Here is a 144,179-nt window from a genome sequence, read left to right as displayed (position 1 = left end):
AACCCTCTTTTGACAATTGTAGTACAAGTATAAGTAGGGATCGTTCTGGACCGGGGATTAGGAGGGCTTGATAATAACCTCTAAACTGACTCAAAAACATAAAACTAAATTTAAAAACACTTAACAAGACTCACAAGACTCAAAGCAAACTTAAAATACTCAAAACAGCTTAAAACAACTAAATAAACTTAAACTAGACACTAGGAATAACTTTGGACGAAAATTGACTTTTACTTGAATCAAAACATTTAAAAACACAAATTAAAACATATTCTAACTAATTAGACACACTAAAGTAAAGGGGGATTGAGTTTTGGACGAAGTTGAAACAAACAAACAAACATGAAAAACTAGACAGATTGTAAAACAAATTTGAGAAATAAGATGATGGATGGGATAGCTAGAGGCTTTTTCTCCACACATGATATGTATGCAAACAACTCGATTTCCAGTTACTACTTCATTGAATTATGAACGACAATGCTCCAAATTAACCGTGACATCACTAGTTAACTCTCAGATTTTCCTTGTTTTATTGGATTGGATGACATCATTCGACAACCCAAAACATTCTTCTAAAGTTCCCTACATGACATCATAATAGAGATACAATCAAAGATCATTACGTTTAATGAAAATCATAAGCATTGACAAAGCACTTGCAACTATGACATCATGTCACTCATGCTAGGAATTGAACTTAACGCGATCGTTTATAAGCGACCTTCACTACATGTGAATATAAGTTTGTAACGATTATGTGAAACTTCCTTATATTCTAGCAACAGATTTATGCATGCCAATTAAGTGTCGACCTTTAATTAACAAATACAAATAAGTTATCAATCAAATAGTTAAGCCAATTGCATTCACGATTCAAGAGTTCATAACTGAAATTTATCAAATTATATTGCACACATAATCATGGCTTTGAAATCACCCCTAGCCAAGAAGGGTTTAGCCACTCATATTTACAACAAAACGAAAGGAAATGAATTTAAACATTAGAAACAAAAGAAAGAAAACACCTAAACGCTCAAACGATCCAAGTTGGACAGCAAGCACGTCGAATCACTTTCCTTCCCTTCCTTTGCTATGGCACAAGGTGTTGGTGAGTGTTTGAAGGTTTGTTTGTATGGAGGAATGGATGTGAAGATGAATGGATGTGTTTGGATGAAGGTTGTGTTGAAATGGGAGTGAATGATCTAACAAAGTATGAACTAAATTTATGTTACACACACTTCCTTTTATAGAGGAAGTGCATGGCAATGGAGGGGAACATGGAGTGGTGTAGCAATTGAGTGCAATGATGCATGAAATCTGAAATGATGGAGGGAACAAGGAATGGTATAGCTCAATGAGTGGTGTTTGAAATGATTCAAAGGTGAAAGTGAAGTGATGATGCAAAGCATAGGGGTAAAATGGAGTGGTGTTGCAGCTAGGGAACATGAATGATTGTGCACATGGTAGAGAAAGGAAATGGAGGTGGAATGATGCAACAAATAAGTCAATAGAGGGAACATGGATGATGATGCATGGCATAGGAATCCAAATGGAGTGCAATGGTGGTGCACGACAATGATGGAAAGGTGAATGGGGAAGTGACACCCCTTTGTGGCTGAGCTCTTTGTCCTTTTTTACATTAATTCTTCTTTCTCTTTAACACATTCCTAGCCTCTTTAGTCTTCAATTTAGTCCATCCACCTTGCTCCATGCATGTGCTATTCATTCTAAGCCCAAAACTGCTCCAAAATGCATCTTATTGATTCATAAGGCCTATGGACCTACAAACACATGAAAATAGCTTAAAATACATAATTAACTAATAAATAACAACATAAATGCATGAGAACAAGCTAACTCAGTCGCATAAATATGCTCCTATAAATGGCTTTCGAAGTTACCGGTTCCTTCATGTCGATGATTGCTTTGATCTTCTCGGGATTAGCCTCAATGCCTCGTTGGCTTATCATGAAGCCTAAGAATTTGCCAGAGCCTACGCCGAAGGCACATTTGTTGGGATTCAACCTCATTCGATACCTCTTCAAAATGGTGAAAGTTTTAGAAAGGTTAACAATGTGTTGGTTAGCATGTTTTCTCTTAACTAGCTTATCATCAACGTAAACTTCCATGCTCTTCCCAATCTGTTCGGCGAACATTGAATTGACTAATCTCTGATAAGTCGCTCCTGCATTCTTTAAGCTGAAGGGCATGACTTTATAGCAATATAGTCTCCTGTTAATAGTGAAGGTTGTGTGTTCTTGGTCCGGAAGGTTCATGAGGATTTGATTGTATCATGAGTAAGCATCCATGAAGCTCAGGAGTTCACACCCTGCCGTAGAGTCTATAAGTCTGTTAATGAGAGGAAGAGGAAAGCTTTCCTTCGGGTATCCTTTGTTTAGGTCGGTGTAGTCGACACACATTCTCCACAAGACCTTTTGGAGCAAGAGACTTTCTTTGGTCGGATTTTTCTTAACAAGGATCACATTTGCTACCCATGTTGGGTAATTGACTTCGTGGACGAAGCCTATGCTTTTGAGTTTTTCAACTTCTGCCTTCATTGCTTCGTATCTTTCAACGTCATAAGATTTTCGCTTCTGTCTCACCGACTTGGTCTTGGGGTCAATACTCAAGCAATGACATATGATATCGGGAGAGATGTCTGGCATATCCTCGTATGACCAGGCGAAGACCTCAGTGTTCTCTTGCAAATAAGAGATCAATGTCAACCGAATGGGTGGTGACAAGGTGGTGCCAATCTGCACCATGCGATCTGGATAATCTTTTGATATAGAAACCTTCTCCAACTCTTCAGTAGGTTGTGCTTGCTGGGTGAAAGAGTCATCTCGAGGATCGTCAGGTTAACTATTGCTACCGTGAAGATCCAAGTTTGGCTTCGTCTGGGTTGGTCTTTATGACTTAGTCATGTGTGGAAAAGGTTTCCTTAGGCACATACAGGTGTTGTTGCTTGACCAAAGTGTTGTAACATAACCGTGCACTAAGTTGATCTCCTCTAATGTAACCATTGCCATAGGGGATTGGAAATTTCATCAACAACATATGTGTGGATATCATGGCCTTGAGATCATTGATGCCTGTGCGTCCAAAGATGACATTTTATGCCGTTGGACAATCAACTACCAGGAAGTTAGTGGTAATGGTAGTTGTGTAAGGGTCTTTACCAATGGTGAAAAGTAGGTGTATGCTCCCTATAGGTTGCATGATATCACCGGAGAAGCTTATCAGAAGAGAAATTGAGCGATTGAGCAAGTGTTCAGCTACATTAAGTGCCCTGAAAGCTTCAACAAACATGATATTGACCGAAGCCTCCATGTCTACCAGGATTCATCTTACTTCAAAGTTGGCTATGTGAGCCTCCACGATCAGTAAGTCGTTGTGAAGGTAGATGATACCTCTTTCTTCCTCAGGGTAGAAACATATTGGATCCCAGTTAGGCTTTTGATACTTGCCTCCCCTGATGTCTTCCATGTGAAACATTTTGTGGCCAGGCCTTAAAGCTCGTTTGCTATTTGTTGATGCACAAAATCAGCGAGGACTTTGGTACAATAGAGAGTGTTAAGTTTGTGACCTTCACTAGATTGCTCCGGTCACTAGTGTGGATAAGTAAGTAAATGGATAGGGACAGGGAATCAAACACAAGATGTACGTGGTTCACCCAGATTGGCTACGTCCACAAAGTAGAGGAGTTCTCATTAATTGTGAAGGGTTTACACAAGTACATAGGTTCAAGCTTTCCTTTAGTGAGTACTAGTGAATGATTTAGTACAAATGACATTAGGAAATATTGTGAGAGAATGATCTCTATTTATAGAATAGAGTTTCTAGTTTCATTTTTACATTGACACGTGTCGTGTTGTGATTGGCTTCTGATGTTGACACGTGTCGCGTTATGATTGGCTTCTGATGTCGACACGTGTTGCGCTGTGATTGGCCTCCTGGTTTGAGGGAAACTCTTCTAGGTCCTTGACGGTATAACGTTGATCAGTGCTCGGTAGGCTCGGGATTGATCAAGTATGGTACAAACACTGTTTTTCATGGCCCTATTGGAAGATTCAGATATGGGTGTGCCACCGCTTATGGAATATATCACATTCATTTGGCGTTGGTTTACGGTTATCCCTTGAAGGGTGAAGGAGGAATCGATCAATTTTTCCTTCACGCGCCAAAGCTTCAATATGATCACGAAGGGTGATACACTTCTTGCCGTCATGACCGTTATGTTCGTGGTAGCAGCAAAATGTGCCCGTGTTCTTCGTGGGCTTGTAACCCGACTACCTCAGCATTGGCTTCTGTATTAGGTGTGCTATGCTGGGGTAAATGGCCACGCATGTGGCGTTCAAAGGCGTGTATGTCTCATCCCTCGGGGTAGGGCCTGTCCTGAGACGTGCTTGGCCCATTGTGTTGACTGCCTGGGGGCGGGCATTATTGTGGCGATACCCTTGGTTATCGCGATAGTGTCTCTTACTCCTTTTACTAAAATGGGATTGGTGAGGATGGAAATCTTTCCTTTTGCCCTGAGATTGATATGTCCGTTTGGAAGGTCGAGGTCTTCTCATTTGGTTGGATCTGGCTGCCACTCCCTACTTGCTGATAAGGGGTGGTTGTGGGGGGTTTCCCTTGATATGTCCTTGCCTCAACGGAGGCATGGTTGTAAGCGTATGCCGTCACCTCAAAGTAAGTCTTCCAAGTGTTGGCATTGATCATGTACTTGAAGAAACAATCACGTAGGCCTGCCGTGAAGGTTTTGAGGGCAGTCTTGTCGTTTACCTCGGTACAACGGGAATAATCATGGCTGAAGCGGCCAACATACATACGTAATGACTCGTCTGGCTTCTGGCAAATAGTGTATGAGTCATCCGCAGAATGCAAGCGATCGGTCTGGAAAATGTGTTGAAAAACAAACAGTTTCCTCAATTCCTTAAATGAGTTTACTGTCTCAAGTGGAAGACGACAATACCAGTTTAGAGCTCCGCCAGATAGGGTTGAGGGGAAGAGAAGACATCGCTCTTCGTCGGTGTGCATCTGGTATGCCATGGTGGACTCAAAAAGGTTAAAGTGTTCAATCGGGTCCTCCTTTCCAGTATAGAGTTGCAAACCAAGCTTCTGCTTTGTCTTTGCTTGGAGGGGGTGTCGAGGATCCTCCTTGTAAGAGGGTCAGGCCTAGGTTGGTTCCAATTAGGTATCTCAGCTTGTAGTTCGGCCTTCAACTTGTTTACTTCCTTAAGGAGGTGTATGACAAAAGGGTTCTGAATGGAGTCATATACCACTTGAGCTTTCTTTCGTAAATTTCCATCTCCTCTTAGAAGTAGGACGGTTTGATCAAGAGCATGTGATATTTCCCTAGACTTGCGTACTGACTTCCAAGGTATATCTGTTGGAACATCTCTGAGTCCCCTATACCTTCGTGTTTCTTTAGAACTTGTTGCCCCTTCCCCAAATTGGCAGCCAGCCTAGGACATAGGAGGGGACCGAGTCTTTCAGAGACCCTTGGGTCATTGATCTTTGAGCTTAGATGGATGGGATTTTCTCGACGTTGCTTTAGGAAGTTTCGACAATCGCGAAAGATGGCTTTCGATCTTTCCACTCTTTCTGTAAGGAGGTGCCTTCCTCCACTCCTCCGCTTCGGGTCGAAGCAGCTGGGTTGAGAGAAGTCTCATGTTGGTCGCCACTTCGATGAGTAGTTTGTTCCTCAACGGGAATACCCATGTCGAGGGCAAATGACCCTCCGTGTTGAGAGGTACCTAGTTAATGGTTGACTTCCACAGGGGTCATGAGCTCGTGTGTTTTAGTATATCTAGCCTGGTGGAGCATCTCGAAGACCTTCTCATACTGCTCTTGGAGGATCTCATTCTTCATCGCTATCTTGTTGTTCTGAGCCTCCAGCTCATCGACTTTAGCCTGAAAAACAAACTTCTTTTGTTCATTCTTTCGTTGCTTCGCACCAGGTGCGAGGGGGTGTCGTTCTGTGTGTTGTGGCTTCTTTCGCTCCTCATGTTGGAGAAAGATGCTTGGTCAAAAGAAAGTGTATGAATGGTGAAGACCAGCTTAACGAAGCTGAAGAGAGTGGGAATAAGTGTTGTTCCCACAGACGGCGCCAAATGTTGATGCACAAAATCAGTGAGGATTTTGATACAACAGAAAGTGTCAAGTTTGTGACCTTCGCTAGATTGTTCTGGCCAATAGTGTGAATAAGTATGTAAATAGATAGAGACAGGGAAGCAAACACAAGATGTATGTGGTTCACCCAGATTGGCTACGTCCACTAAGTAGAGGAGTTCTCATTAATTGTGAAGGGTTTGCACAAGTACATAGGTTCAAGCTCTCCTTTAGTGAGCTCTAGTGAATGATTTAGTACAAATGATATTAGGAAATATTGTGAGAGAATGATCTCTATTTATAGAAGAGAGTTTCTAGTTTCATTCTAACATTGACACGTGTCGTGCTGTGATTGGCCTCTGATGTCGACACGTGTCGCGTTATGATTGGCCTCTGACGTTGACATGTGTCACGTTGTGATTGGCCTCATGGTTGGAGGGAGACTCTTGTGGGTCATTGGCGGTATAATGTTGACCGATGCTTAGACCATCTCCAATCCTGACCTAAAACCTAAAAATATTTAGCCCAGAAAATTTAGGTTTTAGCTCATAAACAGTTTTTCTACTCTAACCCTTTTGGCCTAAAATTTTAGCCCAAGATTATCAAAAAATGAATTAAGGCTATTTTTTAAAATTAACTTTTAAAAAAAATTATGTAGACTATCCTAAATTAATTTTATGAACATTTTAACCTAAAAATATTTAAATTCCGATAAATTTTGAAAAACCACTAAATGAATACATGAAAATCATGAATTACCACATAAACTTAAAAAAAAAGGTAATTAATAAACCACATAAACTTAATACAATCGAAAACTCATAGACTACATAAACCTAATAATGATATCCATCATCTTGACTTGGTGGTGGACTTGGGTGATAGTCTTGAGATGAATCATCATCTTGAAATATACTCCTTGTGGCATTCCTTTGTAAAATTTCTTTTTGCTTACCACGTAATTATCTCTTCCTCTCTAGAGTGTATTTGTTGAGGTCCTCTATTATCAAATTAGTTTCGTACCTTTCTTGCTCCCTATCCCCTTCTTGCTTCATGGCCAAAAACATTTGGGCCGATTCTTCTTGCCGACGACACTGGTTTTCGTTCATTCTTGTCATTTCGCTAGCAAATTGTGCATGTATCGGATCTTGAGACTTCCCATTTCTCTTTGCTTCCTTTTGCTTATCTCTACCCGAGGGCCTTGGCAAAGAAGAAGTTGGGCTTATTTGGTCGATACCTTCATTGTTGGCCAAATTCACACCTTCATTGACATCATTTGGGGGTGGGGCTTCATTATGAAATAATCTTCTACATTGTTGATTCGCATCGGTTCCCCACCTCAGACAATCCTTGAGGATGTTCCAAGGATGATGCAACTTAAAAACTTGATTTTTTGGTGTAGTTCTTGTCTTGTAAATTGTCATTGCTTTGTTACCCTATGCAACAAATACATAAAAATAATTAGTTGCAAAATACTATTATGTACATGACAAGTAAAATATCAACAAAGAAACTCACAATTTCTGAGGCGCCCTTTCCACTAGGCATGTCAACCATGACTCTCTCCAAGCTTCCCTTCCACAAAGTGCACACTTTGTTGATAATTTTCCACCGATCATAAACACCACCAACTTCCCTTCGACCAGCTTTGGAGTTTTCATGGAACTTATCAACGATTTTACCCCACAAATCCTTTCTATTTTGATTGGTGCTGATGACACCATCTTCACTAACCGAAATCCATGCCAAACATAAAGCAATATCTTCATCAAAGGTCCAATTACGACCTCTAACATGCTCTTTTGCCATCTTGAAAATTTTGGAAATGAGAAGAAATGGTAGAAAGAAAACTTGGAAGAATTGTAAGAGAAAAATGAGTTTTGTGTGGATGTTTGAACAAATACATAGGTATTTATAGAGTTTTTGGTTGAATTTTAAGTAAATATTTTTTTTAATTATTTTAGCCGTTGGATTTAAATTTGGACCGTTAGATCTTTTTTTTATCGTTAGATTTGATTATATTTGATCTAAGCCGTTTGATTCAATATATATACATAGAAAATTTAAAAAAAAAATTGAACTTGGATGATATAAAGTAGCCAACGGCTATTTTTTGCATTGGGCTGATGATATAAAGTAGCCAACAGCTACTTTTTGCATTGAAAGCTGGGGGAACACCCCCACGTGGGGTTACTTTTCTTCAGCAGAAATGTGGGGCCCATTTTACTTTGTGGCTTAAAATGTGACCGGAATTTGGCCTCCATTTGAGTTTTAGGTTTTAGATTTATTTTAGGTCATGGGTTGGAGTGGGTTTTTTTGGGGGGGGGAGGGGAATTTTAGGTTACAAGTCATGGTTGGAGTTGGTCTTAGTAGTTTCGGGATTTGTCAAGTATGGTACAAACACATTTAAAAAAAAAAAAAAAAGAATCCCATTTTACATAAAGCGCCTGATATATATAATTGTCTTTACCTATGATAGTATACAGGATGAATGATGATGAGCTGAGTTGCTAAAACCATCTGCTCCATGTGCGAATTATTGAGTTGAGAACTGGACGTGATCCACTGATTATCACTCTGTCTGCTCAAAATTTCTAATCCAATTTGATTGAAAGTGATTAAATTACATTTAATGTAATCACTTTCAATTTAGTGTTTTTTTAACAAATGATATTATTTACATTAAGGGAGGGGTGGCTTAGCATCACAATAGACTAGCAATAATGTGATTCAAATTTGTCTTTGACGAGAATTAAACTTAAGATCTCTCGCTTGCAAGTGAAGAAGTATACCACTAAACCATTGTACTAAGTGGCCTTTAATTTAGTAAAATTTCACAAACACTGCTTTGATTAAATTTCTAATTGACCACTTTCACTTATTAAGGGTTTTGTACTAAGCATTGACATATCTTTCACTTCCTCAAAGACAATGAAATTTCTAACAGCGATTAATAGAGGTAATACATCTGCACTAAGAAGTGTACTTTGGTTAGTAAATTGGCAAGACTTTTGTTTGGGCAGTATCTGTGCATTTCTGTAGCTAATGGTCCAGTCAATGTTTGTGCAAATTTCTCTTTAATTATCATGTTTGTGCAAATTTCTCTTTAATTATCATATATATTGAAAATATATGACATAAACTGCAGTTCAAAACATATGATTTTAAGTTTTTATCACAAATTATTCTGAGAAGGTTAAGAAATTTACAAATAACTACTTGAAACAAGTTATTTACAAATTCTTCGTTCCTATCTTTGTAATAATTACGTAGGGCATTTCTATTCTCCCTCTTCCTCACTTAACTTGAGCCTTTTAGGAAATTGAAAATCCCTCACTTAAGCATATATAGAATAGAGTAAGTTGTAGCAATGGTTCCTTAACTTTAATCAAATTGGAGCAATGGTCCCTTAACTAAAAATCAATTATCATTGGTCCCTCAACTTATCAAAATGTGTATCTATAGTCATTTTCATCAATTTCGTCAAAATTTTGTCCAAATAAGTTATGTTGGAATAACCATTTATATAATTAGGGTCCCTCAACTCATCAAAGTGTGTAATTATGGTTATTTTCGTCAACTACGTCAAAATTTTTGTCAAAATGAGTTGTGTTGGAAGGACCATTACTATAATTAGGTTAAATTTAAGAGACCATTTCTCCAGTTGAATTAAAGTTGAGGGACCAATGGTAATAGATTTTTAGTTGAGGGATCATAGCTGCACGTTTTGATGAGTTGAGGACCAATGGTAATGGATTTTTAGTTGAGGGACCATAGCTACACGTTTTGATGAGTTGAGGAACCAATGGTAATGGATTTTTAGTTGAGGGATCATTGCTCCAATTGAGTTAAAGTTAAGGGACTATAGCTACAATTTACTCTATAAAATAAACTAGATAAAATATGCATCTCACGACTCTACTTGCAGCCCACATACCATTACCACGGGCTTGTATTGAGTTGGGCCATGCGTCAAGGGCTTGGACCATGAATGGTCCACATCATACAAAGTTTTTGTTTATTGGACTCATCGGCCTTCAGGATATACATTCAGCTTCACAAGCAAACGCAACATAAACTAATGTGTTCTGTTTTTTATTTCCAATGAGCAATTGTTATGCATGACATTTGAATTCGGGATTTCCTCTAGCAAAGTAGAGATTAGGTTTTACTTGACTAAATGGTCTGGATAAGTTTAGGACTTGTTTGATAATGATTTTGAAATGGCTAACAGCAATTCTACTTAATCAAAAACGCTTCTTACAAGATTCTGCAAAAATATGAAGATGTTGTAGATTCTAAAAGCAATTTTTAGTGCTCTTGGGAAAAATATTTGGAGGAGGTATAATTACAAATACTTTTTTGAAAGCACTTATGTGCTTTATATAAATAAAAGCAATTCTAACAAAAACGCTAATGAGCATGAGCTTTTCTACATGAACACTCAAGAAAGGATAAACTAGTGAATGGATAAAATGGTGAATACGAGAGCATTGAACGTCAAGCACAATGAGATATCGAAAAAAATGTCCAACGCAGAAGACAAGGCGGAGGAAGCGGCCACACGGCCCTTTGGCCGCTCGTGTCTCGACATACTTGCATGTGTGGCATAAATATCACTAAAAACAATAACATATTTTAGTTATTATATTTGTTCTCTAAACTTGCACGCATTAGTAGCATAAAAACTTGCAATTTGAGTCTCTATGGATTTAAATCATATTTTAATAAGCAAAGATTGAGTGTCACTAAACCAAATCGATATCGAGATTTTTAAACAAATTAGACATTAAGTTGATTTTGTTCCCAGTATACATACATAAAACATTGAAATGATGAGCGAAAAGATCTTACATACATGTATAACTGTATTTTTCACATAAAATCAAATTACCCATTCCAAGTAGAGGAAACGGTTGATTTGTATTTGTAAGTGGTAGATCGTTGCAGTTGATATGATCTTTTTCTTTAATTCACAGTATTATGTGTTAAAACCTTTCCTCTAGTGTAGTTTAGAGTTAGAATATTATTTTTCATTTATAATCAGAACATCTAGTTTGTATTTTAAAAACAAAATTTTGTGCGAATATGATCGGGTTGTTACGTAAGTTTTACTCCAAATAAGAAGCTACTTGGATTAAAAAGATTATTAATAAACAAATGTGAATAGTTGGGCTTCATCCCACCAATCAATTGGAGGAAGGCTGTTCACCAACACTCATCAACTATTGGATTGGAATTGGATGATTGGTTTGGTTGACTCTCTTCAATCGTCGGCTGCATTGTTTCTCTTTCTCTCGAGATTTTTCAATGTACTCGAAATACAAATGAAAAATACTAAAAATAAACTTCTTCTGCACTTACATAACACATAATGTATCTGTGTATTTCGAATACATAGAAAAATATCTCTATCTGATCTGCTGCTGCATAGACCAATCAATCTCTGGTACAAATATTGGTCCCTCCTCCATGATCCATCACCACTTGCTAAAATGGTCACAACCTCAAGCAGGCTCTCTGTTTGATTTGTGCTGCTGCATAGAAAAATATCTCTCTCTGATCTGCTGCTGCATAGACCAATCAATCTCTGGTACAAATATTGGTCCCTCCTCCATGATCCATCACCACTTGCTAAAATGGTCACAACCTCAATCAGGCTCTCTGTTTGATTTGTGCTAGAGTAAAAGGCTTTTGTCCAATGAGTTTCAGTTTTTCACCACAAATTGAACATTAATTTCACAATTGGTCCACTTTTCCCTGATCTTTTCGGGACCAGCTGGTACGTTGCCCTGCATTCACTTTTATAACACTCAGTAAGTAATTGTACAGAGGTTTTTAATGGGTGTTTTGATATAGACCTCTCATTTTTAGGCTTCTTAGATTAAACATCTGTTCAATTTAACAATTTGATTACACATTCTCCTACAATTTTGGTGCCATGTGTATTTTAATTAACCCATTGTTATGTACCTAAATAACATATGTTGCCATAGCCTTTAACATATCTCTTTGCCGTATCCAGTTTCTTCACCCCAAAATGCACCCAAGTTTCCTTGCTAACTAATGTCTCAGAGTTTTAATCCGAGAAGAATACTTGTTGAATATGAGAAGGATTTGAATTTAAGGATATTAATAATGTTATTTTTCTAGTGAATTTATTTTCCAGCAGCACTTCCTTTCTATGAATGTACCATAAGTTTCAGAAGCCTTCTTTTCGTACCGAGGTCGACGTTGGTATTCAGGTTCCAGTTATTGATTTTTATTCAATTATCAGTTGGGTGCGTTGATTTTGATTGTCTTTCAAAGTTGAAGGTTTTGATTAAACGAAAAAAAAAATAAAAGATGAAAACTTGATTAATCTAGGTATAGCTGAAGATGTTATCGAGTTAAAAAAAATGATTCACACGTTGGGTCAATGCATGTTGTGTATTAGCCAAATTGTTAATTAGGGTTTTAGTATTAATCGAATTAAGAATCCCATATGGAGCTTCAGTTGGATCTCAGATCCATCCAACTTGTTAGAGCAATTCCACCCTTGTGGACTTTGCGCCAGCACCCAGCGCATTTATCCACTCAAATGAACAGTAATAGACTGGAGTGAACAGTAATAGGCCAAGGCATCTCCACCCCTAAAAAAATGCGCTGGCACCCAGCGCATTTATTTGGTGTGTTTTTTTTTTAAGTTTATTTCGGATAAGATTTTTAACCCATTTAAAATAAAGAATAAAAAAATAAAATAGTTTTAATTTCGGATAGGATTTTTAACCAATCTCGTCACGCCACGTGTCATTATCTGAACGTACTATTTTGTGAATAGATTTCCGATATTATTTTCAACCAAAATAAATAACATAGTGTTAAAAAATGCGGGTGTAACACAAATGCGGGTGTAACACAAATAAATAAATTCAAAATATTAATACGGGTGGAATGCATATAAATTACATAAAAATGACATAAGAAATTAAATAAAAATGACATAAGAAATTAAATAAAAATTACATAAGAAATTAAATAAAAATTACATAAGAAATAAGATAAAAATTACATACGAAATTAAATAAATCAAAATATTAATGTGAGTGGAATGCATATAAATAAATAAAAATATTGTCACCTGATCCGCTAAACTTGTCCCACTACGGAGGTTACCGGAAGCATGAGAGATGGCGTTTTTCCAACAAGTAAATGATGCGTTGAGTTTTTTCCAACGACCTTGAAGACCTTGACTAGTTCTGGCGTTTTCTCCATGTACATCACAAAACGCTTTCGTAATTTTACTCCACATCTCTCGCTTATCCATCTCATTACCCGTAATCGGATCATGAGTAGTGTGAACCCAACATTCACACAACGTAACATCTTCAATAAGCTTCCACGAAGACATTTTTTTCTCTCAAATTGTAGAAAATATTGATATGTAGAAAGTGTAGAAAGTGTAGAAAATATTGTAATGTGGTGTAAAGGTGGAAGATGAGGGTTAGATATTTATAGGAAAAAAATATAAATTTTTTAAAATTTTTCTGTATTTTTTAAAAAATTTCTGTATTTTTTAATAATTTATAATAAATTTTAATTTAGTTAATTAATCTGGACCGTTGGATTTGAAAAAAATTCAAATCCAATAGCTAAGATCACGCCACGTGGCCAATGGTAAAAAATCTGACCGTTGGGGCCTTTTATTTAATTTTTTTTTCGTCTAAAACGTGGACCGTTGATCTGTGATCAAACGGTCCATTTTAAAACTAATTTTTTAATTTTTTTTACCGTTGGAAATCCAACGGTCTAGATAAACTAGCCATTGGAAATCCAACGGCTCAGAGATTGCCTGGGACGGGACACAAGTGGGCTGACAGCCCCACCTTTTCCTTGTCGGCTACTCGCCTCAGCTCCCGCGTGTCGTGCACGCGCCGTGTATTTTGCCCAGTTCCTGGGTCTGTCCGAAACAGGCTGGGCTGGCGCCTGGCTTGGGCTGGGTGCCAGTCAGCTTTGTGGGGTGGAGCAAATGGACTGAGGATTAGTTTGATTTTTGGACTGGGGGCTGGGACATTTGGAATGGGGTGGAATTGCTCTTAGGAGTTACACCGCAAGGTACGTAGCTAGTATAAGAAGTTGAGGGTCCTGAGCAAGGCTATGATTGGTACATTCATTAGCGTACTGCTACATCTCTTCTTGTAGTATGCTTGAACATGAATATTATATGTTGTTTGGTTTTGATAGTCTTTTGAATTCTAATATTTTGATCGCAATTTTTAACTGGTAAACATGTTCGTAGTTTGACACCTAGCTTTTGGTACGTTTGCAGCCTAGAATATATATATATATATATATATATATATATATATATATATTGGTACAAATTATTTGACTAAAAATGTTTCAGGTACATTATGGCGCTACCAACGGCTAAGAATAGTAAACATCATGGAGAGCATGGCTTCGGGCATACCCATTTTTGAACATTTTGAAGACGATGACATGAAGGAAATAAGAACTACAATAGTAAGCAGTTTTTTAAATGATGAATTTAATTGGAGCCAACAGTATGCAAAATTCTACTATATTAGTACTAGTCGAATAAGCTTCATTGTAGTGATTGCTATCTTTTCAATTGCGTTTCGAGAATGCACTTTCCTGGACCTTCATTAGGATAATATTTTGTATTTATTTTGGTTTAGCAGAAACGTACGTGCAAGTAATTTTCATTGCTCTGTTGAGAATATAAGTTGACTTTGTGCCATATTATTTATGTTTGTGCGTTGGCTCAAATGTACCAGTTAACATTTTTAATTTGGTAAATTATTGGATTGCAACTTTGTAATGTACCAAGAGTTTGGTATGTCATTTAATGTTATGTTGGCTCATATTGATTGTTTGGTACGTAAATTTTTTATTTTTGAAACGTATCCCTCTGGAAAAACGTTATACAATGTGTGTTTGTAATGTACCAGGAGTTTGGTATGTTACTTAATGTTACACTGACTCATATTGCTTGTTTGGTTCACGATATAATATTAAATTAGATCATTCACGGCATTTGGTACGTAAAGTTTTTTATTTTTGAAATGTATTTGTCTGGAAAAACGTTATATAGTTTGTTTGTAATGTAACTGGAGTTTGGTACATTACTTAATGTTACACTAACTCATAATGATCGTTTGGTTCATGATATAATATTAAATTAGATAATTCCAGGCGTTTGGTACGTAAAGTTTTTTTATTTTTGAAACATATTTTTCTGGAACAACGTTATACAGTGTGTTTGTAATGTACCAAGAGTTTGGTATGTTACTTAATGTTACACTGACTCATAATAATCATTTCGTTCATGATATAATATTAAATTAGATCATTCAAGGCGTTTGGTACGTAAAGTTTTTGTATTTTTGAAACATAAGGGTTTGGCCAAGTGTTGGTGTGTTAAACCAAATGTATCAATTATTTGGTTTTTCCTTTGTAATTAGTTCGACTATTAATGATTAATTGGTATTAAACTTGTTGATGCACAAAACCGGAGGTCTTGGAACAACGTAAATCCGACCGTGAATCTGCAAGTAATGTAAATAACGCAAGATGTATCGTGGTTTACCCCAAGGTTTGGGTTACGTCCACACTGATTATGTATTTATCTGAGAGGTGAGGGAGAGAACCTCTGAATATGAAAGGGATGTGAGAGGGGTGAGAAGGCTTCAGAAATGGTCTCCCCTAATTGTGAGGGTGAGGAGTCCTTTTATAGAATAAGGGCTTCTCACTTATTACATATTTGCCCCTTCCTTTATTACATAATTACATTTAAGTCCCTCGAGTATTTGTACGAGATCTAAATACGGAGGCCCTAAATATGGTATAAACAAAACTATCAACTAATAGGTACGTTAATTAGCGTTATAGCTGCAACTATCAACTAATAGTTGATTAGTATTAAACTATCAACTGATAGGTACGTTAATTAGCGTTATATTGACACATTAATGCGATAAGTTTGAACTATTGTAAATTACCGTGTAAATTACTATGCACTATTTATACTATTTGATTATCAAATGGTTTTCTGATAGGTGAGTTTTTGAGATATCGAGAATATTTTGAAAATGAGCTATGTCTTTCAAAAGTATACAAAAACTTAGCATATACAACATTGAGCATGAAATAGAAGCGTTTATAATGGTAAGATAAAAAAAAACATAATGATTTATTACCAAAAACATAATACTGAGCAAAATCAAAAGGGTGCTGAGTAAATTAAAAAAGAAGAAGATAGATATGACTAATAATCAAAAGGGTGCTGAGCAAGTGTTCTTATTGTGGTGTCCAAGATTCTTGCACCTCCCACACTTCATTGGTCTTGATTCTACCCCATTAGACTTAATCCTCTTAACCCTTGGTCTGCCGGGTTGTTTTCTTGTCACCGGAAGCTTGACGACAAAATCCTTCACTATATCAAGTAGAGGTTGATGGATGTCAGGAATCAGTTCAATTAGAAAAGAATATGAAGACTTAATAGCAATCAGCTGTGAAATAGTCTTCAATGTAGTCATAAGGATTGCTACCGTTGTGGATGATGGTTGCAACTGCGTGTGAGCAAGGGAAGCCTTTAATCTGCCACTGACAACATGAACAATACCATTTTTCCAAGTCCACCATCACCGAGTCATCAATACGTACTTCAAATACAAACTCGCTTGACTGGCTAATGTGCCAATGTCTTCCCACCTCCAATAACTTATCCAACTTGTTCTCCATTTCGGGGCATAAATAAGAGTTCCATTTCTCTGCAGCAATACATCTCTCAGCATTCATCACCATCAATTTAACTCTTATGCTTTCTACCAATTGGAATATTGGTAATAATCATTATTTCCTAATCCAAGAATTGAATGACTCGGCAACATTTGACCACATTTCACCGTACCTGCCAAAAAAATTGTCAATCAAAACACTGCATAATCCTAACACTATGTTTTTCCATAACCAAGTTTTCATACCAACTGAAAACTCTTAAAACATATTTTGTTCAATGAAAGCATAATAAGAGAAGGAATAAAATGAGGAAAAAGAATAGTGGTAGGACAACAAGTCTTAAACCAAATCATGTACATAAGCACCTCTTCATTAAAACTCAACATAACAATTGTACCTGGCACCTAAAAAGAATGCATCTAAATAGCTAACTGAAACCCACAACAAAATAACCAATTCTAATCCATTTTCAAACCCAGATTAAAATCGACAAAACTACAAAAAGCATTAACTTTATGATAATTATCTAAAACCCCATTAAGCACATTTATGTCTAAACAACAATATATCACAATCACTATAAATGAGGTATAAGTATTTATCACAACGTACCACAGATAGCAAGGTAGACGTTGTAGAGAATCTCAATAAAATCTTCTGAACGTACCAGCCTCAAGCCTTCAAAAATAGGGAATACGTCTAATTATCTCACATGATATCAATATAAAATAGTGAAAACAACCACTAATTGAAATGGATAAGTCCATTCAAAATTAAAATTGAGGATCATAGAATTCAAATGTGGGAGAAGAACCATACAGCTCAAACGTGGAGAAAAAGCCATACGACTTCCTACAAAATAAGCCACGTACAAAAATATATCAACCTAAAAGGATATAAATGGAATTTAATAATTAACATTTTAAATTTTAAAAAAAAAACACAATAATGACATGTAATCTAAATAAATAAAAAATTGCTGACATGGCTATCGTTTAGTCGTCCTAATAAAATTTCAAAATAGAACCAATATTTGATCTAAAGACTATTAGAAAAGTGCAGGGGATTCTAATTTTCCCCTTACTTTTTAGTCCTAGGATGAGCATGATATCTTTCTGTTGAACCTAAAAACTACCAAGCCTATGTGGCACGCAGACTGAGTAACTAATGAGCTAACTACGTTATTCAGTTATGTGCAAGGCGTGCCAACTCGATGGTCGAGTTCGGCCGGGGAGTAAAATATGCTGATGTCGCTTTGAGCACGCTGCTGACTTTTTAATCTTACGACTGTGACCAAGGAAGGAACACGTCCCAGCCTTTGGGCTCTAGAGCCTGAAGACAAGGTTGCTATATCTGTGAAGTTCACAAATAGTTAGCACCGAGTTCGGTCACAGTTATTATATTCGTGAAAGTATAAGCATGCCAAACTGGTACCAAATTATATGGACACAAGTACTCAAAAGAAATGTATGTCTTGATTGTAAATGTAGTTTAGCCGTCAGAATGCCGAACTCTAAGACTTACTTGCAAATATCCAATGATAAACAAAACTCGGCTTTCAATGTGCCGAGCCTAGGAAACCTGTAACACCTCACTTCGCCGAGAAAGTTAATGAGATAACCTTTACCAACAAGGACTCGGAAATCCTCGGTGGCCGAGACTTGGATAAATAACCAGTCAGTCTCGAAGCAGTGCTGCTTATCCAAACTGAATGTGCTTTTTGATCAGCTGATTCTACAACTCCAGTACTGTTTATCCAAACTGAAGATGTCGCCGGTTGCCTTCACAATACTTTTTATCTAAACTGAAGATGTGTTAGCGAGAAGCAAGGGGGAAAGGATAAAATCTCAAAGGTTGTTGAGAAACTTTACGCAGAGCAATTTGTGTGTTGAATTAAAGGGGCTTTGAATGATGCACTTCCTTCTTTATTTATAGCAGCAAAACCCCCTCATAACCGAACTATAAATGTACTCAGATTAGAACTCCTCAACCCAATCTTATTCGGTTTCGGCCAGTCCTAACTCTAATAGGATTTTTGAACCAAGCTCCATAACAAACCAGATTCATCTCCTTATCCCAAGCACCTTCGGCTTCAAAACTCCTTGTTTCACTAGGAATTGACTACTTCACCCTCTATCTAAACTAATCCTTTTCGCAACAGGATTCAGCCGACCCTAACTGAACAGCCCACAAGAAAATTCTAGATAAATGCAATTGGGCTGAGAATAATCCCAGGCTCGGCCCAAAATAATATTTTGGGCCCAAACACTTTTATAAAGTAAAAATAATAATACTCACATTTATTTATGAGAAGTGCATATATCTCACTTTTTGCCAATAACGTATGTTCACTGTATAAATAATCTTGACTTTGGAACAACATAAAGTGTCAAGGTTGTAGCCTTCGCAAGGTTGCTTTGGTCACCTAGTGAGAGTAATATGTAAAGAGATAGAGATAGGGAAGCAAACACAAGATGTAAGTGGTTCACCCTAAGTTGGGCTACTTCCACGAGGGTAAAGGAGTTCTACATTTACATGATACAAAGGTTTAAGCATAATCATCCTTACTGAATTCTAATAATGGATTAAGTAGAATAATAGCAATCGAGATTAATTGTGGGAGAATGAACTCCTTTTATAGTTGAGGCGAGTCCCTTATTTTCGCTCACGGACGATGTGGGACTCTAGGAGTTTTATTCTGGTGTCAACATGTGTCATGTTGTGATTGGTCTTTTGATTGGAAATGAACTCATGTGCTTTGGCAGGGGTGCTTCAGTACGAACCATTTAGTATGTCTTTGTAGGTATTTAGTTGACCAATGCTCAATAGTTTTAGGATTGGTAAAGTATGGTACGACCAAATTTCATAAATCGAACCATTCAATTTCGTAATTTTTATTTAAAGATCATTCCTACAAAAATAATTTGAATCGAAGATTGCTTAAGCATGCAAATGTATAGAATAAATGGACGGTTCATCATGTATATATTACTTGGTAATCACATCATCGGTTTGCTCCATGGGTAATCATATTGTCGATTTGTTACATGTGGTAATCATATCATCGATTTGTTATGCATAAATAATCTCCAATTCAAACGACTTTTTTGTAGGAATGATCTTTAAACGAAGGTTAATAAATTGAAGGAATCGAATTATGGAATTTATATAATGAATATACATTATTCACAAAGAGTATGATATATTCATTCTCTCCTATACGAATAAAAGTACTATGCAGAATAAATTATGAGCATTCTAAAAAACATCACTATTTTGGCTAATTGAAGTAAAGGCTATCTATGTTCAAAAAAAAAAAAGTAAAGGCTATCTTTGTGCCAAATAAAGAAATATAAATAAACATTACCAAGGTGTGCAAGTGCAAAAATTAATTTTTACATACTCTTTTTATCTCTCTCTTCGTAAACATCTTTCTTAATTCTCTCTCTTATTTTTTTGGGGATTTATTCAATTCAGAGGTCATATATAAATGTAACGTTGACATGAAATAACTCAACAATAATATTTCAGTCTAAAAACACAATGTTATAGATAATTTTGTTCTTGTATTATGCGATCGAAACATCACTGTGGCGGTATAAAGATCTATATAAGTCCTCTTGTATTATTAGGTGAGATGTTTACATCTCTTTGGGTTTGAGTTGGGTTGGGTCATGACTCATGACTCATGAGTGTGAGTCCGACATTCTTACTACGACACAGAAGCCGCAGGCCCACGACACGACTCCTTAACGAAGTGTCGGGTGTTGTAACTTGTATTGGCCTTCTTCATCTGCTCCCGTCCTAAGCCACACGTGTCGCCAGATCCAGTCTTCAAGCCAAACTATTCAACTCCGTCCGATTCAGAGCTCAAACTAACGACAGAGATTCGTGGACTATTGCCTGGGAGTGGGCCCCTACAAACACCAGAGTCCATTAAAAATTCTGCAGACGTGGTAGTGCCACGTCATCAGAAAGCCCAAAACTCGTACGACCTCTCTCTCTCTCCCCATCCTCATGGGTTGTCTCTAGCAGTCCATCTCTTCTCACTCTTGCGAAATAGGGAGGGGTCCAACGGTAAATGGGCACCCACAGCGCCTGTTAGCAAAGGCTTGTAAAGGACAACAATACCCCCCACAAATTAATTACGTTTTTAATTTCTTGTTTGAAGTTGAACAACGACAGTGTAACCGGCAATAGCGTCAGTTGGATTGTCGTTTTTAGGGGCCAAGGACAAAGACAAAGCAGTCGCTTTTGAGCTAAATATGTACGTGCTTTTAAAATTAGTTTAAAATATTTTTAATGAAAATATTTTTAAAACCAAATCTCAGTAAAAAAAAAAACAAATTTAAAAAAATACTTAAAATGCTTTTTAAAAGAAGCAGCTGATGCTTTTCGTAAAAACTTAAAAAGTATTTTCTAAGTGTTTTTAAAACTCAAAGATATTTTTTCTGAATCAATTACTATTTGGTCGTTGGAGGGAAAAAAGATCAAAATTGGTTATCGAAAGGAGGACAACGGTCTGCTTTTTCCAGCTCGTTTGATATAAATGGCTCATGTCCTTATCATCCTTGCCCTTCTTTACATGGTGGAAAACCCTGCCAAGAATTACTAACGGAATACCGCTTTTATGGGGTCACGTACGTGATTGGCAATTAAAAGTGTCAGGCACGTAACTAATAATTGTAGATGGTGTTTTTGTTGAAGTGTTAAAAAACAAGAGTAGTGATATTCCCACCCGTGTCTTATTTCCCTACTTATCTTTTTATAAATTTTTTAATTACAAATTTATCCATTTGTAAAATGACTAATAGGGACCTTATTTACTCCTTTTTGTATTAATTTTTTTTATAAAGAAAAGAAAAGAAAAGAAAAGTTTAGAAAATTTGTCTTCGATAAACCCTAACTCATCCTTTTCATCCCCTTTCATTCAGAGAAAGCAAAATCATTCAGAGAAAGCAAAAAGAATGAATTTCGAAGATGACATTTCTATGGAACAAGTAGATGACTATGTTTCCGTCGAATAGGTAAAAGATAATTTTATGTGGACCATCTTGATTTGTCAACATGAATAATTGAAGCATAGCTTTGTGACTTTTTATTTGAATTTGCATTAGGTTATAGGGTACAATTTGTTTCATGTTTTCCTATGAGAATTCCTAGAATTCGTTGGAATTGTTTTAATTAGGTTAGCGAAAATTTTGCAATTGGTTAATTGATATCGAACTTGTTAGCGAGGGCTGGGGAGGTTCCACTAGCAGCATCACAATCTTGCTCTGAATCTTTGCCTTTTAGTAAATTTTCCAATTGGTTAATTGATATCGAACCTGTCAAAGTGCTTCACAGAAACCTGAATAGGTTATGTAATCACCAGGATTATCAGCCTTTAGAAAGGCAAAGGCATCATCCTCTGTCAGCGAAGCTCTTCGTAGTTGGTACTGAATTGTGAAAATTTATCCCATTAGAAACAGAACGGACAACAATGTGATTGAAAAAAGTATACATGCAATGAACATGTATTGTTGCTGCTGCTGTATCCGAGGTTGTTCCTTTTTGGTCAATTTCGTTTATGGTTTATCACTGTGGTTTATTGTTTTCTGAGTTAATGGGGAATAGCTTCATTAAATTATAGAGAAATTTATCTATAATTATATATAGGATTATTTTAGGAATAATAGTGGTGGGAAAATAACATTTTAATTTTTTAACTTTTTATAATGGATGTAAATATAACGTGGATGAGGAAATAAGACAACGGGATGGGTTTAGCAGCTCTAAAAAACAATTATACCAATATATTCTGATGCGAATTTGATCATTTACCGATTTTTTTTCCTCCTAGTAACAACTAACAATTAAATCCATTAACCTTGCCACTTGTAAAGAAAAAAAAATTAACTAGTAATTAATTGTGGAATTAATTACATGTTTTCCCCTTAGGTTTTCGTTTAATTCAAATCCATACAATGTCTTTTAATTATTTTAATTTCATGCAACGGGTTAAGATTTTGTACCAATGTCCTACAACCGTGGGAAAATCTGTTAAGTGGAGTTTTTGATCTTGTTGGTGTTAGACGATTGTTAGTAGTCTCGACGCAGTCGGGTTGATCTGGGAACGATGGTGGTTATAATGAGTTCGACGGATTCCGGCAGCAGAGAGTAGGGAAGGGGATTTGTCAATAGCACATCGCGATCGCGTTTGCAACAATCAAGTAGCACCTCGGGTTTGCAGCAATCAGGTGCCGTCCGGAGAACTGATCAGACGGACGAGTGCGACGACGATCGAGAAACTAGAACGGCTGCAGGGTATTGTGGGTCTAGCCCTCTGATCATCTGATCATCAGATTTGTAAGTGGCGATTTGGCTCATCGATGGGTTATTGCTGGGGTTGGGTGAAGAGGAAGATGGCGATCTAAACACAGTTGGAATAGAGACCTGGACCAAATCAGGATCGGTGCGTGGGGGATTCGGTTATTACGAAGAAGATGAAGATCTTATTTATTTGGGTTTTTTTCTTTTCGTTTTTTATTTTTATTTTTTTTCCTTGCCACATCAACATTTAGATGTCGATTTGATGGATTGAGTCGCTTGATTAACAGTGTAGTACATTGGTATAAAATGGTGAGTCGGTGTGTGAAATTAAAAAAAATTAATCGATGTATGAATTTAAAATTTAACGAAAATCTAAAGAGGCAAAATGTAATTTGAGTTTAAATGTGTTTAAGGTCGTTCGTTTGGAGAGTCTGTTCATTTTTTCATAAAATTTGACAGATTACGTTGTTAAATTGTTGCAATTTCATTCACAATCCAGCTATATGGTTTGAGTAAACAAATCGACAAGATAAGATACCGAAACAATTTGGTAAGAAAACACGAACCACATCTACGGTTATCAAACAATGAGGAAAATAGTTAGTCACGAAAACATATTTAGGTTCAAGTAGCGTCAGCCACGAAGTTGGATTTTTCTCAAATCCAAAATGTAAAGGGTCAATTTGTAAAAAGACCACAAAGATTTAATGAGTTTAAAGAGAACAGGGCCAGAGAGCCCGAGTGGGGAAGTCCAGCGTGTGCTGGCAATGGAGCCCGAGCGGGTCCGGGGGAGAGGCCCGACAGGAGTTGCCAGCCCGAGAGCCCGAAGGCCACGTGACGCAAGGCTAACGTCTGGGCGATGTTAGCCATCATCTCCTTTACATTTATGGGCTTCAACCTTACAGCTACTCAAGCTGTGGAGCCAAACAACGCGGGGCTGCTCCGGATCCGTCTTCTTTAAAGGCCAAGTCGGCATCGTGGGCTTTCCCTAAGCTGGCATCGTGACTTCTTCGAAGATGGTTGTCGGAGAAGATGCATAATTGAAGAAGAAGTTTTCCGATAAACAAACAAAGAAGGAAGAAGGAAGTGAAGAAGAAGATGCATAATTGAAGAAGAAGCAGAACCAAATATGCAGAGAAGAAGGAAGAAGGAAATCTGCAGAGAAGAAGGAAGGAGGAGGATCCGGAGATAAATTAATAATATAATATAAATTTATACAAAGTAAATAATATAGTATTAATTATAAAAAAAATATTAATATTTTATTGCCTATTGCCAAAGCTATTCAGTGTAAGGGGAGATGCAAAAGGTAATTACTGTTCATTAAGGGCAGTTACTGTTCACTGGGTGAATTAAATAGTGAATAGCTCAGAAGGGGGGGTCTTTGCAACGGTGGAGTTACTCTTAGATGTTGGTTAACCTCCTGGCTATGGGACGGCAATTTGTACGTTAGTTGGACCAAATATGTTGCCCTAATAAGCATAAGATAAGAAGAATGAATAAAATGTCACAAAAACCCACCTAATTTGATATTTGCCACGCCAAATTTTAATTCATTTAGTTAAATTTAGATTAATTGCAAAGGTCACAACATATACACTTGTTGTCTCAACCTTGTGCTTTGCTATCAATTGTGATATGCTTGGCCAACCAAATTCATTTATCGCCATCTAAATTTTAACTCTAATTTCTATACAAATATTTAACAATGCATTGGTGTATAAGATTTAAACATGTAAAGAGAACTGGAACTCAATTGAAGTTGGGGGCTAGGCCCTCACGCTCATAGTATATTATATGAATTAAAAACATATAACATGATAATATTTAAACCACTGCAATTAAAAGCAAAATCATAAATAACCAATCTAAGCAAACCTAGAGCTAGTCGCATCCTCACTGCGAACTCCTTGTTCCGATTTGGGGTTGGTGGCAGCCCATCCCCTCTCCTCCTTTTGTTTTCCTCGCATCCCTTGTTCCCCTCTTTATGTCCGTCGTCCCAATGTCGCCCCCTCCCCCTCACCCTTTTTCTTTTGCTCCCCTTCTCCTTTCTCCTAGCCTCGCTCCTCTCATTCTCTTCTTCTCCACCAAATTTTAGGTTGCTCAACTCGTCCCTAAATTCCTTGTCACTTTGGCGTGTTGGGTTGTCAGTTGACCGAATTCATCCTTTCAACCTGTTTGTATGATGGTTCACATGGTTTAGATGGCGTATTTGGTCCGATATGTGGCAATACAACCTTATCTAGTCAAATATGTAGCGGTCCCATCTTATATTTTCAAATCTGCAATTGTCTCGCCTTGTTTGGCATGTGGTTACTACAGATATATATAGAATTGAAGGTGGCGGTTTAACATTCACTGTGAAGATGAAGCTGATTGGTGGATTATTTCTCTTAGTTTATATTAGTTTAGTTTTGTTGTACATGTTTGTGTCGTTGTAGCAAGTGATGTGGTCTAGCCTTTTGGTGATGATTTTGTGTGTTCCTGGTGATGACCTGTCACGTCTGTCGTTATTGTGGCAGATCTACACTAGTGGTTCCTATTGTTCATTTTCATGCGGTGGCCATGTAGCTTTTTCTATCTTTGTATGTTTGTACACATTAACTCTATTCAAATTATTAGTAATTGGAGAACATACCGATTTGACACCTCTTTGTAGTTGTTCTTGTGTTGGTTGATCAATAAATTTGGCTATTGTTTCTTGTAAAAATAAAAAGTACACGCCTCTTGAGAGTTTAATAATTCCTTAAAATCTAATAGAAATGTCTATGACAATGTAGTTCTAAAAACAATCACAAAACATTTTAATCAAATGGTTTTGTTTTTAGACGTGGAGATTCTTTAGTCCCGGTCTAAAGTTATGCTTTGGTAATGTTGACAAATGTTTTCATCTTGTAGCCCATGACCATGACTCTTGGCTTGAATGGCTTCTACTGACGCCAGCCTTTTATCTTTCGGAACTTGTAGCAAAATATATTTAAGAAATTGTAACAAAAAAAAGGAACCGAGCATTGTAAACTGAGCCTCATAAGCAAATGATCTGAGTTGTTAAAATTTGATTTAACGGCTACAAACATGAAACTCCTTTAAAGTTATAATAATTGCAGTCATTGGATTAAATTTCAAAGGCCCAGATCTTTTGCTCAGGAGGCTCAGTTTACAATGCTCAGAAGAGGATCCGGTTCCACAAAAAAAAAAGCCTTCGAGAGAGGTCATATTATAATCCGGAATTGGATCCCCTCCTGAGCAAATGGTGGGGATCCTCATGACCACATAATATGGACCGTTGGATTTTGATCAAACGGCTACAAACAAGGGATCTCTCTAAAGTTATAATAACTGTAGCTGTTGGATCAAAATTCACCATTTGCTTAGGAGGGGATCCAATTCCTTATAAGTCATTTGAGGCACGGTGATACTTCTGACAAAACTTTGGTACCCAAATAATGCACCTCCTTTATTACGGATCTGGATTGTCTGCCATTCCCATCTTATATCCTTTCCATCCCTTTCTATTTCTGTGGTCATAGTTAAGTCACGTCAACATTTTATATTTCCATTGCTTTTTGTCTTATTATTTTTATAAAAAAATCAATATAAAATATTGATGTGACTTAATCGTGACCACATAAATAAGAAAGGATGGAAACAGAATGGGATGAGAGAGGGCAGACAATTCAGGTCTGTAATAAAGCATGTTGAAAGCAACTCGTAAAGTCAGAACGTCCTCCTGCGTCCCCGCACAAAGCAACCCTTTACGTTTTGAAAGCAACTTTCACAGTAATCATAATATTCCACTCCGATAAAACTATAATGTACTAATTGAAACGTCATACACCTGTTTTATGTAATTCTTTTTCCTTCCATCTCTCTCAAGAATGTCCTCCTACGTCCCCACACAAAACAATCCTTTACGTTTGAAAACTTATATGAACGGATTCACAGTCATCATAATGTTTCGTTCCAATAAAACAATAATGTACTAATTGAAACGCAAAACATTGTGGACCCCACTTTCCTACCAGGCACCACTCCACGCTCCCGCGCGCTCGTGTATCTCTCAATCCCATTAATCACGAGCTAAAAACTTTCACTCGACGGAAAAGATGGCGGGCACAAAAGCCACAAGGGTTGGTCCTAATCCGATGAGCCGGTTAACTGGTTAACTAAGGTTAATATGGAAGAAGAGTCGAGTCGAGTTTAACTCAAGGGTTGAGTTTAAGTGTTTGTCTCTTGACTGCTCTGATTTCGGAGGCTGTCCAAGGACAGGTACTATAACTACTGCTCTGATTTTACTAGTTCCAGTCGCTATATTTTTCACTATTTTATCCGGATGCGAGATCTTACCATAACTTTCTATAATTTCTTTGAATTTGTTGATGAATTTGCTGAATTTCAAAAGTAAAAACAGAGTGACTATTTATTTGGTACGATTTGTTTGTTTAGATTTGGGTTTCTGAAGATTTTGTTGCACCAAAGAAGGTGAAAAAACAGTGAATTCATTGCAGTGATTTGGCTTTCTTCCTCACAGCATTTACTCACTGAAATCATCAAAAGCCTCTCTCTCTCTCTCTCTCTCTCTCTCTCTCTCTAAAAAGCTGAAATCTTTTTGTAGTCATGAAGTTGAAGCCTTTGTTACTTTCATTGCCTTTATATTATCGTTCCCTTGAGACAAGAGCGACACTCTAACAACAAAAAATCAAAATCCAGAAGAGCAAAAACCCGGAAATCCATCATTTGTTTTGGAGTTTTGATCATCTGGGTAGTTTTGAAATCCATCCAGAACCATGAAAGAGTCGGAGAAAAGCTTGGATCCTCAGCTGTGGCACGCCTGCGCCGGCGGCATGGTCCACATGCCTCCGGTGAACTCCAAAGTCTTCTACTTTCCGCAAGGCCACGCCGAGCACGCCCAATCAGGCGGCGGCGTCGATTTCTCGGCCGCCTCGCTAAGGATCCCCTCGCTGGTTCTCTGCAGAGTGGCCGCCATCAAGTTCATGGCGGACCCGGAAACCGATGAGGTGTTCGCCAAGATTAGGATGAACCCAATCGAGAACAACGAGGCCTTTGCCGCGGAAGACGGGGATACGGAGGCATATGGGTCGGAAAATCAGGAAAAGCCGGCGTCTTTCGCCAAGACGCTGACCCAATCCGACGCCAACAATGGCGGCGGGTTCTCTGTCCCCAGGTACTGCGCTGAGACCATTTTTCCAAAGTTGGATTACTCGGCGGACCCGCCGGTGCAGACGGTGATCGCGAAGGACGTCCACGGCGAGGTATGGAAGTTCAGGCACATTTACAGAGGGACGCCGCGGCGGCATTTGTTGACTACTGGGTGGAGCACATTTGTGAACCAGAAGAAATTGGTGGCTGGGGACTCCATTGTGTTTCTGAGAGCCGAAAATGGCGATCTCTGTGTTGGGATTCGGAGAGCGAAGAGGGGATTAGACGGCGGTGGAGGAAATGAAGTGGCTTCTGGATGGAACAACAGCCACAGCAGCGGCGGCGGCTCTGGAGGTTGTGTTCTGCCTTACGGCAGTTTCTGTGTGTTTCTGAGAGAGGAGGATAACAAGATGAGAAATGGGGGTGGGAATTTGAGCCCCAATGGGAATATGAGAGGGAAGGGGAGAGTGAGGCCTGAGAGTGTAGTTGAGGCGGCGACTATGGCGGCGAAAGGCCAGCCGTTTGAGGTGGTTTATTATCCGAGGGCGAGTACGCCGGAGTTTTGCGTGAACGCATCGGCGGTGAGGGCGGCAATGAGGGAGCAGTGGTGCTCGGGAATGAGGTTTAAGATGGCTTTCGAGACTGAGGACTCTTCGAGGATCAGCTGGTTCATGGGGACCGTTTCTTCTGTTCAGGTTGCTAACCCGATTTGTTGGCCTAATTCGCCTTGGAGGCTTCTGCAGGTATTTTGTTCTTCTGTGATTTTGTTGCTCAACTTGTATTTCTTTTTCGAGTTTTGTTTGTTAATTTTGTTCTCTTATTCTGATGTTTGTAATGTTCCTTTAGCTTTTTTGGAATCTTGGTAGGACTAACACAAAAATGATTCATAGCATGTCAAATCACAGTGTCGTTGGATCACGAACCGATTAGAGTTTTAGTCGGCTCATCTGCCTTAGATTTTCGTCTCCCCAGCTTACTTTTGTGAGTTTATACATTCTTGTCTTCCGGTATGTTTCACTGACTACCCTCCTCGTGTTATTTGGCGGTGAATGTGGTCTGAAGCACCAACTTTTGTGGTTGTTAGTGGAATATATCCCCTTCTGCTGATGTTCCTGAATATTATAACACACTACTATGTCCAATTCACCTGCCTAATAGCCAGGATCTCATCGTTCGTAATTGAAACACAGACATGGCATTGTCGTCCTTACGGTCTAAAATTGGCACTTTGGGAGTTGAGAACTCACTTGGTAGTCCATATTTTGCTCGGGCACAGTATGAAGTATGAACTCTATATGGAAGGAGACTTTTAACTCTGATCTCAAGTAGAATAATTTACTTCAGTATGAACTCCAATGTCTACAATGTCTGAATAATTTATGTGTTCTAGACTCCGTTCTTTTATACGTTCCTCACTATTGTTGATTTGTTGCAGCTATCTCCGTTCTGTTGTATATTTAAACAGTGTAACCTTGTTGAAATCCTGCCATTTAATCATCTGGCTTGACATTGATTGACAAACCACAATCTTACAGGTGACATGGGACGAGCCAGATTTGTTACAGAATGTGAAGTGTGTCAGCCCATGGTTGATTGAGCTAGTATCAAATTTTCCCATGATCCACATGTCACCCTTCTCACCACCAAGAAAGAAGTTGCGTCTCCCGCAACACCCAGATTTTTCTCTTGACGGGCAATTAACATTGCCATCATTTTCAGGCAACCCACTCGGGCCCAGCAGCCCCTTGTGTTGTTTACCCAACAATACTCCTTCAGGCATACAGGGAGCCAGGCATGCTCAATTTAGAATATCTTTATCAGATCTCCACCTTAACAACAAACTGCAGTCGGGGCTGTTCTCATCCAGTTTCCAGCGGTTCGATCAGAGTTCTAGAATCTCCAATGGCATTAGAGCAGGCCATACAAGCAGCAATGAGAACCTATCTTGCTTGCTAACAATGGGGAATTCTAGTCAGAACTCGGAGAAGCCTGATAATGTTAAGAAACACAAGTTTTTACTCTTCGGTCAACCAATACTTACAGAGCAGCAGATTTCTCGGAGTTGTTCAAGCGAAGCAGTTTCACAACTTCTTCCTGGGAAAAATTCAAAAGACGGAAGTCAAGACAAAACTAAGTTTTTCTTTAACGGTTCAGAATCAGTACTTGGGCGACAGGTTTTGCTAGAAAAATCCACCAGTGCTGGGTTCTCATGGAACAAGGATTTTCAAGCTACTGACTTAGACCTAGAAACTGGTCATTGCAAGGTGTTTATGGAGTCAGAGGATGTGGGACGGACTCTTGACCTCTCGGCCCTTTGTTCTTATGAAGAGCTATACAGGCGGCTGGCCAACATGTTTGAAATAGAAAAACCAGAGATGATGAGCCATGTTCTTTACCGAGATGTAACAGGTGCTGTTAAACAAACTGGAGTTGAACCATTCAGGTACCAATTTTTATCTCCTTGTCTTAAAGATCATCGTATGCTTTTGAACTCCGCCTAAATTGGTTTTATATGCTATTTTATTAATTCGGTTTTTTTTCCTTCTACTTTTGAACAATGCAGCGATTTTATGAAAACTGCAAAAAGACTGACTATTTTAACACATCCAGCCAGTGAAAGTATTGGAAGGTAAGCAATTTTATGAAAAATGATCTCGCTTTATATCTACGGATCTTTATTCCAACGCATTCCTTCCTTTCGAACATCGCGAAACTTTTCAAACTAATTTGAACTACATAAGATTAGCTTCTTATGTTTATCATACATGAACAACCGATAAACTGAAAGTTGGAACACTATTTTGCAGGACGTGGATTCGAGGAATGCAAAATGCAGAAAATGGACTGGGAGCAACAAGTAAGACCGGTCCTTTGAGCATATTTGCTTAGTATAGACTCTAGTATGGCATCTGAGACTAGATGCTTGAGAATACTGAATGAATGTTAGGAGAAATGGGATATCGAACTCCTCTCAATTTTATTACAGTGTTATCTTAAGTATATTTCTTGTGTTAAGTGTACATGCTCTTCTCAATATCAATAATATTGCCTAATGTTTTGGTGAAAATTATCTACTTATGAAGATCTTAGCAATTATATGCATTTAGGAAAGCCAACTAAATGCTTTTTAAACGAGATAATGCATCCACAATAGAATTACTCGTGCTTGCATCTTTTTGAGTCGAACCATTATAAGGATTAGAATTCTCTCTTCTCCTCTCACATTCTTTATTTTGTCTTTCTTTTTCTATAAAAAAAATTAATATAAGATGTTGACGTGATAATCCTTTAAACAGAAGGGAGGGATAAAAATTTAAAAGAAAAGATGTACTATGACTTTATCTTTATATAATACCAATTAAATAAGTTATTATTAAAGAACAATTGGGGTTATTTGGCCTGCAATGTGATTAGGTTTATCATGTGGATTCGAGGTAAAGCATTATGTGGCTGTTGGGATTCTTGAAGACAAATGATGAAGGCACAGCGGCTGCTTGTTGGGATTCGTTTTGAGGAAAGCCAGGTGCTGGGCTGGCTTCCATGATATTATTATGCATGTTGTTAAAGCTTGAAGCCAAGTACTACATGCATGTGAAGTTGTGAGCTAGATTCCAACAAATGGTGCATGGACAGATAGACTGTCTACACATTACTTCTAACAAAAAAATCAAGTTATTTAAGATTAAGATGCTCCATTTTCCAAAACAAAAACCGATAAAACAATGTGTTTATATCTCTCTTTATTTAGGTTTTAACATTTTTCACTTTCGGACATGACTCATTAGCAAGCCAAGCACTTATGTTTAGATTTACCCATTTGTATCTGTATTGTGTTCATATCAATTCACAGACATATCAATACGCATAAATATATTAAAATGAGAAAATTTATCATTCTATTAATATAATTTTGGTTGAACAGTGCTAATGTGAACACATTAGGTCCTATATTCATGCGAATTTCGAACCGATCCAAAATTGTAAACCCTATTCCAAGCCACTTCCAATGGTTACAAACTTACAATGTTCGACGTACTGATTTGGTGGGACGGAATGATTGAAAAGGGTGAAAGGCCTTTAGACTTGACGAATTGGCATTTAGTTTTTGCCTTTGTAGAATTGACTTTTGCTGTTAACATTTGCGTTGACAAGATTAATATGGAACAGATCCTCTTCGGATATCCTCCACCAAGGTTACTGAATTAAGTGATCCAGACATTTCAAATTTCATTCAACGGCTCACCTGTTTTGACTCTTTAAAAGTTGTGATAATTTTTTGCCGTTGAATGAAATTTGAAAATCTAGATCATCCAGATCACTTGATCTAGAACCTTGATGGAAGAGATCCGGAGATGATCTATTTCCGATTAATACAGCCACTTTCCTACACTTTTGGTGTTTCTTTTATTCAAAAGTGTCTACATTTTTGCCTTATTATTTGGTCCAAAGAATAAAATTAAACTTAATAAAATATCACAAATCATTAACAAGTTATAATCTTTCTTTTCTTCTAGTGGTTCAAATATAATAAGTATTTTTATATAAAATTCAATTATTCTGTTTGTTGCGTATAGTTTGCTTGTGTGACTTTTATCTGCTGTACTTTGTGTGAATTTTTTTTTCTTGTAAACATTTTTTGATGTGATATTGAAGTATATCTAATTAAGGGTGTAGTTCGTTTGGTAACTGAATTGAACGACTATTGAGCGACAATGATTGCTACAGTAAAAATTTGAACTGATACTGCACCGCCAGAGTGACCAATGTTTCTAACCAAGCAAATGAGTAAGCAACATGTCACTTAAATCGTATAGTTTAATTATGGGAACTTTAACGAAAAGCACCCGGTACTGTTCACTTTAACGAAAAACCACATTTTTACACTAAAAAGTCAATCCTGGTACTATTCACTTTACCCTTTATTTTGTCCTTATCATTAAAACTCAAAGTTTTCAAGCCCTTTTCATTAGTTTTCCTTTTAATTATACCTAGCTGCTTGATTTATAAGAAAAACATAAATTGGAAAAATCACTTTGATACGAGCTTAGTAAAAAGCTAATTGAAAAAAGAAAAAAATTGAACACTCAATGGATTTTTTATTGTAAATTATAATCTCGAGCAGAAATAAATATTCCATTCAAACCACAGAAAATAAAAGTTTTTACACGTTAAGTTTCAATTTATGCACAAGTAAGATAGATCGCATTAGCAAGTCCGATTGTAAATATAACCACTCAGTGATACGAATTTTATTCAATATCTAATCGTGGCAAAATGAATTTTAACATTGGAGCTAATTTTTTTTCATCAAAATGAATTTACCTAGCGTATTGAAATGCTGTGAGGGCATGGGGATCTGAAACCCCAGAAACATGACATGCTGCCTGTAATTTGCGTCTGGTCAATTGTCATTGCCAATACTCAGTCTCAGTATTCACGGGTTGAATTTATTTATTATTTTATTATTTTATTATTTTATTATTTTATTAATCCCAACAAAAAAAGGTACAAAAACCAAAACTATTAAAAAAAAAAAAGGGAAAATGCACGAGCCCAAAGCAACGTACACGTGCAGTGGACCCAAATGACAATTAAGGTTGGGGATGATGACATCAGAGGCACGTGCGGTCCAACACTTGTGTCGCCTTTTTGATGGCCGGGCCTCCTTTTCGGCTAATGGAATGATTTGAATATGGTGGGATTGTGGATTGTGGGTTGTGTATTTGGGTTGGGATTGGGATTGGTGTTGGACTCCACCCAGCCCTCTTCCTCCTCTTTTTGCTTGTGAATTCAGTGAAAACGATATCATTGGTTTAAACTTATACATGCACACCCAAAAACTCAATGCCCCTATGTGTTTAATTAATTTGAGGTTAATTACTCTAGTTAATTAGGGAGTGTGAGCAAGTGTTGAATTATTTTGGTGGATATAATATTCAACTATTATGCTTCTTGGGTTTAATTATCATCTTTCTCCATTTGATTTAGTATACTGTAACTTAATTAGAGTAACAATATCACTTGATATAATAGCTTTTTAAAATATCGCTTATAATAAATAAATAAATAAAATAGTAGACAATGTGAAGGATATACCTTGGAAAAAGTTTGTGGGATACCAATATGGTGAGATCATATAAGAATCACACTCCTACAGTGGGCTAGAAAATTTGAGTATGATACCAATATCTTGAACTCATGAGTTCACTATATTAAGCTTACGAGTTGTCTTATATTGAACTCATGACTTTCGCAATTATAAACTCACACTAGTGTAGTATTAGTAGTGTTATAAGTATGAAACACAAGTTGCCTTCTTTCTATGTATAAGCATCACACACTCAAAATTATTGTTAAAGGCCTTGTTGAAAATTTCTCAACTTAATTAGAGTAGTAATAACAACAAAGGAGTGTAATTTAAGTAACCAATCACTTGTATTATGATACAATGTACTGAATCTTGTTCACAACATAATGAGAAATCTATCGAAAGTAAGAGTCAAATGGTCAAAGGTTGGCTTGGAGGAAGAGCCAATTCGTGAATTATACGTGCAAAGACATAAACATGTTTAGAAAGTGTTGATGCACAAAACTTGGAGGTCTTGGAACAACATAAATCCGACCGTGAATCTGCAAGAAAGTAAAGAACACAAGATGTATCGTGGTTCACCCTAATGTTTGGGCTACGTCCACACTGATGTTGATATTGTTTCACTATAACTGTATGTATGGATTACAGAGTGTTGTTGTGTTTGTGAGGGTATTGCCCTCTGTTGGGTTCACAGAGGAAGATAGTTGAGAGAGGGATGCTCTGAATATGAGAGCCTCTGTTTGGTGATATTAGGCTTGAGGATTGTAAGGGTGAGGAGTCTCTTTTATAGACTAAGGGCTCCTCACTTATTACATATTTGCCCCTTCATTTATTACATAATTACACTTGAGTCCCCCGAATATTTATACGAGGCCTAAATACGGAGGCCCTAAGTATGATACAAACAGTAGTCCCCCAAGTCTTCAGTCAAGAGAATCTTTTGGCTGGAGACTTGAAATTCAATCCATGTATGGGCCGAAGTAACTAGATGTCGTCTAAAACTGATACTCGATATGAGGCGGTGCCCAATCTGAAATGATGCTCAACTAGAAGTAGCACATGTTGCGAGACTGCTCTGCTTGTGGCTTATGTTGCCTTGGTTGGCTCGGCTTGTGGCGTTGAAGGTGAGGGAGTCCCTTTTATAGAATAAGGGCTCGCTTCTCAATACATAAATGATGGGCTAGAGTTGATGCTCGCGGTGAGGCGGTTGCTCAGCAGGCGACGATGCTCTTTAATGATGGTGAGGGAGTCCCTTTTATAGAATAAGGGTTCGCTCCTCAGTACATAAATAATGGGCTAAGTCTCCCAAGTATTTTTCATAAGGCCCAGTTGCGGAAGCCAATATATGGTACATAGTGTAGTCCCCCAAGTCTTCAGTCAATATAGTCTGTTGGCTGAAGACTTCAAATTTAATCCATGTATGGGCCGAAGTGGCCGTTGTTCAGGGCGGTCTTTGTATACCATGCACTGAAACTTTGTAGGTGAAGCTTTAAAGCTGGAGCTTTTGTAAATGAAACTTTTGAAGCTGGAGCTCTCGAAGCTGAAGCTCTGTAAATGAAGTTTTCGAAGCTGATTGACATGAGTGATGCTCATGGATGTTGACATGAGTGATGCTCATGGATGTTGACATGAGTGATGCTCATGAATGTTGACATGAATGATGGTCATGAATGTTTATGTATGATTAACATGAGTGATGGTCATGAATGTTTATGTATGATTGACATGAGTGATGCTCATGTATAATTTTTGGAGTACTGGATGTACTTTTGATCATCTAGTTGGTGATAATAGCAGCAGGCTGCTGAATAATTTTAGAGTACTAAACGTACTTTTGATCACCTGGTTGGTAATAATAGTGGCAAGTTGCCGAATAATTTTGGAGTACTGGACGTACTTTTGATCACCTGGTGGGTGATAATAGTGGCAGGCTGCCGAATAATTTTGGAGTACTGGACGTACTTTTGATTACCTGGTTGGTGATAATAGCGGCAAGTTGCCGAATAATTTTGGAGTACTGGAAGTACTTTTGATCACCTAGTGGGTGATAATAGCGGGTGAACCTTAAGTGGAGGGATAGAAGTTGGAGTTTGAAGTCATAGGGCCTGGTTTTTTCGGGCATATGGGCCTTCGCCCTCCACATAACATTTCAGCCCACTATTTTGGGCTCGCCTTTTTTTTTTAAATTTTTTTTTATGATTGCCCTCTGGTGGGTTTATACAGATGTCTGCAAAAGATAAGAAAAGTAAATCACATCATTTAAAAAAAAAAACTGCTGCAGAAGGTGGGTATGGCATATGGTTGGATAGTGGGATAGCATGTGCAGCTGACAGGACCTGCTCGATGGGTCGCGCCCATAATTCCCTTCTCTGCAATCATGCCATCACCACTGCAATTATGTCTGCTTCTTTTTATCTTTTTTTGCTTTCTGCTTGTGCTTTTGTTTTTGTTTCTTCTTTTCTCTTTTCTTTTCTGCTTTGCTTTTGCTTTTGTTTCTACTTCTTCTTTTCTGCTTTTCTTTTGCTTTTGTTTCTGTTTTCTGCTTTTGCGACATGTGAGCATATGACTGCACCCCCTCGGGGTTTGATCATTGGTCGGTGCTTGGTCTCCCATGCCCGGTGGCGGGTCTGTAATCAGATCCGTACAAATGACCTTGATGTAGCGGAGCATGTCGAAGATGTAGCGGAGAAGAGCGAATAGGAAAAAGCCCTGGCGACGGATTAGAATAGAGATGAGTTTCTAGACGATGCGCTGGATTAGGGTCCGACTCGGCTGGTTGAACCGACCATCTGTTTTAGAGCGGCCGTCCACTAGCTCGCTTTATCCCTAATTGAATCAACATCTCGATCATCCATCAGCTCGTATCGGTCAATGAAAAGGGTGGCCTTATCGGGCTTGTGCCTTAAACAGAACAGCAAATGCGCTTTCTCCAACTCTGACCTCGAACACCCCCGTTGCAACCCAATCAAAGCATAGTAGTCCACATTTCCTGTTTCCCCCGAAGCCACCCTTTGCTTCAATTGCTGTATCTTGGTCGTCAGCAAACACAGCTTCCCTGGAATCTCCCTGTACCTCACGTTGTGTTGCTTCCACGCCGGCCCCAGCAGCTTCCGATCCTTCAAGATGGAGTTGTACAAAAGCTTCAAGTGCTCCAGGTCATGTAGGCAATCCGCCCCGCTGCCCGGAAAGCAGAGGTGCGCTGTATGTAGCACTCTGCCAGGAATCCTTGTGGAGCTCCGCGACGGCCGTCCACAATTTTAGAGAAGTGGTGGATGGCCTCAGAGTAAAGGCCTGCGTCGAGGGCAGCGATTGCGATGGTTCGACGACAGATAAGGATCTTAATGTGGGTGAGGAGATGGGTAACGGTTTCAGACTCGGATAGCATCCAAAGAGGCAAGGCGAGTGCGTTGGCGGAAGAGAGCATGTCGTTGGAGAGATTGAAGCTGGACAGAAAGCATTTCGTTGATGGAAGAGACCTGGTTCTAGGATTGCTGATTTTTTAGGGGTTTTTTTTTTATTGGATTGGGGAATTTCCTCTCCTCCTCCTCCGTCATGAAAAGAGTGATTGTAACTGACAAATGATGGTAGAGAGAGAGAGTATGTGGTCTCTTGTTTGAAGAGGTCAAAGAGATCAAAAGCAAGAGCGAGGCAGATAGAGTTTTGGTTGTCTCTTGGGTTTGCAAATTCACGGTGGTGTGTGGTGAGGTATCATGGTGGTGAGATGAAAAAATGAAAGAGAACCAACATAGCTTTTCGTGTCGATTCCCACAAACGGCGCCAAATATTGATGCATAAAATCGGGAGGTCTTGGAATAACGTAAATCCGATCGTGAATCTGCAAGAAAGTAAAGAACACAAGATGTATCGTGGTTCACCCCAATATTTGGGCTACGTCCGCACTGATGTTGATATTGTTTCACTATAACTATATGTATGGATTACAGAGTGTTGTTGTGTTTGTGAGGGTATTGCCCTCTGTTGGGTTCACAGAGGAAGAAAGTTGAGAGAGGGATGCTCTGAATATGAGAGCCTCTGTTTGGGGATGTGAGGCTTGAGGATTGTGAGGGTGAGGAGTCCCTTTTATAGACTAAGGGCTCCTCACTTATTACATATTTGCCTATTCATTTATTACATAATTACACTTGAGTTCCCCGAGTATTTATACAAGGTCTAAATACGGAGGCCCTGAGTATTTATACGAGGTCTAAATACGGAGGCCCTAAGTATGGTACAAACATAAAGCATTCAAATATCTAAGTTTTTGGTCTAATAAGTTTTTAGTTCCTAAACCCGTATATTATGGGATCCCAGTTTCATGCATTGGGATATGAAACTGTCTTAATGGATCATTAACGTGTGAATAATATAAATCAAAATACAATCCTACAAATCACTTAGAACACTCCTAGCAAGAAATATTTCTCATAAAATATCATTTCATAGAAAAATAAATCAAAATACAATCGAACAAACCCCACGGCTATGATTTGTGACATTATGTGTTTGTTTGAAAATACTTTTAAAATGACTAAAGCACTTTTATATCAACAAAAGCGCCTCTAATTTTGAAGTGCTTAATAAAAGAAGCACACATGCTTTTCTAAGAAGCACTTCAGTTTATTAATAGTTTCAATGTGTTTTTATAAAAGCGATTTTATTGAAAAAACATATCCAAACGAGTTATAATTTTTTCAACCGTATTTAATTGGCGTCATTCAAAGAATAGGGTTTTATGACATTTTATTCTTCGCATTCTTTTATAATAATTATTATATGTATTTCAAGTTTTCGGATAGATCCGGAATCATTTTGAGAGAGTAATCTGAACCATTTTATTGGGGCTTTGCTCAAGTCTTACGGTTTAAGATTTCATACGTCGTGTTGTAAAAACTGACAGTAATGCTCTTTGTAAAAATATGTATTTCAAGTTTTGGGATTGAACTAGAATTATTTTGAGAGTGGTTTCATTAGTTTTCAGTTTTCAATTATTTGGGACTAGGTGAATAAAAAAAAAAATTGACAGTTCATCAAGAGGTTGTTACTTGTTATCATAACCGCCGATTTCTTCGACACATATAGATAACTAAACGGTCACCAAATCGAATAAATTTTTCAAGAGTTGATTTTAAATGATGATGAAGAGAATTTGTGGTTCCTATCATGAACGGAGCTAGAAATTTTCTTTAGCGAATGAATCCTTAACCTCTAGCTATACAATGGATGTAGACACAAATGTAGAGTTGATGTAGAGGCATAATTGTGTAATATGTATTGATCCATACTTTTCACGTTTAGTACATACATAATGTTAAAGTAAATGTAAAAATATAGAGAATAAATTGAATGATGACTTTGAGGTACGACTTGAATCGTTTCCTTAAAATGTTATTTGCCCCCACTCGAATGAGTTTGCTAAAGGGTTCTTGGCAAATCACTTCCAGGATACAACAAAGTATGAAATGTTCGATTAGCAAAACCGAATCGTATTCCCTTAGAAATAACTAGAAAGAAATTGTATGAATGTGATGGAGAGAGAAGAGAGAGCAAAGAAATTGTGTATACAACAAATTTTTGAATGATTCCTCTTCTACTAATGTTGCCAATATATATAGAGAGAGAATTACACCCTTTAGGCACATCTTTTGATTTGAGTATGCCTTTTCACCATGAGATACAACTCATTGCAGTAGTATGTCCAATGGACATATCTGATACAAAACACCTATTACCCAAAGGTCATATTTGCTAGGAGAAGGATTACACTTGTTGACCATGAATCATGTCTTTTCGGCAATAATCAAAAGATCCAGTGTTCAAATTGAAGAGATGTGATTGTTGGGTCAATAACACAATCCCATCCCCTGTCAAACAACAGTATATATTACAACAATTCTTTCTTTATAATTATCACAAGCATACCGATATAATCATGCATACAATAAAGGTGTCTTTCGAATTAAACCTTTAATTAGTGTAAGTAATTCAAAGTTATAACGAATGCGATGGTGACCTAAGTTTTAAACCAACTATTCTTATGTTAAAATGTGAATCACTACACACATGACTATGTCTTATTTCCTTAAAGAAATTTCTGAACTCATTAAGCACTATTATGACCTTGTGCTTCATCTTGGTTTCATGAACATTTACAAGAGAAAACCCAACTCTTGGTAGAAGCGGCACCACTTCTTATGTTCATATAGATGAGGTTCATTCCCATGTCCCTGCTACTATAGACATAACTACAAATAACCTCATTAAGAGATAAAATTCATCCTCCTAAACGTAGCAGTCTTGCACTGATCATCCTGAAATGAGCTTTACATTAATTTTCAGTGCTTTCACAACCATTTATCAATAACTTGTTATTACTCATTAAACTTTTGAACTAGTGATGTTCTAGACAAAATCGGGTTACCATTATTGGTGGCTAATTTTCAGTAAAAGGGTTTAGCCCCATTCCACTAGATGTACTAACTACCAAATCTCTTGAAAATGATTTCGTTAACGGATCTGCCAAGTTATTACTTGATTTAACATAAATAATATTAATAACTCCACCATTTATTAATTGCTTGACATATTCATGTCTCAAGCTAGTATGTCTACACTTTCGATTGTATTCCTTATTGTATGCTCTAGACAAAGTAGCCTCACTATCACAGTATAAAGAAATAGATGGCATTGGTTATGGCCACAATTCTATTTCCAATAACAAATTTCTAATCCATTTCGCTTCTTTACATGCTGCCGCTAATGCTATAAATTCAGATTCCATAGTTGAATGTGCTATACATGTTTGCTTCTTCGAAGCCCAAGAAATTGATCCTCCGGTAATTGTAAAAATCCACCCTGATGTAGACTTATTATCCAACTTGCATTTGAATATCCTTCAAGTACTGCTGGAAACTCAGAGTATGTTAAACCCAGGTTAATAGTTCTTTTAAGATAACCAAAAATTCTATTTATTGCTTTCCAATGAGCAGTACCTGGATGACTAGTGTATCTAGAAAGTTTTCTTACTGCAAATGCAATATCTGGCGTGGTACAATGAATGTCATACATTAAACTTCCGATTACACTAGCATACTTAAGCTGTGCAACGAATCTACCAGAATTATTAAGCAAAGTTTCACTAGGGTCATAAGGGGTATTTGCTTCTTTTTTGTATATGCTTAAACTTAAGAAGCAATTTTTCTATATAATGTGACTGACACAAAGCGTAACCCCTACTATGCTTCTTTACTTCAATTCCCAAGATAATATCTACTTCATTCAAGTCCTTCATCTTAAATTTTGAATTTAGATACTCTTTAGTTTTAGATACACCTTTCATGTTTGTACCAAAAATTAGCAAGTTGTCAACATATAAACATATAACAACACCATAATCATTTGTGAATTTAGAGTACATGCATTTATTAGCATTGTTATGTCTAAATCCATATGATAAAATGACAAAATCAAACTTTTCATACCATTGTTTTGGTGCTTGCTTCAATCCATATAACGACTTTACTAATTTACAAACCTTATTTTCATTCCTAGGGAGAACAAACCCTTCTGGTTGTTTCATGTAAACTTTGTCATTCAAATCACCATTTAAAATTGTTGTTTTCACAACCATTTGATGCACATGCAAATTATACAAAGATGCCAATGCAAACAATATTCTAATTGATGTGAGCCTAGCTACTGGTGCATATGTATCGAAATAGTCTATTCTCTTTTTCTGCTTAAAGCCCTTGGTAACCAGCCTGGCTTTAAATGTCTGAATATATAGACTCGTCTGTATTGTATTTTCTTCTAAACACCCACTTACAACCTATTGCTTTTGATCCTAGGGGTAAGTTTACTAAAACCCATGTTTGATTAGATATTAATGATTCAAACTCATCATCTATAGCCTTTTTCCAAAAGGTTGCATCTCTTGAAGTCATTGCTTCGCTTAGACTTTTAGGATCATCCTCAACATTCAACAATATGGGTATTTTCTTGAGAACCTTTGTTCTATTTCCTTCGACTAAAAATACAATAGATTGAGATGAAATAAAATCAGAGTCTAAAGTCTTTTCTTTTCTTACCCTTTGGCTTTTCCTTGGTTCATTAACAGTTTCAGACTGTTTTCCTTTCTCACCTTGAGAATGATTAGTAGCCGGATTAGAGAAAGGTGTTTGATCATTATCTTTTCCAGACATTGAGTAGTCGTTATAAAATTTATTTTCTATAAATTCAACATCTTTAGATTCAACTATTATATTTGAGTCTAAATTAAGCAACCTATATGGCTTTGAATTTTCTACATATCCTACAAATATGCTTTTAATTCCTTTTGGACCCAACTTGGATCTCTTAGGATCGAGTGCCTTATAAAAAGCTACCCCATACTCTCAAATATGACAAATTTGGTTTTCTTCCCTACCAAATTTCATATGGTGACACATGTGTCTTTGTAAATGTAATTCTATTGTGTATATAGCATGCAGTAAACAATGCTTCACCCAATAAATATTTTGGAGTATTAGCATTAATCATTTCAATGAGTGTCCTATTTTTTTTTTTTGCCAAACCATTTTGTTGTGGTGTATAGGGTGCAATTCTTTGATGTATAACACCACGCTTTTCACAAAAAATATCAAATTCATGTGAAAAATATTCATCACCTCTATCACTACGAAGACATTTAATTTTCATTCCTTTTTAGTTTTCAACTTCATCTTTATAGCGCTTAAAACACTCAAAAGCTTCATCTTTATTAGACAATAAATACACATAAGTAAACTTGGAACAATCATCTATAAATGTGATAAAATATCTTTTTCCTCCTTTTGTTAAAACACCATTAAATTCACATATGTCAGAATGTATTAAGTCTAATAAATTTGTATTCCCTTCAACAGTTGGAAAATGTTTCTTAGCCATTTTCGCTTGAATACATGTTTCACATTTATCATTGTAATCATCATTGCAAGCAATTAAACCAAGTGGGCACATGTATTTTAAAGATCTAAAATTTACATGAGCTAATGTAAATGTCATAAATGAGAGGAAAATTCAACAATATAAGCAAAAGAATTCACTTTATTATTAATACGCAGTTTAAAAATCCCATCACAAGAATACCCCTTCCCAACAAACATTCCATTTTTCGATATTATTTATTTGTCGGACTCTAGAATAGTCTTTATACCATTCTTACATAATAAATTTGCAGACAAAAGATTCTTTCTAATTTCTGGAACATGTAGTACATTAAGCAACCTCAATTTCTTCCCAGAAGTAAACTGAAGTTCAGCGGTTGCTTTTCCTAGAATTTTGGCAGAATTATGATTCCCCATTAAAACCTCTTGATTGTCCGTTGATGCTTCGTATGTTTTGAATTGTGCCTTGTCATTGCACACATGTATAGTAGCCCCTGAGTCGAACCACCAATCAGATGATTTTATTGCCCCTGCCATATTCAATTTGATAATCATGCCAATATGCATCATTGATACCAGTGCAACTATGTTATCAATTCCAGAATTTTCCACCATATTTGCGCTATTGGTCTTATTGGCATATTCTTCACTACTTTTCTGTGTCTACAATCACGAATGTAATGACATTTCTTTCCACAATGGTAGCAGACACCATTTGCATTCTTTTGATTGTTATTGGAATTGGTCTTCTTAAACTTCCTTTTGTCAATTTTGACTTTTAAGTTCTTTTTGTAATTGTTTCCTTCGACAATGTGAACTTTGAAGGAATCTTGGTTTGCAAAATTCTTATCACGATTTCGAGTTTCCTCTTCAATTTGAATATCCTTTTGCAAATCCTCTAAACTAATATCTTCCACCATGTGTATAAGTTTCTTTCTATAATTACTCCATGTTTGGGGTAATTTTGCCATAATAGCCCCAACTATCATAGGATCTGGAATAACTATTTTAAGTTCACGAAGCTTTGAGACCAAGACCAATAATTCATGAACTTGGTCTAGGATGGGTTTGTTATCAAACATAGTGAACTCATAATATTTGAACATTAAAAACTTATCGGTACCTCTTTTCTCCGTTGTGTACTTATGTTCAAGTGCTTCTCAAATTTCCTTTGGAGATTGAACGTGTGCGTACAGTTCATATAAGCGATCAGATAATGTGTCCAAGATGTGTCCTCGACATACCAATTCATCTTCTTCATGCATCTTTCAATCGACAACTAATTTGTCCGTGTCTGTCACTTGGTTCACGAATAAACTCCAACTTCGGGTCCAACACATATATGACATTTAGATCACTATGCATAAAACGCATCTTGTCCTTCCATTGGATGAAATTTGATCCATCAAATTTGTCTAGCTTGTAGACATTTTGATTGATAATCTTCAAAGCCATGTTATCGGACTTGTTCTCCATGACGAAAATAACACTTTAAGATTGTTAGAGTAAATGTAGAAATATAGAGAATAAACTGGATGATGACTTTGAGGTACGACTGGAATTGTTTCCATAAAGTGTTATTTGCCCCAACTCGGATGAGTTTACTAAAGGGTTTTTGGCAAATCACTTCCAGGATACAATAAAGTATGAAATATTCGATTAGCAAAACCAAATTGTATTCCCTTAGAAATAACTAGAAAGAAATTGTATGAATGTGATGGAGAGAAGAGAGAGCAAAGAAATTGTGTAGACAACAAATTTCTGAATGATTCCTCTTCTACTAATGTTACCAATATATATATATAGAGAATTACACCCGTTAGGCACATCGTTTGATTCGAGTATGCCTTTTCACCATGTGATACAACTTATTGCAGCAGTATGTCCAATGGACATATCTGATACAAAACACCAATTAACCAAAGGTCATATTTGCTAGGAGAAGGATTACACTTGTTGGCCATGAATCATGTCTTTTCGGCAACAATAAAAAAATGTAGTGTTCAAATTGAAGAGACGTGATTATTGGGTCAATAACCCAATCCCATCCTTTGTCAAACATATATATATATATATATATATATATATATATATATATATATAGATAATGTATTCTTAAAATATTCAACACATTACAAATACGTGATTTGGTATTCAAGAACTAATTGTGCTTGGACAATGTTGTGTTAGGCTGGGTTAGCCCGAATACCTATTTGATTGAGAGATACATATAATTTTAGCATTGAACTAATTGTCAGTAATAGTCAAACAATTTAAGTTCACAAAGTAGAATACATTTTGGATTATGAGATTGATGTCACCAATTTGAGATGTGAAGATACCATAGATTGTACAGGCAACGGGTGAACCCCAGTAGTATCACCTTCACCAGATAGAAATTAGATGTAGTATTAAGACACATATTAGGTATACAGTAGTAATAAAGATGATCCGTAGCATGGTAAATAACATATAAAAAACTTGAAATGAGAAGAACAATTCAAATGACATACCGGCATGGGAATGAGGAAGCCCGAGAACAAGTTCCGGAAACTCAAGAAGAATGACATAACAATTGCAGCAATTTGATGGCCAGCAGGAGTCAGGGCAACAACCATCATTCCGTATATAGAGTAGTGAAGCACAAGAAGATGAAGTAGTAGAAGTACAAAATCTTCTCCACCTTGAAATTGTACCCGATCATGAAAAATAGAAGGCAGGAATAGACAAAGGTTTGGATTGCAGCGTAAATTGTCTCAATAGCCACCTATAACACCGATATATATATGTCAATAAACAAAGATATAAAATTACAATGACTATACAAAAACAAGCACATAAACGAGTATGGATGTCAATATCTTACCTGAGCAAATGCATAAGGCAACTTTGGATACATTCTAGTTGCCCTTTCATGATAGAAAACAGTTCGTGCTCCAGCAACCACATATTGCACAACGGAAGCATTGGTAGCTCCAAGGAAGATAATGGCGGAATAGGTAGCTCCCAAAAGATTGATTAGGTCTTGTTGTTTGTGTCTGTTCACAAGAATATATAAAGTTAAACATTGCATAAGTAGCAATGTATGCAACTAAATCACATTTCAAAGAAAATGTGTACGAAAGATGTAGATGATAATAAAGTTCTTAAACTTACATTTGGTCTCCTTTGCCCCAGAATATGACACCAAATAATACTACGATGCAGATTGTCATGAAAAACCTAATGGCATTGTGTCATGAGTTCCTCCAGTATGACCAGTGTTGTTTCCAAAAGCATGTGTTGCATTGTGTTGCATTGTGTTGCAAAGCTTTGGAGTATTGGGTGGGGAAGTAAAGATCACTGGAGCCTGGTTATGGAGTGCTTAGCTCCTTGATAAGTTCTTGATTTCTCCTAAACAAACGAAACAAAAAGGATGAAAAAAATAATTAGCACACACAGACGAGTGGAATATTGTAACTGAATAATGAAAATTTTCTCACAGTACGCATAATAATGGAAACTACTCTAGCATCAAGACCTGATGTCAGCTCATCAATGAAAATGATGGAAAGTTTGGCAACCAATTCTTCAGCAATAGTGAGCCTCTTTCTCTGCTCAGTTGAAAGTCACAATTGTGCTTGTACAATATCGTGTTGGGTTGGGTTAGCCCGTATACCTATTTAATTTGATTGAGAAAATACATATAGTTTTAATATTTAGCTAACTGTCAGTAAAAGGTGGACCAAAGAAAGCTGAGTTTGCCAACGTGAAAGAGGCGACAAGTGCCTCATTTTTTTGGAAAAAAGTAAAAAATGGGAAATGATTTCTTGAGATTTAGAGGGATTATGAGAAAACAAGATAATTTTTATTTTTTTTACCAACCAGCGGTGTGTGTGAAAAAAAAGGTACCTTCGCTTTTTTATTTCTCCTTGATAAGCTCTTGGTTAAACCTGAACAAACAAGACAAAAAGGACAAAAGAAGAATTAGTATGCACAGACAAGTGGATGACAACAATAGAAATGAAGAGAAAACGCATGCCTTACCTATAGAGATCAGAGTTTGCAAATATTTAGGCAGGCAAAGTCCACGCCATTTTGAGCATCAATGGCGGCCGAGTTGACCTCCAACATCCAGGTAGTTGGATTGTAACCCTTCTTTGATCTTTGCAACCCCTAAAATACCCTGCAAGATAATTTGTATTAGTCAAACAATTTGAGTTCACAGAGTGGAATACATTTTGGATTACATGAGATCGACCGAAGTGATTCAAGTATAAACTTACCTCAAAGTATTCAACAAGTTTGTAAGACTGGTAACCTAGAGGATGGCATAAATCAACTTCCTCCTTTTTTCGAAAAGCTGCAAGGCTAAATGAAATCAATGTGAAATATTGTACATGAATAATGAAAAATTCTACCTATTAAACGGATTAAAAAGTTAGTTTGTAACTTATCAAAAGCTTAAAAAATGAGAATGCTAGGCTAGTGAATTGTGCAAACAACAGTTCATCATGTATCCACAGTGTTTCTCACAGACACATAATAATGGAAACTGCTCTAGCATCAAGACCTAATGTTAGCTCATCCATGAAGATGATAGAAGGTTTGGCAACCAATTCCATAGCAATAGTGAGCTCTTTCTCTACTCAGTTGAAAGTCACAATTGTGCTTGTACAGTTTCGTGTTGGGCTGGGTTAGCTTGTATACCTATTTGATTTGATTGGGAAAATACATATAGTTTTAATACTTAACTAACTATCAGTAAAAGGTGGACCAGAGAAAGCTGAGTTCACCAAAGTGAAAGGAGCGACGAATGCCTCATTTTTTGTAAAAAGTAAAAACAATTGAAATGATTTCTTGAGGTTTAGAGGGATTATTAGTAAACAAGATAATTTCTATTTTTCTTACTAGTCAGCTGTGTGTGTGAAAAAAAAAAAAACAAGTATCTTCAGTTTTACTGGTGTACATAGAAAATAGCATTCTTTCAACTATTTGATTTTGTAGTCGTGATGATCGCGAAACCCACAATCAGTCAAACAATTTTACAATAAAACCCTTGATTATACATGTGGGAAAATAACATGTTTCGGCATCTTGCATGGCGAAACATGTTTTTATCCCAATTTAATATTGCATCACACATCGTATGCGATAAATTTGACTACCACATGCATGGTAGGACCTGCGAGTCATGTGACTTTGGGGAAATTAGTGTGGTAGTACATGAAAACCCTAGTTTCATGGGATCTACCCCTCGACATGGGAGCCGGCTTTGCATCCACCTCTGCTTCCACTTTCACCGCATCTCCAAGAGGTTATGAAGTACGTACGGGCTGTTTTTTGTAGTATTATCGTGGGTCTAATAACCTCATTTATTCTTTCGTTTGTAAGAAGATTTTATTAAGAAAAATTGTACAACGGATGTAGATGCAAAAGTAGATACATAACAAGTACATGTTATTTTACTCCCCCCAAAAAAAGTACATGTTATTGGTATTCAACAACTAATTGTGCTTGTACAGTGTTGTGTTGGGCTAGGTTAGCATGTACATCTATTGCATTTGATTGAGAAAATACAGATAATATAATATTTAACTATCAGTAAAATGTTGGCCAGAGAATTCTGAATTTGTCAAAGTGAAAGGGACAAGTGCCTTGTTTTTTTGTGAAAAGTAAAAAAGCTGAAATGATTTCTCAGGATTTAGCGGGATTCTGAGAAAACAAGGTTTTTTTATTCTTTAATAACTGGTGGTCTGTGCGGAAAAAAAAAAAGTATCTTAAGTTTTCCTAGTATAAATAGAAATAACATTCTTCTAACTGGGACAGAGATCCAGCCGGATCTCACCCCACCAAATCTTAAGGACACGGAGATCTGGACCGTTGAAATTTGATCCAACGGCTACAAACATGGGGCCCTTCTAAAAGTGATAATAATTATAGACAATGAATCAAATTTCAAGAGTCTGAATCTTTGGATCCTTAGGTTAGGACTTGGTGGGGGAAATCAGGCTGGGATCTCTGTCCTTCTAACTGTTTGATTTTGCAGTCGTGAGTCACCCCGACACCCACAATCAATCAAACAATTTTACTACAAATTCTTGATTATATTTTTTATTAGACAGTTCATAGAAACAGTGATTCACCAAATGAGAGTTAAACGTGCATTTGTCATTGGATCACTACGCATCTGAATGCCACTTTAGTTCCCTAAGACATATACGTTTAAACAGAAAAATGAATACAACAACAACAACAACAACAACAACAAAGCCTTTTCCCACTAAGTGGGGTCGGCTATATGAATCCTAGAACGCCATTGCGCTCATTTGTGTCATGTCCTCCGTTAGATCCAAGTACTCAAGTCTTTTCTTAGGGTCTCTTCCAAAGTTTTCCTAAGTCTTCCTCTACTCCTTCGGCCCCGAACCTCTGTCCCGTAGTCACATTTTCGAACCGGAGCGTCAGTAGGCCTTCTTTGCACATGTCCAAACCACCGGGACCGATTTTCTCTCATATTTTCTTCAATTTTGGCTACTCCTACTTTACCTCGGATATCCTAATTCCCAATCTTATCATTTCTCGTGTGCCCATACATCCCACGAAGCATCCTCATCTCCGCTACACCCATTTTGTGTACGTTGATGCTTCACCGCCCAACATTCTGTGCCATACAACATCGCTGGCCTTATTGCCGTCCTATAAAATTTTCCCTTGAGATTCAGTGGCTTACGACGGTCACACAACACGCCGGATGCACTCTTACACTTCATCCATCCAGCTTGTATTCTATGGTTGAGATCTCCATCTAATTCTCCGTTGTCTTGCAAGATAGATCCTAGGTAGCGAAAACGGTCACTTTTTGTGATCTTCGCTAGATTGCTCCGGTCATTAGTGTGGATAAGTATATAAATTGATAGAGATAGGAAAGCAAACACAAGATGTACGTGGTTCACCCAGATTGGCTACGTCCACGGAATAGAGGAGTTCTCATTAATTGTGAAGGGTTTACACAAGTACATAGGTTCAAGCTCTCCTTTAGTGAGTACAAGTGAATGATTTAATACAAATGACATTAGGAAAAATTGTGGGAGAATGATCTCGTAGCCACGAAACTTCTAAGTACCGGAGTGTGGTATCATCTTGACTTGCCTTATCTGTCTCATAGGTAGATGTGGCATCTTCTCTGGAAGTACTCTTCCTCCATCCAGGGGTGGTATCTGTAACCGGTGGAGATGCACAAGGTAATGTATCAATTTCACTTGAAGCTTACTTGTAGTTTCATGCTTGGTCAAGCGAGATACAAACCATGTAGTAGGAGTCCCCCAAGTCGACGAGCTGGGGGATCTGCTGAAAGAGGTGACAGACAAGGTAAGCAATCAGAGCTCCGGCTGATTGTTCACATTCTCCCTATCTTGCAGGCAGCATGAAGGATAAAGAGAAGAAAAATGAGGAGAGATGATATGGGATACTTTTGCTTTTGAAGAAGTAACTTTCCACAGACTTATTCTTGAACTGGGCTGGAGGGTTTTCTGGTTTCCTCCAGAGTATAAGGCCGACTGAAGAATTTGAGGGTCAAAACAATTCCATCAAATCTAGAGTACGTTCGACCCTGCTGATATGGGATACTTTTGCTTTTGATAGAGTAGTGGATGTATCGGCACGTGTGCTGTTACGCTTGTCTCCACATGCTTCCTTGTATCCTTCTCACTTGCCCTATCTGTTCCTCAGGTAGATGCGGTATCTTCCCTGGAAGCATAAGATGTTGAAGATGAGTACTCGAGAGCAATGCCAGGTAAGTAATCAGGTAAGGGGTTCCAGGCAGTCAGTTCCTGGCTGGAAGCTTGATTCCAAGTGCTGACTGATTGCTCTCTTTCTCCTTGTCTTGCAGGTAAGAACAAGGCCAAAGGAAAAGACAGGGAAAAAGCATGATATGGGATACTCTTGCTTTTAACCCTGATGATATGAGATATTCTTGCTCTAGTATAGCTTGTTTACAGAGGTATTATCGGGGGGAAAAAAAACTGAATATTTCGAAAGGCTTTGTTGGGAGTGCCCTCTCAGATAAGAGAAAGGGTTGAGCATTTTTGCAGGTCTGCCTGTCCGTTAGGGATGGAAGTCGACATATATAGGAGTCTCCCTAACATCAAGTAATAATGCTATTCCTTTACCCTGCTTGGTTATAGCACGGTAGTGGGAGCTGCCAGCTTCACATGTTTTAACTCTGTCAGAGCACTTTGAAAAAGTGGTTTGTGGTATCTGGAAAGCTGATGTTGCGTGTGAAGATTACAGACCTATCGGGGGTCTGGCTCTAGAGATTCGGAAAACGATGCCTCTTCGATTTTTGAGAAAGCAATCCTGCTGGGGGTCTGGCTCTCGAGATTCGGAGAGCGGTGTCTCTTCGATTTTTGAGAAAGTAATCATGTTGGGAGTCTGTCTCTCGAGATTCGGAGGACGGTGCCTCTTCGATTTTGGAGCAAGCAATCTTGTTGGGAGTGTTTTCTCGAATGAGAGTAAAGGTTGGGCATGTTTGCTAGTCTACCTTGCCACGAAGCACAGAGGTTGACACACAGGGACTTTCCAATTATCCAGCAGTGGTACTGTTCCTTTACCCTCTATTCGATTTTTGAGAAAGTAATCATGTTGGGAGTCTGGCTCTCGAGATTCGGAGGGCGGTGCCTCTTCGATTTTGGAGCAAGCAATCTTGTTAGGAGTGTTTTCTCGAATGTGAGTAAAGGTTGGGCATGTTTGCTAGTCTACCCTGCCACGAAGCACAGAGGTTGACACACCGGGACTTTCCAATTATCCAGCAGTGGTACTATTCCTTTACCCTTGTGGGTAATAATGTGGTAGCTAGACCTTCAAAATTTATGTGTCTAAACTTTGTTAGTGTTGTTTCTTTGCAATTCTTTTACCCTTCTTGGTCAGAGCGGTGTAGTGGGAGCTGCAACCTTCACGTGTCTCAACTTTGTCAGAGAACTTTGGCAAAGTTATTTGTGGTACCCATGAGCTACTGTTGCGTGTGGGAAGTGGGTGATTGAACAGTACGATTCATGTGCTTTCTACTTCGCCAGAAATCTTCGACAGAATGCACATAATTTCCGCAAAGCTGAGTGTGCGTGTGACAGGTGCTGACAAGGCTGGAAAAGTAGGTGCCTCTTCGATTTTTGAAATCGGCCCTCGTGGTCTCTGAGCAGCCCAGCTTTTGAGAAAGCAAGCCTCTTCGATTTCTGAGATCGGCTTTTGTGGTCTTTGAGCAGCCCAGCTTTTGAGAATCTCTGAGCAGCCCAGCTTTTGAGAAAGCAAACGCCTCTTCGATTTCTGAGCAGGCGCCTCTTCGATTTCTGAAGCTTCGTCGAGTGCAGATTTTTATAGGGGCTGACATTAAGTTCCAAAGCACACTTGAATATCCACCAGTAGAAGCTCCATTCTTGCACTTCTAAGATCTTGATTTGTCCGACCTCTTCTCTCTTCAACACCTTTGAAAATGTCTGGCCCCTCCGACCGTCGTTTTGACTTGAACCTTGTTGAAGAGGCAGCCCCGCCTTCTCCAGACAACATATGGCGCCCATCCTTCGTCTCCCCTACTGGTCCTCTTACCGTTGGGGATTCCGTGATGAAGAATGATATGACCGCTGCGGTAGTGGCCAGGAACCTTCTCACTCCCAAAGATAACAGACTACTTTCCAAACGGTCTGATGAGTTGTCTGTTAAGGATTCTCTGGCTCTCAGTGTTTAGTGTGCAGGTTCTGTGTCTAATATGGCCCAACGCCTATTTGCTCGAACCCGCCAAGTTGAATCATTGGCGGCTGAAGTGATGAGTCTCAAACAGGAGATTAGAGGGCTCAAGCATGAGAATAAACAGTTGCACCGGCTCGCACATGACTATGCTACAAACATGAAGAGGAAGCTTGACCAGATGAAGGAATCTGATGGTCAGGTTTTACTTAATCATCAGAGATTTGTGGGTTTGTTCCAAAGGCATTTATTGCCTTCGTCTTCTGGGGCTGTACCGCGTAATGAAGCTCCAAATGATCAATCTCTGATGCCTCCTCCTTCTAGGGTTTTGTCCAATACTGAGGCTCCGAATGATCCCCCTCCGGTGCCTTCTCTTTCTGGGGCTCTACCGACTGCTGAGACTTCTCCTAAGCAACCTTTGTGAAGGCTCCCTCTTGTTTGTTTATTTTGACTCAAGTATATGTACATATTTGTAACTTATCGGGGATATCAATAAATAAGCTTTCCTTCATTTCAACGTATTGTGTTAAATACACCAAAGCCTTCTTCGCTAAGTTCTTTGAATTTTCTTTTGTTGAAGCTTGTATGTTGAAGCTTTGTGAGTGGAGCATATAGGTTGAGGTAGTGTTCCCTTAATTTCCCGAGTGAGGAAAACTTCTCGGTTGGAGACTTGGAAAATCCAAGTCACTGAGTGGGATCGGCTATATGAATCTTAGAACGCCATTGTGTTCTGTCCTGTGTCATGTCCTCCGTTAGATCCAAGTACTCTAAGTCTTTTCTTAGGGTCTCTTCCAAAGTTTTCCTAGGTCTTCCTCTGCCCCTTCGGCCCTGAACCTCTGTCCCATAGTCGCATCTTCTAATCGGAGCGTCAGTAGGCCTTCTTTGCACATGTCCAAACCACCGTAACCGATTTTCTCTCATCTTTCCTTCAATTTCGGCTACTCCTACTTTACCCCGGATATCCTCATTCCTAATCTTATCCTTTCTCGTGTGCCCACACATCCAACGAAGCATCCTCATCTCCGCTACACCCATTTTGTGTACGTGTTGATGCTTCACCGCCCAACATTCTGTGCCATACAGCATCGCCGGCCTTATTGCCGTCCTATAAAATTTTCCCTTGAGCTTCAGTGGCATACGGCGGTCACACAACACGCCGGATGCACTCTTCCACTTCATCCATCCAGCTTGTATTCTATGGTTGAGATCTCCATCTAATTCTCCGTTCTTTTGCAAGATAGATCCTAGGTAACGAAAACGGTCGCTCTTTGGTATTTCTTGATCTCCGATCCTCACCCCTAACTCGTTTTGGCCTCCATTTGCACTGAACTTGCACTCCATATATTCTGTCTTTGATCGGCTTAGGCGAAGACCTTTAGATTCCAACACTTCTCTCCAAAGGTTAAGCTTTGCATTTACCCCTTCCTGAGTTTCATCTATCAACACTATATCGTCTGCGAAAAGCATACACCAAGGAATATCACCTTGAATATGTCTTGTTAACTCATCCATTACCAACGCAAAAAGGTAAGGACTTAAGGATGAGCCTTGATGTAATCCTACAGTTATGGGAAAGCTTTCGGTTTGTCCTTCATGAGTTCTTACGGCAGTCTTTGCTCCTTCATACATATCCTGTATAGCTTGGATATATGCTACTCGTACTCCTTTCTTCTCTAAAATCCTCCAAAGAATGTCTCTTGGGACCCTATCATACGCTTTTTCTAAATCTATAAAGACCATGTGTAAATCCTTTTTCCCATCTCTATATCTTTCCATCAATCTTCGTAAGAGATAGATTGCCTCCATGGTTGAGCGCCCTGGCATGAACCCGAATTGGTTGTCCGAAACCCGTGTCTCTTGCCTCAATCTATGCTCAATGACTCTCTCCCAGAGCTTCATTGTATGACTCATTAGCTTAATTCCCCTATAGTTCATGCAATTTTGTACATCGCCCTTATTCTTGTAGATAGGCACCAAAGTGCTCATTCGCCACTCATTCGGCATCTTCTTCGTTTTCAAAATCCTATTGAAAAGGTCAGTGAGCCATGTTATACCTGTCTCTCCCAAAACTTTCCACACTTCGATTGGTATATCGTCTGGGCCTACTGCTTTTCTATGCTTCATCTTCTTCAAACAATTAGTGAGTATTTTTGCTAATTCTTTGAGTGGAAGACACAACAGAATCTAAGAGCACCAAATATGTACAAGGACGAGAAAAGATGATACATACTGATGTCGTGGTCACAATTGAAGAGACTAGAAACCAAACTTTGTTCACAAGTAACTTCTGATTTTCTCATGAGAACCCATTACAATGCCTTTTTTTCTAGGGAACTTTAACGAAAAGCACCCGATACTATTCACTTTAACGAAAAACCACATTTTTACACTAAAAAGTCAATCCTGGTACTATTCACTTTACTCTTTATTTTGTCCTTATCATTAAAACTCAAAGTTTTCAAGCCATTTTAATTAGTTTTCCTTTTTTTCTATGGGTAATTTAATAGTGCAGCCAAGAATTATACCGTTAGGGTTCAATCTTAAATATCTATATGGTTAAACGGAAAAGGAAAAAAATTACAAAAACTTATATAATAACGCAAAATCATAGAATGAAAGGCCATTGAAGACATTTGTACATGTATTACTTATATTAACCACTATAGTTCTAATATGACATAGGGAAAAAAAAGTCACTAATAAAAGACCCCACCAACATACAATAAGTCACCAAAGTAACATGATTAGACATATAACTCGTTTAGAAGTACTTTTAAAATAACTAAAATTGTTTTTACTTTGTACCACAAAATTCTAGAGAACAACTGTTTTTGTTTCTTAAAAAAAAAAAAATCTATTTTTCCATCCATAACATATAGAAAAAAATATTAATTAATCTTATATATAAAGCCAACAGCCCAATGAATAGTGTCTTTTGAGGTCACAAGTTTCATAAAAATTAATTGGACAAAAATACCCCTCAAGCAAAAAACTTCAAAAGCAATCCAAAATAATGTAGGGATATTTTAGTCATATAAACAATATTTTTTTAATAATTAATTCTTTTTGTACAGTTTTTTTTTTATTTTTTATTTATAATTAGTGCCTCACAATAGGCCAGAATTAATGTGATTCAATCAGTTACTTATTAAATATTATTTTCTTGTTGCAGTCCTATTAGATTAGAGACGTGATTGTGTAAATCCTAGTGTATCTAGGGATATCTTGGAATATTCTCTAGGGTTAGATTTTATCCTATTAGAGTTGTAATCCTATTGGGATAAGGAATTTACCTTCCCTACTACTATAATAAAGACACAATGGGGTGGAATAGAACACACCTCACAATTAAACATCTCTCACTTCTCTCTCTCTATGTGCATCACCCCATCTCTCCGGCCTCCATAATTGTTCAGTAAATTATGCATACAACACGTTATCAGCACATTACTAAAGAGAGTTTGATCTTCAATTAGGGGAGTATTACGTTTAAATCGTTCTTTTTATGATTAATTTATTATTTTATTAATTTGATCTACATGCTATTGATTCAATTTAATTTTTCTATGTTGAACATAATACAACGCATTAGAGATGCAATTCTGACTTTTCGAGAAAGATCTTCTACAAATTCAAAGGCTTTTATTGTTTTCTGCCAATTAGGTACGCTTAAAATAAGGAAGATATTTGAAACGACCATGAAGCATGAAAATATTCCCCATAATGCATGAGCCCCCTACATTTATATTTTTCTTCCGATATATATATATTGTATATGTTCATATATTTGTCAATATATATACGTTCATGCATTACACAATTATAAAATTGCTATGTGGAATTTGTGAGTCAAAGAATCAAAATAAAATAGAAGCAATTTTGGGTATTTTTAAACCCTAACCGAAAAAAAAAAAAGGAACAAAGCAGCCCTTCTGGGCTTGCCCCTGATCCCCTTTCGGTTCTGAAAACCCTAAACATCGACAAAAAAAAAGAAAAAAAAACCCCCAAAGATGTGGCTTGAAGCTGCGTTCGCACCAAGCCAAACCAGACAACTCAGCTTCTGAGCCAAGTCCAACATAAAAAAAACACATACGACGTCGTTTTTGGCGTCGTCTTCTTCATCACCACTTGGGCTTCAACCTTTTTTTTTTGGGTCTATTGCCCTCTCGACCCACAGCCAGCCTGGAGCTGGGTTGATTTTTCCTAACAGTCGACTTAGGCTTCTTTTTGTTTAGGCCTGCACCCAACTGTTGTTGGGATGCCTTTTTGTCTCGTCAGCCCATCTCGTTGCAGCTTGCAGATTGCACAATACACATGGGCTGCCCATGTAACCTGCCTAAGCCCAATATGGGCTTTGTTTTGTTAAGGCCCTCAACACAGTTTCTTGGGCCTATTTTCCCATATGGCTTGCAGCCCACATTAAAATCACATATGGGCCTAGACAATTTTCATTATTTTTCTTTTACAATCGACCTGAATGGTCCCGATCTATTAAATTGTTTAAAAGTAACCAGCAATCCATTAATCTGACTAGACATCCAAAATTATTGGCATGAAGCCCACTTTTAGACATTAACGATTCAATATTTTATTTCTTTTCTTTGAACCGTTGACTCCCTTTCGTAGTCTCAAAGCACTCACACTTGAGTTCATGAAACAACCCAAATCCACTACACTTAGTCGTATATTGTATTATGTGTTCTTACATGTACCTCTTTTTATAAACCAGAAGTTCATAACTAAACTCGAAACTGTAGTTTCGAATTTAGTGCCTTTAAAACCTCGATACCTCTCAGCCGAATTGCTGGGGTACCTTTCTCTCGCAAGTGTAGTAGTAATCAGATTCGAGAATTTGGTAAACTTCTGTTCTTCACACTGCTGTTTTGAAAACGAGTTAGAAACAAGGAAGGACGAGAAACGAATTCTCCAGTCAAAATTCGATCAGATTTATAAACTTCATAATCATATTCATTCATGACGTAATCATGGTGTGCTTCAAGCAATATCTCGCATGATCAGACTGTCCGTATGAGCGAGCCAAAGAGCTATGGAATCCTTGTTCGGGAGGTACTTCCGTTTGTAATGCTTTGGGCATAATTTTTCGAATGAAGAGCGTGGTGGAGACTTATTCAGCTATTCCATGGCATTGTTGGCTTCAATTGTTTCTTGACTTCTTGATAGTCAAGTGGAGATTCACGTCTTGTACCTACATAAAGTGGTTTCAGTCAAGAAACATCGTGAAATCGAACTTGTTACGGTTCGACAATCCACTGAATGGAGGGAACAAGATTGTGATTGGTGCTATGGAAAATAAAATATCTATAAGCATCAAAGTTAGAACATTCGGGTTCTAAGACATGGTTTTACATGAAAAACGTCAAGTTTTCATGGGTGTATTGTTTTATGAAAACTATAGACCCAGTTTCGGCTGAAGTTTACTGAATGGTGGTGCCCTGCTTCAGTAGGGATGCACCGAAGGGCATGCTTTGTTTCGGTAGAGGTGCATCGAACGAAATTGCTCTGCTTTGGAAAAGGCCTACCGAACAGACTTATCCAGCTTTGGTTAGAGCCTACCGAATCCAAATCTGGGTTTGTCTCTCTCACGATCCAATTTCGAGTTTGTTTTTACAACATATTGTAGAATCAGGGTCTGCCAAGGTGTGGCATCATGCCTAAAGTATGATCATTGGCACCAAAGACCTAAAACTTCAAGAATATGGATAATATTCCCAAACCTTAACTTTGCATAATCTACATCCGTCTTGATGGAATAGATCATTGATTATGCGCTTGTTCTTGCCCCTACCAATGTCGTTGAGGAGTACCATTTTAATAGTCAATATGTGAGACTAATTTTGCTCCACCAAACACCGTTGGAAAAGTAGAATTTTGACGCCTTGTTGGCTGAATCCCCTTAGTAAACCATTTGCTTTATGAACACTTTTTTTATGTTCTTGGATTCACATTTGGTGTTTGTTTAAGTTATGAATAATGTTATCAATATTGTCCTCGAATATGAGTTATTTGAATCATGTTTCTTGTATACATGTGACCGAATTCAATTAAATACGTGATTAGGTATGAATGTGGGAAAGTTAGTTGTCTGGATGAATGCGATACTACACACGCTAACATTACACCTAAACTATATCTCTAGCAACGACTTAAGGTCTATCCAACCTGATTAAGAGCATTGGCATGCTCCTCATTGTATGAATGGTATTATATTACCATTTAAGAGACCTTATATTCTCTCTGTTCCGGACAAACGTCGTTGAGTTTTAAGGATATTCGAGATGACAATGATCATAAATGAAACCACTGAAGAAAATAGAGTTGCATATCTTTGCACTACCTCCAAAAATGAGCTTGAAGTTTTTCTTTGGGGCCAATGGGCTATCTCACAACTGGTAACATGCCACATGTGGCCGACCTGAAACCGAGTGATACGAGCAGTTTACTTGCTTTGGCACGACCATTTGGGACACTTAGGTTGAATAATGCTCTGACGCATCTCCTTACCCGAAGTAAGGGTCTTATGCCTACAAACACACTTTGCCAAGCTTACTCATTAGGGAAATTGATTTTCTAAATCATCCATAGCAAAGATACGAAACAACCCTCTTTTCACAATGGATTCAAAGGAATATATGTGGACTAATCCAACCAAGATGGAGACCATATAAATAGTTATGGTTTTGGTTGATGATTCGACAAATTGGTCACATGTTTGTCCACACACAGTGCTTCTAAACCTCATGCCCGATTAGAAGGGATCACCACCTTAATTATCCCGTAAAGTCTGGAAGACAAGATAACATTGGAGAGTTTATATCGATGATTTTTGATAAAGTATTGCATGTCTCTTAGGTTTATAATTGAACATCAAATTCCCATGTTCACCCCAAAACAGCCTCGCATAGTGATCATAAAGCGTAATTTAATTGATCGCCTGAACCTTGATGAAAGCACCAAGCTTTCGATTTCTGCCTAGGGCTATGCAATCTTGTACACAACTATGTTGGTCTACCTTAAGGCCCCTTGGCACCCAACCATTTTCGACGTTACAGTTATTGGTTACTGGGTACGAATCTGACGTTTCGTATTTACGCATTGTGCATTCCATGTGCCAAGTTGCGCCGCCACAACGTACCAACATGGGTCCTCAAAAAAGGATGTGAATCTTTGTCGATCATGATTCTCCTTCGCACTAGCTCTCTTAGAGCCTTTGCATGCGATCTCTTTACCGTTCATTTGTGGATTGTCATTTCAATTAGACAGTCTTCCCGCCATTAGGGGGAGATAAGAATGTCAACGTTCCTATATAACAACAGGAATTTGTGTGGACATTGCCCACTATGTCTCATCTCAATCCCCGTCCTGCACAAGTGTGATAAGTAAGTGCGATGAATTCTAGCTTTCAGAATGTTGCTCCAGACGCATTCCTCTGATCTAGCTAAAGTGACAAGATCATATACCAGCTGAAAACATTCCTGCAAGGATAGACATACTTAATTGACATCGAGTCAACATCCCCGAATGGTGGGCACATCCCTGTTGGATGGTCTGGTACACCAGCAGATAGCTAATCAATCTGTCTTGGCTTGAAACACGACATATCACTTGGTTAATAGGATTTATTTATCTAGAAAAGGAAGTCACGACACAACAATGAATCCATACTCGATCGTTGTTTTAAATCATTTCCATCTCATGAGATTAATCCGGATTACTCCCGAGACTTGAAGTTCTTGGTCCAGTATACTGGTTTAGATGAGATAATGGAATTGGAATGAGATTATCATTGATGATGTTTTCACTTATATGCTAGCTACCAATATAAATGAAAAACGACGATATTGAACCGTGTTCTATTGATTAGTGTCAACGTAGAACTGATTGGACAACCGAAATTACGATCCAGGTTAAATTCCTTACCAAAGTGTGTTTTGGACATGTCGTTCCTACACTGCCCAAGGTAACCATGTTGTATTATAAGTGGGAAAGGAAGCCTATTGAGATGAATGAAATAATGCAATATGATGCGTGCCTTATGGCTCAAGGTTTCTCTTAAACGCCCTGTGATTGACTACAACATTATGAAATGTGGTTAGTGTTTCTCCATGTGGATATGGATACAGAGATTTACATGTAAGTTCTTGAAGAATTACATGGATTTATTCAAATAGTTCCAAACTACGGAACACCCTCTCAACTCGTTTAAGGCGTTCACTTATGGATTGAAGCAATTCGGCTGATATGGTATACCCACCTAAGTGATTATTTGATCAGTTACGGATACGAATTATGCCATTGCGTGTTAAACTATGAAGTATAATTCTGAATTGCTAGAGTTACAGTTTATGTCAAATGACATGAATCTCACTAAGACTCTAGAAGAGCTTGAGAAAACTATCTCGCACTTGAAGATGGAATTTGAGATGAAGGATCTTGGGAAAACTTGTTTATGCCTTGACTTAAAGTTCAAGTGTTGTTCTGACGGTACTTTGATTTACCAGTCGAACTACACCCCGAATGTGTTACCTTTTGAGTATACATATGATCTTCCATATGCTATATGCAAATGAGACCCTTAAAGAGGTTATGAAATCTGAAGTTCCATATCTAAGTTCAACTTTACGTTTGTTGTCCTTAGCTCATTGCAATTAGATAGGACATTTCCTTCCCTGTTGATCTATTGGTAAAGATGCAGCATCGTGCCTATACGCAACCACTGAATTGGTATTAAGGACGTTTTTCCACTACCCTGAAGGTACTACGGATTTGGGTTAATCCCACCGCATCTTGAGTGGATTCGACCCCCTTGATCCTCGGAATGATTCTTGCCTTTTTGTTATGCTGACGTTGGTTACTTATCAAACTCGCACAAGGCATATCTCTGAATGGTTATGTCTTTACCATTAGGGATATCGCAATATCTTGGAGGTCCACGATATGACCTTAGTTGCGAAATCTTCGAAACGTTCCAAGACTCACTTCACTTCACTACGCAACACGTAAGACATTGTTGAGAGCTTTTGTTGAGCATGTTCGAAGTACTTGCTGTTTCATCCATCGTTGAGTCTCGACGACGATTCATGAAGACTATGCCGCATGTATCAACCCAACCAAGACATGATACATCAACGAAGTCAACACCAAGACATATTGCGTCTATATCAGCAAATCATCAAGAGATTGAAGTCGTGTAAGCCGATCTTAGACAAACTTGCCGACCTCTACACGACATCACTGTTGAAGTCAACTTCCAAAAGCTTGTCCGATGAATTGGTATGCCTAATTATTCATATGCAAATGGTTGTAGTTCTCATTCGGATGTTCTGTCAAACTCAAGGGGAATATCTAAAAGTATACTCACTTGATCTTAATGTATTCTTTTTCCCTACGATTAGGAGCATTTTTCTCACTGTATTTTGCTACCTAACTAGGTTTTGACGAGGCACCTATTCTGGGCTGATCATACCCTTGTGAGCTCTTCTACTTGTGTGTAGATGACGTATAGTTTTGACTTAATGCAACTTCTCACTTTTCTTCTTAGTCTATATGTTTTTCTCCCACCTTGAGTTTTACCATAACGAGGTTATGTGAGTTTTACCTTTTATGAATTCTTCCGTTGTTTTGAGACTCATATTCGCTCATTGTGCCGACGACTTCATCAACTGTACTTACTTTATCACTGAAAACCTGTGCCATTTGTTTAAGTATCTACACACTCAAGGGGAGTGTTGCAGTCTTATTAGATGAGAAATGTGATTGTGTAAATCCAAGTGTATATAGTAATATCTTGGAATGTTCTCTAGGGTTAGATATTATCCTATTAGAGTTGTAATCCTATTGGGGTAATGAATTTACCTTCCTTACTATTAAAATAAAGGCACAATGAGGTGGAATAGAACACACTTCACAATTACATATCTCTCTCTTCTCTCTCTTTGTGCCGCACCCATTCTCTCTAGCCTCTATAATTGTTTAGTAAATTATGTCTACAACATTTCTCTATTTGTAAACACGTTCAAAATGTTTTAAGAGACACATAGTAGAGCTTATAAAAAAATTATTTCGCACTCGCATAATAATGTGATTCAATTAGTTGTCAAATATATATTTTTTTTAATTTTTTTTTAATGAATCATAGGGAGTAGATTTTTTTTTTCTTTTAATATAAATGACCTTGCTAAAAAAAGTTTGGTAACTTGCTTTGTAACTTGTAATATTATTTTTGAACTTTTACTTTGACACTCTCGATCTTAAAATTTTGGAACTGGATCTCTTCCGAATCCAAAAAATCTGAGCCCAAAGATTAAATGATCCGGATCATTGAAATTTGATCAAACGGCTACAAACAGAGAATCCCTCTAAAAGTTATAATAATTATTGCTGTTAGATCAAATTTCAATGGCTCGGATCATTTGATTCTTGACCTCAGTTCCCTTGTGTCCGGAAGGGCCAAGAACATATCTAGGAGTTACAAAACTATTAGTGGGGCCAAGAACATATATAGGAGTTACAAAACCGATTAGACCCTATGAGTATCAATGTTTTATGAATCAAAGTGTTCATTAAAAGTTTTCGACAAAAAAGAAAAGAAAAGAAAAAGTGTTAATTAAATTAAAAGCATATAACAAGTAAAGTTGTCCCCAAACCAAAATACATGAGAACTTGTTTAGTTGATCGAAATAGTTTACATGCTAATATCATTACATCTTCTTAAACGAAACCATTTATTTCTCAATTAGTTGTGCACGAAACACAATTACGCAACGTGGAATGGAACGACACCACATACACGTAACGCACTTTCCCCCAAACCTGCAGAACGCAAAATCCTAACTGACCACCCAACAATATAATCCAATTCAATTAACCGCGACAGACCACGCAACGCCAAACGACGACGTACCATTGCGATTCAGTTATAGTAGAGCTCGAGGCCCATGCCGTCGTGGATCTCGTAATCCTTGAGAGTGATGTGATCCTTGTAAATGTTGTACCATTTCTGGATTCGGATCTTATCGGGTCGGGTCCCTGTCTGGGCCGCCACCAGCTTCTTGAGGTCGCCGATGGTGTCGTCCTCGTTGCATTTCACCCGGACCTTCTTTCCCAGCCTGTCGTTCAGCACCACCTCGATCATCTTCTCTCCGCCGCTCCGTCGTATTCTCCTCCTCCGATTGTAGGCTGCGAAGCCCTGAGGCTGACAATGGAACCGCTGTGAGCGCTTAAATACTGAACGGGAGGATCTGGAAGGTTCTACAATGTACCAGTAAGGGTATGCTCGTCTTTTTGCTCTTTTGATTCTATTGGAATTTGGAATTGTCATGCACTATTGCTATTTTCCTGGGCTAACTACATTTTGATGTTCATGCTATTTTTACTTTTGGGCGTAACCCCGTATGCTTTGCAAGTGTTTTTCAATGGTAGAGTTGTTGTGCTGTGAAAAAAGGCACCGTTTTTAGAAGCAGGAGTAGAGCTATTTTTGCTTTTTGCTGTTTTGGACTCATAATTTTGATCAAAACATTTTTTTTTCCATTTATCAAACACAATTTTAACCTTGACTTTTTTTTAAAAAAAAAAACTGCTTTTAAAATACTTTCAGCGATATCAAACCAACCCTTAGCTATAGCAATAGCAATTTTTTACTTTTGCACACCAAGAATAGTTCTTTCTTAATGGCTGAGCTGCAAACCATCACAGGATATCCCAATATTTAGGGACGAATTTCAAGCTTGTATTCTACATTGCATGTCCTGAGTTTGATTCTTGATGCTGATGAATCACACAATAGTGGCCAGAAAAAGGCTGGAATATCTCTGTTAGTCTTTCTGGTCCTCGAAAAGGTAGATTGCCATGACAAAGTCACCAACTAAGATTCATGTTAACTCTGCTCACTAGACCACCACGTAACTCGTAACTTAAAATATGACTCATCATATAGGAAACCGAGGGCGATAACTAAATAGAGTATCCAAGGATAAATTTGTTGCCCAAGAAATGATGACAAGGTCATACAATGATATTGTTATTACTGTAACATCGGTTTACATGGTCAATTCACTGGTACTAACAAAAATAAAGGGGCGCTGATGATCAACCCTTTTCAGCCCAACCGTAATCCATTTTCCCACTTCCTCAATCTGCGGTAACACAAGTTCATAAATTTGTGGCTTCTAGAATTTTGCAGCATATTACGACCTAGATCAGACAAGGGACTCTTCATCTGCTCAAAACTACAACATTTTGTGTCTCATTGACATTTTCACGCAAGTCCATAAGCTTTGGAATCGATCGTAATGTGTTTAAACATTTGGCCATAAATTTCAAACCTGCTATCCTTCGCCAAGCAACCAAATGAGAGCAATTCCACAACCATCTTACGAGTTTAACTCACGTAAAATGGCAATCAAACCGACACATACCCTTACGGTTGGTGGAAACGAACCAAACCGAAAAGGCAATGAACACATTGTATCACTTTGCTTTGCTAATAAGAAAAATTCTATCAAGAGCGAGACGAGGCACTGACCATCAAAACTGCGGTAGATATGTAGACTCACAATACCTAACCAATTTATGCTTAATGAGTCCGGATTCCACAATGATACGGATCCCACATTACGAATGATTCCAGCTGAGATACGAAAATACGAAAACATTTTTGGATCTGGGACATTCCCATATAACCGGTATCAGGGAGAAACCAACCTTTAAATAGTAAACAATGAGTAACAATAAATAAACAGAAAATAACCATAACACAACCTACCTTAGGAACAAAAATATACTGTACATGACTGCCACTGCTATAGAAGCCGCTGACACTGCCAACTGAAAATAGGCCCCTGGCTTTCAGACCCAATTTCAGGTTCAAACAGCTTTAAGAAGGATCAACCCACCATTCACTCCAAAACAGCCACTTCCTGATCAACCCTCCAGTAGTTGGCGTCATTGAACTCCTTATTTGCAGCCTCACCATCGGCAGGGTTCTCCTTTTCTAGCACCTTCGGCATAATGTTTTTCTTCAATGGCCCTGCCTCCCCTACTATGCCCTCTTTAAGAGCCTGCTCCATAGCCTTCTCAGTACCTTCCAACTCCACACCGACGAATTCAACATCCTCTTCAAACAGTGACGGCACAGCAGCTGACCTCTGGCTCACATCACTGCCCGCTGACCCTGCAGTAGAAGCAGTGGAGGATGGAGGCGAGCCATTTGAAAGTGTAGATCCTCCACTTGAGTGCAAACTAGCACCAACATCAGATGCCACTACCTCGGCAGTGGAAGGATTGACAACCGAGTCATCATGATCCTCAAATGGATTTACACTTGCACCGCCGAATTGCAAATCTGAAGCTTCACTCCATCCCACCCATTCAGGCAAAGGCCTGTCTCCATACATGTCATCATTATCGGATGTCTCAAATCTGAAGAAACCCCCCAATTCATTGGATGCACTTGTCTTCTCGCCATCTGGGTTCACGTTTCCACTGTTGCTAAATCCATTCATAAGGTTTGTGTTGGAACTGGATGTGCCATTGATGGAATCTTTACTTCCGGCCAACTCATCATCATCCCCTACCACAACTTCATCATCACTACTGCTATTACCGCCATTCGCAGTCCCGTTCAAGTTTACTTCTTCCATCTCCGACAGTGATGTGCCCACAGGTTCATCACCAATTCTATCATCTTGGAATGCAAACCAGTTGGAATTTGTGAATAAACTGCTGCTGCATTCAGGATTAAAACCATTCAGCATCCACATTAACAATATTCTACACCAAAACTTATAATACACAACAGATGAGCCAATTCTAAATTCTCATACACTTGACACTTCCAACAATATCAAGCACTTGCATTACAACCAAAGAAAATTTATAAGACAAACAATTTCCAACCTAGGTACATCACTCTAAACATATACAATATGATATACATATGACATCACTACTAGAGATATAAATTCATAGACGTCAAATGCCAGCCTCGTGAAGCAATCAGTTGAACATATTTAATACATTGCAAGGACATATACGATGTTATGCATGTGATACTCCACCTTGAACAATGGAAGATATGAGAATACAATAAAATCTCTTTTTAGCTTTTCTAGCTATATTGTGGTATTATAGGTCTACAAGTCAAGCTGATGGTGCAACTCATTATACACCTAACTGCTTGTTGCACTTGAGGATTGCATGCGAACCATCAAGCCTAAGAAGCCTTGTTAATTATTTGTTTCATTTCAATCCATATTGTCTTGGATTGACTTTTTAGAGGATACCTAATTTTCTAGGCCATCTTTTTACCTACAGTAGAAACTAGCAGATCCATCAATAGGGATGATGTTCAGAAGATAACAATGATACAGAACACACATAAGAGCTTAAGAAAAATTGACATTTTTATAAACCAAAACGAATTTGAAACCCTTTTCTCCACTGAACCCCAATTTCAAAGTTTATTTTTCTTCACACAAACAGCAGTACAAAACTAAAGGTTACAAACCTACCTTCCTTGGTCATCACCAAGACGCAAGGATGATATGACCACTTCAGCAGATTCATCGTCAAAGTAGACATCCTGCATGTTACAAATCAAACCCACTCATTTCAGAATGTAATTAAACCAAAAATAAAAAACAATTAAAATTTGCTTTCATGGGTTATCTTGTTTCTACTTCCAACCTTTTACAGAGCTTACTGATGCTCAAGGTTCTAAAGGCGCTAGGTGGTAGTCGGGCAGCGGGAGGGGCCTAGGCCTTTTTCTATTTTAATAAATTTATTATATATTATGAGATATAGGTATATGAGTAAAATTTTAGATTCTGTTGGTTTTGTACCATTTTCTAACCCCATAAGTTTTGTTGGGCCTTTTATTCTCATTAAACAAATGGAAGGTTCGGCCTTATTTTCCTAGTTTTAATACAATTGTCGCCTGCCTAAAATAAAAAACCCTAACTATAGCTGCTAAACCACTGCCGCCGTCAGCCATCCCGCCCACCGTCTGCCCAAGCAGCCGCCTTATGCGGCCTAATAGCCTTGCCAATTTAATAAACAATTTCAGGTTAATCGCGGCGACCGCTTTTTAGAGCACTGCTCATGCTTCGATAAGAATAGTTACCATCAAGTACTATACATCAAGTAAGGAAACATCAGTGATAGAAACAAAATAATTACCTCATCATCTCGATCATGAGCTCCCTGGTCCTGTAATGCAGAAAATTCAAATCATTAGCCCAACAAAAAAAGTGGAGGAAGAAGAAAAGAAGAGGACCGAGCAAGATACCTCTCCTGCGTCCTCATTCTCATAAATTTTGTATCTAAAAGCCTGGCTTAGATTATTTGCTAGAGCTGCTACATCAAAATTTCTGTCATTCATGTCATCCTCGTCGCTATCCCTTGTCCTGTCTTGCAAAGCAGTTGGGCGACTGTGTGTGACAAGGAAAAACATAAGTGAAGTTGAGATCCAACAAAATGAGTTTGATAACCACATCGATCATTTAATAAGGCTCAACAACTATAAGCAAGTACTTTGTGTACCATGAATATATCATCACATAACAGAAAATAAAATCAAGGACTACATACTAGATATGAAATGGTATACGTAAGTTCATAAATATAGATATATCGATGAAGATATTGAGATTCATATCAAATAGCGATTTTTTTACAAGAATTTATGGAAATAAAATAATTTATATGGAATTTACAAACAAAATTAAAAACATCGACTAAGAATACATCAAAATTAATAGAGAAATAGTAAAATTCAACATTATGAATTCATAATATATTTTCTCCTTATGACTGAGTAAGTGAGAAGAAAATATAAAGTGAAACAAAAAATATAGAAACGAATGTTTTAAAAATTAAATAATAGAGCAAACGTGTGAGTCTGTATGTGACAAGAGATAGATATAGCTTTACAACAAAAACATTCAATAATTTAAAAGAGGGGCAAAGTCAATATTTAGGATATTTTCCTCACACAAAAGGCAAATAAAACATTCTGAATTAAGGATGCTTTAGCTGGTTAAGACTATTAAGAATAGCTTTATTGTTTGCATAGAGTAGAGTTCAATTGATTTATTATAATAACCGCAGTGTGGGGCAGATGAAGAGGCGTCCGACAAGAGGGACAAAGAGGACTTGAGGGGAAATAAAACATCAATTTATAATTGCAAGACTACACCCAAAAAGGTCGTCATCCTAACCTAACTGGCAACTTTGTTACTTTGAATTGAATGCTATATAAACTTGAAAATTATGGTAATTTATACATCATGGTCCCTAATCATACTTGAATAATGTACATTTCAAAACAGATATATGGAACAACATACCCGCAAGCCCATCGATAAACATTTTCAACTGCATTGCGCCCCTGCAAAACTGTTGTTTGCCACTCATTCCATTCGCTATTTTCCTAGAAAAACAAGCCAAGAAAAGTTTTATTAGAAAAAACACCAATAATAAAAATTCTCTCAAAAACACTTAACACCCACTCAAGCATCCCAAAATGTGATAACATCACTATCTTACCAATATAGAGAGGTAAATGACAATAAATTTGAGTTGATAATGTAGATGCAGACTTTACAGCAAAGATACGACATGAAATATGGTAGAATTGCTTCACAGAGAAGTCATCTTACTATAAAAGTTACAAACAATTAAATATGATCACTGTCAAAATCACAAATAAGAAAAAAAGCCATGATCCATATATGTATGCTTCTTGTAGTAATTTAAATTTCAGACCTGCAACCTACCTGAAGGCATGCCTGAACACGGCTTTGGCTGTTTCCCAATTGAATGAGCTTATTAGAAATTCGTGTTATGTGCCCAAGGTTTCCTGCCCGTGGTGCTGATTTTCCGGCAGCAGGTACTGTTGGCTACATAATCAAGGAAAAAGGCATTATCAGAGTTTGAAATAAATCAACAAACAACTAGAGGTAGTCACTGATATATGGTTACATGCACTGCAAAAATCTAAACTCCACTCAAGTATAACCATGCTCTCCCTTTTATAATACACCTCATCCAACAAAGGAACTAGAGGCATTACAAACAAATGTAGAATGTTGAGCATTAAAATTTTCCTACAACATTATTATGCACAGTTAAAGAAGTAGCGAAGATATCCATTTCTCTACCTTATTAGCATCACCAGATAGAATAGGATGTTTATCTGTTTGAAGGAACTTTCCAATTAAATCACTCTCGAAAAAGATGGTCAACAATGGCATCACTCTTGCTTTCCAAGCATGACGATATTATACTATCTACATGATGATGCAAGGAACTATTGTACGGGTACCTGCATTAATTAAATAAACATATTAGGATACTAGTAACAGGTAAGTCATTCACAACAACAAAAGAGAAAAATTGTCCCTTAACAACCTATCCTCAGACTCACTAATTCAAAATAAAAAATTGAAGCAACAGCTTACTCAAAGAAAAGATCAATAACCCGTTGGATGGTTCCCGAGCTAACCAATTCCTTTTCTGCCTCTTCATTGCCTGATCTCAGTAGAACAGCAATGAACTCCACAATCTGAAATAAATTGCAGAACAGTTTAGAAATGGCAAATTGACAGTTACAGTATTCCAATAATTAACAATTTTCTCATTCTGTAAATTAAGGAGGAAAATTCATTCAACACGTAACTTATTATCAAATATAAATTCTGCCAGCAAGAACTGAATTAAAAAATCCATCAACAATTTAGTACATAAAACAGCCAGAATACTACTAAACTCCAGTAGAGGTAAAAAGAGAAACCAACCTTTAAACGATGCTTTCCAAGTGGAGGCCTCAACTCTCCGTATGTTGTTGGCAATGTTTTCTCATCCGATGACACATTCAAAAGCATAAGCAAGTCGCCTGGACAAACACTTTGAATCTTAAAATTTCAACAATGAAACAGTTCTTTTTCTTTAAGGCAGCTATAATGAAAAACTTGCACCCATGACTGAGTAAACGTATCACTGTACTGACAAATCCTAATAGCCCTCAGGTTCTGTACTACATCAAGGCTCATCCTTAAGTCCTTACCTTTTTGTATTGGTAATGGGGACTGAGTAAACGTATCATTGTACTGACAAATCCTAATAGCCCTTAGGTTCTGTACTACATCAAGGCTCATCCTTAAGTTCTTACCTTTTTGCATTGGTAATGGATGAGTTAACAGGACATTCAAGATGATATTCCTTGGTGTATGCTTTTCGCAGACGATATAGTGTTGATAGATGAAACTCAGGAAGGGGTAAATGCCAAGCTTAACCTTTGGAGAGAAGTGTTGGAATCTAAAGGTCTTCGCCTAAGCCGATCAAAGACAGAATATATGGAGTGCAAGTTCAGTGCAAATGGAGGCCAAAATGAGTTAGGGGTGAGGATCGGAGATCAGGAAATACCAAAGAGCGACCGCTTTCGCTACCTAGGATCTATCTTGCAAAAGAACGGAGAATTAGATGGAGACCTCAACCATAGAATACAAGCTGAATGGATGAAGTGGAAGAGTGCATCCAGCGTGTTGTGTGACCGCCGTATGCCACTGAAGCTCAAGGGAAAATTTTATAGGACGGCAATAAGGCCAACGATGCTGTATGGCACAGAATGTTGGACGGTGAAGCATCAACACATACATAAAATGGGTGTAGCGGAGATGAGGATGCTTCGTTGGATGTGTGGGCACACGAGAAAGGATAAGATTAGGAATGAGGATATTCGAGGTAAAGTAGGAGTAACTGAAATTAAAGGAAAGATGAGAGAAAACCGGTTACGGTGGTTTGGACATGTGCAAAGAATGCCTACTGATGCTCCGGTTCGAAGATGTGACTACGGGACAGAGGTTCAAGGCCGAAGGGATAGAGGAAGACCTAGGAAAACTTTGAAAGAGACCTTAAGAAAAGACTTAGAGTACTTGGATTTAACAGAGGACATAACACGGAACCGAGCACAATGGCGTTCTAGGATTCATATAGCCGACCCCACTTAGTGGGAAAAGGCTTTGTTGTTGTTGTATATGAGCCTTCGTCATATCCCAAAGCCTTGTCATATTTCAAAGGCACTGGGAGGTTCAATGGATTACATCCACCTTCCATGCACCAAACCCTAGGTATCCCCTACTACTTTCAAGAAGCAACAAAAGGTCAAGTTATATTAAAATTTAATGGCAAAGTAAAGATTCAGCATTTATTGTTGAAAAAAATGCAACTGAAAAACTAAACAATGATGTAACTACAGCAGAAATATAATCAGCGGAATAAAATAAACATCAGCAGACAAGAAACAATAATTATACATGCAAGGCAGCTCGAAAAACGTACATTTTTACAATTTTTTTAACATAATTATGGCAAGAGATATTTGCACTCACCAAGTTTTGGGAGCATTGTACTGACAGTATCTGGATTAACAGGGATTGGAGACTCGTACATATGTTGGCTCCGAAAAGAATGGAACAAGGGAGAAGAAACTGCTGATCTTTTTGGATCCAACAAAGAGATGCAGACCGAAAGCGAGTGTACAAGACCAGACTTTGAATGTGAATCTTCCAATGCATGACCAAATATTCTTGTAACAAAACTGCATAAAAGTATTTAAGAAAACTAAAAACCAATCCAAATAAAATGTACCAAAACGTAATAAATACTCAAGCCAACCAAAACAGTGTTCTGATCACAAACCTTGGACTGGAAAGTTTGTTGGCTAGGGCCGATGGAGCATTTCGAGTTATAGCAGAAAGTGTTTCTGCTGCATTAGCATGAACTTCGGGAGGATTCTGGTCCAAAGTAAAAAAGAATGTTGTTAGATGTAGAATATGCACCAGGGCTGCTTTAAAACTACGTTATTTGACATTTATTCCAAACTTCTTAAGCTCATAAAAAAGTATGTTACAATTTAGTGTTTTCTCCAATTAAATTTTTAAGTTCAATTGCAGTACTCTCTCTTTTGTTATTAATTTCTACCAAAAACAACAAAATCACATAGAACTCCAAGTAGAAAGGCCAAAGGCATACAGGTGACAAAGTATGCAATACTTCTGATTCTGTGTTTCCTGGATCTAAGGGGCAGCATCTTTTATGTAACAACTAAAGCAGTGCACAGAGGCAAAAGTAGACATACACAGGACACATGAGCATTCAAGTAAAACGGATATCCATTAGGTTATATTGTCAACATATCTTGTTCTCAACCAAAGGTATCGCTAACTGAGGAAGTAAGACATTGTTACCATAATGACTAAAGAAACCAATTGTACCCTGGTGCATGCTTAATGGCTATGGCAAAACAAAATGCTTAAGTAGTCACTAGTCATATATGTTTCATAAATAAGTAGATACGGAAAGAAAAAATTCTATAGATAAACAAGAATCTAATCTTCCACGTACATTTGGGCTCAACTTATCTACGATCATTTCAAGCAGATTACTTTCAGCTAACCATTGCATCACATCAATAAAATTGGGATACACATGGTCATCCGCACCAACAAGTCGAACCAAAACCTGTGCCATGAAAACACCTCAAATTGAATTCCAAAGAGGATCCTACAAGAAAAATGCCAAAAACTTTGAACTCGATTCAAATTCTTAAATACCTCCATGATGGACGTAATTCCTATCAAATCAACTAGCTGACGGAAAACGTCCTGATGGGCCTGCAGACACCAAAGATTGTGAATCAAAAACATATACACAAACAGAAAAGGGGTATCAGGATATCACCCATATTTCACAGCTAAAACAGTTCCCACAAAACTTTGTTTCCAAAACCATGGCATCTTGACTTAGAAGAGCATGCAATGCAATCAGATAAATGTGTGATAAAGATGCTATTGCTGGTAATGCAAAGATGCAACAGGTCCAAGGGCAAAGTACTGTCCCAAATTGATGCAATGAAGAAAACCAAATTGCAGAAGTTTGAAAATATGAAGATATGCTAACAGAGTTACTTACTTGAACATAATTCATAAGTGGGACTGTCTTCCGCATCATTAGGCATACAACAACCTAAAGTTCCCAAAAAATTTGTCAAGGACCCGTTTTGAGACGAGATCAAGCAGGACAAACGATAAATATCCTAAAAAAATACCTTGCTGAAATACCCAGCCAGCGGGGCACTATGAGGACGATTTGGTTCCAAGAAGGAGAAAAGTAAGTTCATTAGCTGCAATCACAAAATAAGCATATGTCAAGACTAGACAAGATTTTACACGCCAAATTCCTTAATCAAGATTAAGATATAATCATAAATACCTTCTCTTCATCCACCAAAGTCTTTAAGATAACATCAATTTCACATGTAAAAACCTCACAAGCAATGAAGGGGAACCTATAGATCATGAGGAAGAAAACATTTAATCAAATAATCAAAAGCAAAACTCAAAAAAAATTAAAATCTCAAACATTTTGGAGAGAAATATAAGAGTATAAATCAAAAATGTCAAAAGTAATGCTTTATCAAGATGAAATAATACTTGAAGGCTCGTTTGCTTTCAGCATCCTCAGGAGCTTCTTCAACAATATAACGCAATAATTGCTCCACCTGGTCTCTATCTCGTAAACTGTAAACATAAACTTACACAAGAGTATCAGTTATTCATCCACAATCAAGTTCCATATTACACAAGATATCATCTATGTATAATTCCTCAAAAAATTCCCAAAAACTGTAAGGAAAGCCAACAAATTCAGGTAATGAGTTTAATATATATACAGGAGGGAACTTTGATAATATCAGTAGCAGTACAATCCGTAAAGAGAACATCAATGAGACATTACAAATTAATGAGACGAGTGTTTAAGGCTTTGCACTCTTGGATGATCTCTTCTTCGTCCAGAAGCTCCTCTAATGTAAAATTTTCCTTGTCTAGCACTGTCTCCACCTGTACAGGAGAAAAACAACAAGAAAAAAGAACTAATAAGAGGCCATAAAAACAGGAGCATCACAGTCGCAAACAAAGAATCATACGTGAGCTCAATGCACTTAGAACTACAGCAGTCAAACACTGTTACTCATGGTTTATGGCTGGCCAAAGAAAAGGCAGCACATGGGAACTAGATGCAGCCAAAGACTGCAGCCTCCAAATCTAAACCCCATAAACCAAAAACTATGAACTTCAAAAGTAGTTCTTTCCCACTACTTCCATCGGTTTCTCAGCAACCAAACAGACGATAATCACACATCGCAAAATTACCAAATTTGAGCTCCCCCACTTCAATCACAATCTTAATAGTAAAAGACCCCACTTATCCAAACCCCAGCAAATACAGGTGGTAAATCGCATATCCCGGAATTACAAAATTTTTAGCTACCCAACTTTAATCTCAATCACATTAATACCACTCTTAGAAAGGAAATCCAACTAACGGAAAATACAGCACACTAATATCTACTTTCCATTCAATTTCGGAAACTAATAAAGCTACGTCCGATCAGCCTAAACCAGTTTGTAACAAAACCCAATTAAACAAAATTAATTAGCAATTAACTCCACACCAGCTAAACTTTAAAATTAGCAAATTGATCAAGCAGAACACCACACCAGTCAATTTCGACAACAAGCATCTGAAATTAGGTTTCGAAATTACAGAGATTGGGAAAGATAGAGAGTTACAGGCGATGAGGCAGAGAGAGAAGTGAGCTTCCAAAACATGGTGAAGAGAGAGAGCAGAGCTGGGAAGTGAGAGCTGGCTTAGATCTGTAAACCCTAGAAGCAGCAGCAGCACCACCACCAGGAGGAGAAGCAGAAGCAGAAAATCTAGGCCGTCGCGGGAGACGTGGAGATTTTTGGGAGCAGGCGAGGAGGTCGGTGGATTTGGAGCTCGAAAGCCGAAACCCTAGTTTTTTGAGAGATCGATGAGGGAGGAGGGAGCAAAAGCCGTGAAGATCGAGAGACAGAGAAAATGAGGCCCAAGAAAATAATAAGCGCAAAAAGGGTAATCGGCTCGTTGGCTTATTTGGGTAATTCCCGAATCCCGACTGCTGATGGGGGGGAAAGAGAGAGACGCACAAAGGACTAATGGAGGTCAAATTAACAAACTTTGTGAGAAATTCGTCATCATCCGTTTTTAGCATGTCGTTTAATATGCAAATTGTTGTGTCGTTATCTTTGATTGTTTTATGGTTCGCATTGAGTTTTGATTAATTCCACAAATGGTGAATTACCGTGGTTGATAAGATTTTTATCTTTAATTTATTGCGATTTGTATTCAGAACAATAATTTGATCAGTAAATTGAAATTTGATACAAATTCTCCCTTCTTATTGTTTTGTTCTCTTTTTCACTCACTTTTTTTTATTGTAATTATTAGTTATGATGATTCATGAATTACTCTCAATTGACTGATCACCAAAAGAGAAAAAAAATTAATTTGAATAAAGAAATATGATGATGATGTGTGTGACAATTTATGGGTATAAAACACTGCAATTATATATGACCACATATTGTTGGTTAGGGATGATGGAGATATTTGATGTTAGTGGTTGAACTAGATTATGTGGCTCTTTCTTGTCTTACAGAAAAAGACATAAATATATCATAAAATTACAACTACTAAGATGAACTAAAATAATTTATTTTAATATATGAACAACCATAAAAGGAATTATAAACCAATTTCTACCAAAACTATATATGCACAAAACTTTATATGGGCATATATACTTATGGTAGAACTACCTACATGCTGATTTTAAAAGTTGTTGTTAGAGGTCATTACTATTAGAATAAGCAAGATATTTTATTTTTACCAAACACTTTTTTACTGCTGAACTTTAAAGTGAAGCAGATTTTAGTGAAAAAAACAATATCAAACTAGGCCATAATATCTTCTTTGAGTTTAGGGTTTGTATGCATAAATTTATGGGAACTTTAACGAAAAGCACCTGGTACTGTTCACTTTAATGAAAAACCACATTTTTACACTAAAAAGTCAATCCTGGTACTATTCACTTTACCCTTTATTTTGTCCTTATCATTAAAACTCAAAGTTTTCAAGCCCTTTTCATTAGTTTTCCTTAAATTTATTCATATAGAGGAATATAATTGTGATCATTAAGCACGACATAATTTTATGAGACATGTATTGACATTATGTTATTTTTTTTTCATTGAACTAGGAAATTCAGTATATAAAAAAAAAAAATTTAAAATAACTATAATTGATGACAAGGCAATTTGTTCATGGCAACTCATATTTTGTTTGGCTTTTAGTCACTAATTACCCAAAACAAAGGTCTTTAGACATAAAGTTTTAGGGCGGTTTCCTTAGATGGTATGGGAATATGAAGGAAGGAGAATGTGTCGAATTTCAACGGGGTATGAGATAGACAATCCACCTAAAAGTTGAAAGAACTTACCCAATTTGGTTAGCTCATATATCACTCATCCTACAAAGTCATGCCCTATTTGGTTAAGTTGATAGGACCATCACCTGCCTATCCAAAACAGTTCAAGGCTCAAATACTCGCTTAAGCACTGAGTTTGGACTTTTTGCTTTTTGCAAGGAGATTTTGCTAGATATGGTAAGTCCCTAAAGTATTTGCCTAAGTTAGTATTTGCCTAAGTTGATTTCCGCAGCCAAGGAGACTTGTCGTCTCCGACTACCTTGATAAGATGAATGTCATTCTTGATGATACGAGAATTGCTTACATTTCGACCGAAGATGATCAACTCGTTATAATATGTTGAAAATTATAAGGAAAAGCATTTTAGAGATTTGATTTGGTCTAAATTTCCTTGTCTTGTAGACAACGGTTTGATTTGATTTATTTCCTATTATTACTTCTTTGTAATCTTATAAATAACTCTATATAGTTTGGGATCTTAATCTATTTAAAAAGATAATTTTAAAGGTAAAATTAACAATGTCAAGATAGTTTTTGGTGTAAGACGGCAATTTGCTATAATTTGTTGTTCAACATTCAGTGACGTATTTTTTTTTCAAGATAATAAAATTTCATTAATGAAATAAAATGAGGAACATTTATCGATCAGGAATACTATTTCAAGATTATAAACATAGCAGAAAAACAATACAAAACCTACCAGCATAATCACATCTAACCAAAATGAAAGATTACGCTCACGAGTACAAAAACCTTTTATCTCTTTTTGATGAACTTGCAAAGACGACGCTCCTTCGGCAAAGAAGCCTTGCTACAAGACATCCCGAAGATGCTATTATAGTCCTTTTCTAGGCAAACAGACAACGAAACAACAACCAAACTAAAACAAAAAAATGGACACAACACAAAACAAACTCTTTAGAGGCACAATTCCTCAACTACGGGAGACACATATCTAAACAACATGAAAGATAAGCTCACAAAGCATAAACCCTATGAGTTGGACCCATCATCTGAAAAGTTTACAACGACAAGAAAACATGAATGTGAATTCCTCAAGCCACTGCAATGACCCCACGAGGAAAAGATCGCACCTCCCTTTGGTGATCTTAGAATAGTTGACAAAAAATATGCTATGAGTCAACTTCAAAAAACGTCAAGTTTACTCTACATAATCATTGCCAAGCACATAAATCACAAAATCACTACCTTAGATGTAGATAATTGTCGCTCTAAGATCTTGGGTTGAGCAGTAAATCATAATCGTTACAAAAACTCTTCCCTAAAAGAAAAAGTAAGCACAACTACAATCACAAAGTTTCTCTTCAATGAAATGGGAGAGCAATCACTACCAAAAAAGAGGAAATAAAAAGTAGAGGTAAAAAATAATAGCGGCCAATTTAAAGGCTAAAGGCTGCGTTTGGCGGTAAAGTTTTTCTTTGGTTGTTTTTGTTTCCTCTAGCGGCTAGGGTTTTGTTAGCGAAGTGGTTTGGTAAAAGAATTTTTTATTTGTGACAATCAATCTGCCACCCATCCTCATGTTAGTCTCGTCCTCTTCACCTAGTGACTAAAGAGATTTTGATATTAACAATCAAGGTCAAAATATTAAAATTACATTCATTTAATCTCAACTCTTATATTAAATTCAAAGATGAGTAATTGGCACCGTATTTAATTATAAGCGACTAAAATAACATTCCATATGAGATAAACGGATAGTAACGATACGTGACGTCACGATATTTAGAGTTTATTGAAAATTTACTCAACCAATTACCTAAATCCCTGTACTGCAGTCTGTAGTGGTCACTCAGCAGGGTATTTCAACAAGACCAAAAACAGCAGCGAGAATGTCAAAATCTCTTTTGATCCACCCGTCATGTCATAACACAGCGCAAAGTCGCTCGCAGCTTCTTACCCTGAGACCTGAGATAAGCCCCCATTTGATCTCCTGGTTCTCCATCTTCCACCCCGATTTATCAACAAGTTTCTACTCCCACAACCCCGCCGAACCCAGATCCCGCAACCACCGCGCTCCTTCGATTTAACCCCCAGCTCCGATCCACCATCGTTGACTGATTAACGACGATGGTTCGGTCCAATTGAAGACCCAGGAGGAGATGAACGTGAGCCATGGGTCGGTTCACCCAGTTGAAGATGTACCCACCACAGACGGCGCCGGCCCGAACCCACCCCGGGTCCGAATGAAGGATCTTCCTGGCATGCCCGGCACCCCGGGCGGCCTCGTCTTGCGCCTCGCCCAGTTCTTCTTCTCCGCCGCCTCGCTCGTCGTCATGGCCACCACCTCTGACTTCCCCTCCGTCACTGCGTTTTGGTGGGTAGCCGCCACAACTGAACCCATATCTTCTTTTTCAGCTTATTTTTCTCTAATTCTTTTAATTATGCTTTAATTTCCGTCCGGTAACAATTCGGTTTTTTGGTTTGTTCTGTTATGTGCGTGGTTTTCAGCTACCTTGTTGCAGCTACTGGTTTGCAGTGTTTGTGGAGCTTCTCGTTGGGCGTTGTTGACGTTTATGCCCTTCTAGTTGGGCGTTCCTTGCAGAACCATCGAGTTGTGTGCTTGTTCACCCTTGGTGATGGGGTAAGATAAATCGAAATTGGAAATAATTTTTGCAGATTTCGGTGTTTTCAACAATTTGGAAAGGTGGATCTTACTTGTTTTTGTTTGGTTTTATTTTTCTACATTCAAATTGAAGCATTTTCGAGTTTTCGTTAGCATTTGTGAATTTACTTGTAAATCGCTGAAAAAATTATTACCTTCCTTACGAGCTGTATAACGTTTTAATCAGTGGTATTGAATCTAATTGGTGCTGTCCTATTGCTAGTCACTGATAGTGCAAAAGCATAATGGATCTGATTCTCAGTCTAAATGAAGTGGTTGACAATCAACGGCTTTATCTTGTTTAAGAATCAATGGTGGTTTCACCTTACTCTCTCATTAGTTTGAGTGATATATTCGTGATAACTTCGGTTGTAGGAAGAATTTTGGGTCAGTACTTGGTCTATTTTGCAGGGTCCTACTTTGTTTTATGAATGTTAACTTGCTATTCCTAAGTCACGATTAGATGATTATATTGGAAACTTAACTTATGTATGAACTTGAAACAATCTTTATATTATAGTCACTCGGAGCATTGATACAAAAGTAGATGCCCCAACATAGTTGATCAGTGAACTTCTATGGAAAGGAAACCTCTTTATCAAGTTCATGCCTGAATTACCTGAATATTTGATTTGTCCTACCCAGTGAAACCATGCTAAACAAAATTTGCAAATCCATGCGATTGTACTCTCTGAACTTGCTCAGGATATTCCTGTCGTTGTTACTGTCAACAGTTTTCCTTTTGTTTGCATAGAAGTCTCAGTTTGATTAGTTACCTGTTCCCCATGGCTGAAACAATCTACTGTTATTTGCGGCAGGTGACATCCACTCTTACATTTGCTGCAGCTTGTGCTTCTGCAGGCATCACAGTTCTTATTGACAATGATCTTAGTAGCTGTGCCCACAACCATTGTGCACAATTTGAAACAGCTACAGCGATGGCTTTCATATCCTGGTTCGCTGTGTTACCATCTTTTCTCTTGAATTTCTGGTCACTGGCATCTCGATGAATGCGTGTATAGTGAAAAAACACTCGAGAAGAGGATGATGACATGGGCCATGTTCGAATGCTAGCCAAGCTTATTGTGTTTTGCATGATTTTTCTTGCCTGTCATGTACTGCAATGTGCTTAGATTGAAACTTGTAGTTTTGTGTGTATAGTTGCTTTGACATCAAATATTCGGGGTCGTGAATGTGGGTTGGTTAGTTATATTGTCTACGAGGAGGTTGAATTGTTTCGATAATTCAACTTGTATTGTGGTGAACAACTAAACGTTTACATGAAGTTTGAAGAGATGTATGTTTTCATGTTCTAATAGATTCTGCTCTGCCATCAAACTCTTGATGCGCCTTTCTTTCCGTTCTCCTTTATTGCATGTACAAGTGATTTGGGAAGGAGGAAGAGCTGCATTTGATCTTTTTAGATATTTAATGTCAGATAGGATACTCATCATTCTTTGTGCTTGACTATTTTTGCGGCATTGCCTTGAATTTTGTTTATAAATATTGTGGTTGACTATTTTGCGGAGCCGGAGAAGAAATTCTACCATCGCAAGCGCCAACTGTGCCGTTTAAGCACAACAAAATAAAAATCATATTCACAGTAAAAGGAAAAAAAAAGGGTGTGCATAGCTTCATACACATCATTTTAATTTGCAATCATCGGATCGATTAAATTAAAAAAGATTAAAAGACAGAAATTAACAAGGAATGTGTGAAAAGTAAAAAAAACTATGGATAACACATTCCTATAAAAAAAAAAAAAACAACTCTATTTCCCTATTTTTATGTAAAGAAATACTGCCAACACCAATAACGAGGGTTAAGTTTAAATACAAATCAACATGTAACAGCATAAAACGAAATTTACAAGCAATGATGCCAGGATTTCTCCGTCGCGAGAGACTTAAACATGTGATCATCTGATTGTATATAGGTCTCCGATGGTTTGAACTCTTGGCAAATCATTTGGCGGTCCAAGGAACCATGCAGTCGATGCAGAATAGTGAGGACATTTCATGCATTTCACGCGTCCTTCGTTAACAAAAAAAAATTGTTGGTAAACTCCAAGACCTCCCGTTTGCGCATCACTGAACATTTGGAAATGGGCGGTATACTTTCTCTGCATTTGCAACAGGACTCTCAGCTATGCTTCTAAGGGCTAGTTTGATTTTGCAGTGCTTTGAAAAAAAACTGTTTCTGCTGTGCTGTGAGAATAAACTCATTTTTGCTACTTCACGTTTTCAGCTTTTTTTTCATCCAAAACTGTGAAAATAAGCCCATTTTAAGTGTTTACCAAATACCTTTTTGAGCTCAGCTTTTTTTGATACTCACTTTTTATAAAAACACCTCAGTACCAAACCAGTATTAACTATGGGCTACCGGTTTCCGACTTTCCTTCGAGATCCCGTTTGACACAAGGCAATCAACACATGTGTGGCCAGTGGCCATTTGAGAACATCTGAGCAATATCAAAGTCTTGGAGACAACCTAAACTAGTGTCAATTTCAGTTTCTGCGAGAACATACAGCGCTTGTCGCAAGTTCGCACGCATAGTCTTTCTTTCTTTCTTTTTGTTTTCTTGTTTTTTAAAAATCTCGATGGTACAAGGGTACAAGGGAAATTTTATTAATAACAAAAAAACAAGTTATATCTAGTCAGGTGAGACATAAACCTTACCCCTTAAAAAACAGATACAACAAAAAAGAATACACAAAAAAGAAGGGGGACATAAACCTTACCCTTCTAGAAACAAAAACAAGCATGATATAAAGAAAAGAGGGGGACATGAAACCTAACCCCTCTAAAACCAAACTTAAAGGTCTAAACCTGCAAAACAAGTCGAACAACACCATAAAGTCAGGGAAAAAAAAAGTGAGACAAGCCTGGATGCCGAGATGAACATAAATTTGGGAAGCGATAGCCAGGCAAGGCAACATAGTATGAAAACAAAGCAGCACGAGCCGCCGACAGAGGAGAATCATGCTATGTTAAAGATGGAGAAGAAAAGCCCATGTTAGCAAAATTGTCTGCAACAAGATTTCCTTCGTGATATATGCGAGATGTGTAGGAAGACATTTTCCGAACACTATTCAAAAAATAGACCATTGCATAGAAAGTTCGCATGCATTGTCAATCCGCACAAGTTGGACAAAAAGACACCAGGGGCGATTAAGCTCAAATCCAGCAACTGTCCACAGAACAATGACTGAAGTGCTCAAACTCTTGTAGACAAAGTGACTCGGTTGACTAACTCTCTAAGCTTGCTGCCTCTAGGAGGAGGGAGTTTTTTCGCGATCTGTGTTTGATCAAAAGTAGTCAGTCACTAGTGAAAACAATAATTATACTCAGAAAAACATGTCAACTGAGTACAATGAAGAGCTTGGCTTTGCTGATTAAGTAGTAACTAACTGAATCATCCGGCAGAGAAAGGATGTATCATAATTTAGGTTCAACCAAATCGGTGAGACACTTGCTATCCTCGAATATCAGATTGTTCTTCTCGTCAAAAATCGCTACCCCAGCCCCGGCCACGTCCTTCCCATGTTAGTACCACACCAAACCTTTGCAATACAGCTTCACCCACTCACTCATGCTTGAGTACTTGAGTTTGTATTAAATAAATAATATTTCCGACTGCAGAAGTTAGCTAGAGCAATGTTCCTCCCTCAGCACTCAAGTTCGTATCCTTTCCCCATAGTTTAGATGTACTTCGTGGGTTTTAATGAGGGAAACAACCTGCGATGTGGCACATATGTCATCTTTTAATACTAATGAACATGCATGGTTGGAGTAGAAATTTTATCGTCGACCTTCACTTAATTCGTTAGTATGGTATTTTTTGGTGCTGCTAACATTAGATTAGCATGGTTGTTATCTTACGATGTAATCAATGTTTTTGGTCACCATATGTTTGGAGGGGAGTCGAGCTATCCTCTTTGTCTCACATACGTACTGAGATATGGCGCTAGAGTCTCTCCTCACTTCTGCTGTCGAGGGAATGCTGAAAAAAGTTGCTTCTCTTGCCGCTCATCAAGATTTCGGCATGGCCTTGGGATTCAAGGATGAATTATCGAAGCTCAGCAAATCATTCTCCAGGATTCAAGATATCTTAGCTTGTTTCCAAGCAAGCACAAGGTCGAGGCAAGGCAGTCGAGGAGTGGGTGAAAGAAACTTAAAGATGTAGCTGAGGATGCTGATGCTGTGTTCGATGAGTTTCAGTACGAAGATCTCCGGCAAAAAAAAATTGTAGCTACAGCAGGTTTGCATCAAAGAATTAGAGGGAACAGAGAAACCAACGCATTCTTTGGGAAGGATGAAAGAATCGTTGGAAGGGAGGAGGTAGCGACAAATATAGTTACAGCACTGGTCAACTCTAACAATCAAGAAAATCTTTCGGTTATGGCCATTGTGCGAATGCCGGGTCTGGGAAAGACAACTTTGGCCAAGTTAGTGTACAACGAAAATGAGATCAATCGACAGTTTGATAAGCAAATATGAGTGTGTGTTTCCAACACCTTCGACGTCAATAGAATTTTAAGTGGGATCTTAGAATCTCTTGTTATGTCACAGGGTCCATAAGTGTCCAATACTAAGTCTGCCATGCATCGATATTGCTCCCACTTAACCACCTAAACACACTCCCCTGGGTGGTATCAAGTCCAATGAACCTTAGATGTGAAGTTTTATCTCAAAAAACTTCGGTGTAATTATAAATGGAACACCTATATTTAAAACTCAGATTGTTGTTGTATGTCTTTGATGTGAGACTCTGTTCACATCTATCTTGGCTTGTATCAAGCCAACCTTATACACCAACATCTCTAAACCATACAAGACTTGGGATCAAAGGTCAGGATGAACTTCTTAAAAACCTCCGAGAAGAGATAAAAGAAAGACGATATATTCTCATACTTGATGACGTTTGAAACGAAGATCCTTATGAATGGGACATTTTGATGAGTTGTATGTCAAAACTTGATTTTGCGCCATGTAGCTACATTATTGTCATAACCCGTAGTGCCAAAGTTGCATCAATCACACAAACACATCCTGATTTAGGTGTGATTTGGAGAATAAGAAAATCAATGCTGGTGCATCTGAAAGATAGAGCATTTTGAAGAAGTTAAGGCCGCGGGTTTATAACTCTAGTTACATAATTACAACGATGTTTACAATTCCATTACTATATGTGTTGATGCATAAAACCGGAGGTCTTGGAACAACGTAAATCCGACCGTGAATCTGCATGTAATGTAAATAACACAAGATGTATTGTGATTCACCTCAAGGTTTGGGTTACGTCCATACTGATTGTATTGTATTTCTCTGAAAAGTGAGGGAGAGAGAGAGCTCTGAGAGTGAGAGCGTTGAGAGGGTGAGGAGCCTTAGGAATTGGCATCCCCTAATTGTGAGGGTGAAGGGTCCTTTTATAGAATAAGGACTCCTCACTTATTACATATTTGCCCATTCCTTTATTACATAATTACATTTAAGTCCCCCGAGTATTTATACGAGGTCTAAATACGAGGCCCTAAATATGGTATAAACAGTAGTCCCCTAAGTCTTCAGTCAAGAGAGTCTTTTGGCTGGAGACTTGAAATTCAGTCCATGTGTGGGCCGAAGTAACTACATGTTATCTTGAACTGATGTTCGATATGAGGCGGTGCTCAATCTGAAATGATGCTCAACTAGAAATAGCACACGTTGAGAAGCTGCTTGGCTCGTGGCTTATGTTACCTTGGTTGGCTCGGCTTGTGGCGTTTGAAGGTGAAGGAGTCCCTTTTATAGAATAAGGGCTCACTCCTCAATACATGGATTATGGGCTAGAGTTGATGCTCTCTAATGATGGTGAGGGAGTCCCTTTTATAGAATAAGGGCTCGCTCCTCAATACATAAATGATGGGTTATGAGTGATGCTCGCGACGAGGCAGTTGCTCAGCTGGCAGCGTTGCTCTCTAATGATGGTGAGGGAGTCCCTTTTATAGAATAAGGGCTCGCTCCTCAATACATAAGTAATGGGCTAAGTCCCCCAAGTGTTTTTCATGAGTGCTCTCTAATGAAAGTGAGGGAGTCTCTTTTATAGAATAAGGGCTCGCTCCTCATTACATAAATAATGGGCTAAGTCCCCCAAGTATTTTGTATTTTTCATGAGGCCCAGTTGAGGCCCAATATATGGTACATAATGTAGTCCCTCAAGTCTTCGGTCAATAGAGTTTGTTGGCTGGAGACTTCAAATTGAATCCATGTATGGGCCGAAGTGGAGGTTTGTTCGGAGGCGGTATTTGTATACCATGCACTGAAGCTTTGTAGGTGAAGCTTTGCAAGTGAAGCTTTGAAGCTAGAGCTCTGTAAATGACGCTTTTGAAGCTGATTGACATGAGTGATGCTCATGAATGTTTATGTTGATTGACACGAGTAATGTTCATGGATGTTGTCATGAGTGATGCTCATGAATGTTAACATGAGTGATGCTTATGAATGTTGACATGAATGATGGTCATGAATGTTGACATGAATGATGGTCATGAATGTTTATGTATGATTGTCATGAGTGATGCTCATGAATGTTTATGTATGAATGACATGAGTAATGCTCATGTATAATTTAAAGTACTGGGCGTACTTTTGATCACCTGGTTGGTGGCATGAAGGAGAGTACAGGTTGTACATTTCATCACCTAGTTGGTGGCATGAATGGCTAGTTACCAATTGTTATTAGAGTACGGGTTGTACATTTCATCACCTGGTTGGTGGTAATAGCGGCATGTTGCCGAATAATTGTGGAGTACTGGGCGTACTTTTGATCACCTGGTTGGTGGTAATAGCGGCAAGTTGCCAAATAATTGTGGAGTACTGGGCGTACTTTTGATGACCTGGTTGGTGCTATTTTAGGCTTATGAGCCTTCACTCTCCGCATAACATTCCAACCCATTTATTTTGGGCTTTGCTTTTTTTTTTTTTTTTGCTATTATTACCCTCTGATGGAGTTTATACATATTACCCTCTGATGAGGTTTTTATACAAATGTCTCCGAAAGATAAAATAAATTACATCATTCTGGTGGGGTGTTTATTCCTTGCTTTTGCTTTCTGCTTTTCTTGATGCTTTTCCACCACTCTCTTTGTCTCTTCACCTGGCAGACAAAATAAATCGTAATCATAAGAAAATTTTTGCTTTTCTTCTTTTCTCTTTCTCTTTTCCTTTTCACTTTTGCTTTGCACCTATGTCTTTGCTTTTCTCCAGACATCCCTTGTTTTTCTTTTCCTTCTTTTTTTGTTCCCACTGCTTTTCTCTCTGTCTCTGTCTCGGCATGGGTCATGTAAATTATTGAAATAGATGGGAAATTAGAATCTCTCCCCTGAAGCTCCGTGTTGTTGTGTTGCCGTGTCACCTGCTTCACATACTTCTTCTTCTCCGCCTGGTCAATCCGTTTTCCTGAGTTAGAAAACACTAAAGCCCGCGCCGACACCGTGGAAGACAGAGACAGCGAGTTGGAAAGTAGCAAAGCCGGCGTTGACGCAGTGGAAGATAGAGACCGTAGTTAATTAATTTTTTCTGCTTTTTACTGAGACACTCAGAGGTATCTTATGTTGTGAATTTCGTAGGAGTCTTTATATGTGATGCTATATTCTACAACCTCTTTCACCCGTTTGCTTTGAGGCATCCATCGTGGTTTTAAACATCAACCTTTTCTTTTCCGGCAGAGTTTCTTTTGGGATTGATTCGGCGGGCTTCGGCGTTTGAGGGTGGATTTAAGACTTGGTTTTGGGGCAGCTGCAGGAGGAGCAGGAGATAGATATACGAAGAAGATGGACTGTCAGCTCTAGTGGCGTCGAAGACGGAGAAGTTGAATCGGGTCAGAGGTCTTTTGCCTGAGCTTGACTATCGCGACTGGGGAGGGAGAAAGGGATAAGATCAGCAGGATCAATCTTATTCATTAAGTTGACGTCAGGGAAGGGCGTCGGCTCTTCAAACGAGGGCATATAGAATGGACCCTCAGATTCTAAAGCACTATGAGAATAAAGCTGCTGAAAGTTAAACAACAGTGTTTGTCGATGTTGCTGCTGAAACGTTGACGACGGCGTTCCCAACGCTGGGGTCGACGATGGTGTCTCGTATGGGGACGACGAAGATTGATTTCCGAACCTCGTCTATCGTTGTTGAATGTAGAAAGGGAGAATGATGTAGCTCAGGTTGCTCAGTTGTTGGATGTCCTTGGGTTTTGAAGTAAAAAAAAACCTTCGAGGCAGCTGAGCAGGTGTATCTTTCTGTGCTCGGAACTTGAGCTTGTGCATGGCGGGGTAGGTGTTGGCAGATGAGAAAGAAGAAGCAGAGCAGGGCGGAGGAGACCTTCAGAGTTTTGGTTCTCATATTTTCTGCTTTTGGCTTGCTGGGTTTTTGCAGATTCACGGCGGAGGTGAAGAAATGAAAAAGAACCGACACAACTTTTCGTATCGTTTCCCACAGACGGCGCCAAATGTTGATGCACAAAACCGAAGGTCTTGGAACAACGTAAATCTGACCGTGAATCTGCATGTAATGTAAATAACACAAGATGTATCGTGGTTCACCCCAAGGTTTGCGCTATGTCCACATTGATTGTATTGTATTTCTTTGAGAAGTGAGGGAGAGAGAGAGAGCTCTGAGAGTGAGAGTGTTGAGAGGGTGAGGAGCCTTAGGAATTGACCTTCCCTAATTGTGAGGGTGAGGGGTCCTTTTATAGAATAAGGACTCCTCACTTATTACATATTTGCCAATTCCTTTATTACATAATTACATTTAAGTCCCCAGAGTATTTATACGAGGTTTAAATACGAGACTCTAAATATGGTATAAACAACATGTATACAACCAAATTTACAATCCTATTTATATGTATATACTAATCAGCATTTCTGAACTTCCTTGATGAACGTGATTCAAAAGACAGTTGTTCTCTTAATGCATCATCAAACTTTGTTTGGCAAATGTAGAACATTCAGGAAACATATACTCACCACCAGCATCAAAATATGTTCATTAAACATTTCTATGCCATTTGAAGTGCCAATAGTATAGCTTCTTGTATTAGTACATTTATTTTTGGCATAACGTGCAAAAAATTTAAAACCTCAAGCAACAAATTGATAGCCGGAAGAAAAAATTTAACATGCTTAAATAAAACTAGCATATGTCCCACACTTTGTGAGTGAAAATAATTTTTATTTTTATTTTAAAATGGGAAGGAGAAAGGGAGAAAAAGGAATGTCGATTAGAGAGAGAAGTTTTATTTTTTATATTTTATTTTTCAAAATTGGAGGATGTTTGTAACATCCCACATCGTCCAGGGGAGATGATCCCTTAAGCCTTATATGTACATTCCCACATCCAATTAGCATGATGCATTTTGAGAGCTCACTGGCTTCGGGTTCCGTAGGAACTCCGAAGTTAAACGAGAATGGGCCAGAGCATTCTCAGGATGGGTGACCTACTAGGAAGTTTTACTTGGGTGAGTTCCCAAAAACAAAACTGTGAGGGCGTGGACTGAACCCAAAGCGGATAATATTATGCTACGGTGGAGGCGAGTCCGGAATGTGTTGGGGCATGGGCCGGGATGTGACAATGTTAGGATCATCCTTGGGTGAAGCTTTCAATAACACTTAAAATGTAAATAAATAAAGAAAATGAACACTAATCGTACCACAGAAGTGCAAGTTTTCAAAACCTACAATTTGTAACTAATGTGCAATCTTTTTTTTTACTGAAATGAGTGTCAAAGCAGTTTTGAAATACTTCCAAAACAGATACATCACCCATCTAAGGTAGGAAAACAGGAAAAAAAAAATTGATGAAATAACAATTAGACCACGGGTTCCTTTTTTCTAAAAGAACTGTGATAATGAAAAGAAAAAAATAGGCCCTAATATTTTGTACAAACGAACATCCGTTTATGATCAAGAGAGAACACCAAAAAATTCTACTGAGTTCTATAATGATGAAAAATGAAGCAAATTTAAGAAGGTTTGTTGTCACATCCCGACCCTGGTCCCCACCACATCTCCGACTCGACTCCGTCATGAGACAATATTATCCGTTTTGGACCCCGACCACACCCTCACGATTTTGTTTCTGGGAACTCACACGAGAACTTCCCAGTGGGTCACCTATCATGGGATTGCTTTCGCGCGAACTCGCTTAACTTCGGAGTTCCAATGGAACCCGAAGCCAGTGAGCTCCTAAAAAACCTCGTGCTAGGTAGAGATGAGAGTATATATATAAGGCTTATAGGATCCACTCCTCTGGGCGATGTGAGATGTTACAATCCACCCCCCTTAGGGGCCCGACGTCCTCGTCGGCACACATCCGGCCAATGATTGGCTCTAATACCAAATTGTCACATTTCGACCCGGGCCCCCACCACATCTCGGGCTCGACTCCACCATAGCACGATATTGTTCGCTTTGGGCCCCGACCATGCCCTCACGGTTTTGTTTTTGGGAACTTACACGAGAACTTCCCAGTGGGTCACCCATCATAAGATTGCTCTCGTGCGAACTTGCTTAACTTCGGAGTTCCAATGGAACCCGAAGCCAGTGAGCTCCCAAAAGGCCTCGTGCTAGGTAGAGATGAGAGTATACATATAAGGCTTATAGGATCCACTCCCCTGGACGATATGGGATGTTACATTTGTACTGTTGTAATGAGCAAGAATTTGCTCAAAAGCTTAGGATATATTGGAACGTATCCAAACAATTATACATTTGGTCAATTCACTAAAACAAATCTAGTGATTACTGGTGAAAATAATTTTAGAAAGAAGGAATTGATTGAAAAAGAAAACTTATTGCCTGCGTTAAAAGAACTCAATTACATTTTTACATTTTTAAAGTTTGACATTAAAATAAATTATTGATTACAAAAAATTTTCATTTGGCCAAATTGATTGAAGAGGCAATCTAATTGCTTGCATTAAAAGAACGCAAGAAATCTTCCGTCCCAAAAAGTTTGCATTATTGTAGCAAATCTTCGGTAATTATTCAAATTCGTAGATGCATTAACCAAAAAGGACTTGCAAGGAAGCCACAATTCTTATAGGTACCGTTTGGTACGTGGGACGATGCGTTCTGTCCCACGTTTGCTGCGCTTAAAACAGGTGGAATGCGCTGTTCTACGGGACGAATTTTAGGTGAATTTTCGTTCCGCCTCATCTCTTGGAACGACTCGTTCCACATCCGTGGAACACAAAATTATAACATTTCTATCTCCTTCTTCCTTCTTGTTTTCATCCGAGGGTATCTTTACTTCCTATCCGTTCCATCCCGTCCTGTCTCGTCCGGTCTCATCTGTATACCAAATGATATCATAATGCACGCAATTAAATGCAAGACCCAGTTTGAGAAGTTTGAATTCACTATCAAAGTAAAAATATATCCCAAGTATAATCGTTATAATACACAGAGTTTGGTGTAGAGAAGTTTGATTATATAATGGTTAAAGTACACACAAAATTTGGTTTCCATGCAAAGAGTTTACGTTTGGAAGCTTGTACATTTTATATTTCAATATATAGAAAACTTCATTTTAATCCTTAAAAAAGATGAGTTTTAGATTATAACCTTGTGTAAGATTAAAATCCAATTTTAGTCCCTAATACATTTAATCATCTCATTTATTAGTTATATTTTGATGTTTTATTTATCTTTTTATTCTTACTTTAATGTATATATTACATTTAAATTTAATTTTCATTTCATTCATCATAATATATTTCAAATGTTTACATTTGGGCAACTAATTTTTTATAATATATATTCCGATAACAATTTTGTATATTCTTCATTTAGGTACATTATAATACGTTTGAATATTTCGGTATATCTATCGATACAAACATATAAGTACATTAATTCATATAATGCATTTCGGTATGTACATTTTGGTACACACATTTGAGTATTGACTATTAGGTACATTAATTCTGTTGATGTACAAAACCAGAGGTCTTGGAACAACGTAAATCCGACCGTGAATCTGCAAGTAATGTAAATAACACAAGATGTATCGTGGTTCACCCCAAGGTTTGGGCTACGTCCATACTGATTGTATTTATTTGAGGGAGAGAGAGCTCTGAGAGTGAAAGCGTTGAGAGAGAGTGAGAGGGCCTAGGAATTGGTCTCCCCTAATTGTGAGGGTGAAGGGTCATTTTATAGAATAAGGACTCCTCACTTATTACATATTTGCCCATTCCTTTATCACATAATTACATTTAAGTCCCCATAGTATTTATACGAGGTCTAAATACGAGGCCCTAAATATGGTATAAATAGTAGTCCCCCAAGTCTTCAGTCAAGAGAGTCTTTTGGTTGGAGACTTGAAATTCAGTCCATGTGTAGGCTGAAGTAACTAGATACTATCTTGAACTAATGCTCGATATGATGCAGTGCTCAATTTGAAATAACGCTAAACTAGAAGTAGCACACGCTGCGAGGCTCCTCAGCTCGTGGCTTATGTTGCCTTGGTTGGCTTGACTTGCGACGTTTGAAGGTAAGGGAGTCATTTTTATAGAATAAGGGCTCGTTCTTCAATACATGAATTTGAAGGTAAGGGAGTCCTTTTTATAGAATAAGGGCTCGTTCCTCAATACATGAATGATGGGCTAGAGTTGATGCTCTCTAATGATGGTGAGGGAGTCATTTTTATAGAATAATGGCTCATTCCTCAATACATAAATGATGGGCTAGAGTTAATGCTCGCAGCGAGGCGGTTGCTCAGTAGGCGGTGATGCTCTCTGAGGGAGTCCCTTTTATAGAATAAGGGTTCGCTCCTCAATACATAAGTGATGGGTTAGGAGTGATATTCACGGCGAGGCGGTTGCTCAGCTGGCGGCGTTGCTCTCTAATGATGGTGAGGGAGTACCTTTTATAAAATAAGGGCTCGCTTCCTCAGTACATGAACAATGGGTGCTCTCTAATAAAAGTGAGGGAGTCCCTTTTATAGAATAAGGGCTCGCTCCTCAATACATAAGTAATGGGCTAAGTCTCCAAAGTAATTTTCATGAGGCCCAGTTGAGGCCTAATATATGGTACATAATGTAGTCCCCCAAGTCTTTAGTCAATAAAGTCTGTTGGCTGGAGACTTCAAATTGAATCCATGTATGGGCCGAAGTGGCGGTTGTTCGGAGGCGGTATTTGTATACCCTGCACTGAAGCTTTGTAGGTGAAGCTTTGCAAGTGAAGCTTTGAAGCTAAAGCTCTGTAAATGAAGCTTTTTAAGCTGATTGTCATGAGTGATGCTCATGAATGTTTAATTGACATGAGTGATGCTCATGAATGTTTGATTGACATGAGTGATGCTCATGGATGTTAACATGAGTGATGCTCATGAATGTTGACATGAGTGATGCTCATGAATGTTTATGTATGATTGATATGAGTGATACTCATGAATGTTTATGTATGATTGATATGAGTAATGCTCATGTATAATATGAAGTACTGGGCGTACTTTTGATCACATGGTTGGTGGCATGAATGACTAGTTGCCAAATTAGAGTACGGGTTGTACATCTCATCACCTGGTTGGTGGTAATAGCGGCGGGTTGCCGAATAATTTTGGAGTACTAGGCGTACTTTTGGTTACCTGGTTGGTGGTAATAGAGGCGGGTTGGTGAATAATTGTGGAGTATTGGACGTAGTTTTGGTCACATGGTTAGTGTTATTTTGGGCTTGTTGGCCTTCGCCCTCCACACAACATTCCAGCCCATTTATTTTGGGCTTTGCCATTTTTTTTCTTTTTTTTTATTACCCTCTGATGGGGTTATACAGATATCTCCAAAAGATACGAAAAATAAATTATATCATTCAAAAAAAAGAAAAGTAAATCTCATTCTGGTGAGGTTTTTATTCCTTGCTTTTGCAGTGTGGGTGTTTATTCCTTGCTTTTGATTTTGTTTCCCGCAGCTCACTGGATTGCTTTTGCCTTTCCTCCGCACCTTTGTTGCTTTTGTTTTTGTTTCCCATGTGCTTTCCTCGCTCCTTCTCTGATTTTTCTTTTCCACCACACTTCTCTCTTTTACTTTTGCTTTCTGCTTTTATTATTCTGTTGCTGCTTGATCTCCTGTAAAATGTAACAGCTGCCTGACAGCCTTGACACCACCCACTTACTTTTCTTGCTTTTCTTTCTGATTTTCTTTCTGTTTCTTAACCCTGTAAAAAGTTTGAAAGCTGTTGGTACACTCATTCGCTGTGTAACCCAAAAGACATCAGCTTTCTTGGTCATATACAACCCCGGATCTACAAATTATCGGTTTCGCTCTTTGACGGCGCCAAATGTTGATGCACAAAACCGGAGGTCTTGGAACAACGTAAATCCGACCGTGAATATGCAAGTAATGTAAATAACACAAGATGTATCGTGGTTCACCCCAATGTTTGGGCTACGTCTACACTGATTGTATTTATTTGAGGGAGAGAGAGCTCTGAGAGTGAAAGCGTTGAGAGAGGGTGAGAGGGCCTAGGAATTGGTCTCCCTTAATTGTGAGGGTGAGGGGTCCTTTTATAGAATAAGGACTCCTCACTTATTACATATTTGCCAATTCCTTTATCATATAATTATATTTAAGTCCCCCGAGTATTTATACGAGATCTAAATACGAGGCCCTAAATATGGTATAAACAAATTCAATATACTATATTTCGGTACATACATTTTGGTACATACATTTAGGTACATTAATCCAATATAATACATTTCGGTACATACATTTAGGTTCATTGTAATATATTTTTGGTACAATCATGTAGGTACAAATATTTCAGTATAAAAAAGTCAATTTTATATATTTCGGCATAGTCATTTCTGTACACTTATGTATTTATATATTTTTGTATCACAAATTTCTTTTAATATTTTCTCATTTATGTTCATTTATAATTAAAGAACTAAATATGTGCATATTAATAAAATTAAAATTTAATGTGGAGAGATTAAATAAAAATACACATTAAATAACAAAAATTGAATATAAATTTTGATAAAAGTACATTTCAAGGGATTAAATTGAATATGTAATATAGCACCAGATTTTTTTTAAAATTTTAATTTTTTGCAAGGACTAATGTTCAAAAACCCATAAAATCTAATGGAAAACTAGGGTTTAACAAAAATATTATCTTATATGAGGATGACAAATCTAGCTTTCCATATAGACATTTTTTTTTCTTTTTTATTTTTTTTAGCGAAAGCTTTCTGTATAGAAAATAAGAAAACTGCTACGTAATACAAATATATCGATTTCGGGGGTGCATCTATAGTTCTACTTCAAGAAGCAACTCCTGAGGCCTCTGACATAAAATCAACAAACATCTGCAACAGCAGATCTTTTTTTTTTTTTTTTGGCGAACTGGATTAAATAACAACCGGGCAAAGATGCCAAAGATACAAAGAAGCCTACCCCGAGGCAAAAGCAAGCAGCAGATCTTTTGTGTATCTTACCATCCATATATCAGAGTACTAAAGATATACAGAATTTTCTCCAGACATGCATAATATCTTCCAAGCAGAAGAGCTTGGTACCACAGATCATGTGTAAATATATCAGGCTGACAGACTGTAAAGTTTTCTAGTAATTTCCCTTGTAGAGAGCAAATCCACCTATTGTTTTGATTCGAATGGAAGCACTTAGATGATCAAAAGAATTCATGTCCGAAGAACACTCACCTTTTCTAAAGCTTTCACAGAGAGTACTGTCAAACTAACGTGACAAGACACAAAACACACGCGCACACATCTTCACATAATGCATATAGCCCCACTGATTTGGTCTGCACTCTTTACAGCTGGTACGTATAAAGCTTTTTGAAAGAGTGTTTTAGAAACCCGTGTTTAAGGCATTTCATATACATGATATATATATAAGCTTCCATCAATTTTGGATCGTGAGCCTTAAGTACCTCTCGTTTTTCCAAATATCTGCACTGCAACTCTCACTTTTTTTCAAGGGATCCAAAAGATTGAGATTGAAGTGAGACTTTAAACACTACTAGTTGCTCTGATATAGCTGGAAGCCAATACCATTTCCAACCATCTGAATTGATATATGATTTGATCTCTCACGCACTCAAAACAACACTCTCTCTCCCTGCATGATTATTATGGCAGTTGGAAATTTGAGTAGTTTGAGTAGAAATTTCTTTGTCCCACATTGATCATTCCCAAAAGATTTTATCACTTTATAAGGCTTTGTCCTTTATAGAAAGTGATTGGAGTAATAGGCCTGGAGACTAAAATTGGGCTCACCTTTGGGGTTGGACTTTGGGGTGTACTAATTAATTGGTAATTAATATATATAATTAATTATAATTAATATATATTTAATTGTCAAAAGATGGGCCTTGGGCCTTGGGGCTCTAATAATTATTTTCGGAATTAATTAATTATTTTTAATTTTGAATTTAAATTAATAATTAATTATTTTTACCAACAGACTCATCTTTTCAGATGAAGTCTGAAGTGTGAAAACGCAGAAACAAAAACACCCTTTTCAGCAGATGTCTCCCAACAAATGCATCCCTTCGTCATACCTGTTGCGAACAGGTATAATCACATTATATATACATCAATCTGCATGGCATTTAGAACATAGAAAAATCATAAATCTTCTCCTGCAATCATAAACATCCTTTTTGAGAGAACCACATTAATATTCGCCAGAAGTCAATTTTCCGGTGCTGAAATTTCTGACTTAGATCATTGAATCCTGGTGAAGCAGACGTCCGTAGAACTACAAGCACTGAGTAGGGACGAAAATTCTGTTTCAAGAACATTGCGGTACGCAAACTTCGATCTTCAAGTTGTCTGTTTTTATAATTCGTATTCTAGTTTATATTCTGTTAATTCCTATTGCATTTATTATTTATTAGCATATATAAATTATCACAGATTGTTGACATATATCCAACAATCTTGAAACAGAATTTTATGGATCAACAATCTGTAAATGTGAATGGCGCTGTGCCAAAATACTCTGAAAAGCCTGAGAAGTTCAAAGGGTTGGACTTCAAGAGATGGCAACAGAAAATGTTGTTCTTCCTGACAACAATGAATCTCGCTCATGTTGTTAAGGAAGAAGCTCCGAAGTCTAATGAGAATCCAATGACGAGAGAGACTGTCATGGCAATTGAAGCTTGGAATCATTCCGAATTTTGTTGCAGAAACTATATCCTGAATAGTTTGGATGACAATCTCTACGACATTTATTCTCTGTGCAAGACAGCGAAGGAGTTGTGGGAATCCCTGGAGAAAAAGTATAAGATTGATGATGCCGGTTCAAAGAAATTTGTTATCGGTAAGTTTCTCAAATATACAATGGTGGATTCCAAATCTGTTGTTTCTCAGGTCGAAGAAATCCAGAAATTGATCTATGAACTGCACTCTGAGGGATGCGAGATCAATGAGCATTTCCAAGTTGGGGCGATAATTGAAAAATTGCCAACTTCGTGGAATGACTTCAAAATTTATCTCAAGCACAAGCGTCGTGAGATGAATATAGAGGATTTGATCTTGAGGCTACGTGTGGAAGAAGACCACAGAAAGGCAGACCGTTCTAGAGGGTTTGCGGCCATTGAAGCCAATGCGAATTATGTTGAGGGAGGAAACTCCAAGGCTAAGCCGAAAAAGAATAAGGCTTCTGCTTCGAAAACCAAGCAGTTTGTGCAATCTGCCCTTGCTCCTAAAGGCAAGAATCTGAAGAAGATTAAGGGCGCCTGCTATGTGTGTGGCAAATCTGGTCACAAGGCACAAGATTGTTATCATCGCAAGGATGGAAATCATGGCCACGGAAACAACAACAACCATGCTAACATGGCAATCACCGATGAAGAATTGACTGCTGTTGTGTCCGAGGTTAACATGGTCTCCAATGTAAGTGAATGGTTGATGGATACAGGTGCTACAAAGCACATCTGCGCTGACAGAAATCTATTCACAGAATATCACCATGCTGCCCCTGGAGAAAAGCTGTATATGGGCAATTCTGCCTCATCTGCGGTGGAGGGATATGGCAAGGTGGTACTCAAATTCACATCTGGGAAAAGTTTGACCTTGATGAATGTGCTGCATGTTCCTGAAATGAGGAGGAACTTGGTTTCTGGACCAATTCTAATTGCTAAGGGCTTTAAACTTGTAATGGAATCCAACAAATTTGTACTTACCAAGGGTAGGATGTTTGTTGGAAAGGGTTATGTGGCTGATGGCCTTGTGAAACTCAATGTAATTGCCATTGATGATGCTAATAAAATAAATGCTTCTACTTATATTATTGAGTCTTCTAATATTTGGCATGCTAGATTAGGACATGTTAATTTTCGTTCTATGCATAGAATGGTTAAATTAGAATTATTACCTAAATTCAAAATTAATTTTAATCATAAGTGTGAAACATGTAATGAATCAAAATTTGCTAGGCAAACGAGAAAGTCAATTTTGGAAAGATCAAACGAATTACTTGGATTAATTCATAGTGATCTTTGTGACTTTAAATCCACACCAAGTCGTGGAGGAAAGAATTATTATGTCACTTTCATTGATGATTGTAGTAAGTATTGCTATGTTTATTTGATTCATAGCAAGGACGAAGCTTTGAATATGTTTAAGACATATAAAGCCGAAGTTGAAAATCAACTTGAGAGAAAAATCAAAGCACTTAGATCCGATAGAGGATGAGAGTATGAGTCTACTGTCTTCTCAGATTTTTGTGCACAACATGGAATTATACATCAAACAACGGCTCCATACACACCACAACAAAATGGTGTTGCCGAAAGAAAAAATAGAACATTCAAAGATATGATTAATTCCATGTTAAATAGTTCTGGGATTCCACACAGTTTGTGGGGTGAAGCTTTACTTACTGCAAATACCATATTGAATAAGGTTCCTCTAAAAAAGATTGACGAGTCACCGTATGAGATATGGAAATGACATAAACCCACTTATAAAACCCTCAAAGTATGGGGTTGCTTAGCAAAGGTGCAAGTTCCGTTACCAAAAAGAACAAAACTAGGACCTAAAACTATTGATTGCGTATTCATTGGATATGCAAATAATAGTGCTGCTTATAGGTTCCTTGTTGTGAAATCTTCGATTTCTGACATACATGTTAACACTATATTATAATCAGCGGATGCAGAATTCTTTGAAGATATATTCCCTTGCAAAGAAAAGGAATCTGGTTCTAATACAAAGAGGGTTCATGATCATAGTCATGATGAAGCCTCTTCTTCTGGTGTCCAAGGAAATGATGTGGAACCAAGAAGAGGAAAAAGAATCAAAGTTTCTAAAAACTTTGGACCAGATTTCATTGCTTTCTTATCCGAGAATGAACCTAGAACTTTTAAAGAAGCAATGTCTTCTTCTGAGGCTCCTTTATGGAAGGAAGCAATTAAAAGTGAAATGGAATCCATTATGGAAAATAACACATGGGAATTGGTTGATTTACCTCCCGGTAGTAAACCAATTGGCCATAAATGGATTTTCAAGAAGAAACTTAAGGCGGATGGAACCATTGATAAGTTCAAGGCACGTTTAGTAGCCAAAGGTTATCGCCAAAAAGAAGGGTTGGATTATTTCGACACCTATTCTCCAGTTTCTCGCATAACGTCAATTAGGATGTTAATAGCGATTGCGGCTGTATACAACTTTGATATACATCAAATGGATGTAAAAATAATATTTTTAAATGGAGAACTAGATGAAGAAATATACATGGAACAACCTGAAGGGTTTGTGCTTAAAGGACAAGAAAGCAAAGTGTGCAAATTAGTTAAGTCATTATATGGACTTAAACAAGCACCAAAACAATGGCACGAGAAATTTGAACATACTTTGTTGACACATGGGTTCAAAATAAATGAATCTGATAAATGTGTCTACATTAAGAGTAATGATAAAACTTGTGTTATTGTCTGCTTGTATGTGGATCATATGCTCATAATGGGAAGCAATAAAGATGTCATAAACAAAACAAAGAAAATGTTGAATTCCAGTTTTGACATGAAAGACTTAGGTCAAGCCGATGTCATTTTAGGAATTCAAATTAAGAGAAATAGTGAAGGATATATCCTTACACAATCCCATTATGCAGAAAAAATATTACGAAGGTTTGGTCAATTTGACTGCAAACCTGCTGCAACTCCTTTTGATGCTGGATGCAAGTTGGAGAAAAATAAAGGCGATGCCATATCTCAACTTGAATATTCTCAAGTAATTGGAAGTCTAATATACTTGATGAATTCAACTAGGCCCGACTTAGCTTATGCAGTAAGTAGTCTTAGTAGATATACAAGTAATCTGGCACAAGAGCATTGGGATGCTTTAGTAAGAGTGTTAAGGTATTTGAAAAATACACTTGACTACGGATTACACTACACAAAATATCCACCTGTTGTAGAAGGCTTCAGTGATGCCAATTGGATTTCTGACACTACGGAATCCAAGTCGACAAGTAGATATGTTTTTACCTTGGGAGGTGCAGCAATATCTTGGAAATCCTCTAAACAGAAATGTATAGCTCGGTCCACCATGGAGTCCGAGTTTATAGCTTTAGACTTGGCTGGCGAAGAAGCCGAGTGGCTTAAAAATTTTCTGGAGGATATTCCAATGTGGCCAAAGCCGGTAACGGCTATATGTATACATTGTGATAGTATGGCCGCACAATCAAGGGCCAAAAGTCATGTATACAATGGGAAGTCACATCACATTAGGCGTCGACATAATACTCTTAAGAAGTTGCTCTCCAATGGAATAATATCCATTGATTATGTGAAGTCAAAGGAAAATATAGCTGATCCTTTGACAAAAGGCCTACCAAGAGAGAAAATATTATTTACATCGAGGGGAATGGGTCTCAAGCCAATTCAATGAATCGAACTGGGCGGAAACCTAACCTAGCTGATTGGAGATCCCATGGTCTAGGTTCAATAGGCAAACTGGTTGAGTTTGATTCAAAAGTTGAACACACAACTTACCCATTCTTATGATAAAATGTGTGTTGTCTGTTGATGTTTAAGGGGTTATGTTTTATATATTTAATGACATTAATATCTTGTTATCAAGAGGAATATGGTAGACTATTCTTAATTAATGTCACCTATATAGGAGTAAATAGGGCCACATTTATGAGAATTAACATGGCTAAATTCTCTAAAGCTCCTACGAAATCCGGGATCTGTTCAGGGCCAAAATGAACACAACCGTATGAATTGACGTGTGGCGGCCATGATATGTGTGTAGCATATTGTCTCGGTTTACTACTGCGGTGAACAGTTCAAGATCTTCCACATCCACTGCGTCACCAAGTAAGCCCGATATGTTTTCACTAGGGTAAGTTCAAGTCCAAAAGACACTTCACCCGATGCATATCATGTCTATTCTCTCTCAGTTTTAGGTAGCCTAATCATCCATTTGCATTTACATTTGCATTCAAATGTGGGGTAATTGTTGGAGTTTGAATGAAATTTCAACTCAAATGTGGGGTATTGTTGGAAATTTGAGTAGTTTGAGTAGAAATTTCTTTGTCCCACATTGGCCATTCCCAAAAGATTTTATCACTTTATAAGGCTTTGTCCTTTATAGAAAGTGATTGGAGTAATAGGCCTGGAGACTAAAATTGGGCTCACCTTTGGGGTAGGGCTTTGGGGTGTACTAATTATTTGGTAATTAATATATATAATTAATTATAATTAATATATATTTAATTGTCAAAAGATGGTCCTTGGGCCTTGGGGCTCTAATAATTATTTTCGGAATTAATTAATTATTTTTAATTTCGAATTTAAATTAATAATTAATTATTTTTACCAACAGACTCATCTTTTCAGATGAAGTCTGAAGTGTGAAAACGCAGAAACAAAAACACCCTTTTCAACAGATGTCTCCCAACAGATGCATCCCTTCGTCATACCTGTTGCGAACAGGTATAATCAAATTATATATACATCCATCTGCATGACATTTAGAACATAGAAAAATCATAAATCTTCTCCTGCAATCATAAACATCATTTCTGAGAGAACCACATTAATATTTGCCAGAAGTCAATTTTCCGGTGCTGGAATTTCTGACTTAGATCGTTGAATCCTGGTGAAGCAGACGTCCGTAGAACTACAAGCACTGAGTAGGGACGAAAATTCTGTTTCAAGGACATTGCGGTACGCAAGCCTCGATCTTCAAGTTGTCAGTTTTTATAATTCGTATTCTAGTTTATATTCTGTTAATTCCTATTGCATTTATTATTTATTAGCATATATAAATTATCACAGATTGTTGACATATATCCAACAATGGCATAGTAGAGAAATGCTAAAAAAAATAGCTCGTAGACGCGTCAATATTTAGTAATCGTTGATATATGTGTAAAAAATGTAAATTAATTTGTTACTGTAAATGTGAAGTTGTTGATTCATGATTCGAGGACTTGTATTCCAATTAGGATGCTTGGTCATACATAATGATCATCCGTATATACTTAAATACGTAAATTTATGTACGTACATACGTAAATATTTTATGTAGGAGGCCTATATAAGCATATAAAAACTTTTGCCCGTTCCTGTCACAAGCTAGCCGCATCACCGTTATTTCTGGTGTCACCAATAATGGTTCATAGTTTGGAAAGTATTTGCTTCATTTTGTGTTGCTGTGATACCTGTACGTCAATCAGTGTTCTCACGGTTCAATTGAAGCCAGAAAATGAAGGTTCGTGTTTGACTTTTCCAGATGGTCCTATATGCATGCAAAGCATGTATGCATTATGAGAATCTATAAGGGTTCCTTGGAAATTTTTCTCTTTACTTTTTATTTTTTTCCCTTTTATGATGTCATATATAACATTTGATGATCGATCGTTTTAAAATATTCAAATCAAAATCGGCTCTCGTTAGAATTTTTTAAATATATTATTTATATATAAAACTAGATTTTAATCCTTAAATAAGATGAAGTTTAGAAAAATATCTTATACAAGATTAAAAATTGATTTAGTCCCTAGACTCCATTTAATGCCAGTATATGTATTTAATGTCTCTTTTTTTATCTATTTATAATTTTATGGTGTTCATAAATAAAATATTAAGATTATATTATGAATTTTAATTCTCATTATAATAAGTATCTTGTTTAAGAAAATATTTTCGTAAACATTTTTCGGTACACTTATATTTTTGGTTATTGCCTTATGTGCCACTAATTCATTGTAATATATTTAGGTATGAACATTTCGGTACACTAGTTTAGTATAATACATTTAGGTACGAACATTTCAGTACATTAGATTAGTATAATATATTTAGGTATGAACATTTCAGTACACTAGTTTAGTATAATATATTTAGGTACAGACATTTTGGTACACCAGTTTAGTATCATATATTTAGGTATGGAATTTTCGGTACACTTATGTTTTTGTATATTTTCTTATGTGTCACTAATTAACTACAATATATTTAGGTACTACAATAAACTTAGGTACAGACATTTCGGTCACTAATTTAGTAAAATATATTACGATACGGACGTTTAGGTACACTAATATGTGTTGTGGCCTATTTAACTGACAAGGGAGATAGAGGGCACGATAAAGAGAGAGTAGGGATTTCTTAGTATGTATTAGATGTGTGTTATTCCTCCCGTACAGTGCATTTATTTATAGTAGTAAAGAGGAGAGGAATTATTTGTCCTCTAAGTAAATACAATCCTAGTAAGGAAAGAATAACTATTAACCAAATATATCTAGGATTTACACAATCACTCTTAAAATAATATCTATATTAATAGCAACATTGAATATGCATATGTTGCATATGAGAAAGGAATATTATACCGACATTACAAAAAGGGTAGAAAAATGATAAGTTTGGTTCTCATCCCTCATTTTTCTTTTCAGTAATTGAAACCTTATTCCTTTTGTTGATGCACAAAACCGGAGGGGTCATGGAACAACATAAATCCGATTCTGAATCTGCAAGAAAGTAAAGAACACAAGATGTATCGTGGTTCACCCCCAATGTTTGGGCTATGTCCACACTGATATTGTATTTCTCTGTTTGTGAGAAGATTGTGAGGGAGAGAGAGCTTGAGGTTTGTGAGGGTGAGGAGGCCATTTTATAGAATAAGGGCTCCTTATTTATTACATATTTGCCCCTTAATTTATTACATAATTACATTTGAGTCCCCTGAGTATTTATATAAGATCTAAATACGGAGGCCCTAAGTATGGTACAAACAGTAGTCCCCCAAGTCTTCATTCAAGAGAGTCTTTTGGCTGGAGACTTGAAATTCAGTCCATGTGTGGGCCGAAGTAACTAGATGTCGTCTTGAACTGATACTTGATATGAGGCAATGCTCAAAGTGAAATGATGCTCAACTAGAAGTAGCACATGTTGCGAGGCTGCTCAGTTTGTGGCTTATGTTGCCTTGGTTGGCTCGGCTTGTGGCGTTGAAGGTGAGGGAGTCCCTTTTATAGAACAAGGGCTCGCTCCTCAATACATGAATGATGGGCTAGATTTGATGCTTTCTAATGATGGTGAGGGAGTCCCTTTTATAGAATAAGGGTTCGCTCCTTAATACATAAGTGATGGGCTAAGAATGATGCTTGCGATGAGGCGGTTGCTCAGTAGGCGGCGATGCTCTCTAATGATGGTGAGGGAGTCCCTTTTATAGAATAAGGGTTCGCTCCTCAATACATAAGTGATGGGCTAAGAGTGATGCTCGTGGTGAGGCGATTGCTCAGCAAGCGGCGATGCTCTCTAATGAAAGTAAGGGAGTCCCTTTTATAAAATAAAGGCTCGCTCCTCAGTACATGAAGAATGGGTGCTCTCTAATGAAAGTAAGGGAGTCCCTTTTATAGAATAAGGGCTCGCTCCTCAGTATATAAATAATAGGCTAAGTCCCCCAAATATTTTTCATGAGGCCCAATTGAGGCCCAATATATGATACATAATGTAGTCTCCTAAGTCTTCAGTCAATAGAGTCTGTTGGCTGGAGACTTCAAATTGAATCCATGTATGGGCCGAAGTAGCGATTGTTCGGAGGTTGTATTTGTATACCCTGCACTGAAGCTTTGTAGGTGAAGCTTTGCAAGTGAAGCTTTGAAGCTAGAGCTTTTGTAAATGAAACTTTTGAAGCTGCAATTCTCGAAGCTGGAGCTCTGTAAATGAAGCTTTCGAAGCTGATTGACATGAGTGATGCTCATAAATGTTGACATGAGTGATGCTTATAAATGTTGACATGAATGATGGTCATGAATGTTTATGTATGATTGACATGAGTGATGCTTAGAATGCTTATGTATGATTAACATGAGTGATGCTCATGTATAATTTTGGAGTACTGGACGTACTTTTGATCACCTGGTTGGTGATAATAGCGGCAGGCTGCCAAATAATTTTGGAGTACTGGACGTACTTTTGATCACCTGGTTGGTGATAATAGCGGCAGGGTGCCGAATAATTTTGGAGTACTGGATGTACGTTTGATCACCTGGTTAGTGATAATAAAGGGTCTGACTATTTTGGGCATATGGGTATTCGCCTTCCACATAACATTCCAGCCCATTATTTTGGGCTTGCCGTTTTTTTTTTGTTCCCTATGATGGGGTTATACAGATGTCTCTGAAAGATAAGAAAAATAAATTACATCATTTTGCCTGATAAAGATAATAGAGTTCTTTATCTTCTTCCAATGGTCAACACTTTTTTTGTTTTTCTCCCCAGACATCTTTTTCCTTCTTATATTCCTTTTCTTCCCATTGCAGGTTTTCATCATGGGGTTTGGTCAGTAGGCATGATCTGCTCCCTTTATTCCTTGCTTTTCAGATTTGCATGCCTGCTATCCACAGCTTTTCTATGGGTGGTCGACAAAATAAAGAAAGCACCAACCGCTTATTTATCGAATTGCTTCAGCTTTCAACTAAAGAAAGCATAATTCTTTCTTTTCTCTTTTTACTTTTGCTTTCTCTCTGTTCATTGCGTCTTCTTTTGAGAGTCATTGAAGTAAGCCGGAATAGTAACAACGACATTCTTCACAGATGAACCCAGATAGGCCTTCGCGATCTCATGCATCTTAATGAGAACCATGGAGGAAATTTCTTTAGCAGCGAACTGTTTTTCTTTGCCCTTGTGTGTGACAGTAATCATAGGCTTGTCACCGGGTCCTGGAATGACCTTGACAGGCCATAGCTTCATGTCACTCTGGACAAAAGGGGCAGAGAACCGGACATTGGGGCAACACAAAATTGCTGCCTAGAATACACATGAAGTTGTCAGCACTTCTACTTTCCATGCCTTATTTACCTTTCTATAAACTCTTTTACTCTCGTCCACAGCTCATTGTTGGTGTCAGTTTCATCATTCTTGCTATCTCCTTCGATGCTGCTGAATCCACCATCATCAGCTGCTGCATTATGTTCATTTGACACTAATTCACTGACCTGCATCAAGGCATTCTTCTCCTTCCATGCATGTTTCGCCCTCGTGCCTTATTCATCATCCGCACTCTTGCTGGGGGCCGTTGTGACGCAAGTTATGCTCCGTTCATCGTTGTTGGAGACGGGTCTCGATCCCACGAGGATAATGACTATGATCAAGTTGCAGAAGCAGAAGATGAACACAGAGTTGGAAGCTGCCTGAGTGATTAATTGTAGTGTAGAATAAAGCATTGTGAAGGATGAGAGATAGAGAGAGAAAGTGAGAGAGATAAAAAGAGAGAGAGGTTTGGATCCGTGGGTCTTGAAAGTGAGAGAGATAAAAAGAGAGAGAGGTTTGGATCCGTGGGTCTTCTCGAACTTTTGGTTCTTCCGCTTCTCTCTTTACCTCAGCACCCTCGCCACGCGATCCGTGGACGAGAGCTGGACCGCCGGTTGTGATGTTTCCACAGCGACGGTTACCGCGTTGCCTTCCGGCACGACGCTGATGTCCATCGACGATGATGATACACTCTGGCTCAGACACTGAGCGTGGTGGCAGCCGTACACGAAGGGCTTGGAGCAGGTGGAAAAGTCAAGTTCGAAGCTCTGGTCGTTAACCAGTAGAGGCTGCATATTCTGGCTCTGCACCGAAACGACGCCGTCCGCGCCGCAGCTGTTCTGCTCCTCAGCTTCTTCAAGTTTCGGATCCACATGTCCGTAGTCCAAATCCAGATATGAATCCATTTCCTAAAACAAGTATTGCCCCGAGTTCAGATCTGGATTCTCCATCGCCTTGGGATTCTCCACTCACTCACTCACACACAAAGACTTTGTGTGTGTGCTCTGTGTGTATTGTTTCTCTCTCTAGAGAGTAGAGAAATGGTGGAGTTTGGGAGTTATCCTGATGTGGTGGAGGAATAAAGGATGGGCACTGAGGTTTTGAGCTCTTGGGTTTTTGTAGATTCACGGTGGAGGTGAAAAAATGAAAGAGAACCGACATAACTTTTCGTATCGTTTCCCATAGACGGCACCAAATGTTGATGCACAAAACCGGAGGGGTCTTGGAACAACGTAAATCCGACCGTGAATCTGCAAGAAAGTAAAGAACACAAGATGTATCGTGGTTCACTCCAATGTTTGGGCTACGTCCACACTGATTTGTATTTCTCTGTTTGTGAGAGGATTGTGAGGGTGTGAGGGAGTGAGAGCTTGAGTTTTGTGAGGGTGAGGAGGCCCTTTTATAGAATAAGGGCTCCTCACTTATTACATATTTGCCCCTTCATTTATTACATAATTACATTTGAGTCCCCTGAATATTTATACGAGATCTAAATACGGAGGCCCTAAGTATGGTACAAACACCTTTTTTAGTTTTTTTTATCAAGTCCCTTGACTTTTTTCCATGTCATTATTTGAATATTAAATTATTTACAAGTCATTATATGTCAATTTAAAAATGAAAAACTTATTAATCATTTTCAAATATATCTTTTTAGTAAATTTTTTATATATTGCTGTTTATAATTTGTATCTTTTTTTTGTACCCATAATTTTGAATTTTAATATGTACCCATATTTTTTTGTGAATGTATCCATGCTAATTATATGTATTTATTTTATGTTTTAATGTAACGACCCGTTCCTAAAAATTTCAGTTTTCATAATTTTAATAAGTGAATTTATGAAATGCCCTTCGAGGCAAAGTGTTGACTTTTGTTGATTGCCATGTCATGTCACGTAAGACTCGTTTTCTTGGCATATCCTCCCATTACTTGTCGCTACGAACGCATAGACGTAAATGGAATGTAATTTGGAGTTATAACGAAGGAGTTATTAACGATTGAAGTTGATAGCAAAATTGTAAAATTCTTATTTTCTGGAATGCTCCAGATTTTTGGAGCATTACACTAATACTTTTGCACCGGTAGCCAAAATTAACACAGTCTATGTCTTGTTATCGTTAGCAACAAACATTGATTGGCCGTTACAACAGTTCGACGTAAAAAATACCTTCTTACATGGAGATCTGATCGAGGAGATATACATGGAATTCCAACCAAGGAGTAACGTTCTTGATATGCATAAGCACAAAGTGTGTAGGCTCATAAAATCATTGTATGGGTTAAAGAAATCTCTGAGAGCATGGTTTGGTAGGTTTACTAAGTCCATGAGAGCACTTGGGTACAAGAAGAGTAATTGTGATTATACGTTGTTCCTAAAGTGCCAGAACGAAAAGCTTACGTCACTCATTTTATATGTGGATGACATGGTGGTGACTGATAATGCCTAGATGAACGTGCAGCCTTACAAAAATATATGTCTATTGAGTTCGAGATGAAGGATCTAGGGTCTCTAAAATTTTTTCTCAAAATTGAGGTGTCAAGGTGTTAGTGTTCTAAAAATTGGCCTAGGCAGTGAAGGCCCGCCGCGATTTAGGGCTGGAGTGAGGCGGCCACATAAGCAGGCTAGGTGGTCCTAGGCGGTTTGGTTTTTTCTAAAAAAAAAAATTAATTGTGTGAGTGTTTTTTTTTTTTTTAGTTTCATGGTGGTATACGTATGGAAATGGTGTACCTAATTTGTAAAGGATGGATTGACTAAAAGTTCATCCAATTGTGAAATGAATTGGAGCACTTTTGAAGGGATGCATACAAAGAAAATAAATAAACTAGATACAACAAGGTTAAATAATTTAATCTATGTCCAATCCAATGCAAGGATCATGAATAAGAATAATTTAGTCTATCATCCAAGAAATTTCTCATTATGATTATATGCTTATTGTTGGTTAAATATTGAACTCGTTGGATGGATGTATTTTGTATATTCTTCTACTTCTATATTTTCATTTTTTCATTCTTTTATTATCTATACAAATATAGTTTTTCTTAAGTGTAAATAGGCAGTTATTTACAAGATATATAATAAATTTACATAAATCAACCCAGGTTGCCTAGGCGCCCCCTAGTCGCCTAGGTGCTAGGCCCGCCACCCGACTAGCGCCTAGCGTTTTTTAGAACCTTGCAAGGTGTAAATCAGGAATCTTTTTGTCACAGAGAAAGTATATTCTTGACCTGTTACAGGTAACCGGTATGTTTGCATGCAAACTTGTAACCACTCTATTGGCAGAAAGAATGAAGCTAAATATTGATCTGAACCAAGTACCAGTCGATAAAGGAAGATATCAACGATTTGTGGGAAGATTAATGTATTTGGCTCATACGAGACTTGTCTTGCACATGCCTTGAGTGTAGTCGGTTAATACATGCATGATCCAGGTGAACAACACATGAATGCGGTTATGAGGATATTGAGTTATTTAAAAGGAAGTCCTGGAAAATCTATTTTATTCAAGAAGAATGAGCATTTCAAAATAGAAAGTTATACTGATGCTGATTGGGCTGGTTCAACAGATGATAGGCGCTCGACTTCTGGGTGTTTCACCTTTGTGGGTGGAAACCTAGTAACATGGAGAAGCAAGAAGTAAAGTGTAGTAGCAAGGTCAAACATAGAAGCAAAATATAGAAGCCTAGCACTTGGTATTTGTGAAATTTTGTGGCTTAAACTTCTGTTACGAGATTTGGGTGTTAAACATAGTTAGCCAATGAATTTGTTTTGTGACATAAAGCTGCTTGTGATATTGCTCACAATCCAATACAACACGAAAGAACCAAGCATGTAGAAGTTGGCATATTCTTTATTAAAGAAAAGCTAAAAGGAAAAATAATTAAAGTCCCTCTAATCAGAATGGAAGATCAAATAATGGAGATTCTTAGCAAAGCAGTTTCAAATGAAAAGTTTTCTAAATTGTTAGACAAGTTGGGCATGTATGACGTAGATGCACCAACTTGAGAGGAAGTGTTGACTTTGTATATAATTCCTATAATCTTGGGTTACCTAATTTAGGATGTATCTCGTGTAATTCCGTTTAATCTGGAAAGATCTCTTGTAATTATTCTTTCCTATTTTATTTAGGATTTAGGGCATATATTATACCTCGAATGAGAAGAATAAAGATATCATTCAAAGCATTCTCTTCTCTTACAAGATATGGATGAGACGTTTACGTATCCTCTTTGTGATGACTTTCACACATCTGATATACATAGGCAACTCTTTCTACATATTGCACATTTATTTTAACCACCTTAAGCAAGGCTTACAAATGTTACAGAAAATTATTCTAAGCACATAAACTTATCATGATCATACAAATAAATATGTGTAGTCAGTGGAAAAATGCAAGCATGGATTTAATAGTTGTTTTGCCAACAACTCAACGAGGTGATGATTCCATTTTTGTGGTTTGTTGACCGTCTCTCTAAAATGGCTCATTTCGTTCTTCGTTTCTCTAAGATATACAAAATTGCTTAGCCATTTTTGGACTCTCGTGAAATTATAATAGCGTCTATCACCCTTCAATGGGATGGACAAATTGAAGCTGTAAATATGACTTTGGGTAACTTACTTTGGGATGGGCAAATTGCTTAGCCATTTCTTGTCATCTTCCTAAGCTCATTAACTGAGGTATTCCTAAACCCAGTTATGAGGCCAATCCTAAATGTAGATAAAAATATCCCATGAGTGAACCAAACTTGGATTCGGGAGTGAGGTACCCTCTGAACAATTATGTGTGTACATATCACCTATTTGAATCAAGTAAGGCATTTGTCTATCAATGATCTACTGTATCTATTCCTAAAAGTGATCAAGAGGCTTTAGCCGATGCCACTAGAGAGAAACAATGAATGAAGAATTGAGATCATTGAAGAAGAATGCTACCTAGAAAGTAATAGACTTTCTAGCCGGCATGAAACCAATGGGATGCATGTGGGTCTATATAGTGAAATATAAAGCAGATGGAACAATGGATCGCTTTAAAGCAAGGTTAGTGGCAAATGGGTATATGTAGAAGTATGGAATAAATGACACTGATACTTTTACACTGGTTGCCAGAATCAACACAGTTTATGTCTTGCTATCCTTATCAACAAACTTAGATTGGCCGCTACAACAATTCGATGTAAAAAATGCCTTCTTACACGGAGATCTAATTGAGGAGATATTTATGGAACTCCCACCAGGAATAATGTTCCTGATATGCATAAGTACAAAGTGTGTATGCTGAGAAAATCGTTGTATGGGTTGAAGCAATCTCTAAGAACATGGTTTTGTAGGTTTACTAAGTCCATGAGAGCACTTGGGTATAAGTAGAGTAATTGTAATCATATGTTGTTCCTAAAGTGCCGGAACGAAAAGCTTACGGCACTCATTTTATATATGGATGACATGGTAATGACTGGTAATGACCTAGATGAACGTGCAACCTTGCAAAAATATTTGTATATTGAGTTCGAGATGAAGGATCTAGGGTCTCCGAAACATTTTCTCAGAATTGAGGTGTCAAGGTGTAAGTCAGGAATCTTTTTGTCACAGAGAAAGTATATTATTGACTTGTTAAAGGCAACTGGCATGTTTGCATGCAAACTTGTAACCACTCCATTGGCAGAAAGAATGAAGCTAAGTATTAATCAGGTCCAACTACCAGTAGATAAAGGAAGATATCAATGATTAGTGGGAAGATTAATTATTTGGCTCACATGAACTTGATCTTGCACCTGCCTTGAGTGTAGTTCATCAATACATGCATGATCCAGGAGAACAACACATGAATGCGGTTATGAGGATATTGAGTTATTTAAAAGGAAGTCCTAGAAAAACTATTTTAGTCAAGAAGAATGAGCATTTCAGAAGATATATCGATGCTGATTAGGCTAGTTCAACAGATGATAGATGCTCATCTTTTGGGTGTTTCACCTTTGTGGGTGGAAATCTAGTAACATGGAGAAGCAAAAAGCAAAGTGTAGCAGCAAGGTCAAGCACTAAACCAAAATATAAAAGCCTGGCACTTGGTATTTGTGAAATTTTGTGGCTTAAACTTCTGTTATGATATATGGATGTTAAATATAGTCATCCAATGAAATTGTTTTGTGACAATAAAGCTACTTGTGATATTGCTTACAGTCCAGTACTACATGATAGAACCAAGCATGTAGAGGTTGACATATTTTTTATTAAAGAAAAAGCTAAAAGGAAAAATAATTAAAGTCCCTCCAATCAGAACGGAAGATCAAATGGTAGAGATTCTTACCAAAGCAGTTTAAAGTGAAAAGTTTTCTAAATTCTTAGATAAGTTAGGCATGTTTGATGTATATGCACCAACTTGAGGGGGAATGTTGACTTTGTATATAATTCCTATAATCTTAGGTTACCTAATTTAGCGTGTATCTCGTGTAATTCTTTTTAATCAAGGAAGATCTCTTGTATGAAAATAATAAAGATATCATTGGAAGCATTCTCTTCTTTTACAAGACATGGATGAGGCGTTTACATTAGGGGGGCACGGGCCAAGTCAGGCCCAAATTTGGAGGAACCAGACCAAAACCGTTTTAAACTGCAACGGGGCGGGCCGAGATGGGTACAAAGATTTTGAGTTTTGGAACCAGACCTAACCCCGCCTATTTGAAACACGCTGGTTCAGGGCGGTTCCACAAGTCCAATTACTTCTTTTTTTTCAATAGATTATTTGGAAACATAGAAAGAAGGCAAAACTCAGAACTTTCTCGGCCTCCCTCTGTTTGCTTTGCTGCACTCAAGCATTGAGGCTCACCACCATAACGAACCTCGCCGTTCTTATGAGGCATATATATATGGGGTTGAACTAATAGTGATAATAATGATGAGGGCAATTGAACCAAAGGCAATGATGATTAGAATTGAATGAACTGTTAATTGAATAATTGCAAACTTAATGTGGAGGATAACTGAGATTAAAGATGCCATGAAACCAGCTGTTATAAATGAATAAAAAGAATTGTACAGATGATTAATCTGTGTTTACCATGAACTTGAGGTACTCGATAAATTAACTGTATGTAAGAATTTTCTACCATTCAAAATTACTTGTTATGAAAATATTCATAATGAAAATAATGAATTCAAAATAATGATGCAATTATAACTTGAAAATAAGTTTTACTGCAAAACTTACACTGGCACTTACAATTGATTTACTAGCGATTGAGTTAACAAATAAGAAAATGACTGATGAAAAGGATATTGGTGCACGTAGGCATCCTTGACATTTGAAAATGAAAAGTGTTTACAATTTTGATTTCTATGGGTACAATGTGAACTCAAAGAAAGTTTTTATTGAGAAATTGTGGAAATTCCAAACTTGAAACGTTCTTCCTCCGGAGTCCACTTCTTATAGACTTGGAAAAAGGTCTTGGAAGACTTGCTTTTACTATTGATGAATGATGACTTGCTTTCACTATTGATGAACAGCGAAATTTGTTGGAATAATTGCTGCTTTTACTGTAGAATATGGATGATTGAATGACTCCAACTTTGTCAGAATCATTGGTGGGAACGTGCTGGCTAACTGAATAATTGCATGTTTTTTTTAGAATTATTAGTGCGAATAATATCTGAACGCTTTACATGGTGACTTAAGTTATTATTCGCACCAATATCTGAGCGTTTCTCTTGGAAATTAACTATGTCCACATGGCCTTATGCAAAAGGGTCTTGCGAATCCTGGTAGTCGACCCACTTGGCTGACTGTGACTTATTGACTTGGCTAGTTGCTGTGAGGACGCATCTGAAAATTCGAAGTCTAAAGCTTTTTCTTCTTATTCAATGTGGAGCATCCCTGCTTCTGCAAGTGCTAAATCTTTGAGCTGAGTGGCTTTATTCTTTTTTGAGCCTGACGATTTGGAAGACTTAATTGTTCTTTTGAGGGATGAAGATGGACTAATGTTCGATAATGACTGTTCTCGGATGATTGACAATGATGGCTCTGCTGGTTGTGCCGGAATGATTGAACGTGGAGTAATGGGAAATTCAGTAAGGACATGATTGATGGTTGAATTTATCCCACCACTTGACTGCTCTGATTCTGTAGACTTCACCTGTTTCAACTTCATAATTTCACTTCATAATCCATAGGACTTTGTACGTGGTCATGAATATTGGGAGAAGTGTAATTTTGTAGTTGAATTGACTTCTGTCAATTTTTTGTTAGAAACTAACATAGAGGACTTGCATAAGTGCTTCCGGTAGGAGAATTGTTGTTGGGCCGTGGATTGACCACCATTTTGGAAACCATGCAGGAAAATTCAATTTGAAACTCTTGTCCAAATTAATGAACCATGAATGACTAAAATCTTTTGTTTGATGAAGAAAGATGTTAGTCCATGCATCAATATAATCAAAGTAATTGTAATGGTCATTGGGAATGTGAACATATTGGGTATGAAGAGGTTTGGTTTTTTAAAGGGGGATTCCCCAATCTGATTAGGTTAAAAATCGGGTAATGTAAAGAGAATGGTAAAGGATTTTGTTTTCATGGGTTTTACTGCAAAGTGGTTTGATAGAGATTGACTATGTTTCACTGAGAATGGCTTGATAATATTTCAGTGTTTTATGTGGTGTTGTAGGATGATAATGGAAATTGGGTGGAAAGGTTGTTTTGGCTAATTTTTCTTGTGCTTGTTCTTGATTAAGATTGAAAGGGATACTGAAAAGATATTCACTGGGGTTTTTATGGACATATAGTAATGTTTTGGTGTAACTAACTGGTTGGGATGATGATGATTGGTATGTTGGGATTGAATAAGGATCATCTTGACTGACTAATGCCGTTTGGTAATTGGGACGTGGAGACTGGTAATTTGGCCTAAGGTTTCCTATTGTGGAACCCAAGGGAGTGAAATGGTTAGTAATGGCTAAGGCCGATGAAAAATCTGGGCTTGATTCTTGTTTTACTAGTGGTGGTGGTAGAGTGGCTAGAAGCTTCCTCTGATCAGGTTTTCTTGCTGTCATTCTTCCCATGCAAAAATTCTCTGGTTAGGAAATCAGGGATTCAATTTTGACTACCTTTGATGTATTCGATTTCAAAATAAAAAATACTTAATATAGCTTGCCATCGTGCAAAAATCTATTTTGATATAATGTTTTGAACATCTTTTTGTAAAACATGTTTTGCATATTTGCAGTCGACTTTGACTAAAAACTTTTGATTTAATAAATCACTTTGAAATTTGCTAATGCATAATATTATAGATAATAAATTTTTTTCTTAATAGTACTATAATTACTTTGTGCTGGATTTCATACTCCTGAATGGAAACGAACAATTTGTTCAAGATATCCAGAAGAAATTGACCGTTTTAAGAATACCTCCGTAACCAATTTCAGAGGCATCAGTTTCAACAATTTTGAATGAATTGGGAGTTGGAATGCCAAGACAGGGCAAAGTCTTAACATGTGATTTAATTTGTTTGACAATGGAAGTATGACTATTGGACCAAGGTGAAGGATTTTCTTTTAGACGATCAAACAATGGTTTGCAGTGTTGCCTTAGATGTGGATAAAATTCTGCAATATAATTTAAAGATCCTAGAAATCTCTGTAATTGGGTTTTGTCAGTGATTTCATCTGGGAACTTATCTGTAAATTGAATTACTCTATCTATTGGTTGAATGGTTGACTAATGGATATTGTATCTTAAAAATCTAATTTTGGCTTGGAATAACTTAATTTTGGTTGCTGAGACAACTAATCCATTTGACTTAATTATCCTAGAAAACATATGTTTAAGTGTTTCCAATGCTCATCTATTGATTTGGAATAAATGAGAACATCATCAATGTAAACAATTGAGAAATGACTGTAGTGATTAAATATTTCATTCATGATATTCTGAAACTCACAGGGTGCATTCTTAAGCCGAATGACATTACATTCCATTCATAATGGCCAAAAGGAGTGACAAATGCAGTTTTGTACTTGTCATGCTCATGAATTTGAACCTGCCAAAATCCAGACTTCATGTCGAATTTTGAGAAGATTACAGCTTGACTAAGTCTCTTAATTAAATCTCTTTTGTTAGGAATTGGATACCGTATTCATTCCAAGACTTCATTAAAGACTAACCTAGGAGTTCCTCTTTCTAATTCAATGTTTTTCTAGACATAGAAAGGAGGAAGAGACCAGGGTGATCTACTTTTCCTAATGATTCCTTTATTGAGAAGGTCTTGGATTTCTGTATTGCAAAACTCCATAACTTCTTGACTCATTTGAATTGGTCTGGCTTTTGTTGGTATTTTCTTTTCATTAAATTCTTTATTGTAAGGAAGTTTAACAATGTGTTGTTTTCTGTGCCAAAAGGCGTTGAGAATATCCGAACAAATTTCAGAACAAGTTTCATTTGAAAGTTGTTAATGCTTTGTAACAAAGATTTATTTGTTAACTGTTGTGTTCTTCATCATTATTGCTAAGGAGTGCTTGAGCGAATTCTATGTTTTCTGATTTTAAGAACTTAATTTCTTTCTTAATTTTGTTGACTTCTCTTTGTAGGTCTTTGATCGTAATTTCCTTCTTAGCCTTATTAGACCATTCTAGAATTGTGCTAAGACAAATTTTTGGGGTTACTTGTGGTTGACTAGTACTGGCTTCTTCTTGGGAGACTAGCTTCTTAAGCTTTTTTTAAATAAAATGATTTTTATTCAGGGTCATCTACTTTATTGATTAACTCAATAAGAAGATCTTCTTATTCTTCTTGTTTATTGAGGACTGAAATCTTTTCACAACTAGCATTTGTACACCCTATCTTAATGTCGGGGGATGAAAGACAACTTGAGGAATTACTAGAAAAAGACGAATTAGAACCTAAATCATCTTCGGATTGACTATGGTCTGTGTCTCTTAATTCTAAGACTTGGATTAGCTGGGTTTTCTCTTCTTCAAAGATTTTCAATTGGTTGATTGTTTTCTTAACTCACATTTATTTGCATAATGACCGAATTTGCCACATTTATAGCAATTCCTTTTTTGTTCTTCGTTTTTGGAGTGGAATTTTCCTGAGGGTTTCCTCTTTCACTTGTTAGACTTGGGTTTCTCATAAAATCTATTTGTTTCAAAACTCCTATTTTTGAATTTGTTATATTTGGGGTGTCTCCTACTGGAGTACCTATTTGGGTACCTATTGTAGGCTTTTGATTTTGTTTTTGTTTTTGTTGGATGGAGCAATAGAAGGTAATCTGTATTGTTCACAAAATGTTCCTAATTCGTATTTGGCTATTGACTTGTAAGTTGACTTGTTTTGTAATTTTCATATTAATACACATTTTCAATCCTTGTTTCTGGATAATATTAATAATATTTCCATAAGTAAGGGTATGATATGGTATGATACCTTCTTCATTAACTAAAACGTTTTTTATTTTATGGCCAAATAGATTTGGTAATCCATTAATGAATTTTTCTTTTCAAAATGGTTGATTACTATCTTCTCTAAGCATGACTCTGGACATGAAAACATCTTTGTACCATCTAAAATCACTTAAGGTTGGACATCTTAAGTTACTAAGTTGGTCATGAATTATGGAGGTGACATTACTAGGTGTCCCTATGAAATGTTCTATAATGGTGAAAAGTAATGTGTTGACTGCACCTGGGACTCATCGTCCTATATGCTCATCAAAGATGGGTGTTCCATCTTCATCTCTTTTGACTGCGTTTTTAATTTCATTTATTGATTGTTCAGTGAGATGTTTTTCCCACCAAGAATGGAGAGGAATAGGGCATTCCTGTAAATCTAGTGACCAAAAGGTCGACAATTTGGGTTTGACTGAGGTTATGATTGGTAATATAATTATTAGCAACCATGGAGATGTGTTGTAATTTAGTCAAAAGTTCTTGTTCTGATAATCCATATATGTTCCATTCATAGAGTTTATCAGTTGAGATGAGAATTGATTTTGGATGTTTCTTTCCTCAAATTGAATATCTAGAAGTGTTGGCCTTGGATACAATTTTTTTATAAGAGTTGTTGGATTGGCTTGTTTGTTCGTGATTCGTTTTAGTTGAAGATTTTGAAAAGCTTCTTCTACTTTCTTAATTGAACTCGTTTCACTTTCACATTCTGAATCCCATAATGCAAAAGTTGTTTCTGCTTGAGACTCTTCTGGGTGACGCAAGACATTGACTATTTTTTCTTGTTTCAATTCTTGTAACATTTGATATGTTAGCATTAAGTTTCTTCCATCGAATTTTGAATGGTTTGTTTAGTACGAGTAATTGGTGGTTAATTTGACTTGCTTCAAAGTCGAATTCTGTTGGAGAGGTTTGTTCTCCTTGGTTCTGAGTTTTAGGCTGATATCTTGGGTGAGTCACTTGAGAGGCTATTTCTATTGATTTTAGTTTTATGTTAATCAAGTCATTGATTAATTCTTGTTGGGTGACTTTTGAGCTAGTTTCTACTACGTTTAATTTTCTATTGACTAAGGAATTGATTAAATCTTGATCTCAACCCACCGTATCAGCTGATGTGAATCCAGAAAAAGAATACAATCTCTACATCAAACAGTCAATACTATAATATTAATAGTTCTTTATGGATGATAACTCAATTGCCCTCATCGTTATTATCACTATTAGTTCCGCCCCATTTGGTACTGGAGCCAAGTGAGTGGTAATTGAGTTATCATCTTTATAATCTCTACATTTGTTAATCTTTCAGTTTTCATTTACAGTTTATCTTATTTGGTAACCTTCTTGGTATGATTCTTTACTCTCAACCCAAACAGTAAGGCGTGTTCCAAACAATAAGTCCATAGGATTAGCATGAGCGGAGAAGAAGTTTAGCAAATACGCGAGGAAGGTAAAGCCAGTAAGATTTATGTATATTGAAAACCTGCATTTTAAGCAATATGAGGACATTATTTAGATCTAATTCAATTGCCTCCAGATCCAGTTTAAGTAGAATTCTAGACATAGTAAATGAAGAACAAAAATTAGAATTTCAAACAAATGACAGTGTTGATTTTGGAGATTCGAATATCCCCAAGGTTTCTAGTAAAAGTATTTACAAAAAGAAATAGTCAGTAACCTTTTTTAGAAGTGAACATCACGTCAAAAAAGTTAAAAAACTTATGCTCTTAGTAAAGAACATGAAACTTGTCAGTTATTCACACCAGAACAAATTGAAACTCATAGAAAAGATGGTTACAATTACATTCACATAGGTCTAGTCCAAATAGCAGTCAAGCCCTTAACAAGAAAAGGCATCAATACCTCTATTTTGTTATGTCTCCGAGATGCAAGATTCACTGACTTTAGTGATAGCATTCTTGGAATGATTGAGTCAAGTCTTTACAACAGACCAATTCATTTTGATTGTTTCCCATATCTGTCAATAAGTCTTTCAGATCCCCATATGATGAAAGCACTCACATTAAACATAAAAACTTCAAGGTACCAAGTCCTTGAAAGAGTCCAACCACTAGCTTTAATTTTTAGAGTCTATTACAAAGTCACAGAAACAAATATGAATTTCCAATACTTAGTCAAAAGTCCTAGAGACCATACACTCATAATACAAACTAATCAAGAAAATGCCAACATCAAAATACCCAGAATTATCAAATGGTTAGATATCAGTCTACCTTCAGATTGGTGCTTGATCATTGAAAGCTAACTAGTAAGAATACAAAATAGCTTAGTCAACCTAGACAACATAGAACAATATTTTGACGGAACAGTTAAAATCAATTTTAACCCTCTAGCCAGAAAATCTAGTGTCCACTTATATGAGTTAGCCTAATCACACAAATATTTAGAACCTAGTAGGAATTCTTTTTCTGGATCCACATCAGCCAATATGGTGGGTCAAGGTCAAGATTTAATTAATTCCTTAGTCAATAGAAAATTAAAACAATAGAAACTAGCTCAGTAGTCACCCAATACGAATTAATCGATGACCTGATTAACATAAAACTAAAATCAATGATAACAGCCTCTCAGGTGACTCACACAAGATAACCAAGGAGAAGAAACCTCTCCAACATAATCTGACTTCGAAGCAAGTCAAATCAACCACCAATTACTCGTACTGAACAAACCATTCAAAATTCGATGGAAGAAACTCAATGCTGACATCAAAGCAACAAAAAATATTCCTAGAAGGAATATTTTTCAAAATAAATATACAAAAGATCAAAAATTGGACATTGACAATAAATGGACCAATTTCATGAAAAAGCCCATATTTGAAGTATTTTTCTTCGATTTTGTTGAAAAATATTACGAGTCTGAAAAGAAGTTAGAAGTCATCACCAAAGAAAATTGGGTCAAAGAAGGCAAAACCATAGTCTCTTCTAGTCACCCTCCACAAGAAACAATTTTAATCACAACTGCAAACACACAAGTACCAGCCACCTTTTTCAAACTTCCCAAAGAAGATGCAGGAGTCAAGCCAGTCATTAAGCAAAACAATTTCACAAACCAGAGTCTACACACTATAGGAAAATAGTTAGACAAAATTGAAACCAAAATAGATAGACTTTCTCAACCAAAACCAACAATTAGGGAAAAACCTTAGTCAACTTCCCAGAGTCGTCTTTTAACTCAACGACTTTAAAAACAATTTCCACAAGCCAAAAAATAGATCAAATGTTACAAGAGTTAAAACAAGAAAAAACAATAAATGTTTTACAACACCTAGATGAATCTCAACCAATAACAATTTCTGCAATATGGGATTTAGAAGGATAAAGTGAAACAAATTCCATAAGAAAAGTAGAAGAAGCTTTTCAAAATCTTGAACTAAAATGAATCACGAACAAACGAGTCAATCCAACAACTCCTACCAAAAATTGGTATCCAAGGTCAACACCTCCGGATATTCAATTTGAAGAAGAAACATCCAAAACCAATTCTCATTCTTAGCTGATAAACTCTATGAATGGAACATAGATGGATTATCAGAATAAGAACTTTTGAAAAAATTACAACACATCTCCATGGTTGCTAATAATTATATTACCAATCATAACCTCAGTCAAACCCAAGTTGTCGACCTTTTGGTCACTAGATTTACAGGAATGCGGGATTCATGTTGTGCTAAATTTTTAACTGAGTGGCTTTATTCTTTTTTTAGCCTGACGATTTGGAAGACTTAACTGTTCCTTTAAGGGATGAAGATGGACTAATATCTGATAATGATTGTTCTGGGATGACTGGCAGTGATGGTTGTGCTGGTTGTGTCGGAATGACTGGAGGTGGAGTAATGGGAAATTTGGTAAGAACCTGATTGATGATCTTTTGATGGTTGAATTTATCCCACCACTTAACTAATCTGATGTTGTAGACTTCACATGTTTCGACTTCAAAATTTCACTTCATAATCCATGGGACTTTGTACTTGGCCATGAATATTGGGAGAAGTGTAGTTTTGTAGTTGAATCGACTTCTATCAAATTTTTGTTGGAAACTGGCATAAAGGACCTGCATAAGTTCTTCTGGTAGGAGACTGGCTGTTGGGTTGTGGATTGACCACCATTTTGGGAACCATGCAGGAAATTCAATTTGAAACTCTTGTCAAAATGAATGAACCATGAATGACTAAAATCTTTTGTTTGATGAAGAAAGATGTTAGTCAATGCATCAATAGAATGAAAGTAATTGTAATGGTTATTGGGAATGTGGACATATTAGGTGTGAAGAGGTTTAGTTTCGTAAATGGGGATTCCCCAATCTGATTCGGCTAAAAACCGGCCAATGTAAAGAGAATATTTTGTTTTCATGGGTTTTACTATAAAGTGGTTTGATGAGATGGACTTTGTTTAACTAAGAATGGCTTGATAATATTTCAGTGTTTTATGTGGTGTTGCAGGATGATAATGGAAATTGGGTGGAAAAACTGTTTTGGCTCATTTTTCTGGTGTTTGTTCTTGATTAAGATTGAAAGGAATACTGAAAAGATATTCACCGGGTTTTTCTTGACGTATGGTGATGTTTTGGTATAACTAACTAGTTGGGATGATGATGATGGGTATGTTAAAGATCATATTGAATGACTAATGTTGTTTGGTAATTGGGACATGGAGACAGGTAATTTGGCCTAAGGTTTCCTATTGTGGAGCCTAAGGAAGTGAAATTGTTGGTAATGGCTAAGGCCGATGAAGAATCTGGGCTTGATTCTTGTTTTACTGGTGGTCGTAGTATAGTGGCTGGAAGCCTCCTTTGATCAAGAAGATACAAACTAATCAAGAAAATGCCAACATTAAAGTACCCAGAATTATCAAATGGTCAGATATCAATCTACCTTCAGATTGGTGATTGATCAATGAAAGCAAACCAATAAACATACAAAATAGCTTAGTCAACCTAGACAACATACAACAATATTTTGATAGAATAGTTAAAATCAATTTTAACCCTCCAGCCAGAAAATCTAGTGTCCACTTACACGAGTTAGCCCAATCACACAAATCTTTAGAACCTAGTAAAAAAAAAATTCTGGATCCACATCAGCCCATATGGTGGGTCGAGATCAAGATTTAATTAATTCCTTTGTAAATAGAAAATTAAAAGCAGTAGAAACTAACTCCATAGTCACCCAACAAGAATTAATCAATGACCTAATTAACATAAAACTAAGATTAATAGAAACAGCCTCATAGGTGTCTCACCCAAGATATCAACCCAATACTCAGAATCATTGGTGGGAACGTGCTGGTTGACTGAATAATTTCATGCTTTATCGGAATTACTGGTGCGAATAATGTCTGAACGCTTCACATAGTGACCTTGGAAAGATGACTAAATTTTCACATGGAAATTAATTTTGTTCACATGGCCTTATGCAAAAGGGTCTTGCGAATCCTGGTAGTTGACCCACTTTGCTTGCTGTGTTTTTTGACTTATTGACTTGGTTGGTTGCTGTGAAGATGCATCTGAAGATTCGGAGTCTAAAGCTTCTTCTTCTTCAGTGTGGAGCATTGCTGCTTCTGCAAGTAATTGTTACGCTAAATCTTTAAGTTGAGTGACTTTATTCTTTTCTGAGCCTAACGATTTTGAAGACTTGACAGTTCCTTTGAGGGATGAAGATTGACTAATATCCGATAATGACTGTTTTGGGATAACTGGCAGAGTGGAACTAATGGTGATAATAACAATTAGGGCAATTAAACTAAGGGCAATGATGATTAGAATTGAATGAACTGTTAATTGAATAATTGGAAACTTCATGTGGATGATAGCCAGGATTAAAGATGCCATGAAACATGCTGCTAGAAATGAATAAAAAGAATTGTACAAATGATTGATCTGTGTTTAACTTGAACTTGAGGTACTTGATGAATTGATTGTATGTAAGAATTTTATGCCATTCAAAATTAGTTGTTATGAAAATATTGAATTCAAAGTAATGATGCAGATATAAATTGAAAATAAGTTTTACTATAAAACTTACATTGGGACTTACAATTAATTTATTGACAAATGAGTCAGCAAATAAGAAAATGACTAATGAAAATGATATTGGTGCATGCCGGTATCCTTGACATTTGAAAATTAAAAGTGTTTACAATTTTGATTTCTTTGGGTACAGTGTGAACTCAAAGAAAGTTTTTACTAAGAAATTGTGAAAATTCCAAACTTGAAACTTTCTTCCTTCGGAGTCAACTTCTTATAGACTTGGTAAAAGGCCCTGTAAGACTTGCTTTTACTATTGATGAATGATGACTTGCTTTCACTATTGATGAACAGTGAAATTTGTTGGAATAATTACTGCTTTTACTGTAGAATATGGATGATTGAATGACTCCAAACTTTGTCAGAATCATTGGTGGGAACCTGCTGGCTGACTAAATAATTCCATGCTTTGTCGGAATTATTGGTGCAAATAATGTCTAAACGCTTCACATGGTGACTTTGGAAAGATGACTGAATTTTCACATGGAAATTGACTATGTTCACATGGCCTTATGCAAAAGGGTCTTGCCAATTTTGGTAGTCAACCCACTTGGTTAACTATGTTTTTTGACTTATTGACTTGGCTGGTTACTGTGATGACACATCTGAAGATTCGGAGTCTAAGGCTTATTCTTCTTCTTTAGTGTGGAGCATCGCTGCTTCTGCAAGTAATTATTGTATTAAATCTTTGAGCTGAGTGGCTTTATTCTTTTTTGAGCTTGACGATTTGGAAGACTTGACTGTCCGTTTGAGAGATGACGATGGACTAATGTCTGATAATGACTGTTCCGGGATTACTGGCAGGGTGGAACTAATGGTGCCAATAACGATGATGGTAATTGAACTAAGGGCATTGATCATTAGAATTGAATGAACTGTTAATTGAATAATTGGGAACTTGATGTGGAGGATAACCAAGATTAAGGATGCCATGAAATTAGCTGTTATAAATGAATAAAAAGAATTGTATAAATGATTGATCTATGTTTACCTTGAACTTGAGCTATTCGATGAATTGACTGTGTGTAAGAATTTTATGCCATTCAAAATTAGTTGTTATGAAAGTATTCTTCATAATGAAAATAATGAATTGAAAGTAATTATGCAGATAAATATTGAAAATAAGTTTTATTGCAAAACTTACACTGGCACTTACAATTAATTTATTGACGATTGAGTTAGCAAATAAGAAAATAAATGATTAAAAGGATATTGGTGCATGCAGGCATCATTGACATTTGAAAAGTAAAATTGTTTACAATTTTGATTTCTTTGGGTACAGTGTGAACTCAAAGAAAGTTTTTACTGAGAAATTGTGGAAATTTCAAACTTGAAACTTTCTTCCTTCAGAGTCCACTTCTTATAGAATTAGAAAAAGGGTCTTGGATGACTTGCTTTTACTATTTGATGATTGATGACTTACTTTCACTATTGATGAATAGTGACATTTATTGGAATAATTGTTGCTTTTACTGTGGAAGAATAATTGTTGCTTTTACTGTAGAATATGGTGTTTGGTAATGGCTAAGGCCAATGAAGAATATAAGCTTGATTCTTGTTTTACTGGTGGTGGTGGTAGAGTAGCTGGAAGCCTCCTCTGATCAGATCTTCTTGTTGTCATTCTTCTCTTGCAGAAATTCTCTAGTTAGAAAATTAGGGATGCAATTTTGACTACCTTTGATGTATTCGATTTCAAAATAAAAAATACTTAAAATAGCTTGTCATCGTGCAAAAATCTGTTTTGATGCAATGTTTTGAACATCTTTTTGTAAAACATGTTTTGCAGATATGCAATCGACTCTGACTAAAAACTTTTGATTTAATAAATCATCTTGAAATTTGCTAATGCATAATACTATAGATAAATAGTACTATAATTATTTTGTGCTGGATTCCATACTCTTGAATGGAAACAAACAATTTGTTCAGGATATCCAGAAGAAATTAACTGTTTGAGAATACCACCATAACCAATTTCAGAGGCATCAGTTTCAAAAATTTTGAATGAATTGGGAGTTGGAATGTCAAAACAGGGTAAAGTCTTAATATGTGATTTGATTTGTTTGACTATGATAGTATGAGCATTGAACCATGATGAGGGATTTTCTTTTAGACTATCAAACAAAGGTTTGCATTGTTGTCTAAGATGTTGATAAAATTCTGCAATATAATTTAAGGATCCTAAAAATCTCTATAACTGGGTTTTATCGGTGATTTCATTTGGAAACATATCTCCAAATTGAATTACTCTATCTACTGGCTAAATGGTTAACTGATGGATATTGTATCCTAAAAACCTAATTTTGGTCTGGAATAACTTAATTTGGTTGCTAAGACAACTAATTCATTTGACTTAATTATCCCAACAAACATATTTAAGTGTTTCCAATGCTCATCTATTGATTTAGAATAAATGAGAATATCATCAATATAAACAATTGAGAAATGACTGTATTGATTAAATATTTCATTCATAATGTTCTAAAATTTGCTGGGTGCATTTTTAAGACCGAATGACATTACATTCCATTCATAATGACCAAAAGAAGTGACAAATGCTATTTTGTATTTATCATCCTCATGAATTTGAATATGCCAAAATCCAGACTTCATGTCGAATTTTAAGAAGATTACAGCTTGACTAAGTCTCCTAATTAAATCTCTTTTGTTAGGAATTGGATACCGTATCCATTCCAAGACTTCATTAAGAGGTTTGTAATTAATGACTAACCTGGGAGTTCCTCTTTCTAATTTAGCTTTTTTTTCTGGACATAAAAAGCAGGACAAGACCAGGGTGATTTACTTTTCCTAATTATTCCTTTATTAAGAAGTTCTTGAATTTCTGTTTTGCAGAATTCCATGACTTCTTGGCTCATTTGAATTGGCCTAACTTTTGTTGGTATTTTATTTTCATCAAATTCCTTATTGTAAGGAAGTTTTAAAATGTGTTGATTTCTGTGCCAGAAAGCATTAGGAATATCATAACAAATTTCATTAACAAGTTTCATTTGAAAGTTGTTAATGCTTTGTAAAAAGCATTAGGAATATCATAACAAATTTCATTAACAAGTTTCATTTGAAAGTTGTTAATGCTTTGTAAAAAAGATTTATTTGTTAATTGTTCTTCAATTCTTTTGTAGTTAAATTCTTGTTTTAAGAACTTAACTTCTTGTGATTTTTTGGTAACTAGATTGATGGTTTTTTAATGCTATCTTTTTGTAATTGTTTAATTTTTTGAGATTTATTTCCGTGCAAAACTCAAATGTGATTTTTTGTTCTAACATTCTGGTGGTTATAGGATTATGGTGCACCTTAAAAGAATATAGGAGAATTATGAAAGGGAGCCCTAGAATGACTTAAAACAAATGGGGTTTTAAAACAAACATTGTTTTGACTAACATGAGTTCTTGGAATTTCATATTTTAATTGCATTTGGGACTGGTTTGCTGCACTAAGGATTTCTGTTGATTTATGAAAATACTTATTGGGAATTAAACCTTCTTGAATACAATTCAAGTTTGCACTGGAGTCAATTAAGGCAATTGTTTCTAATTGGAAGTCTTCAATTATTATTTTTATTTTAGAATACCATTTCTGGATCCTAATTTTTTGCAGTAATCCTAAAACTAAGTTTTCTGTTTCATTTTCTATGGACTTGAATTCTGATTCTTGGTCTGAGGAAGAACTATTCTATTCTTCATCATTATTGCTCATGAATGCTTGTGTTTGGATAATACTAAGATGTGAGCGGGTTTCTATGTTTTCTTATTTTAAGGACTTAATTTCTTCCTTAATTTTATTGACTTCTCTTTGTAGGTCTTTGATAGGAGCATATTTATGCGTCTTAGTTAGCTAGTTCTTGTGCATTTATGTTGTGTTTTTTTAGTTAAGTTAGTCTTTTAAGCCATTTTCATGTGTTTTCAGGTTTTAAGGACAAAGTGTGCAAAGAGATGCAATTTGGAGCATTTTGGAGCAAAATTGAGCTAGAATGGAGTTCATGCATGTGGAGTACAAAGAATGGACGAATTTGAAGGATTGAAGAGGCTAGGAATGTGTTTCAAAGTTGAAGAAATAAAGACTTGAAGATGTGAGGATTCCTAGTTGAAGATGGATTCCTAGAAGAATGAGATTCCTACTCAAACAAGGTTTCCTACTTGAAGTAGGAAAGTTAAACCTAAGTGGCCTTAAGTTCCAGCAACAAAGAAGTAATCCAAGTCAAAGAAGGAAAAGGAATCCAAGAAGAAGAAGGATTGACCAAGACAAGCTTTCCTAATCCTAATGCATAAAGATTTCAGCTACAAAAGTGATTTCTTTTCCTATTTGGAGACTTAAAAACCTGATTTCTAGAAGCCTTATCCCTTCCTACAAAGGTGCCACACCTTATCCCTTGTTTTTCTAGAAATCAGCCACAAAACAACCTTTCTAGAAGGCCTTATCCCTTGTCCTACAAAAGTGACGCCCCAAACCTTTCTAGAACTTCTAGAAACCTGATTATTCCTTTCCCCCTTGGTTTCTAAAAGCCTTAGCCTTTTCCTTCAAGGATTGTGTGTTATTATCCTATACAAATTAGGCCTTTAAATCCTTTTCCTTTGCTACATAGGGGCTGCGAATTTCAGCCTATAAATACCATCCCTTGCTGCACCATTTAGTCACCATCCTCTACCATATTTGTCTACATTCATACATCCCTCAAACACACTCATCCCTCTAGTGCCGCAGATTGCAAGGAAGGAGAAAGAAGGAACAACCTGGTGCCGTGCCTATGCCCAAGCCTTGGGAATGTTGGAACGTTTCTAGGTGTTTTCTATCTTTGATTTCAATGTCTAAATTTATTTATCTTTGCTTTGTGAGTATGAGAACTTAAACCCCCCCTTGGCTAGGCGGGATTCGAAACCATGTTTATGCTTGCTATATGATTTGATTACTTCTAATTGCGTTTCATAAGTTGTGAATTCAATTTACTTATCTACATGAATTAAAACTTATTTGTGTATGTTGATTGACAGTGCACGCTTAATTTTCATGCATAAGTTTGATGCTAGGATATAAGGGAGTTTCACCTAATCGTTATGAACTTATATTCACAAGTAGTAAAGGTTGTTGATCACAATCGTGTTAAGTAAATTCTTGGCATAAGTTTCATGCAATTCATAGTAACGAGTGCTTCGCCAATGCTTATGATTTTCATAGAACTTAATGATTCTTGCTTGTATCTCTATTATGCAATTCATGTAGGGAACTTGTGGGGAATGCTTTGGGTTGTCGTATGCAATTCATCCAATTCAATAACTTAAGAAAAATCTGAGGGTTAATTAGTGCAATTCACGGTTAATCTGGAGTGTTGGGAATTCATGGTTTATCGAAAAGAAATTGGAAATCGTTTTGTATGCAAGTGTGGCATGTGTGGAGAAGAACCCCTTAGTTAGCCTTCCATCCATTCACTTTTATCAATTTCGTTTTAAAATCTGTTTTGAGTTATAAAGTTTTTGTTTTGTTTTAAATTTCGTCAAAACCAATTCCCCCTTTATTTTGAAGTGTTAGATTAGTTAGAAATCAATTTAGTTTGAGTTTTTAAGTGTCTTGAGTCAAGTAATAACTTAATTTCGTCCAAATTTGTGTTAGGTGTTCAAACTGCCTAGATTGTGTTTTTAAGGCAGTTTTGAGTGTTTATGTGCTGTTTTGAGTCTTTTGGTTTGTTTTGGTGTTTTATAGTTTAGTTTTGCATTCTTTGAGTCTAGTTTAGTGTTTTAAACTTTGTTTTTACGTTTTTGAGTCAGTTTTTAAGTGATTTAGCAATCCATCCTAATCCCCGGCCTAGAACGATCCCTACTTACATTCCTTACTACAATTGATAAAAAGAGGGTTTAATTTGTGTGCTTATATATTTCGCATCACTCTTTCACTGTAATTTATTTCTTAGCCTTATTAAACATTTCCAAGGTTGTGCTAAGACAGATTTTTGGGGCTACCTGGGGTTGACTAGTACTGGCTTCTTCAAAGAGACTAATTTCTTAAGTTTCTTTAAATAAAATGACTTTAATTCGGGGTCATTTACTTTGTTGATTAACTCAATAAGAAGATCTTCTTGTTCTTCTTGTTTATTGAGGATTGAAATCTTTTTACAACAAGTATTTGTGCATCCTATCTTAATGTCAAAGGATGAAAGACTACTTGAGGATTGACTGGAAGAAGACGAACCTAAATTATCTTCGGATTGACTATGTTCTGTGTCTCTGAGTTCTAAGGCTTGGATTAACTGGGTTTTCTCTTCTTCAGAGATTTTCAACTGGTTGATTGTTTTCTTAACTCTACATTTGTTCGCATAATGACCAAATTTGCCACACTTGTAGCAATTTCCTTTTTGTTCTTGGTTTTTGGAGTGGAATTTTCCTGAGGGTTTCCTCTTCCACTTGTTGGACTTGGGTTTCTCGTAAAATCTATTTGTTTCAAAACTCATATTTTTGAATTTGTTATATTTGGGGTGTCTCCTACTAGAGTACCTATTTGGGTACCTATTATAGGCTTCTGATTTTTTTTTCTTTTTGTTGGATGGAGGAATAGGAGGTAATCCTTATTGTTCACAAAATGTTCCTAATTCGTATTTGGCTATTAACTTGTCTTTGTTGACTTGTTTTGTAATTTTCACATCAATACACATTTTCAATCCTTCTTCCTAGATAATATTAATAATATTTCCATAAGTATGGGTATGATATGGTACGATACCTTATTCATTAACTAAAACATTTGATCTATTTTTTGGCTTCCGGAAATTGTTTTTAAAGTCATTGAGTTAGAAGACGACTCTGGGAACTTGACTAGGGGTTTTTCCCTAATTGTTAGTTTTGGTTGAGAAAGTCTATCTATTATGGTTTAAATTTTGTCTAACTGTTTTCTAATGGTGTATAGACTCTGGTTTGTGAAATTGTTTTGCTTTATAACTAGCTTAACTTCTACATCTTCCTTGGGGAGTTTAAAAGTAGTGGCTGGTACTTGTGTGTTTGCAGTTGTAATTAAAATTGTTTCTTGTGGAGGTGACTAGAAGAGATTATGGTTTTGTCTTCTTTAACCCAATTTTCTTTGGTGTTGACTTCTAACTTCTTTTCAGACTCATAATATTTTTCAACGAAATCGAAGAAAAATACTTCAAATCTGTGCTTTTTCATGAAATTGGTCCATTTATTGTAAATGTCCAATTTTTGTTCTTTTGTATATTTATTTCAAAAAATATTCCTTTTGGGAATATTTTATGTTGCTTCGATGTCAGCATTGAGTTTCTTCCATCAAATTTTGAATGGTTTGTTCAGTACGAGTAATTGGTGGTTAATTTGACTTGCTTCGAAGTCGGATTGTGTTGGAGAGGTTTCTTCTCCTTGATTCTAAGTATTGGGCTGATATCTTGGGTGAGTCACCTGAGAGGCTGTTTCTATTGATTTTAGTTTTATGTTAATCAGGTCATTGATTAATTCTTGTTGGGTGATTGCTGAGCTAGTTTATATTGCTTTTAATTTTCTATTGACTGAGGAATTGATTAAATCTTGATCTCGACCCACCATATCGGCTGATGTGGACCCAGAAAAAAAAATCCTACTTGGTTCTAAGGATTTGTGTGACTGAGCTAACTCATGTAAGTGGACACTAGATTTTTTAGGTGGAGGGTTAAAGTTGATTTTAACTGTTCCGTCAAAATATTGTTCTATGTTGTCTAGGTTAACTAAGCTGTTTTGTGTACTTACTGATTTGCTTTCATTAATCAAACACTAATCTAAAAGTAGACTAATATCTGACCATTTAATAGTTCTGGGTATTTTGATGTTGGCATTTTCTTGATTAGTTTGTATCAAAAGTGTATGGTCTCTAAGACTTTTGACTAAGACTTGGAAATTCATATTTGTTCCTGTGACTTTGTAATCGACTCTAAAAATTAAAGCTAATGGTTGGACTCCTTCAAGGACTTGGTACCCTAAAGTTTTTATGTTTGATGTGAGTGCTTTCAACATGTAGGGATCTGAAAGACTTATTGTGACAACTGGAAAACAATCAAAATGAATTGGTCCATTGTAAAGACTTGACTCAATCATTCCAAGAATGCTATCACTAAAGTCAGTGAATCTTGCATTTCGGAGACATAACAAAATAGAGGTATTGAGGCCTCTTCTTGTTAAAGGTTTGACTGCGATCTGAACTATACCTATGTGAATGTAATTGTAACCATCTTTTCTATGGGCTTTGATTTGTTTTGGTGTGAATAATTGATAAGTCTAATGTTCTTTACTAAGAGCATAAGTTTTTTCAACTGATGTTCACTTTTAAAAGAGGCTACTGACCATTTCTTTCTGTAAATGCTTTTACTACAAACCTTGGGGATATTCCAATCTCCAAAGTCGACACTGTCATTTGTTTGAAATTCTAAATTTTTTTCTTCATTTACTATGTTTGGAATTCTACTTAAATTGGATATGGAGCTAGTGCTGGCAGTTGAATTAGATCAAAATAATCTACTCATATTGCTCAAAATGCAGGTTTTCAATATACAGAAATCTTACCGGCTATTACCTTCCTCACATCTTTCCTAAACTCCATCTTCGCTCATGCAATCCGCTCATACCAATCCTATGGACTTATTGTTTGGAACACGCCTTACTATTTGGATTGAGAGTAAACAATCCTACTTAGAACAATGAACAAATAAGATAAATTGTACATGAAAATTGAAGGATGAACAAAATGCAGTGATTATAAAGATGATAACTCAATTACCACTCACTTGGCTCTGATACCAAATAGGGTGGAACTAATGGTGATAATAACAATGAGGGCAATTGAACCAATGGCAATGATGATTAGAATTGAATGAACTGTTAATTAAATAATTGGAAACTTGATGTGGAGGATAACCAAGATTAAAGATGACATGAAATTGTACAAAGGATTGATCTGTGTTTACCTTGAACTTGAGGTATTCGATGAATTGACCATGTGTAAGAATTTTATGCCATTCAAAATTAGTTGTTATGAAAATATTCTTCATAATCAAAATAATGAATTCAAAGTAATGATGCAGATATAAATTGAAAATAAGTTTTATTGCAAAACTTACACTGGGACTTACAATTAATGTACTGACGATTGGGTTAGCAAATAAGAAAATAACTGATGAAAAGGATATTAGGGCACACAGGCATCCTTGACATTTGAAAACTAAAGGTGTTTACAATTTTGATTTCTTTGGGTACAATGTGAACTCAAAGAAAGTTTTTACTGAGAAATTGTGGAAATTCCAAACGTGAAACTTTCTTCCCCCGAACTCCACTTCTTATAGACTTAGAAAAATGCCTTGGAAGACTTGCTTTTACTATTGATGAATGATGACTTGCTTTCACTATTAATGAACAATGAAATTTGTTGGAATAATTGCTGCTTTTACTGTAGAATCTGGATGATTAAATGACTCCAAACTTTGTCACAATCATTGGTGGGAACATGCTGACTGATTGAATAATTCCTTACTTTGTCAGAATTATTAGTGCGAATAATATATGAACGCTTCACATGGTGACTTTGGAAAGATGACTGAATTTTCATGTGGAAATTGATTGTGTTCACATGGCCTTATGCAAAAGAGTCTTGCGAATCCTGGTAGTCAACCCACTTGGCTAACTGTGTTTTTTTACTTATTGACTTGGCTGGTTGGTATGAGGATGCATATGAAGATTCGGAGTCTGAAGCTTCTTTTTCTTTAGTATGGAGAATCGCTTCTTCAGCAAGTAATTGTTGTGCTAAATCTTTAAGTTGAGTGCCTTTATTCTTTTTTGAGCCTGACGATTTGGAAAACTTGACTGTTCCTTTGAGGGATGAAGATGGACTAATGTCCGATAATGATTGTTCTGGGATGATTGGTAGTGATGGTTGTGCTGGTTATGCCGGAATGACGGGAGGTGGAGTAATGGAAAATTCAGTAAGGACCTGATTAATGGTCTTTTGATAGTTGAATTCATCCCACCAATTGACTGATCTAATTCTGTAAACTTCACATTTTTCAACTTCATAATTCCACTTCATAATCTATGGGACTTTGTACTTGGCCATGAATATTGGAAAAAGTGTAATTCTGTTATTAAATCGACTTCTGTCAAATTTCTATTGGAAATTGGTGGAGAGGACCTGCATAAGTTCTTCTGGTAGAAGACTGGTTGTTGGACTGTGGATTGACCACCATTTTGGGAACCATGCAGAAAAATTCAATCTAAAATTCTCGTCAAAATTAATGAACCATGAATGACTAAAATCTTCTGCTTGATGGAGAAAGATGTTAGTCCATGCATCAATGTAATCAAAGTATGAAGAGGTTTGATTTTGTAATGGGATTCCCCAATCTGATTCGGTTAAAAACCTTCCAATGTAAAAATAATGGTAGAGGATTTTGTTTTTGGGTTTTGCTGTAGAGAGGTTTGATTGAAATGGACTCGGTTTCACTGAGGATGGCTTGATAGTATTTTAGTGTTTTATGTGGTGCAGTAGGATAATAATGGAAATAGTGTGGTAATACTATTTTGGCTAATTTTTCTGTTGCTTGTTTTTTATTGAGATTGAAATGGATACTGAAAATATATTAACTGGGGTTTTTCTTGACGTATGGTGATATTTTGGTATAACTGACTAGTTGGAATGATGATGATTTGTATGTTGGGGTTGAATAAGGACCATATTAACTGACTAATGCCATTTGGCAATTGGGACGTGGTGTCTGGTAATTTAGCCTAAGGTTTCCTATTATAGAACCTAAGGGAGTGAAACGGTTGGTAATGGCTAAGGCCAATGAAGAATCTGGGCTTGATTCTTATTTTACTGGTGGTGGTGGTAGAGTGGATGGAAGCCTTTTTTGATCAAGTCTTCTTACTGTCATTATTCCCCTGCAAAAATTCTCTGGTTAGGAAATCAGAGAAACAATTTTGACTACCTTTGATGTATTAGATTTCAAAATAAAAAATACTTAATATAGCTTGCCATTGTGCAAAAATCTGTTTTGATGCAATGTTTTGAACATTTTTTTGTAAAACATGTTTTGCATATTTGCTATCATCTCTGACTAAAAACTTTTGATTTAATAAATCATCTTGAAATTTGTTAATACATAATATTATAGATAATATTTCTTTCTTAATAGTAATATAAGTACTTTGTGCTGAATTCCATACTCCTGAATGGAAACGAACAATTTGTTCAAGAGATCCGGAAGAAATTGACTGTTTGAGAATACCTCTATAACCAATTTCAGATGCATCAGTTTCAACAATTTTGAATGAATTGTGAGTTGGAATGCCAAGACAGGGCAATGTCTGAACATGTGATTTGATCTGTTTGACTATGGAAGTATGAGTATTTGACCATGGTGAGGGATTTTCTTTTAGACGATCAAACAAAGGTTTGCACTGTTGCCTAAGATGTGGATAAAAATTATTCAACATAATTTAAAGATCCTAGAAATCTCTATAATTGGATTTTGTCAGTGATTTCATTTGGGAACTTATCTGCAAACTGAATTACTCTATCTATTGGTTGAATGGTTGACTGGTGGATATTGTATCCTAAAAACCTAATTTTGGTTTGGAATAACTTAATTTTGGTTGCTGAGACAACTAATCCATTTGACTTAATTATCCCAGCAGACATATTTAAGTGTTTCCAATGCTCATCTATCGATTTGGAATAAATGAGAACATCGTCAATATAAACAATTGAGGAATGACTTATTGATTAAATATTTCGTTTATGATATTCTAAAACTCACTAGGTGCATTCTTAAGACCGAATGACATTACATTCCATTCATAATGACCAAAAGGAGTGACAAATGTTGTTTTGTATTTATCAACCTCATGAATTTGAATCTACCAAAATTCAGACTTCATGTCGAATTTTGAGAATGTTACAGCTTGACTAAGTCTATTAATTAAAGCTATTTTGTTGGGAATTGGATACCGTATCCATTCAAAGACTTCATTAAGAGGTTTGTAATTAATGACTAACTAGAGTTGCTCCTTCTACTTCAGCATTTTTCTGGACATAAAAAGCGGGACAAGACCAGGGTGATTTATTTTTCCTAATTATTCCTTTATTAAGAAGTTCTTGAATTTCTATTTTGCAAAATTCCATGACTTCTTGGCTCATTTGAATTGGCCTGGCTTTTGTTGGTATTTTCATCAAATTCCTTATTGTAAGGAAGTGTAACAATGTATTATTTTCTATGCCAAAAGGCGTTGGGAATATCCGAACAAAATTCATTAACAAGTTTCATTTGAAAGTTGTTAATACTTTGTAAAGATTTATTTGTTAACTGTTCTTCAATTCTTTTGTAGTTAATTTCTTCTTTTAAGAACTTAACTTGTGATTTTTTTGTTAACTAAATTGATGGTTTTTGATATGCTATCTTTTTGTAATTGTCTTAATTTTTTGAGATCTGTTTCCATGCAGAATTCAAATGTGATTTTTTTGTCCGAACCTTCTGTTAGTTATACAGTTATGGTGTACCTTAAAAAGATATAGGAGAGCTATGAAGGGGAGACCTAAAATGACTGGGTCTGAAATGTTTTTTTATCAAAACAAATTGGGTTTTAAAACAAACATTGTTTTGACAAACATGGGCTTTTGGGATTTCAAATTTTAATTGCATTGGTGACTAATTTGCTGCACTAAGAATTTCTGTTGATTTATGGAAATACTTAGCAGGAATTAAAACTTCTTGAATACAATTTAAGTCCGCACCTAAATTGATCAAGGCAATGGTTTCTAACCGGAAGTTTTCAATTATTATTTAGGAAAACTAATGAAAAGGGCTTGAAAACTTTGAGTTTTAACGATCAGGACAAAATAAAGGGTAAAGTGAATAGTATCAGGATTGACTTTTTAGTGTAAAATTATGGTTTTTCGTTAAAGTGAACAGTACCGAGAGCTTTTCGTTAAAGTTCGCTTATTATTTTTACTTTAGAATACTGTTGATGCACAAAACCGGAGGGGTCTTGGAACAACGTAAATCCAACCGTGAATCTACAAGAAAGTAAAGAACACAAAATGTATCGTGGTTTACCCCAATGTTTGGGCTACGTCCACACTGATGTTGATTGTATTTCTCTGTATGAATGTATGGATTACAAGTGTGAGGGGGAGTCCCCCAGAGAAAGAGAGTTTGAGAGCGTTTCTCTATTTGTGAGAGGGTTGCTGGATGTGAGGCCTCTGTTTGTGGATCTGAGCCCTCCTGATTGTGAGGGTGAAGAGTCCCTTTTATAGACTAAGGGCTCCTCCCCTTTTACATAAATCATGAGCTCAATGTCTAGAAGCCCAAATAACGAGGCCCAATATAATATAGTACCAATAAATACCATTTTTGGATCCTAATTTTTTGTAGTAATCCTAAAACTAGGTTTTCTGTTGGATTTTCTATGGACTTGGATTCTGATTCTTGGTTTGAGGAAGAACTATTTTGTTCTTCATCATTATTGCTAAGGAGTGCTTGTGTTTGGATACCAATGAGATGTGAGTGAATTTCTATGTTTTCAGATTTTAAGGACTTAATTTCTTCCTTAATTTTGTTGACTTCTCTTTGTAGGTCTTTGACCGTAATTTCTTTCTTAGCCTTATTAAACCTTTCTAGAGTTGTGCTAAGACAAATTTTTGGGGTTACTTGTGGTTGACCAGTACTGGCTTCTTCTTGGGAGACTAGCTTCTTAAACTTTTTTAAATAAAATGATTTTTACTCCTGGTCATCTACTTTATTGATTAACTCAATAAGAAGATCCTCTTGTTCTTCTTGTTTATTAAGGACTGAAATCTTTTTACAACAAGCATCTGTACACCCTATCTTAATGTCGGGGAATGAAAGACTACCTGAATAATTACTGGAAGAAGACGAATTAGAACCTAAATCATCTTTGGATTGACTATGGTCTATGTCTCGTAATTCTAAGACTTGGATTAGGTAGGTTTTCTCTTCTTCAGAGATTTTCAATTGGTTGATTGTTTTCTTAACTCTACATTTATTTGCATAATGACCGAATTTACCACATTTGTAGCAATTCCCTTTTTGTTCTTAGTTTTTAGAGTGGAATTTTTCTGAAAGTTTCCTCTTCCACTTGTTGAACTTGGGTTTCTCGTAAAATCTATTTGTTTCAAAACTCCTATTTTTGAATTTGTTATATTTGAGGTGTCTCCTACTGGAGTACCTATTTGAGTACCTATTGTAGGCTTCTGATTTTTTTTTCTTTTTGTTGGATGGAGCAATAGGAGGTAATCCATATTGTTCACAAAATGTTCCTAATTCATATTTGGCTACTAACTTGTTTTTTAATTTTCAGATCAATACACATTTTCAATCCTTCTTTCTGGATAATATTAATAGTTCATTCAATTCTAATCAAACAATCAATTTCTTCTGGATCTCCTGAACAAATTATTCTTTTTCATTCAAGAGTATGGAATCCATCACAAAGTAATTATAGTACTATTAAGAAAGAAATATTATCTATAGTATTATGCATTAGCAAATTTCAAGATGATTTATTAAATCAAAAGTTTTTAATCAGAATCGATTAGAAATTTGCAAAACATGTTTTACAAAAAGATGTTCAAAACATTGCATCAAAATAGATTTTTGCATGATGGGAAGCTATATTAAGTATTTTTTATTTTGAAATCGAATACATGAAAGGTAGTCAAAATTGCATCTCTGATTTCCTAACCATAGAATTTCTGTAGGAGAAGAATGACACCAAGAAGACCTGATCAGATGAGGCTTCCAGCCACTCTACCACCACCACCAGTAAAACAAGAATCAAGCTCAGATTCTTCATCGGCCTTAGCCATTACTAACCATATCACTCCTTTAGGTTCTACAATAGGAAACCTTAGGCCAAATTACCAGTCTACACATCCCAATTACTAAACGGCATTAGTCAGTCAAAATGATCCTTATTCAACCCTAACATACCAATCATCTTCATTCCAACCAGTCAGTTATACCAAAACATCACCATACATCAAGAAAAATCCCAGTGAATATCTTTTCATTATCGTTTTCATTATCCCAATTTCCATTATCATCCTACAACACCACATAAAACACTGAACTACTATCAAGTCATCCTCAGTAAAACCGAGTCCATTTCTATCAAACCTCTCTACAGCAAAACCCATGAAAACAAAATCTTCTACCATTCTCTTTACATTTGAAGGTTTTTCACCGAATCAGATTGGGGAATCCCCCTTTACAAAAACAAACTTCTTTATACCCAATATGTCCACATTCCCAATAACCATTACAATTACTTTGATTACATTGATGCATGGATTAACATCTTTCTTCATCAGACAAAAGATTTTAGTCATTCATGGTTCATTAATTTTGACAAGAGTTTCAGATTGAATTTTCCTGCATGGTTCCTAAAATGGTGGTCAATTCACGGCTCAACAGCCAGTCTCTTACCAAAAGAACTTATGCAAGTCCTCTCCACCAATTTCCAGCAGAAATTTGATAGAAACTTATTCAACTACAGAAATACACTTCTCCCAATATTATGGCCAAGTACAAAGTCCCATGAATTATGAAGTGAAATTATGAAGTTGAAATAGGTGAAGTCTACATAATCAGATCAGTCAAGTGGTAGTATAAATTCAACCATCAAAAGGCCATCAATCAGGCACAACCAACCCATTACTCCACCTCCGGTCATTCCGGCACAACCAGCACAGCCATCACTGCCAGTCATCTCAAAACAATCATTATCGAATATTAGTCCATCTTCATCCCTCAAATGAACAATCAAGTCTTCCAAATCGTCAGGTTCAAAAAAGAATAAAGCCACTTAGCTCAAAGATTTAGCACAACAATTACTTGCAGAAGCAGTGATGATCCACATTGGAAGAGAAAGCTTCAAACTCCGAATCTTCAGATGCGTCCTCACAGCAATCAACCAAGTCAATAAGTCAAAAAACACAGTCAGCCATGTAGGTCGACTACCAGGATTCGCAATACCCTTTTGCATAAGGCCATGTCAAATTTTACTGTGCATTAATAGTGAAAGCAAGTCATCATTCATCAATAGTAAAAGCAAATCTTCCAAGACTTTTTTCCAAGTATATAAGAAATTGACTCCGGAGGAAAAAAGTTTCAAGTTTGGAATTTCCACAATTTCTCAGTAAAAACTTTCTTTGAGTTCACACTATACCCAAAGAAATCAAAATTGTAAACACTTTTAATTTTCAAATGTCAAGGATGCCTACGTGCACCAATATCCTTTTCATTAGTCATTTTCTTATTTGTTGACTCAATCGTAAGTAAATTAATTGTAAGTCCTAGTGTATGATTTGCAATAAAACTTATTTTCAATTTATATTTGCATCATTACTTTGAATTCATTATTTTCAGTACGAGGAATATTTTCATAACAACTAATTTTGAATGACATAAAATTCTTACACACAGTCAATTCATCGAATACCTCAAGTTCAAGATAAACACAGATCAATCATTTGTACAATTCTTTTTATTCATTTATAACAGCTAGTTTCATGGCATCTTTAATCCTTGTTATCCTCCACATCAAGTTCCCAATTATTTAATTAACAATTCATTCAATTCTAATCATCATTGCGCTTGGTTCAATTGCCTTCATCGATATTATATAGTTATGGACCAGTTTTCTTCTTCGATGAACCGAATGGTTTAGTACAAGTTTGATAAGAATTAAACGGCGAGACTGCAAACAAATGCAAGTTGTGGGCCAAAATGGTAAGACAACAGCTAAAGAGTGATGGTGCTGACCATGATTCTCACGCAAGTTCTAACTTCCAAAACTCAACCTACCTCTGCCTTTGTTTTCAATACACATAATCTTTATCGTAGGCTTCCACATGACAGCAAATTTCTAGAGACCAAAATTATTCATACACATAAATAATGGCATCGTTGATTCAACATCATGGCATCAATAATTCAAAATCAACAAAGGAATCTGGGTTTATACCTTTCCAATTTTAGACTCAAAATCAAAATCAATGGGTACTGCCGCATAGTTTCTTCTGTCGTTGGTCGAGTTACCCTCTGTCTCCAATTCCTTTTCAGAATCAATAAAGCGATCTGGGTTTATACCCTTCGATTGCAAGATCTCTACACAGATAACAACTTGCATGAGACACTGTCCTTCAATTTTTCCTTAATCTAAACGTTGAAAACGAAATCAAAGAAGGATGAGACTAAAATTTACCTTTGGGGTGTCGGGTCCAAGAGAAATTTGAGGGCGGTGAGTGCAAAGATTATGTGGCATGTGAGAAAGTTTGAAGGACAGAGATTTTTAAAAAACTTAAGAGAAGTGGTGGACGGCCCATCCCATGAGTCCTAGACCCATTTGCCCACCCCTAGCTTACGTATCCTCTTTGATATATATATATATATATATATATATATAGGCAACTCTTTCTACATATTGCACATTTATTTTGACCACCTCAAGCAAGACATACAAATGTTACAGAAAATTATTCTAAGCACATAAACTTATCGTGATCATACAACTAAATGTGTAGTCGAGAGTAAATATAACAAGTTAGGAGTCGATGATATAATCCTCAAAATTGATTTGGCCATTTTTTGGACACTCGTGAAATTATAGTTGTGTCTATCACCCTCAATGAGATGGGCAAATTGAAGCTGTAAATACGACCTTGGGCCGCTTGCTTGGAAGTTTGTGGGAAAAAAGGCCAAAACCAAGCCCTCCTTTATGGTTACTTTGGAAATTAAAAACACTAAATGGCACCTTAACTGAAAAATCAAATAAAAAATTTAAACTTCAAAATTTAGAAAAATATTAAAACACAAACTACAAAACGAAAAGTTTTTACCAGTCAAATTTCTAATTTGTCTGCAAAGAGAAATGCCCTATCAGAATTCAGAAGCCAATGTAAGTCAAGTATATACAAATGCTTGTGCCTTTTAAGCCTTGATCACTTAAATGCCAACATTGCCAATTGCAGCACAGTTGCAAATCAAAATCAACTTAAATTAATCTGATGCAAACCCTCCGCCAGGGGTAGAGATATTACAAAACTTCTTTTCCTTTTTCCACATTTCTGCTTTTCTTTTTCTCTCAAAGCTTCTTTTGCATGTCTGGTGGAAGAAAGGTGAGGGATGGAACCAATTAAAATGCTCACACAAAAGACCAGTTTATGAAGGAGAAGGCCAGGCAATGGACACAGTTTTCTTCTGCAGCAAGTACTTTCCATGCAATCGCTTGTTCGTACGACACATGGCGAGCCATCGTCGACATGCAAATGCCGGCTGGCAAGTACGCAAAACCCTGACGAGGAAGAAAGGATAAAAGATGAATTAGGCTACAATGAGAGACAGCATATGGCTTTACACGTAAACGAGGGAGGGAAGAAAGTTCTAACATCTCATGTACCTGGTTCATTAGTTTAGAAAAGTCAGCGCACAACGTCTTGCGTCCGGCCTCATCAAAAATCTTATCCAATGAGATGTCCTGAAGGGCGACTAATGTTGTTTCCAGCATGTCAAGTCCTGCCTGGTTTGCAAACGTGAAAACCGGCATTGACTGCAAAACGAACAAATTGCGCAGATTACGATCTCCACAAATTATTAATCAGAATGACACCTACTCGGAATCGATATAAAGATTTAGCATGTGTCAGTGATGTTGCAATGTACCCTTAATGAACAACACAAAATAGCATCTTGGTGATGCCATAAATGTTTCAACATCGAGTCACCACCAAAGGAATCAGGTCTCAGCAGTTCTCCCCCAACATGATAACTGTAGGTGAGAAAGAAAAGGATTGAGAAATAGAAATTATGCGCAAATATGGTACGTTTTTCCCAACAGATGAATCATGCATGCAATCTAGAGTATTCAACAAAGAACTTGCCTGTAACTCTGGCAGATCCAGTGAGCCAGTGTATCAGCTTCTGGAGAGCTGGGAGATAGTTTTGGTCCCACAGACGGACTCAATCCAGATGGAGATATAGCCATTGCAACTCTCTGCACGGATGAAATTACGCTACGAACATACTGCCGTGCCATGTTTGCCACATTCTCTTGTAGACTATTATCAAGCGGAAACTGGAAGGCAATCGTCAATACTGATCGAGTATTGTGAAATGTAGTTAGATCTCCAGCTGCATTGCTCGTTGTTGAGCCCACTTCAAGACTGGATGCCAGATCTAATGTTCGATGCGTATTCAAAGTAGCCCTTGAATCACTCTGTATTCATAATTGCAAGACATTAGCATGTTGGGGGAGCCCAAAAAACACATTAAGATGCAGTCCAGCATGGCCCGAAGGCTATATGACAATATTGATGCATATGTCCATTTGGTTGAATTAACAGGTAAAACCCACGTGAAGCACAAAAAAAACTCAACTGTTTTTGAATCCAATGGGATAATACGGAAACCAGAGGGAAGCAAGGGAGCATCATCTGGAAACATCTCATCAATTGGGGCAAAAACAAGCTCAGAACAGGCTCCGGCAGCATTCTCATCAACTCCACTACATATCTGCCAATAGAAACAAGACATTTTTTTCGTATGATCAGTACACAATAGTACCCCAACAGATAGTAGCAAGGGCGGCAGTAGCTGAACAAGCAGCAGGAAAAATCACCTGCAAGAGATGAATGTCCCTTGATGCAAAAGCATCCTCTTGAGTGAGAGAATGACCTTCAAGTCGAACAACTTCAAGCAACTGGAATCAAAATTAGAAGTTAGAAAAAAGAAAAGAAAAGGGGGATGAGAAGCACTTTGTAGAATATACTTGCACTCTAACATGACAGAAAGTGGTTGCAATTATCATCCTGTTGATGTAATGTTTCACAACAAAGGTTCAGATGTTACTCGCAAAAGTAAAATAAAAATATGAACTAATTGAATTAGCATACCTCCTCTTGTTCAATTGTGTGACCAAGCGGCATGATAATTTGTCCCCCAGTAAACCTTGTTGGCCTCATCCCAGGATAAGCATACGAACCAGCTTTCAAAGATGCGGCAGAGTAGGCATCAACATTGAAATCTGCCCACTCTGAACGGTGCTCCCTCAAGAAACGAATGAGAACAGCTGGGGGAACATTCTGGAGTTGAAAAAGATATGCATGCCAAGTTCTCATTAGCTAAAATTTACGGTTTAGACAACATGATGGAGAAAGCATATAAGCTCTTAGCCATTCAAAACTAACACTGATTTCCACTAATCCAATTAGACAGCAATATTAAGAGATGCAGACGGCACAAAATCATTGTAAATGCAGCCCTCTGGATAAAGCTCAATGCCTAATCTCAGAACAACAAAGCA

The 144,179-nt window shown here is 37.0% G+C and overlaps 5 protein-coding genes, 1 long non-coding RNA gene and 1 pseudogene across 8 annotated transcripts in view; 2 read left to right on the top strand and 5 right to left on the bottom strand.

Annotated features, from left to right (window-relative positions):
• Positions 1-27,422: 27,422 nt before the first annotated feature.
• Positions 27,423-31,399, top strand: LOC103423002 (auxin response factor 18-like). The gene is made up of 4 exons (XM_008361074.4): positions 27,423-29,075; positions 29,868-30,775; positions 30,896-30,961; positions 31,140-31,399. Exons 1-4 carry the CDS (start codon positions 27,960-27,962, stop codon positions 31,219-31,221), a joined length of 2,172 nt encoding a protein of 723 aa, XP_008359296.3. The 5' UTR covers positions 27,423-27,959; the 3' UTR covers positions 31,222-31,399.
• Positions 31,400-45,446: 14,047 nt separating this feature from the next.
• LOC108171514 (pleiotropic drug resistance protein 2-like) lies at positions 45,447-48,698 on the bottom strand. The gene is made up of 8 exons (XM_070818574.1): positions 47,610-48,698; positions 47,371-47,509; positions 47,236-47,276; positions 46,865-47,002; positions 46,501-46,737; positions 46,211-46,382; positions 45,858-46,111; positions 45,447-45,727 (listed from the first exon to the last, which is right to left on the bottom strand). The coding sequence occupies exons 5-7, from the start codon at positions 46,557-46,559 to the stop codon at positions 45,962-45,964; spliced, it is 381 nt and encodes a 126-aa protein (XP_070674675.1). The 5' UTR covers positions 46,560-46,737; positions 46,865-47,002; positions 47,236-47,276; positions 47,371-47,509; positions 47,610-48,698; the 3' UTR covers positions 45,447-45,727; positions 45,858-45,961.
• Positions 48,699-63,727: 15,029 nt separating this feature from the next.
• On the bottom strand, positions 63,728-64,603 carry LOC103422995 (ubiquitin-like protein 5). Its single transcript, XM_008361063.4, has one exon. It carries the CDS (start codon positions 64,394-64,396, stop codon positions 63,989-63,991), a length of 408 nt encoding a protein of 135 aa, XP_008359285.4. The 5' UTR covers positions 64,397-64,603; the 3' UTR covers positions 63,728-63,988.
• Positions 64,604-65,762: 1,159 nt separating this feature from the next.
• Positions 65,763-76,081, bottom strand: LOC103427218 (uncharacterized; annotated as a pseudogene).
• Positions 76,082-79,265: 3,184 nt separating this feature from the next.
• Positions 79,266-81,404, top strand: LOC103427216 (CASP-like protein 5A2). The gene is made up of 3 exons (XM_008365286.4): positions 79,266-79,778; positions 79,913-80,045; positions 80,885-81,404. The coding sequence occupies exons 1-3, from the start codon at positions 79,564-79,566 to the stop codon at positions 81,074-81,076; spliced, it is 540 nt and encodes a 179-aa protein (XP_008363508.1). The 5' UTR covers positions 79,266-79,563; the 3' UTR covers positions 81,077-81,404.
• Positions 81,405-139,368: 57,964 nt separating this feature from the next.
• On the bottom strand, positions 139,369-141,225 carry LOC103407775 (uncharacterized). 3 transcript variants are annotated; one of them, XR_011579249.1, is made up of 5 exons: positions 141,084-141,225; positions 140,844-140,986; positions 140,642-140,744; positions 139,712-139,763; positions 139,369-139,575 (listed from the first exon to the last, which is right to left on the bottom strand). It is a non-coding gene; the product is annotated as an uncharacterized lncRNA (long non-coding RNA). The 3 variants fall into 3 exon arrangements; XR_011579248.1 differs by lacking the exon at positions 139,369-139,575 and having other exon boundaries at positions 139,600-139,763; XR_524856.4 differs by lacking the exons at positions 139,369-139,575; positions 139,712-139,763 and having other exon boundaries at positions 140,349-140,744.
• A 413-nt stretch (positions 141,226-141,638) lies between these two features.
• LOC103407776 (homeobox-leucine zipper protein REVOLUTA-like) overlaps positions 141,639-144,179 on the bottom strand; it is a 6,946-nt gene continuing 4,405 nt past the window's right edge. Inside the window, exons 12-18 of the mRNA XM_008346650.4 lie at positions 143,770-143,958; positions 143,496-143,576; positions 143,255-143,389; positions 142,759-143,093; positions 142,541-142,646; positions 142,278-142,427; positions 141,639-142,172 (exon numbers count right to left, since the gene is read on the bottom strand). Of these exons, the coding sequence (XP_008344872.3) occupies positions 142,023-142,172; positions 142,278-142,427; positions 142,541-142,646; positions 142,759-143,093; positions 143,255-143,389; positions 143,496-143,576; positions 143,770-143,958 (1,146 nt within the window). The 3' untranslated portion in view covers positions 141,639-142,022. The remainder of the gene's footprint in view (positions 142,173-142,277; positions 142,428-142,540; positions 142,647-142,758; positions 143,094-143,254; positions 143,390-143,495; positions 143,577-143,769; positions 143,959-144,179) is intronic.

Source organism: Malus domestica, chromosome 03 (assembly GCF_042453785.1).
Source record: "Malus domestica chromosome 03, GDT2T_hap1".
Taxonomy (NCBI): Eukaryota; Viridiplantae; Streptophyta; class Magnoliopsida; order Rosales; family Rosaceae; genus Malus; species Malus domestica.
The sequence above is the reverse complement of the archived record's forward strand: the minus strand, read 5'-3'. Positions and strand labels throughout refer to the sequence as shown.

What these genes read in the sequence shown, in the direction of transcription:
- LOC103427216 (XM_008365286.4), top strand. Translation starts at nt 79,564, where the DNA reads ATGAACGTGAGCCATGGGTCGGTTCACCCAGTTGAAGATGTACCCACC. An exon ending in CCCTCCGTCACTGCGTTTTG is followed by an intron (nt 79,779 to 79,912) that starts GTGGGTAGCCGC and finishes CGTGGTTTTCAG; the next exon opens with CTACCTTGTTGCAGCTACTG. An exon ending in TGTTCACCCTTGGTGATGGG is followed by an intron (nt 80,046 to 80,884) that starts GTAAGATAAATC and finishes TATTTGCGGCAG; the next exon opens with GTGACATCCACTCTTACATT.
- LOC103423002 (XM_008361074.4), top strand. Translation starts at nt 27,960, where the DNA reads ATGAAAGAGTCGGAGAAAAGCTTGGATCCTCAGCTGTGGCACGCCTGC. An exon ending in CGCCTTGGAGGCTTCTGCAG is followed by an intron (nt 29,076 to 29,867) that starts GTATTTTGTTCT and finishes ACAATCTTACAG; the next exon opens with GTGACATGGGACGAGCCAGA. An exon ending in GCCAGTGAAAGTATTGGAAG is followed by an intron (nt 30,962 to 31,139) that starts GTAAGCAATTTT and finishes ACTATTTTGCAG; the next exon opens with GACGTGGATTCGAGGAATGC.
- LOC108171514 (XM_070818574.1), bottom strand. Translation starts at nt 46,559, where the DNA reads ATGACAATCTGCATCGTAGTATTATTTGGTGTCATATTCTGGGGCAAA. An exon ending in TGGGGCAAAGGAGACCAAAT is followed by an intron (nt 46,383 to 46,500) that starts GTAAGTTTAAGA and finishes TCTTGTGAACAG; the next exon opens with ACACAAACAACAAGACCTAA. An exon ending in TGCCTTATGCATTTGCTCAG is followed by an intron (nt 46,112 to 46,210) that starts GTAAGATATTGA and finishes TCGGTGTTATAG; the next exon opens with GTGGCTATTGAGACAATTTA.
- LOC103422995 (XM_008361063.4), bottom strand. Translation starts at nt 64,396, where the DNA reads ATGACAATTCCAAATTCCAATAGAATCAAAAGAGCAAAAAGACGAGCA.